This window comes from Bolinopsis microptera, chromosome 2 (assembly GCF_026151205.1).
Source record: "Bolinopsis microptera isolate Bmic1 chromosome 2, MBARI_Bmic_1.0, whole genome shotgun sequence".
NCBI classification, from domain to species: domain Eukaryota; kingdom Metazoa; phylum Ctenophora; class Tentaculata; order Lobata; family Bolinopsidae; genus Bolinopsis; species Bolinopsis microptera.
Window position 1 is genome coordinate 6,893,538 of NC_087073.1, and position 144,179 is coordinate 7,037,716.

The 144,179-nt window shown below is 37.8% G+C and overlaps 11 protein-coding genes across 13 annotated transcripts; 8 read left to right on the top strand and 3 right to left on the bottom strand.

Moving 5' to 3' along the window:
- The first annotated feature begins 2,957 nt into the window (after positions 1 to 2,957).
- LOC134811393 (gastrula zinc finger protein XlCGF8.2DB-like) lies at positions 2,958 to 4,852 on the top strand. 2 transcript variants are annotated; one of them, XM_063818187.1, is made up of 2 exons: positions 2,958 to 4,236; positions 4,336 to 4,852. In XM_063818187.1, exons 1-2 carry the CDS (start codon positions 3,213 to 3,215, stop codon positions 4,422 to 4,424), a joined length of 1,113 nt encoding a protein of 370 aa, XP_063674257.1. In that variant the 5' UTR covers positions 2,958 to 3,212; the 3' UTR covers positions 4,425 to 4,852. The 2 variants fall into 2 exon arrangements, with proteins under 2 accessions (XP_063674257.1, XP_063674258.1); XM_063818188.1 differs by having other exon boundaries at positions 2,958 to 4,414.
- A 91-nt stretch (positions 4,853 to 4,943) lies between these two features.
- Positions 4,944 to 6,583, top strand: LOC134811394 (zinc finger protein 501-like). The gene has a single exon (XM_063818189.1). The coding sequence runs from the start codon at positions 5,288 to 5,290 to the stop codon at positions 6,347 to 6,349; it is 1,062 nt and encodes a 353-aa protein (XP_063674259.1). The 5' UTR covers positions 4,944 to 5,287; the 3' UTR covers positions 6,350 to 6,583.
- Positions 6,584 to 10,965: 4,382 nt separating this feature from the next.
- Positions 10,966 to 12,973, top strand: LOC134826563 (uncharacterized). Its single transcript, XM_063838975.1, has 2 exons — positions 10,966 to 11,088; positions 11,247 to 12,973. The coding sequence occupies exons 1-2, from the start codon at positions 10,966 to 10,968 to the stop codon at positions 12,054 to 12,056; spliced, it is 933 nt and encodes a 310-aa protein (XP_063695045.1). The 3' UTR covers positions 12,057 to 12,973.
- Positions 12,974 to 13,116: 143 nt separating this feature from the next.
- Positions 13,117 to 15,506, top strand: LOC134826263 (GPI mannosyltransferase 1-like). Its single transcript, XM_063838579.1, has 2 exons — positions 13,117 to 13,309; positions 14,034 to 15,506. The coding sequence occupies exons 1-2, from the start codon at positions 13,122 to 13,124 to the stop codon at positions 15,022 to 15,024; spliced, it is 1,179 nt and encodes a 392-aa protein (XP_063694649.1). The 5' UTR covers positions 13,117 to 13,121; the 3' UTR covers positions 15,025 to 15,506.
- Positions 15,507 to 29,824: 14,318 nt separating this feature from the next.
- Positions 29,825 to 32,849, top strand: LOC134826264 (rhodopsin-like). The gene is made up of 2 exons (XM_063838580.1): positions 29,825 to 30,018; positions 30,197 to 32,849. Exons 1-2 carry the CDS (start codon positions 29,895 to 29,897, stop codon positions 31,111 to 31,113), a joined length of 1,041 nt encoding a protein of 346 aa, XP_063694650.1. The 5' UTR covers positions 29,825 to 29,894; the 3' UTR covers positions 31,114 to 32,849.
- A 214-nt stretch (positions 32,850 to 33,063) lies between these two features.
- LOC134826267 (SWI/SNF-related matrix-associated actin-dependent regulator of chromatin subfamily B member 1-like) lies at positions 33,064 to 70,927 on the top strand. The gene is made up of 10 exons (XM_063838582.1): positions 33,064 to 33,232; positions 33,553 to 33,700; positions 33,975 to 34,025; positions 34,408 to 34,580; positions 34,862 to 34,986; positions 35,131 to 35,231; positions 35,675 to 35,740; positions 67,820 to 67,965; positions 69,664 to 69,749; positions 69,943 to 70,927. The coding sequence occupies exons 1-10, from the start codon at positions 33,075 to 33,077 to the stop codon at positions 70,059 to 70,061; spliced, it is 1,173 nt and encodes a 390-aa protein (XP_063694652.1). The 5' UTR covers positions 33,064 to 33,074; the 3' UTR covers positions 70,062 to 70,927.
- Positions 35,926 to 38,058, bottom strand: LOC134826265 (cysteinyl leukotriene receptor 2-like). The gene is made up of 2 exons (XM_063838581.1): positions 37,880 to 38,058; positions 35,926 to 37,509 (listed from the first exon to the last, which is right to left on the bottom strand). The coding sequence occupies exons 1-2, from the start codon at positions 37,963 to 37,965 to the stop codon at positions 36,405 to 36,407; spliced, it is 1,191 nt and encodes a 396-aa protein (XP_063694651.1). The 5' UTR covers positions 37,966 to 38,058; the 3' UTR covers positions 35,926 to 36,404.
- Positions 70,928 to 78,470: 7,543 nt separating the features above from the next.
- Positions 78,471 to 79,937, top strand: LOC134811271 (uncharacterized). Its single transcript, XM_063818046.1, has 2 exons — positions 78,471 to 78,700; positions 78,957 to 79,937. Exons 1-2 carry the CDS (start codon positions 78,471 to 78,473, stop codon positions 79,798 to 79,800), a joined length of 1,074 nt encoding a protein of 357 aa, XP_063674116.1. The 3' UTR covers positions 79,801 to 79,937.
- A 2,030-nt stretch (positions 79,938 to 81,967) lies between these two features.
- Positions 81,968 to 87,030, bottom strand: LOC134811187 (ornithine decarboxylase 2-like). The gene is made up of 6 exons (XM_063817935.1): positions 86,713 to 87,030; positions 86,202 to 86,290; positions 84,294 to 84,423; positions 83,693 to 83,870; positions 83,285 to 83,424; positions 81,968 to 83,067 (listed from the first exon to the last, which is right to left on the bottom strand). Exons 1-6 carry the CDS (start codon positions 86,768 to 86,770, stop codon positions 82,334 to 82,336), a joined length of 1,329 nt encoding a protein of 442 aa, XP_063674005.1. The 5' UTR covers positions 86,771 to 87,030; the 3' UTR covers positions 81,968 to 82,333.
- A 2,898-nt stretch (positions 87,031 to 89,928) lies between these two features.
- LOC134811007 (adenomatous polyposis coli protein 2-like) lies at positions 89,929 to 100,111 on the bottom strand. Of its 2 annotated transcripts, none has more exons than XM_063817710.1 (11): positions 99,970 to 100,111; positions 99,504 to 99,540; positions 98,709 to 98,745; positions 98,438 to 98,473; positions 95,796 to 95,919; positions 94,340 to 94,442; positions 93,282 to 94,152; positions 93,019 to 93,128; positions 92,326 to 92,545; positions 91,960 to 92,154; positions 89,929 to 91,834 (listed from the first exon to the last, which is right to left on the bottom strand). In XM_063817710.1, exons 1-11 carry the CDS (start codon positions 100,070 to 100,072, stop codon positions 91,736 to 91,738), a joined length of 1,935 nt encoding a protein of 644 aa, XP_063673780.1. In that variant the 5' UTR covers positions 100,073 to 100,111; the 3' UTR covers positions 89,929 to 91,735. The 2 variants fall into 2 exon arrangements, with proteins under 2 accessions (XP_063673780.1, XP_063673779.1); XM_063817709.1 differs by having other exon boundaries at positions 90,700 to 91,837.
- Positions 100,112 to 107,994: 7,883 nt separating this feature from the next.
- On the top strand, positions 107,995 to 111,068 carry LOC134826732 (uncharacterized). Its single transcript, XM_063839222.1, has 6 exons — positions 107,995 to 108,147; positions 108,248 to 108,387; positions 109,803 to 109,856; positions 110,131 to 110,166; positions 110,582 to 110,632; positions 110,768 to 111,068. Exons 1-6 carry the CDS (start codon positions 107,995 to 107,997, stop codon positions 111,066 to 111,068), a joined length of 735 nt encoding a protein of 244 aa, XP_063695292.1.
- The last annotated feature ends 33,111 nt before the right edge of the window (positions 111,069 to 144,179 follow it).

The following is a 144,179-nucleotide window of genomic DNA, read 5'->3' on the forward strand; positions in this document are numbered from 1 at the left end:
CAGTGAAACTATATAATGGTTATAGGATAAAACCACCTAAAGTTGTGATTTTATCGTTATAACGTCATAACGTCATAATCTTACCTTGAGTATATTTAAAGCCTAAAGGTAGCCGGAATAACAGTAACCTCACGGTATGACTAAGGTGGTATTGTGCAATAGGATATTCATTTGTGAGATGGTTGTTTCTCCGCTTCACCAGAATTTTGCTTTAAATAAACGTTTCTCGTCCTGTAATTGAATACGTGTAACTAAACGAAAGTAAAGTGTTATCAGCTTTTGACTCTCTGCTTTGTAGTTTGTTGTACACTGAAGCTTGTACAGTTTCTGTTTGGTGACTTGAGCCCTCCTAGTGTTAGTCTTATTTCGCAGTCTGCTCCCCATGACTATATTCGGGGACACCTCCGTAGTGTTGGATCACGTGACATACATACACAACAATACTGTCTGGGACAATGCTGCTAACTACACTTACGGCTCCCTCCTCATCATCCTCATCCCGCTTGGTGTTATATTCAATTCTCTGGTCTACATGAAGAACCACATTCACTCCGAAACCCCCTCCTCTGTCATCTACCGGTGTCTTGCTGTGTCTGATTTGCTGGTCTGCACTTGCCGGGGTCTGCAACAAGCCACCACTCTGTTCTCAACCACTCAGCAGTCCTTCTACGACAACACCACACCCTCCGTTCTGACACGTGTCATCGCTCTTGTTACCATGACATCAGGTATCTGCATGATGACTGTCATCACTCTGCTAAGCATGATGAGACTCTTGAGTTTGGTGATGCCGTTTTGGGCCCGAGCCAACTCAACTAAAATCAAATACTTTGTCATAACTTACATTCTCATCACTCTCGCAGTTTCGATCGGTATCTCTGTGCAATACCTCTTCAGAGACAAGGTGTACTACTCCTCCGTTACTCAATGGGTAGTGCCCTTCACAGGGGAGACTGCTCAGTACATCATCGACGTGATTATCCCCGTGGTGTGCATGTCCCTGACCTCCCTCTCCTCCTTCCTCACCATGGGGTACCTCATCAAGACAGGAACATCTGCCAGAAGGAGGAGCAGTATAACCATCCTACTCATGTCTGCTGGAGTTATTCTGTGGAACCTCATGCTCTTTGTTGCTCTCACTCCTAAAGGTCTTCCCATTGATCACGACGGTATGCTTATCTTCCTGAAGAAGGGACAGTATGAGATGTACTATGTATATTACATGATGACGTGCTTTTTCCCGATCTTGCTGGCGGTTTATAACTCGTTTGTAGTGGTGATGAGGAGCTCTGAGATCAGAGAGTTTGTACTCCGAGCATGGGTTTGGGTTGGAACTGCGTACCAGGCTGTTAGGAGTGTGCAGGTGAGGGAAAGTAACACTGAGACTTCCCGGCTCATCCAACACAGTTCAAGTTCATGAGACGCTTGTTTTTGTATGGAACTGGAATATTGTGATCTGATATCTGCTAATAGTAGTCTGCTATTTGTGCTTGGTGTCGTTAGAAATGGAACCCTGAAGTTTTGCTATGTTATACTTGTATGAAGCTGTGTCGGGTCACATTCCTCATTTCTGCACCATCTCAACATTTTTATTATTTAATGGATAATTTAATATATAAGTATTGTACCAAGTGAATTTTATTACGACCCAGCTAGGTCACACAGTATCCTTTGTAAACTTGTATTTAGACTTGATATATGTATTCGAAGTATGTGTCGTGCTTTTTTCTCTGATGGCATATTTTGGGTTAATAAACAAATATGATAAATAAGTCTAGTTTTCTGTGAACTATTTGAAATTTTAATATTTTATAGATTATACAGTATGACGTTACAGTGATATCTGTGTATTGTAATAGGTACATTATTAACAGGAGGTGACCGGGATTCCCGGTTCCGGGAATCCCGGTACCGGGATTGGCAATTTTGAGCTATCCCGGTCCCGGTCCCGGTCCCGGTCCCGGTCCCGGTCCCCGTCAATCACTCAAATTTGCCGGGATTTTGACCGGGCTCTTTTACATAATTTCATTCACTGTGATTTTAAGTTTTTCCTTTCATTCATTGTGAATTTCATCTTTAAACATCCTCTGAGCCAAATACAACAATGTTTAAAATTGCTAAACAAGTTTGAGTAATAAATTATGATCATGAATTAACCAGTAATCGACCGGAATTCCCGGTACCGGGATTGGCAATTTTGAGCTATCCCGGTCCCGGTCAAGTCACATTTTTCATCCCGGTCCTGGTCCCGGTCCCGGTAAATTGATAATCTCTTTGAATCTCAGTCCCGGTCCCGGTCCCGGTCAAGTCACATTTTGTATCCCGGTCCCGGTCCCGGTCAGGCCAGAAATCATGTCCCGGTCACCTCCTGATTGTTAATTTTTTTTTTTTAATATTTGAAAATTCAATTAATCATTATATATATAAATCAAGCGTTACATTTCAGCCATGCAAAGTTACAATGACATATTTTGATATACTAAATGATAAATGGTACTGCAATATAAGTTGCTTAATATTTGGCCGGATGACAACTAACGAGAAAAATAAACTTGATTATATAATAATTAATTCGGCTGAACCAACACATAGCAAGAGCCACATTAACGTTGGGGCCGTCTACCAAATTTGAATGACAAACATTAACAAGTAATCAAACATATCATAAATAATTATAAGGATTTTGTTCATTACAATTCCGTCACAACTGATAAGAAAAAAGAAAAGGACAAGCAGATAGGAAATTGGACGGACAGAATTGTAATCAACAAAAACAAATTTCTTAGACTCATAAGACTGATGAGCTAATCTGGCCAGACTGTATCGGCAGCCCAGAGGTACTTGATCAGTTTGGCCTTAAAAGTAGAAATCCGCTCTGACTGCCGGATACATACTGGTAGACTATTCCATTTCAGCATAGATCTATGAAAAAAGCTATTTCGGAAGGCATCCATAATTTACTTGTATTATTTTTATTCCTTGTTTTATTTATCAATAATTATTGATCCAGAAAGGTTTGCAAGTTACTAATTTGCTTACACACACACTTCTTGACCCAATAAAGAAATTTGGGTAAAAATTCAGAATTTCAAAAATGATCTTTAAGCACATTTGACAGAAAACGGCAGAAATGGTGTGTTGATAATCAATACATCATATATTATCTATCTTTCATTTGAATTTCGTTGTATCTAATTTTTCAATATCCTAGAATGTCTAAAGATTTAAAAAAAGAGATCAAATCAGAACAAGTGGAGATCTCTGAGAAATCCAACGGTTTCCTCTGCCCAATGTGTGGAGCACATTACTTTTCAGAAAACTACTTTGTGGAGCACATCAAAGAACATAAATCAGCATCAAATTGTTCCATAAAACAAGATATAGCATCTGAATCAGATAAACCGTCTGTTTTTATCTGTCCAGTTTGTGCTGAACATGTTTACTCAGATACCCAATTAATAGAACATGTAAAACAGCATCATGGTCAGAGCAGCCGAAAAGTGCCTGACAACCTTGATAGTGCAGATAACTCGACTGTAACAGATCCTGAGATGACATTAGTTATGTCTTCTACTGAGAGTTTGTCTGTGAAACCTTTCAAATGTTCAGAGTGTTCATTTGCTACAAAACATAACTTTAGTCTAACTGCACATATGAGAATTCATTCTGAAGAGAAACCCTTCAAATGTTCAGAGTGTCCATTTGCTACAAAACATATATTTAGTCTAAATAATCATATGAGAATTCATTCTGGAGAGAAACCCTTAAAATGTTCAGAGTGTTCATATACTACAAGACGATCCAGTGATCTTGCTAGACATATGACTATTCACTCTGCATCTGGAGAGAAACCCTTCAAGTGTTCAGAGTGTTCATTTGCTACAAGCAGTAATAGTGGCCTTACTAGCCATATGACTATTCACTCTGGAGAGAAACCCTTTAAATGTTCAGAGTGTTCATATAATACAAGACGATCCAGGGATCTTACTAGACATATGACTATTCACTCTGAATCTGGAGAAAAACCCTTTAAGTGTTCAGAGTGTTCCTTTGCTACAAAACATAAATTTTATCTAACTACACATATGAGAATTCATTCCGGAGAGAAACCCTTCAAGTGTTCAGAGTGTTCATTTGTTACAAGACAATCAGGTAATCTTACTAGTCATATGACTATTCACTCTGGAGAGAAACCCTTCAAGTGTTCAGAGTGTTCATTTGCTACAAGACAATCAGGTAATCTTACTAGTCATATGAGAACTCACTCGAACAAGAAATGAAGAAACCCTACAAATTTTCAGAGTGTTCATTTGTAACAAGACAATCAGTTATGAGGCTATCTTAGTACACATTATATGAGAACTCACTCTGGAGAGAAACCCATTCAGAGTGCTTATTATATATATGCTAATCGAACCATATAGAACATTTTTAGATGGAACTGGTGTGGGGACTGGGGCAATGATTTTTGTAACCATTTTATTGGTATCATTTTGTTAAACGTCCGAAGATTTCTCCTCAGGGCGAAAAGCGTTTAAATATAATTTCATGCTTAAACACGAGTAGATTCGCCTTTTTTGATTTATTTAGTTTTTCAAACTTTATTTTTAATCATAACTGCAACTTTTATTAGAATTAGATTTAGAACTAGAATTAAAATCAAATTTACACTTCAAAACAATATGAATGAAAATTATTTGCAAAGAATCTTTAATCTGCAGCTGTGCAGCTAGGTCACACAGTATCCTTTGTAGACTTGTATTTAGACTTGATAATATGTATTCGAAATATGTGCCGTGCTTTTTCTCTGATGGCATATTTTGGGTAAATAAACAAAAATGTTAAAGAAGTCTAGTTTCTGTGAAATATTTGAAATTTTGTATTTGATTATAATATGACGTTACAATGATGCCTGTTTATTGTGATATCTTGAAGATTGAGGTACATTGTTAATACATAATTTACTAAGTATTGTTCTCTTCCTTAGTTTATTTATCAACAATTATTGATTCAGAAAAGTTTGCAAGTTACTAATTTGCTGACACACATACTTCTTGATCCAATAAAGAAATCTGGGTGAAAAAATTCAGAATTTCGAACACGATCTTTTAGCACATTTGTCAGAAAACGGCAGAATTGATGTGTTGATAATGAATATATCCATTTCTTTCCGGCTTTCATTTGAATTTCGTTGTATCACGGTATGAATGCAAAATTTCTTGACGGTCGAATTTACAATTAATATAATGTGTATGTTATTATTTATCTAATTTTTCAATATCCTAGAATGTCGAAAGATTGTAAACAAGAGATCAAATCAGAACAAGTGGAGATCTCAGAGAAATCCAACGGTTTCCTCTGCCCAATGTGCGGAGCACATTACTTTTCAGAAGACTACTTTGTTGAGCATATCAAAGAACATAAATCAGCATCAAATTGTCCCATAAAACAAGAAATAACATCTGAATCAGATAAACCATCTGTTTTTATCTGTCCGGTTTGTGCTGAACATGTTTACTCAGACACCCAGTTAATAGAACATGTAAAACAGCATCATGGTCAGAGCAGCCGAGAAGTGCTTGACAACCTTGATAGTGCAGATAACTCTACTGTAACAGATCCTGAGAAGACATTAGTTATGTCTTCTACTGAGAGTTTGTCTGTGAAACCCTTCAGAAGTTCAAAGTGTTCATTTGCTACAAAACATAAATATAGTCTAACTGAACATATGAGAATTCATTCTGGAGAGAAACCCTTCAAATGTTCAGAGTGTTCATATATTACAAGACGATCCTGTGATCTTACTAGACATATGATTATTCACTCTGCATCGGGAGAGAAACCCTTTAAATGTTCAGAGTGTTCCTATGCTACAAAAGATAAATGTAATCTAACTACACATATGAGAATTCATTCTGGAGAGAAACCCTTCAAGTGTTTAGAGTGTCCATTTTCTGCAAGCAGTAATAGTGGCCTTACTAGCCATTTGACTATTCACTCTGGAGAGAAACCCTTTAAATGTTCAGAGTGTTCATATAATACAAGACGATCCAGGGATCTTACTAGGCATATGACTATTCACTATGGAGAGAAACCCTTTAAGTGTTCAGAGTGTTCATTTGCTACAAGACAATCAGGTCATCTTAGTACACATATGAGAATTCATTCTGGAGAGAAACTTTTTAAATGTTCAGAGTGTTCATATAATACAAGACGATCCAGGGATCTTACTAGACATATGAGAATTCATTTTGGAGAGAAACCCTTCAAGTGTTCAGAGTGTTCATTTGCTACAAGACAATCTAATTATCTTACTAGACATATGAGAATTCACTCGAACAAGAAATGAAGAAACCCTACAAATTTTCAGAGTGTTCATTTGTCACAAGACAATCAGTTATCAAGCTATCTTAGTACACATATGACAATTCACTCTGGAGAGAAACATATTCAGATTGCTTATATATATGCTATTCGAACCATAATATAGAATTTTTAAAGATGGAACTGGAACTGGTATGGGGGCTGGGGCAATGATTTTTGTAACCATTTTATTGGTATCATTTTGTTAAACGTATGAAGATTTTTCTTGGTGAAAAGTGTTTAAATATAATTTCATGCTTAAACACGAGTAGATTCGCCTTTTTGATTTATTTAGTTTTTCAATCTTTATTTATACTCATAACTGTAAGTTTTATTACTAAGATTATAATTAGATTTAGAATTAAAATCAAATTTACACTTCAAAACAATATGAATAAAAATTATGCATGAAGAATCTTTAATCTGCTGTGCAAAACATTCAAATCAGTCTAAAGCTGTTAAAAAGTGCACTTTTCAAGACTTTTAATCAAAACATATTATATATATATATAAGAGGAAAAAGGTCAACCGTACTTCGTCTCACAGACATCAGAGGACATTGATCAAAGGCACCCTTCCGAAGGTTGAAGACTTATCAATGGAAAACATGTCCAGAACAGTTGTTAACCTTACAGACAAGGAGCTCACCAAAGAGCAACTATATGTCTTCTTCTTGTCTCATAAGTTTGCACCTACACCTCCCCTACCAGATCTGAGTCGCTTCGAGAACGATTTGTGTACATGGTTTTCCAAAATGAGAGCCAAAGTTGTTTTTGATAGCTTCAAATGTGGACCCAACAAAGCAGATAAAAGAGTTACTGACATGGAGCGCTGCCTCATCAAGGCCGAATCATCACGTACTTTTGAATCATGTAAAAACCCTGCACTCGAGGCATTCATTAAATGCTGCAGAGCAGAAGTTGATCTCCACCGGCCAACTCAGAAGTATGTTTCACCAGACAACATCGCTGCACCTATCAGATCAGCTCTCAAAGAAGTGAAAGGATGGAAGGATGTGGTTATTAGACCTTTTGACAAAGGGGTAGGATTCTTTCTTCTTGGAGAGGAAGAATATATTCAACGAATAGGTGTACATTTGAATGATAGATCTGTATATAGTATTGTAAATAATGTAGATGATTTAGTTTCAGAATTAATTGATAAAATTTCATGTTGGACAGTCAAGTATAAAGAAGAATTAGGTATGTCTAAGAAGGTCAGGGAGTGGGTTATTCCGTGTACGGAGCTCAACCAGCCTGGTAATATGTACCTGAATCCCAAGGCCCACAAGCCACCTTTGTACCCTGGGAGGATGATTACTACTGGATGTGGTTCGTACATTGAGAACCTATCTGCCCTGACTGCATACGAATTGAAGAAGGCTATTTTAGATTATAGAATTATTGACACCCCACATTTTTTGAGGAAGATTGATAGCTTGAATGAGTCGACCATATTGTTGGGTAAGGAGGTGATACATGTTGCCATAGATATATCCAACATGTTCACCAATATCCCCAGGGATATGGGGATCCAACAATGCACCAAGCACCTGAATGAAAGAAGTAGTTATGATCAATTGTTCAGTACAGAATGCATTATTAGTGCTCTAGAATCACTCTTGATTACAACATAGCTTCGTTCAACGGTATAACATACCGTCAGGAGCGTGGAGCGGCGATGGGTCCTAAGAACTCATGTGAGTATGCAGATTGTGCAATGGATAAGATCGATATTTTAGTTAATGAAAGAGATTTAGAACATGGCCCGCCACACAGACCAGCATTCTGGGGTAGGTTGCGTGACGATATATACATGGCCTGGCCTGGTACTGTTGAGGAGCTTCTACAATTTATGGAATGGCTCAATAGTATCCATCCGGACCTTGTGTTTACTTACGACTACTCTAAGGATGGTGTTGAGTTTTTAGACACCTATGTCTATGCTGTTGGCGATGTTATTCATACCAAACTTTACTCTAAGCCCAGTGACACCCACTGCTATCTCATCCCCACCTCATGTCATAGGAGCCATGTTCTCAAAAACATACCCTATGGTGTGGCGAGGCGAGTGAGGCAGAACAATAGTGAAGACACTAATTTCTTAGAGCAAAGGGAGGTATATACTGGTTACCTTGTAGCCCGTGGTTACCATTCTAGTATTGTAGACGATGCTTTTAACAAATTTAGTGATATAACCAATAGGAAAAACTTGTATGCCCCTAAAAATAAGGATGAGACGACTACTTGTCTAATACCCATGGTGATGGATCAGAATCCAGCACTTCCCAACATGGGGAGCATTATTCACAAGTATAAGCACCTTCTTAATCTCGATCCAGCCTTGAAGAAGCTAGTACGTGCTGACAGTGTATTTGTAAGTCACCGAAAGAATCAAACTATCGGTGGCATGCTTGTACACAATAAGTATCGTGCTAGTGGAACTGTAAGCAGTGATAGAGATGGAGAAGCCACTGCTAGTCAATTTCTTGAACCAGACGCTGCAATATTGCCGGCTGTTCGGGAGGCTGACAACGCAGGGTGCCATGCCTGTGGAAAATGCTATGTTTGTAAGCAAAGTTTCCTGTCCCCTTGTTCCAAATTTAGTAGTCACCATTCTAAACAAGTTTTCCCTATTACTAAATATATAACTTGTCAGAGTAATAACCTTATTTATTTAATGGAGTGTAGAACTTGTAAACAGTCGTATGTAGGATATACTACTTCTAATCTCCCTAAGAGATTTTCTAATCATAAGAGCCACATTAAGAAAGGTATCAGAAGTTGTAAGTTAGTAAATCACTTTTTAGATATTGATCATGATTTAGATTTTAGTTCAGTAGCCTTATATAACTCTTCACTTAGTACGCACCTTTCTGTTATTATAGTGGACGCTCTTGAATTTAAACCTGAAATAAGTCAAGCAGATAGGGAAAAGGCCATGGAAGCTAGAGAGGGGTTCTACCAGACCCAATTGAAAACCCTTGAGCGTTATGGGGGTATGAACACCCTCGATAGTAACCACATCCTTTTTAAATCCGCTGGAGCTTAGTGTTTAGTTTATTTATTTTATTTGACATGATCTCAGCCTATTAACCCGTGTTTAGTTTACAATATTGCTATCAGAGACGTGTTATATTCATTACTATTTATATATTTTTACTGCTTGATTCAGAGAAATCTAGCTTTTTCCGAGAAACTAATCTTTAATAGATTAGATAAAATGTACGCAGCCATTATTTTCGTTTGATTATTACTCAGTATATTTTAGTTTTGTACCGTTTTAAGTCACATAGTTTTGTACGTCTTCCTAAGACTTGTTTTCCTTTCCTAGTGTGTAAGTTATTTTAAAGATTTGTGAATATTCCAGTTGCTTTTAGAACAATTTTATCTCAGATAACGATGTTTAATAAAATGATGCAAAGACTTATTTCGAAGATCTAATCAACACCGACTTTTAATGTGTAGGAGTACAGCTACAAAATATATATATACTATATTATCTAATACTATATTATCTAATACATTTTTAAAAGTAATAAGTTTAATGGATAACTTAGAGTGAGTTATTACATGAAACTATGAAAAACAATCTGAACAAATAATAAAATAACTGGTATTGGTTGGCTTTTCGAATATTTTAGAGAATATTATTCCAACTCTTACAATTTATCTTTATATTGGGTAAAAGCAGTTACAATTTCGAATACCGCCGAGAGAATTCCCTTCAAAACCAAATAGCGCTGTTACTAACGGAAGTTATGTTAACTTTGGTGAAAAATCATAACTACTCGCACACAACTGAATTTAGGATATTTCAAAAGCTTTTCGTTTTAGATCCATATAACTCCAACATCAAAATGACATTCGTTTTGAAAACTTTCACACCGAAACGTTTAAGCGTGAAAGTTGTTCGTAAACGAGGGTTAATCAAGCACCAACGTATTCACACTGATTAAAGCTTTTTAAGTGTGATTGTTGTCCGTACGATTCTTTATCACGCCATGTCCCTCCCCCCATGTCCTAACCCCCCCCCCCCCCCCCCCTATATAGCCTTATAGATAGAAAAGTTGCATCGCCAGCTTTCCTCGAGTATCACTATCAGTCCTCTTTAAGTCTTTACTCCCCAGCATCTACATGTTCATGTTAATATTTCGACATAAAGACTATTATAATAGAGGCTGCCAATTTGAAATCCTGCCAAAAATTGCTTACAAGAATATCAATCACTGTCTTAAAAATATATAGAAGTGTATATTTTAAGTATACAAATTGAGTGGTACAAAGTTCATTGACCACTTCAAGTTGAACTACTTGCTATATATCTACAGTTGTAGCCAATTCACAAACGCTCGTTTGAACATCACATTCCTATGAACTTTAAGAAATTAATTATTATATAACTTTATTCAAATCAAAAATAGAGCATAAATGAATATCTTAAAGATCTGTTAAGTAGCCTGAAAAAAAGAAATACTGATACACACGCTATAACAATTTCTTCCATCCCGCTCTATCAGAGGCTAAAAGTCTTAAAATGTTTAATTTTTAAGAAATAAAATACTAATTAATTAGTTTATGAACAGCACTTTAAAACCTCAGAATGTCAGCAGATAACGAATCAGACGATGACGGAGATCTGGAGACCATGGTCATTACTCTCGGATCACGGATGATAAAAGCAGCCTACGCTGGGGAGAAAACCTGTAGATACCTCTCCCAACAGGTCCACTCAGGGACTACGGGTGGAAGATGAATAATTAAAATTTCATTAGCATATTGTTCCCTTCATTGTGCTGATTCCGGGAAGCATTCTCTTTACGCCCTTTATCATACTGTAGAATGAGATATCGTTCATTTAAAGCTTTTTAAATCTCCCAACAGGTACACGTTCTCACCACAACAGACTCAACTCTCATAGAACAGGTACACGTTCTCACCTCAACAGACTCAACTCTTATAGAACCTGATGAGGGCAAATCTATCCCTTTGTTAGACACCACAGAAGAGAAAGTAAACCAGAAACAAGCTTTAGTGACTGCTCTGAGAAAATGCTGGTCCGAACAGTACGGTATTAATCTGCAGCCGACAGAGACTCGTTTAGCACTAGTCGTCCCCACCAGATCATCCACTCTCCTCAATGAGATTGCTGATCTGGTGTTCTCGGAGCTGAAAGTGCTGTCACTGTGCGTGATGACGCCCGGAGAAGCGGTTGGGTTGATTGATGATGGGGAGAACAGCGTGGTTGTTGATATCGGGTACAGGGAGACCCGGGTAGAGACCTTCGTGGGGTGGCAGCTAGTGGACCGTATTATAGTGGTCAGGGGAGGGTGTGATGTAGTGAAACTATCCGGTGGTACGGATCCGAGAGAGGTTATCTTCAGTGCTGACTGTCATTCTCGTAGTATACCAGACATCGTGCGTAGTCTCTTGGAGAAGTATGATAAAATATCAAGAGTGATAGCTGTCGGCAGTACGTCGTATAAATTGGACAGTCAGTACTTTGAAGATAAATGTGGAGTTAGCTACACTAACAGCCGCTCTATAAAATATCACCTTCCACCGGAGCGGAACAAGAGTGCCTGGCTTGGAGCCTCCATAGCAGGAGGAATACCGCAGTGTAAACACAGGTTCTATACTGCTGGGGAGTGGAACGAGAAGGGGACTATTTACACTCCACTGATAAAGTCCTGAATATGTAATGGAAGATGGAATTTTAATGAGTCGCTTCTAACTTGGGAACTATTGTAGTTTGTTTGTTTGTTTGTTTGTTTGTTTGTTTTCAAGAGCTAATTGCCACTTATGTCCAGCTCATTATATAAAATTATATAATGTAGGACTTCTAGGCAGATTGCTTGGTTGTGGGACACACTCGACTTTAAGAATGAAGAAAAACCACAATCTCACTAGTGAGATATCAACAGAGTGTGCACCACTGCCTGACTTACCTGTGGTTTGAGAATAGAAGAGAGTATCTTCCGTGTTGTTGAGATTCTGTGAGTCCTTTGGCCACGTTGCTGGTTACAGTTGTAGTTTAGTTATTACTGAAATACCAGGTCGGTAATAACTCTCTAATAATGACTCCTCTAATTTTCATTAAACAGAAATTAGAAACGTTCATTCCTCAGAAGAACAGTGCAAAATGATGATGTGAGACACAATCGCCCGATTTTATTTGTGATTGGTTTAACCATTATAATCAGCGTATTACAAGTGGACAAGTTGGAATTAGAGGTGATAGTTCAGCACATCTAATATCTTGCTAACTTTCTACTACAACTTCACAACTTGATGAAACAGTGAATCTCTGGTCGCATTCTGTTGGCTGTATTTGATTATAATATTGAACTTGATAATATATAATACACTTTCTTTCTGACTCCTTTTATTGAGCTTTGTTAAATTGTTGCTAATTTTCTTTAGTAACGTTAAATTTTGTTTAGTGCGTTGAACATTTTTGTATCATTTCATATTTTGTAACGTTTGATTCGGATTCAATCTGTATCTACACGATTAAAGTAGTGAGTTCGATTTTATAGGTAACTTCTGTAAATAAAGAAATAAGTAAATGTTGATGTATTGTTAAGATTTTTATTCATTTTCTCTAGACCATTTCTTCTCACCTTCGCTCTCTATGTGCGTGGAATATTCCTAAATTATGACCTTTTCTTTTTTATCCACAACATATTCCGTGTCATATGATGAACATCATTATTCATTATACTGACCACCTGCTACTCCTCCTACCAGGAGCTAGTGATGGTAACCCTGTCCCTGTCCCGTCTCGTCTCCTTCTCCCTCTTCATAAGAGTGTGTCTGGTCTTGTACGGGGAGATCCACGACTCTCACTCCTTGTTACAGTACACAGATGTGGATTACAAGGTGTTTAGTGACGCCGCGCGACACGTGCGCTCGGGGGCTTCACCTTACCAACGCCTTACCTACAGGTATGTTTTGTTTAGACTGTCGCTATTCTTTACATGTTAATTGTGTCTAGTTACGGATTCCCACGTTAATTATGCGCATTATACTGCAGAATTATGATAAGTAAATGTGTTCAGTAGATATCCTTTAATTTTCTCACCTTCTACACACCATATTTCATAAGTTCCTTTTAGAGTTTTAGGTATGGTGCTCGAAATACTGCTAGACTAGAGGATTCTAATTTCCGATTGTTCGTTTTGGGCAACTAATTAACAAGCTCCTCAGATCACGGCTGCTCTGTCCACTCAATATTCATGGCTAGTTTAACATAATATGGTCAAATTACTTGATTGAAGTCCCCCTCACCCCATACAGTATAACTCCCTCTCCCTATAGCAGTAAAACGCAATCTGCTAATATTCCTAGTGTGTTCTGTGCTGTTTTATTATTCAACATAATCTGTAAGATTATGAAAAAATCTGATCCGTCAAATTATAACATTTCTTATCTCCGTTATCATGGTTTCTACTTCAATATATCATATTTTTAATGAGGTGCCCACTGAAACTCCGCTATCATTTGTCATATTTTGTGTACCGTACATAATCCGACTGATTTATTACAGCCAGATTAACAGCCAGGTGACACTAGTAAATTACAAATATGCACAGTGGAACACCGTTTGGTTTGTGTTCATTAGATGAAGCCGTATGAGGTAGAATAAGATCTAATCGAATCGTCCGTCAGATATACACCGCTGCTGGCAGTCCTGCTGCAGCCCAACACGATCCTGTCCTGTTTCGGTAAGCTGCTCTTCACTGCCGGAGATCTGGTTATTGGATATCTCCTCTACAAGATATTATCTAGTAGCGGACACGCCCACAACACCTGTATCACAGGCTCAGCCCTCTGGCTCCTGAACCCCATTTCAGCGGGGGTATCCACCCGAGGTAATGCGGAGTCACTGCTGGGTGTTGTGGTTCTGTTCGCACTTTATGCTGTGAAACAGAACCGACCTGTTTCTGCAGGGGTTGCACTGTCGTTAGCCGTACATCTCAAGATTTACCCCATAATATATTCCCTTCCTTTGTATTTGTATCTCGCGTACTGTGTCCCGGGCCATCATTCCTTTTTTAACAGCAGAACTATTCGATTTGTTGCGTCATTTGTTGCGGTACAAGCTGTCTTTTTGTCGACATTTTACTATTTGTACGGCTACGACTTTATCTATGAGAGCTTTCTTTACCACCTAGTGAGGACAGATACTCGCCACAACTTCTCACCCTATTTCTACCTACTGTATCTGACCAAATACGCTCCTATTGGTCAACTCACCAGCTTGATTCGGTTCCTCTGTTTTCTCCCCCAAGCTGCCCTCTCATCACTGTTTGCGATAAAGCAATATGCTAATCTCGAGTTGTGTTTGACCCTGCAGACCGTGTCTTTTGTAATGTTCAACAAAGTTTCCACATCTCAGTACTTTTTGTGGTACTTATGGCTGCTGCCCTTACTCTACCCCTGTCTGAACCTGAGTCTAGTCAGAGCCTGTTCTCTTGTTGGTGTCTGGTTTGCTGGACAGGGACTGTGGTTGTTAACCGGCTTTCTGGTGGAGTTTGAGTGTGCCAACTATTTTCTGCTCATGCACTTTGCGTCTTTGTTCTTTTTGTTGTCGCAGTCTTGGATTGTTTGTTCTTTGATTCGGTCATCTCGAACTGTGACTCCTAAGAAAATGGACTGACAATATTATGTTTAATGTCAGATTGACATTATGGACTAATTTCATTTTTTCTTTAGTCCAACCAGACGCCACATAGCATAGTGACTAGTAAGAGCTCAATTAGACATCAATAGCAGCTCTACCTTTACAGCTTTAAAAATATAGATCAAGTATTTATCTCTTTCACTCCTTACCAACCGCTAATGATAACGCTACAGCGCATTGTCTGAATTCCTGTACAGAAGTTTTCTTTGATATATTTATGTAAAATGTGTGCACTCTCGCCGTTATTACCTTAGAGTTACTGAACTTTGTTGCGATATTGTTTGAAGAATGTAACTTGGTGTTGGACACCAGAGAACTTCACATAGAAGTTATCATGTAGGAATTGTTCCAAAATGGTGATATCTGTAACACAATAGCTGTTGTGATATATAATGATATTGTTTGTACCATTTCGAAGTTGTATTTCTCAAATATGTTTACGTTTTACTGCAACATACCCTTTTCGTATTTACTCTCTTTGTACGAGGCGTGTGTTCCCTGAACATTAGTCATGCCACCTGGTACCTGGTATCCCCAGCTGTTCTCTAAAATACGGAATCTCAGCTATTCCTGTCGTGGTATTTGAGTGTCGCTGCCAAGTTCCCAATCAGTTATCAGTTGTTTTCCTTTAGCTCCTTTCCTCCGACCTAGTCTCTCCTCCAACAACCATTAACCACACGCTTATTTTACCCGTTAGACCTCAGCTCAGTAATGGGTTGTCACCTGTCGTTTAGATGACACATGACAGGAAATATCAGCACGAAACCGTTTAGAAGAGTAGGCTACTGAACCCTAACTTCATATCAGTTAATAACACGAATTAGAGCCCTGAAATACAGCTGGTTTGGGTGGTGGGAGATAGGGTCATTTCTCATTGGGTTTAATTAGTAATTAGGTAACTACATTTAGTTTGGATGGGACATGCACGGAACAGATAATTAACTAGCCCAATATGTCGGTCGTGCGATCAGAACTTTCGTGGAATTTCCGGCGGGGGAGAATTGAGAATTGGTAGATTAGAGAGAAAGGGAGGCTGGTGAGATAAAGAGAGTTGGAGAGAGCGTCACATACTGAATTTTAGGTTTTTGCTTTTTGTTTCTCAGGACTGAACTGTGGCCTCTTGTTGGGAATCAGAGAAGATGTTATTTGTTTTCGATATCTACATGGTGTGCACAGATATTTATACAGTGCTAAGATATTTATAGATTTACATAGCTATTACCCCATTGGAAACCACCTGCTCCATGTTATGAACGGACCTTGGCTCCTTTGATTAAATCTAAAGCAGTAAAATATGACACCAGCACGGTACATTTCTGTTGCCATTGTTAGTTCTTTAGTTACTAGGGTAGTAGTAAAAACATGTAGTTCAAATCGCTTGGACATGGATTATTATGTTATTATGGAACAAAGCAGTAGTTATGTTGTGTAACCAGGAATTGTGCATGATTACTTATCCATGATAACTGAGCTGTTCTCTGTAAAACTCTGTAAAACTTGAGAGGAATTTGAAATAGCCAGGTAGTGTAACCAGAACAGCTGGGGTTACCTACTTACCAGCTTCTAATCAATACTGGGTCCTAGGGGTAGGACACCTGTTAAATCGCTCTATACTCGTTTCACCTAGCTGAAATAATTAGATTAAAGGCGTAGAGTGGAACATGTTATAATGTTTAAATGGATTTTTCAATGTTGTTTTACCTTGGCATGAGTATAGTGGCCGTATAGTGGCCGTATAGAGGCCAAACCTAATCGCCCAATTTCCCGTTATAATTATATCCCAGTGTCACCTAGTCTAGGGAGTAGCTAAGGATCCATTGGATCTACGCGATCTCCTCGGTCGACTCAGCCGGGCCGACTGATAGCAAACTTAATTGAGGGTTAAATCTTTAAATGAGGAGTGGTACCTGTTAAAATTTCAAGAAACTTCCTAAGCTCTAAGATACCCCTTCGGCCTTCAGTACATACTGTAAACACGGTACTATTAACTATTAACTACTATGCTCGTTATTGCGAGGAGTGGGATGGAATTAATACTGTAATGTTATTGTTGATAATTATTAAAATAAGAAGCAAGGAAATGAGAGATTTGTATGAGCAGGGTTAACACACTACTACCTCACTACTTGTAGGCTGTTATACTCAAATACTCGACTATCTCATTTTGGGGCGCCCTTTATTTAGGCTGTACTCGTCTATCTCATTTTGGGGCGCCCTTTATTTAGGCTGTACTCAACTATCTCATTTTTGGGGCGCCCTTTATATAGGCTGTACTCGACTATCTCATTTTGGGGCGCCCTTTATTTAGGCTGTACTCAACTATCTCATTTTTGGGGCGCCCTTTATTTGATAGTGCCCTGACGCAGAATTTGGTGTCTATTGTAACTCACACGTGCGATCCCTGAATATTGGGTATATTGTCCATTATTATATAATATTCACATAATCCTTTTTGTTTTCCTGTCCTGTTGTGTTTTATTTAAGCTGTACTCGACTAGCTCATTTTGGGGCGCCCTTTATTAAGGCTGTACTCGATTAGCTCATTTTGGGGCGCCCTTTATTTAGGCTGTACTCGACTAGCTCATTTTGGGGCGCCCTTTATTTGATAGTGCCCTGACGCAGAATTTGGTGTCTATTGTAACTCACACGTGCGATCCCTGAATATTGGGTATATAATTGTCCAATATTATATATTATAATATTCACATAATCCTTTTTGTTCTCCTGTCCTGTTGTGTCCATTGTATTTGTCAAGCTACAGTAGATTGACAAATACAATGGACACAACAGCTCAGGAAAACAAAAAGTAACTTGAAGCTACTGTTACCCAAAGTTTCCTGATGTTGTACAGTACAGTTATATATAATAACTTAATAAAGGTAATTACTAGCCCTGATATTTGTGTTCCTGTCACATAAATAGTGTACGAAAGGTTGACTTGTTAGCGTATTGTTGCTGTGTAGACTGTAGGGTACTATACAGATGGCTTTAACATCAATGTCAACCACTTGATTGTTGGAGGAAGATCAGAGGCTTTTATTTGTTTCAATCAATAATTTATTATTGATATATAATATATATATTATATAATAATATATATTATATTATATAATAATTGTTGTAATAACATGTCTATCATTTGAGATATTTATTGATCTACCGTCACTTCAACAGAACTTCATATTTTGTCAAACTAGAATTGATCATCGATAAGGCATGATCATCAGCAGTCAAGAATTACTGTAACATTTGTAACCACTCCGGATAAGCATGATATTCGCACTATTGAAGTGGCACTGTACACGTGAATGGTAACAGCGACGTCTCCGACAATGACACATCATGATAATAAGACTGACGATGCAAATTTCCATCAATATTCATAGAACACAGATGGTAGTTGGTACTATCCTCAAAGTAAACTAATCGCTCTGTTAAGATCGCTTTACCTCAATACAAGTGGCGTTGCTCCCGGCATGGCCGGCGGCTTTATTGTTTATGTTTATGAGATCGGAAATCATTTTCTTGACAGCGAGTTATGTGAACGATGTTGATAAAGTTGTTCGTACAATTTATTCTCAGTTAGTTGTCTTTTCATATCTTGTCCTGGCAATCTGCTCTTTTAAAGGCGTATATTGCAAATATATAAATTATACTGTTTCTCATTACATCAATTCTACGGAAAGAAAATAGCGTATTAATTTGCAGTAAGAGACATTTTATTTTGTTGTTCTCTCTCGACTCTCGAGTGAGAAGTCTGAGCTTTATTGACAAAGAAAATGGAATATTATACAACATAGATATAAAAGTTTGTAACGTGGCTGCATTATTGCATTTGCCTTGTTTCGACGGAAACAAGCACCATAGCTTTGTTCCTCAAGAAACAGTACGATATGTGTTAATGCTTTATCTCTTCAAGTTTCTATCAATATATTCGTTTCTTTATGTGCTAGATATACCGATCCTTAGTCATAGCGGAAGGTACCGAACAATTCGTGTGACCAGTTACCTACATTCCCGTCTTGGTGCGGGATCGTATGATTCACCGTTTATTTTCCGTTTATTGTGTGACATAGTTTGCGACGCCTGCAATAGCCAATAGGTATAGACTAGGAAATGACTGACTATCAGCAGACTGTGAAGCTGTGTAACTTACGAACAGAAGAATTTAAATCAAGGTTCGATTTTTAAATGGAGTTTTCCAAGAATTGTACTTACTTTTTTCAGCCAGAATGGGTATGCTCATTGATTTAATTTATTGACTGAATGACTGCTGCAAAATATGTTTGACTTTGATTAACGTATGCTTCAAAAATGTCTAGTGCAGTTGTCACTCTTGTAATATGGAGCCCTGAGTATCATTCATGCATCCACATTTGGTGTAAGTTGCAAATTGTAACAATTAATACATGTGTTCACGGTTTCTAACTTTCTGTTAGTACCGTTACCGCATATATTTTCAACCATTAAGAAATATTGACTTCAGATACGAGGCTATGACAAATAGTACTTAATTCTTATTTTTCAACCTATCATATTATTTAAACCAGTGGTCACATGAGACTATATCGCTAGCATATGACTTGTCATATGAGTCATGACAGTGATGACTAGTCGTGTCGAGTGATTATAACCATTTTGATTAGAGTTGAAGATAACTGGTGCTTCGGTAACTGACAAAGCAGGCATCGTGTATTCAGTCATAAGTCCAAGATGTACATCAGATTATGGCACTAATCCCAGCTTCTTTGTTTCCACATCTATCATCACCATGACAGGTCTGGTGCTGATAATCAGATACGGAACTATCTACACTAGACCCGATACGGGTATAGTGTAGATAGTTCTGTATTTCTGCATAGGAATCAATATTATCGCTTAGTTACGATTTCTTCAGATTCCCGGCAGAAGTGCACCCAGACTGTTATTAATTAAGTGATGGAAACTCCGCTTCTGTGATTGTTTACGCAAGACCTATCATGAAACTCGTGAGATTTTATATTTGTCATGGATCCGACCTTGATTTCTTGGAAAGTTGCTTTTAAATGATTACGCTTCATAGATATTAGATCTGAATACTAATTACTAGTGAGATGAACATCAACCATTTTATTTGTTTTGTCACGTTATAGTGCTTCAGAGTTTGATTTGTATAAACTGGAAGAGGATTGGTCAATTTTTGTCACGACGTCAATAAACTAGGTACATGGCTCAACTTCACGTATGGTTCACGCCTGTCAAACCAAGAAGATCTAGTACATTTAAATTTTAATTTGTCACCATAAGATCAAAGGACTTTATAAAAATTTAAATTTGTGCTTCAATTCCTGCACAAACTTAGATTAAGACTCCGGCGCGTTATCTACAACGCGTTAAGATTGGATAAATAGCTAACCCCTAGATCATATAAATTATGAAAATCTCATCAAAGGTCAACTTTCATACGAGGGTTACTTACTTTAAACTGTTAGATTTAGTGGTTGAAGTTATCGCGAATTCATCTCAACGTTAGATTTGAGGATCTTAAAGTAGTTTAGGAATGTCCTTGAAGCTTTACGTTTGTAATAATCTTTGAACCATTTAAAATGCTAAATGCTAAATCTGATCTAAAGTGGCGTCAAGAGGCAGCGATATTTGTATATTTTGTGATTTTTACAGCATTTGGGGGCCAATTTTCGGGAGTTAAATTGTTCATTCCTTGCACTTGGCCAATTTTTTATTTTTTCATAAAGGCCATAAAAGCATTGTACCCAGCATAAAAATTTTCAATAGTATATAATCTTACTATATGTAAAGCGAGACGATAATATACAACCAATCACCTGATCACACGTAATGAATAAACTCGTTATGCTTCATATCTCGGTCATCTGAGAAGCTACAGTTCTAATTCTTTCGGGACAAACGTAATTCGAATTGCCAAACACAATTCAATAACATTTAGCTTGATCCGACTATCCAAACTATCAAATAAATGTGAAAATGAACCTCCATTTGAAAAAAATGAACACGAATATTTTTCGAGTTGACAAATTCCTCGAACCAGTGGTGGTACTAAGTCATACCAGAAGGAAGTATTTAAATTGGGCACTCAGTGACTGAGCTATAAAGGCCAACGTATGGGTACTGACTTTTGGCCCACCCTGTATATATATTATATATAATTCGAACAATTGAAACAAATCAAAATTGGCGGGCAAACGATCCGTTTCATGATATGTATAAAACAATACCAATCATCAGTGATTATATATGTGTTTATCCGTACCATTTTAGTGACACCACAGCATCAACTTTAACGCGATTTTCCGCAAAAACCGTAAAAGATATACAACTGAAACTTTTTTGACTGGGTCAAATGCTTTAATGGCCTCCAAATCAGCATGAAAAAATAAAAAATTCAGTTAAACAAAAATTTCAGTTTAACAAAAATTTCAATTTTATGCCATTTATTACAGAATAAACAAGTTTACAATAAATCGATTTGATATTTAAAGGAATCCTTATTCAATGTGTAGTATGGTTGTCACTCTTTGAATAGATTAGATATAGGTTGACGGTGCAAAGGAGTGTGCGTGCTGTTCGCTATTGCTCATACCAAACGGCAACCTAGTAAAAGTTTTGTATGGACACCGGTCTCCATCACGATACAAAATTAGGATTGAAGAATTCATTGTATAACTATTAGGAGTGGAGGCATTGTATAACGGCGGGTAGTTGATACACCTTTTACAAGCAAGAGCCACTTTGGTCTACTTGCTGTGAGGTGTCTCAGCTACATGGGTTGGGGGCCCCCCTTTTTTTTAAAGAAAAAATTAGGAGTGGAGGTAGCGGTGTGGTGCATTATTAGAGTGACAGCCTACTGATTTAGAGTTGTTTTTAAGTCAGCATAGTGGGTATATTTTTGGACCTAAAGGCTGCAGTATGGCAACTTAAAAATTGGTTCTTTTAATTATTTATTAAATATCAGTTTAAAAATATATAAATCTGGAATCTGTTCACACTGTGAACCAGTCCTATACAAATTTTAAGGGAAAATGGGCGATTAGGTTTGGCCTCTATACGGTCAGTCGGTCACTACACGGCCTCTATACGGCCTCTATATGGCCTTTATACGGCCTCTATATGGCCCCTACACGGCCACTATACGGCCTTTATACGGCCTTTATACGGCCACTATACGGCCTTTATACGGCCACTATACGGCCTCTATACGGCAACTAAACGGCCTTTATACGGCCACTTAAAAGATATTTTACATGAAACCGGCTACTAACCGGCTAGACCTACTTTCTCGAGGTTTCAAACCGGCTACTAGCCGGCACTTGAAAAGTAGTCACTAGCCGGCTACTAACCGGCACTTAGCTACGTTATAAAGAAGACTGATTATTCGAGGTACCAAACCGGCTACTAATCGGCCACTACTTGCTATTATCCGATTAGTTGCAGTCAAATAGTCACAGCAAGTCACAATTTAACTTTGATTCTTTCTTACAGCAGGCAACTAATCAAGGATCTGAGAATATTCCGGTAGACCCGTCTTCCGCCCCTTATTTTAGTCTTGACACCATTTTAGGGTTATACGGGTTCTTGCTAGTATCTCTAGTGTTTTTCGCCTAAAGCCGTGATAAAATTGATGTTGTGGTGTCAGTAAAATGGTAAAGTGTTGGGGATCGTCATCGTCATTTACTTCCGCTCGCGCTATTACGACACCCCATATTTCATAAAAACTATCAAATCGAGGTGAATTGGTAACGGTTCATTGACTTCGACTTTGTGTGTTGATTCATTGTTTGGAGCAAAACTCATCACTAAGGTCTCTCAGCAACTTATGTACGGAGTACACAAAATTCTTTGAGGTACGTGAAGTCAGTGATGAAACTTTTCGGAAATAATGTACTTATTTACAATCATGTCCAGTTTATATGCCTCCCGGAATACTTACCTTTGCGTTATCAAGCGAGCTGTTTCTATCTTTTTTGCCGAAAGCATTGCAGTAAATTTCTTGTTTAATGCTCGATCCAGTCTCTCAGAATTTATCCTTTTATTAATCTTAATTCATCCATTGAGTCGTATCTGGTAGAAAAAGTTTTCAGAGAAAATAAGAATGCTGTTCTCTCTGCAAATCATTCAGACCATATTCATCTTTGCACCATACAGCTTCACTGAACGCAATCATTCGCAGAAAGCAATCATTGATTCGGATTGGTTCATTGATTGTCTCTCTTTCTTAGAAGTTCGGGCATTATCAATATTTTCCGGGAACTAATTAGCCACAAGCATTTCTGTGCAGAAATTACGTGTTCTCCATTATAGTCCCAGGAACCATCCCAAGAGTTGTAAAAGTAGATCTGATGGGCACAACTGGCTAAAGCCATACCATATTTTCTCCATGTGCCCTAAAGAAAAAAATAATATCTGCCATTTGGAAGGCACTTAGGAGCTTAATGATGGTTTAAAAGTGCTCAGACCATCGCGAATTGAGATATTTTAATCTTTGGAAAAATTAAAATCGTTGGTATTATTATATATTATATTATATTATATATGTATTAATCAATTTTCCTGACTTTCGCTTGAAAAGTATTACGGACTTTTATATAAATGCAAAGTAACCGCACATTCATCTGCAACTTATGAAGCAACTAAACATATGCCCTAAAACACTAACTTTTCGAATTATTAGCGAAAAACAGATTTTTGGCTTCGCGATTTAGCGAAAATATAGGTAGGTTATAAATTGTGATAAGACAGTCACAGGGACTTATTTTTCAAATAGAAGACCCTATAAGTGGAAGCAAAAAGGGCAATTTATGCAAAAACATGCCTTTTTCAGAGACAACTTGTAAACTGTGCACAATTTTGTTTATAGAGCGAGAGAGAAAATATTTACAAATTTTAATTTAATTTAAATTTATCACATATCAAGTAAACAACCGTGCTTGCGATGATGTGAATTGTGAACCCTGCTTGATTCAGTGTCAAGGGGTTCACATCATTGCAAGCAAGTTGTTCACCAACACTCCAACACCTGTTCGTGAACAGGGGTCGGGCTATCTGGATTGACTATATTATAGTGCCCTAAACAATCCTTCTAACGAACAGTGCATTGAGAGATAAATAGCCTTTGAGCACATTTCACAGTCTAACTGGTTACTGGAGTCTGGACACTGGTGTGATTTACAGCTACCAGAATAGAACATGGTACATAAAAGGTGTCCAGATCCATTAGCGTTAAAAACTAGCTGCTTTTTCTCTTGTATTAAAGTATTAGTCTGATCCAATTCCGCGAACCTGGTGCAGGTCAAGATTTGCTGTGTACATGAGTTGTTGGAAGGACACATTGTCGTTTTCTGCGGAGTTTTCCAAGACACGACGACCTCGCAGCTTATCACGTGACCAAGTCACGTGGTCATGACATTAAGATAGTTTATTTTAGGAAACATGGATTGTAGTGACTTCGTTGAAGTAATTATTAAGGCCATTAAAGTATCAAACGTCTCGTTTGATTTGTTCAACCGCAGCAAATTTTTCTGAGTCACCCAATCTACCTCTGATATGACGTGGTCATCATCCTGTCGCTCCTGTTGCTGTCGGCTTCCTGTTATCTTAATGGCTCTTTGTTCACTTTATCAAGTAACTTCACTAATTGTGGGCGGGAGGATATTAATACCCATTAACTGTCGCCCCAACGTGTGTGCGCGATTAGATCCGTGATGCAATTCTATGTATCTGATTTAACGTTTGTCTGAACAATTTAGACTAAACTCGCTGCCGTACAAATCAATCAGTTTAATGATAACGGATTTGACGAACTTCTTGTATTAGATCCATGATACATATCACGTCCCTTATCATAATGACTTAATTTTCTAATGACTAGAACCATTAACTCATCATCTCGATGTTCGGGGGCAGACAAGGTATCGCGTATTATTATATCTGCACTGTAAATTATTCTAGAGGTAGCTTGACAAAACATTTTAACACACAGTTCCGGCGTCCACTTCGTTTGCATCCTCAATCCTGGCGTCTCATGGTCTTCTTCAGTTTTCACATTTACAAAATATGCTTTTTCGGCAGAAATCCTGTGAGTTTCTCTTATTTCGCACTGTTGTGTTGATATCTTGTCTTGAAGTTGAAGACTTGCTGGGATTTATTTCATATGTAAAATATGTCGTGTTTTAAATTGTTAATACTTTAGTGGTAATTCGCATAAAGAATTTCAAAATTTATTCCGGGACAAAGTATTTCTAGGTTTTGCAATTCATGCGCTGTAATTCAACACGCACTGTAGTTCAACACGCACTGTAATGCAACACCTAAAGGCAGATCACTTTTGTCGAACTTCAGTATTTGTCGAACTTCAGTATTCGTCGAACTTCGGTATTTGTCGAACTTCAGTATTTGTCGACCTTCAGTATTTGTCGAACTTCGGTATTTGTCGAACTTCAGTATTTGTCGAACTTCAGTATTTGTCGAACTAGAGTCAGGGCAGCACAGGACGCCAGGTTCCCTTCATTTTCAACTTCTTATCCAATACGTACACCTCATCAAGCAAAGCCTGTCTGAATGTATGCCTATCATCTCGGTAGAAATTATACACAAAGGGTTGAAAGGGATATTTGATCCTATTTGGATTGCTTGCCAACTAATCTGGCATGAGGCCACCAGGAGGGCAGCTTACGTGAATGACAGTGTTTTATTTTAGCATTTATTTAGTTACTTTGAATGATTGAATGTCCATGCTTTAAGATTAACAGTTAATTAGTGCAGTGTTTACAATACTGTCAGTCTGCGCGGAGCTCGCTACAAATATCAGAGTATTCAGATAATCTATGTCACAGTGAAACTGTTAACACACCCAATTGAAGAGCAGAAACGCTTTTGTGTTTGTGCCCAGTTCGAATTTCATTCCCAAATCATTCATGCGTAACCGTACGTGACTGTTAAGGACCACCTTGCAGAACTGTGAAAGAAATAATATGCGTTATCTGACTGTGCTCTAAGATAAACCGCCTCATAAATTAGAAGTACCTTGGTGGTAATTCGCATGTACTATTTTAAGATTGGATCTCTAGTTTTAAAACTGGATATCAATTTTGCAGTAAATGTGGGAGCTCTTGCTGTCGCAATAATATGGTGGTTCGTAAACACGTTAAACACGTTTAATTCTTTAATTGATTTAAACGAAGATCTCTTGTAGTTGAAGATATTCTCTGACAGTAAATGGTTTTACAGCTTATACGTAAGCAAGCGTGTCAGTTCTTACTCAATTTCATCTTCTCATTTTATTGTTGTCTTGATTCTGAAATCAAAAAGCTTTGATAGTTTGATGATGTCAAGCAATTGGCCCCTAATCACGTCTTGTAAATATTCACTTACTAAAAGGTTTGTAGGCAGCGTTCATAAATATGATCAAAATTGACATTTACTCTCGCCTTTATAAAAACCCAAACCTCTGTACAATATTTATCGCCATTATCTGTGCGTTTTTATTTGATTGGATCTTCAGAGACATTTCTATATTGACGGTACCAGAAGAACGTTGTTTAATAGTTTCTGGTATGTTATTACCTTGTCAAGATATTGCTGCTTCTTCGAGCAGTTCAATATCCAATCATGTAATATAATATACCAGGATTGATCGATATCATGTCTAGCTTCTTCTGCAATCGCATTATCAGTATTATATTCCTTATATTATCTATCCTGCCTCGTTGGTCAATATATAAGGTACTGGTTATGTCAAAAAGAGAGTGTGTTGTCTAACTCTAAGTATTTATTATCAGAGCCTAACTCTCTATCTAAGCAATTATCATATATTTATTGGACTTTAGCTCTGTGCTGTGTACACTCGTTTTACGTTAGAACTGATAAGTGATAATAGTCTTATCTGCAACCAATAGCACCTTTCTTCAAAACTCAACAGGCGCCTGTATGTCAGGTAAGCACTTTCTAGGAAAACCTATAATTAGTGAAACATAATATGCTGAGAGTTTTGATAATTTCTTGAATATTCGTATAATTTTGCTCCAAAAATTGTCGAGAAAACGTCTCCTCTGCTAAAATTTAATTATGAATGAATTTAAGGCAAGATTTAGTCACGCTTTAAGTTTAACTCGAATCGGTGGTACATAAAATCCCGAAAGCTGTCCTAATGTTATGACAAGCATTGACTTTCATTGTGATGCATTTATGCTCTCCTTTTGGCCATTTAATTTGATCTGAGCCGTCAAGCCCCCTTCAATTCATGCTCTGCTATGCCTTCGTCCGTATGGCGTACATCTCATGATGTCCAGAAGCGTAAAAACAACTAGAATAAATGCTAGAACATGAAACAGCGCTATTAACTCGTGCTAATTCCTTTAAATGCTCAGTTATCTAGCCTCATCTGAGTAGCACTGTATAAATATAATAATATTATGATGGCCACCTGCCGACTAGAAGTGTAAAAACTTCAGACTCATGATACCATAGCATAGTACCATTGTACGCGAGTAGTGAGTACCTGGCAAAACACATGCCGACATGTTATCTCAGCAGTAAGCTCTGAGTACAGTCCAGATCTTTAGCTGCTGATCTCTAGATCTCTAGTTACTGAGAACGATTAGCACCATTTGTTTGAAAAACAAATTCTCGTTTACATATGATATTATTATGGCCGTGTTTTCGTATATTATATTCCACATGTGGTGCGGTTCTGCGTCTCACTTCCATGTGGGCTTTCCATTCCTTTTTGCTGGCACTGTTTTATGAAAGTATGAAGTGTTACGAGGACGGAGAGAGAGAGAGAGTTAATTTTCGATCGATCATTGGGCGTGGGAGGTCAATTATTATTAGATAACTGTACTCGTCGGTCGTCAACAGTTTTTAGCAAAAATATCACTTCAACGCTGAAATCTCTTTAAGGGGGGGGGCCAATGGATATTTTTTTGTGAAACTTGATTTCGAGATAGTAGTTGACCAACAAACAAAGACCAGTGACCGAACTTTTGAGGGGGTCCCGGACCCCAACCGCCAAACGGTGCGCGCAGGGCAGCCACGCCCATATTTGGTCCAAATTAGGCCCAATTTAGCCAAATACCCTGAACATGCCCAAAACCAAGGTTTATGGTGCTCTACTTGTAGCTAGTGGTCTCCTGAACTCGTATATGAAATTTCATCAAGATTGGACGAAAAATGACTGAGTTATGAGCCAAAAACCATATGCCCATATTTGGGCATACGCACCAAATTTGGTAGATTTCGGCCCATAAATTGGCCAAATATCAATATTTTTGAATGAAACTTACTTTATATGAAAGGTAAGCCTAAACTACATATTATCTGTAAGTTATAGCTTTATATCTGTTTAAATGTGGATACTAAGGCGAAAAAACCACAAAAAATGAACTAAATTGCCCATATCTCGGTTCGCGATATTTGCGGAATTGATCTCATTAAAATTGTAACAACTCAATCAGTTTTCAAAATTTTTGCATGAAATTTTCGGAATCGACTCGAAATTGCATTTCCACCTTATTTTAAATACGGATTTTTGATTTAGGCCTCCAAAAAAATTTGGCGGCCAAATTCCAAAATTATCTCACAAAAATTCAGAATTTGGCCGCCAAATTTTTTTGGAGGCCTTAATCAAAAATCCGTATTTAAAATAAGGTGGAAATGCGATTTCGAGTCGATTCCGAAAATTTCATGCAAAAATTTTGAAAACTGATTGAGTTGTTACAATTTTAATGAGATCAATTCCGCAAATATCGCGAACCGAGATATGGGCAATTTAGTTCATTTTTTGTGGTTTTTTCGCCTTAGTATCCACATTTAAACAGATATAAAGCTATAACTTACAGATAATATGTAGTTTAGGCTTACCTTTCATATAAAGTAAGTTTCATTCAAAAATATTGATATTTGACCAATTTATGGGACGAAATCTACCAAATTTGGTGCGTATGCCCAAATATGGGCATATGGTTTTTTGCTCATAACTCAGTCATTTTTTGTCCAATCTTGATGAAATTTCATATACGAGTTCAGGAGACCACTAGCTACAAGTAGAGCACCATAAACCTTGGTTTTGGGCATGTTCAGGGTGTTTGGCTAAATTGGGCCTAATTTGGACCAAATATGGGCGTGGCTGCCATGCGCGCACCGTTTGGCGGTTGGGGTCCGGGACCCCCTCAAAAGTTCGGTCACTGGTCTTAGTTTGTTGGTCAATTGCTATCTCGAAATCAAGTTTCACAAAAAAATACCCATTGGCCCCCCCCCTTAAGTGTATAATTCTTTAGTGTATAATTCAAACCAGTATCAGCTGTCTATCAGTGTCGATATTTTGGTACTTTCACCAGCCGAGGTGGGTTCGCATGTCGGTATTGTTATGGTCCTCGTATGTCGGGGCCTTATCTCCCTTACCTGTCTCTATTATCGTAAATATGAATTATGCTCTGACCCAGAAGGCGGATCACGTGACTGGACCGTGTTTATACTGCTAAAGGAGGTTTCTCTGTGTTGTGTCGTAGCAAGAAGATTAGATTATTAGGTCTCGCAACCTGGCATATGAGGGTGTATAAAGGTTGTGTCTTGGTATTATTATAAGGATGCGTTTGTATGGTTGTAGTCTTAATTTATTTGATCGCCTTGAACTCTTGAAAATCTGAAAGCTGATTGGGTTACCGACGCGACGCTCGACCAAGTACAAAAATTAGGCTAGTAGCATTGTTTTTTACTAGATAAAATTGAATTCTAACTCAGTATTTATTCATTAATATTCAAACAATATTTTCTAACCTCACATTTTCCGTGTAAAGATGGTTTGATGCAGCTGCAGGGTCTAAAACCCGGCCACCATGTCACCACCAGTTCTGACCCTGACCCTGACTGCTAAACTTCTCCTGGGAATTTACAACTTCCTTGTCATTATCATAGGGCTGTTCGGTAACTTGTGTGTCCTCTACTGCTCTGTTAGACATGGTCAGTGGTAGGATTTATTACTGTCAGACTAATTGAAATATTTCAGTAATCTAATTTTATTTTTTATTTGAAAAGTTAAAATTAAGTCAGAAAACAATTACTAATTGTTGCTGAAGTTATCTTGATGAGGTTACTTTGTAATTTGTTAAATATTGTATAACTAATTCCAATGTTTCAGGGGCAATCTCAATGGATGACACGACACTGGTCTTCATAGAGAACCTAGCACTAGCTGACATGCTCATTTCCCTTCTCTACTACTTCCCCATGATGGTAACCCTAGTGTTCGGACAGTGGATGTTCGGACCTGGCTTGTGCTGGTTCGTGGGCTTCTTCGGCTCGCACATCCCCTTCCTCGCGGAGATCCTCGTCATCATGTCCATTGCTATATACCGAGTATGGGTCTTGAAGAAGCCTCCAGAACGTAGAAAGCTGGTGACTGTGACCCACGTTAAGGTGCTGATATCATTTATCTGGGTCCTGGTAACCATACCCGTGCTTTACTGGGCAGTTGCTGGAGCCTACGCTACATTCTCCCCTCGGATCCTCATCTGCACTTCCTCCAACCATATCCCCACTGCTGGTAAAGCTCTGTACACCTCTACCAAGGTGTTCACTATCATATTCGTGGCTGTTCCCATGATTATAGTCTTCTTCACAAGTGTGAAGATAATGCACACTATCTGTATCCATACTCTATCAGTAGGAGTCTCCGTCATGCCTCACATTCGCTCCATCATCACAGTCAATCTGATCTGCTGGGCCTTCCTCATCTCGTACGCCCCTATCTTCGTCATGATCATCCTTAAATCGTCCGGCCAGTCTGTGCCCATTTGGTTCGGCCTCTTCCAAACATACGCTAAATCAGTGCACGTGATCATAAACCCCTTTATTTACGTAGCAACGAACAGTAGGTTCAGACACTTTGTACTGAACATGCTGCGTTGGGAGGAGCAGGAGAGGAGCGTGGATACAGTGGGACAGGAGGGACACCCTCTCTACGATCAGTCCTCCTCCACTCCCCAGCTTCAACCTAGTCCTCCCCAGCCAGCTCCCAACCCTGAAAATCATTGTAAACTTAGTACTACGGTTTAGGTTGAGGTATTGTTAACTTGTGTTGACTTAGCTTGTGATTGTTCTGAGTTTTTATTGTAGATTTTAGAGTGTTCAGTGTATAAATGGTAAGAATTGAAACATTGATTTGGTGGAGACGTTGTTTGAACTTTCAGCCTTTAAACGTGTAATTTGTTCCTGATTGTTGCTGATTAAAGTTGACGTTTAATTGGGATTACTTATTATTAGAAATATTTTCTAAAGCTAGAAATAAAGGGCTTCGTAAAACATCACTATCTTTTATCTACAACTTTCCGCATTTCCAGTAATCGTCGATTACTGGCAATTCTCTATACAAAAAGATTGTGTCGATTTTCATGTGTTTTTCATGTTTGATGTTTTCTATGGAAATGAAGTATAACACAGCTAAATATTTTTGAAGAGGACGGACCTAAGAAAAACAGTTCAAGTTTTTGACCCAACTCGACATGTTTGTCTTTTCATATCTGTCTGGAAACAAATATTTTGCAGACAGAAACTATGTGACCTGACTCGAAAATCAAAACTTCGATCTTCCGTATATTCCCATTAACCGTACTATTTTCCTTTCATATACCATACGGTAAATCGGGGTTTCATTAAAGTTTAAATTATTGTGCTCCTGCAATCAAATAATTATCGCTTATTATTCGGGGTGGTTCAATGATAAATCTCTATTGCAGCTATGATTGCTATGGTATTTGCACTATATCGATTAAGTTAAATTTGGATTTGAATCGTGATAACGGCTTCACTTTATAATAAAGATTAGATTACAGGTTACAGCTGTATTTGAAAATCTAGACTGGAATCAAGTAACAAATTATTATATTGTTATTATACAAAGAAAAACTATATTTTGTGTTGAGATTAGATGATGTTTAGTGCCTTTACAATGGCGACCAATCTGAAATATTATAGTATTTCAAATGCATATTATAAAACATGTTTTCAGCTTTTTCTGCATATGTTTGGTTTATTTCTGAATTAGTAAAGGACCTAATTAATTTAAAGGTCATTATGCGGAAAATAGGCAAATAATTGGTCGATCTCCATATTTATTTAGCTGATTGTATTTGTTTGATTATATATAATGGTTATATAGTCATTACAACGTAAAGGACACAGGTCCGACTTTAAGATTATGACCACGTGGTTAACATGTTAGAGCGTTCTATAGTGCACTATTTGGCCTATATTTTATTGCTGTAGGTGAACGTAGCCTTCTTACTTAGGTATTGAGGTAGAGTGGGTGGGTGCCCCACAAACAAACAAACAGATCTATATTTCGATTGATAACTTATTTAATAATATTACTTGCTCGTTTTTAAACCTATTTAATGGCATAAATTAATATACTATTTAGTCCTTGGATTCTTATGGATCATCCATTTTTACAGTTCAAAGATTACAAATGTGTCACAATAGTTATAGTATTGAATTGTATTTACAGCTGTTTTTTGTAGTGGAACATAATTTTTACTTCTCGACATTTTACGGTTTAGATTTCACGGTTTGGGAAATGTGTAAACTGCTCATAATATATCTATGAGTTAAGGGCAAGAAAACATTTTTTAGTCGGGAATGGGAAGTCGTATGATATAAAATGTTGCGAAGTGAAGAGCTCTTTTTTATTGTCTTGTGTTAACCTTTTTTAGAGATTGCATTTTTCAGACATTTGCAGTTTCCTGCGTTTTACTCCGCTGATCTTAATGTGTGATCTGAATGTTGGTGTTCTGAAAACAAAGTGTCTCATTTCATTTAAATGTTCATGCCATGGCCAGTTTGAATTCTCTGATATGATTTGTAAATCTGATTGAACTACCAAATTATGCCTTGGGTTATCCCTCAGCAAAATCAGAGTACCATTCGGGGATCATGGCATGAACAAAATAACAATAAAATTGAACTGAAAGCTCTAAATTCAAATACACAAAGTTAATCTCCCTCCACGTTAATAAGAGATGGGTAGAGCTAAAGATAAAGATGAGCGAGACGAACCTCTCAGTACCACGGGTCGTAAACCAGAGAGATTTGCAATAGACGACTCAGGCGACTTCTTCATGATAGGAAGTGAAGTGGGAGCTCACCTTAAGATGACACGTGGATTGCTATACAGAAAGTATGTCTGGGTTAAGAACGGTTTCTGCGTTCGGTTAACTATAATACGAATTATTCTGACACAGTTCCGTGTCGTTTTTACAGTACAAATTGTTTCAAAAAGAAAGCCTTAAAATTAAATAATAACCCTACTCAGAAACATAAAGCTCTGTAAAATTATCGCTTTAAAGTGCCTGGTTAGTCTCGTTGTGCCATCTCTCGTGTGCATATTAAGAAGGTATCTAAAAGATGGAGAATGTTCTATTCAGTACATCTGTAGTGTAAGCAAAGTAAGTAGTATTATGTAGATTATTTTAATACAAACTCTGCTTCATTAAACAGATACCCGGGGTTATGGAGGAAACAGGCCACATTTGATGAACGTAAGAGAATAGAAGCACAGGGGATAATATCTGCCCAAAGCACCAACAATATCACGCTAGTAAAAGGGCTAGAAATAGATGATGTTATTGATGGTTTAGATGAAAAGGTGAGAGTTTGGCCCACTTTATGAATATTAACCGTCAATGCTATTATTTGCTATTTCCCGAGCAGTGAAAATATAAGCACTGCAACCCTGTTTATCGTTCATTTTTTGATGGAAAATTGACTGGTTTATTTAACCTTTTACTCATATTGTCATGATTTAATGAAGTTCGGCAACTTTTCTGTCGTTTTCAAAGTTTCACATAGTTTGGTGTTCCAACACAAATTACATCCTTGTTAGTGACAAGCCACGTTGATAACCCTGGTTTTATTTTCAGTACAAATTTGATCACAACAAAGCTCTGGCAGCAGCAAAAGGCCAAGACCACGTTAGTGTTTAAATTTATGTTCATTCTATCTCCAGGATCAAGACTTGGTGGTGACCTTTTGTTCGGATTTCGCGGTTGTAACGCGCGCGCGAACGCCGAACGCTTTTTTGCATATCTTCTCCGCGCAAACGACGCTTCCTTTTCGATCCGATCCAATCCTGTAGAATTTAACAACCCTCCCTCTGTAAATCAGATCAACTGCAATGGAAATGTATTATACTGTACACTTTCGTGATGTGCTTTTAAGCTGCAGCATTTGAAAACGCATATGAAGTACACGCACAACATAATCTTAATCTCAATTCAAGGTTCTTGATGTCTCGAAAGATATTTGAATCTATTTTTGCGGTTATTACCGATTCACTATTCTCAAACCCTCCAGAAAGACGACAACTCGACACCATCTAGAAGGTCGAGAGGAGCACGGCCCCAGCCGGGTTGGATCCCCCAGACTGTTCCTGCGACTCAGTCCCACCATCTGGACGCTGTGCCTACAGCCACTCCTGTCAGCAGATCTAGATTCCTCACTAAACGTGTTCGCAGCAGTCCCATCATGTGAGATTTTTATCGATATCATAATGTTTTTAAATAGTACTAATGTTTTTATATCGTACTAGAAAGATCGTGGTCAAAGGAAGGAAGCTAAAAGCATTCTTTGAAAATAAGTCTTTATTTCATCGAAAAATATTCATACCAACCGAAGATACAGCCGATTAAAATGTAAAACACTCCACACAACGTAATCATAACATATCATATTTGAGTTTGAGGAGTCCTCGCTCCCCTCACGTCCAACAATGGCGTTTATCTCGTCGATAATATAAAATACTCTCCAGTAACGATATTGATGAAGGCGCGATGCACGAAGCCGCTAAGTTAGACGAGTATCTGGTTCCAATCAGACTGGATATCGACCTCGAAGGACACAGACTTCGCGATACTCTAACTTGGAATAAAAATGGTAAATAAAGATCACCCTCGGCAGTGAGAATATAATTTATTCGATGTATCTCTCTGTTTATAGCAACACAAATTTACACAATCGTCATAATTTAGTCCGGCTGAATTTGAAAAGTTATTAATGCTCATCAAGCTGTACTTTCAGAAAAGAATTTAACTCCAGTGCAGTTCTCGGAGATACTGGTAGATGACTTAGAGATCCCCGGAGCTTTCGTTCCAGTCATAGCCAACATTATACAAACTCAGGTAGGCCTTTTTTAGTTGAATAGTTAGCATATTGAGCGATAGAATGTAGAATTATCGAACGACCATGGCACACCTAATCACTAATGGTCGACTCTGTTTTTTTATGACCGAAATTTTGTCTCGTGTTTTCTACTTTCATGTATGAAAATCTCCCATTTTAAAGAAGGGTTTAATTTGGAAACTTTTTCGATCTGCTAGATTTTAAATGCCCGTCTTGTCTGGTTGCTCTAATTTTTCAATTAATTTAACCAAGCCATTTTCTGTTATCCTGCTCGAGGAAGGAGGATCGGAAAAAAATGTTTATTTAACATTATGTTATCCTTTAAAGTGGCATTATGTACCTATTTGCGACTGGCAAGGCAGAGTCAAAGTTGTTAAAATGTTGCAGTTCCCTCGTAAGTAACCGAATATTATTACCCAGCAATAATACAGTTCCCGTACAGGTGGACGGGTACGACGCTGATACCAAAGCTTTGGTGGAGAATTCCGATCACAGAGTCATCATCAAGGTAAGATAGAGAGATAATTGCATCGCATGATGAGTTGGGGCTGAAGTTTTAATATTTTTAATTTTGAAAGTTGACATTCATAATTCATGGCATCCAAACAAAATCTCAGAAAAACACAATTTTATTCACAAAATGTTTAGATCTCTTTCTAAGCAAACAGCAACATACAATACCAAAATAATTCCCACAAGTTTTATGATAGCCACATGAGTTCATGCCAGCACAGTTGTCATTTAGTGGACGTTTAATTCAAAGATTTTCTTAGGCAGTGTTGAAATCGTGGGGCATTCGTGATATAACTAAAAGATATGTATCTAGATTATATAGCTACCTATGTTTACAGCGTTCTAAATCTCACAATATGTATCATCATCGACTAATGTTCATCATAATTCGAAGACTTAAATTAGCACAAATATCAATGATCGAGGGAAAAAGGAGTCTGTTAGGGAATTAAACAAAAGTCTGAAACTCAAGTCTTTTATTTTCAACATCCTTCCTCCAACGTTAGCATTGACTAAATCCCGCACAACTCGGTCTTTATTCCGTCACTCTCGAGTCTCTACCTCTGTCTGCTGACGTTATTTTGGCTTTAACACAACTTCTTAGAACCAGTCAAATCGGGGTAACTAGTAACAGGTTTACTGTCCTGTAAAGGATCTCCTCAATGTTTGGTCTCTTGCATGCCTATAGAGGGAGGTCTCATTTCCGTAGTGAGCTGACGGTATAGAACTTTACCGTTTCCATTGCTCATCTTTAAAGCAGTCGTGTACCTTCTCTCACCGTTGAAGTGGATTGGGGAAGTACCGCCGTCACCTCTAGTGGAGGTCATGTTGAAGCTGCTCATCCTGGTGAAGCTGGTTGAGAACCTCTTGATCTTCCTCCGGACGGACAGGGCCATGTCCTCTCTGAACTTTTTAGCTCTGAGGTAGTAGATGCAGGGGTTGATGCAGCTGTTGAGGGCAATGCAGAGGAAGTGCACCACTATTGTGACGTACACAAAGGGCTGTAGCCCCAGGTTAACCATCATCCAGTCCTTATCGATAGCGTCGAAGCGACCCAGGAGGTTGATGAGGGTGTTGATAAAGTAAGGACCGTAACACACTATGAAAGCTACCGTTATGAGTAGAACGGTATTCGCAGCATGGGCCATTGCTGCATCCTTGTTGTCCTCCATAGAGGCCTTGTGAGCCTTGATCTTGAGTCGAATGATGACAGCAGCACAGCAGGATATCATAAAGAGGGCGGGCAGGATGACCAGCAAGACGTTTATCACAATGTACACCACGTGGAGCTGGTACTCGGAGAAGTTGGGGAAGGTTTTGCTGAGGCTGGTGTACATGAAGCAGATGTGAGGGTCGTACACGTACTGGTAGCCGCCGTAGTACGGCAAACAGGCCACTGCAAAAGCCAGCAGCCACGCTGCTGAGCACATTATAGAGCTGTTTCTCTCTGACATCACCACTGGATAGTCGAAGGACCGGTATATGGCGATGCAGCGCCCAAAGCTCAGGATAGTGACGATGTAGATGGAAGCAAGAGGCATGGCTATGCCCAACCAACCTATAACGTTCTCAATGATGGTGACAGTGGTGGTTGGGGACGGGAAGTCCCTGCCCTGAAGGAGACAGTATCCGATGAAGGAGGTCGGGATCACTCCGATGAAATCGGTCAGAGCCAATTGAAAGAGCACTAGAGTTGTAAGGTAGTTGATGCGGCGCTTCAGCTTCCTCGCCAGCACGTACAGGACGAATCCGTTACCGAACAGCCTGAGATGTAGGGTTTTTAAAAGCAGTAACATATTTGTATGTGTATTATAATTGCTTGTTTTCTTGGGTAAATTTCTATTGATCCCGTTTTATTTGGTGCGACAAGGAAAAGGCTCTTATCAGGAAAGGAATTATTTAACGTTTCAATGTGACAACATCGTATTCATGAGCTCAAATTATTTGTTATATAGAATGGTTGAAAGTATTAAAAATAGAAATTTACACAAGAAAACATTTCAACTATGCGACTCATAAATAATATTCCAATCCGGATTTTACATAATATAATTGCGTATACGAGAATTTCTTCTGCTATTATCTACTATAGTTTATACTACTTACTCTAAAAGAACTGGCAAATTTCACCTACCCAAATAGGGCCATAGCGAAGAGAGTTAGTCCCAGAAGCATGTCTACTCGATGGTTGTAGTGTTGAGCCACCGTCTGATTACCCATGTTTCTAATCGCTAATCTTTGTGGGAATTTGGTTAGATCTGTACAATTCTTGCAAACTTCATGATTAATTTCGGTCAATAATATAACTTCATGATATCAAGAAAATTAACATAAAATAATTGTAATGTACTCGAATAAAATAGTAACACAACCAAACGCTGCTAAGTGTACAAGTGGAACGTTGGTTAAATATCTACATTTAGAGGGGAGAAAGTAAATCACTTTTACAACTATCATCATGTTTTTCGGCCCTCTTGACGGAATATGTCGCACCGGACAGAAACAAAAACGCTAATTAGTGATATTTTATTTACTGCTTCGTACCCACCACCGTACCAGCACTCCACAACAAACCGTAAAAATAAAACAAAATTATCAACCTTACCGTGGCCGTCGCGGAGAGGCCTGTTATAATTAAAGTCTAAAACAGCTGCATTTTCGATTATTTGGACTACTGACTAGTGATAATACTGGGGGTACAACGTGACTAAGATAATAAAATAGTACTGTATTGAACATTTTGTCGAGCACATAACACAATCTTGCTGCCCTACATTAACCAGGTATTAAATAATATTTAGCCCACGTTGAATGCTAGAAATATACCACCAACACCACTGTCAATAGGCTAGAGTTTCTTGTAGCGGCTGGAGTTAGTTTATAGAGGACTGGTGAGGAGTTTATACCAGTTACAGGATTTTGAGAACCAGTTCATTATTCCAGTACCAGTTCTCCAGTAGACTGGGATCTGTTAACATACCACCGGTCAACATACACGTACTGGGAATCAGTAGCTTAGAGATTCGATAGTCAGGGTAATAACGATAGTAACAGTGTAGTTACCATAGTAACCAATAGTAACTAATAGTAACAGTAGGCCCGAATCTTTAAAGTTTTAATTTCAGTGAAATGCCACCGGTCTCGTACCTAGTATTGGCTCATACCTAGATATAGTTAGTAAGTTGATTTTAAGATAAAGTTAGTGAGGCAATATAGAGATACAAATGAAAAATGCCTCATTTTCCTTCTGATGCCTGGAGACTAATGGCCCTACTGAAAGTTCTGAGTCTTCGGAATACTCTCACGTCCACCATAATACCAACAATTTACCTGGAGGTAAATAATAAGCACCGGTAACAGACCCTTACTAGCAGCCCTAATTACTGGTCCTCTTATTATAGTTCTGGGTGTTGTCGCCCACCAGATTAATACATGGTTTGGGACACTAGTGATGGAAGTCTGCAGCTGCCTGACTCATCAGTCGAGTCATGAACATCACTATATTCTTAGTTAAATATGGACCAGACCATTATAGCTTGGCATCAGGGACAAAAGGAAATCGCGGCATGTGCGGAATCGCGATTTTGCCCATTATTTGCGACAAATTTTATGTATAGTCTTATGTAAAGTCTGTTAAAAATCGCGGTATCGCGATTTTTGGGCAAAATAATCGCGATTTTTTTTTGTCCCTCCTTGGCATAGCTCGTTGTTAAGTAAATTTTATTACTGAAGTAGCACATTTAGCTCCTTGGTCGAAAAGACTGACATGATGCACTGTGGACAGCACAAGTGCTTAACTTGGACAATGGACATGTTAGTATGTGATTTCAGACTAGGAAACGTTGGGGCAGATCTAATTTGAGTAACTGTCAATTTTGGGACAATTATTCAATTTGAAAGGGGGGGGGGGGGGGGCACACCAGGTAGACACAATAATATATTCATAAACGATAGAGAATAAACTGATAAGCGAAAGAATTAAAGGAATGCAAAATTAAAAATTAAGCTCAGACTACAGAGAGATATTAGCTCAAAGGCACGGTAAGTGGGTGATGATAACTTTCGGTCGAATAAATTATATAATTATAATGATATCAGACAGTTTCAAAGTGTATGATAACTCAGTCTACAGGATGCAGTTATATAAACTGCCTGTACTTACTTAATTATATAGATATCTTATAGAACCACTGGTTCTAAGAACCAGTTGACTACCGGACCGTTTCACACTTCCATAACCGAGTGTGCTAGTGCTTAGACCCGTAATTATGTGCTTATCTTGCAGCTGATCGCCTGCCACATGGCGATTAAAATAACCATTCTTAAGAGTGATCTCTTTTTAATCTCCATTAACCTCTGTTTTTTACATCTTTCTCGAGAAGACTTAAGTTAAGTCACATAACTAATTACGTAGCATATTACTTCCAGTTCTATTAGTTAAAATATGTTGTATTTTAAGAAGTCGTACTTCTGGGATTTACAAGTTATCGCTATGCATCATTAATTGTAGGAAAATAAAGATCTTATAGTCTTCCTTAAGGGCTGTAATCAACCTTGCAAGTTGCATGCCTACGTTTTGTCACTATGTCGAGGCGGAAAAGGTGCGGGAGACCACCTACTCCATAATGGAATCAAATACAATACAATACTTACTTAAACTTACTTCACAATTTTAAAACAATTATCTTATAATTACAACGTAAGAGCATGGGTAATTAGAGTGCAGAGTATATTTAATTGACAGCAGATAAGCGATTATAAGTATGTAGACCCTCGTCATTAGAAAAATTCCCAATTAAGGAACACTTTTTTATTGATGCTAACAAGTCATTCACAATTTTATATTGCGGCGACGACATCGGCGACTTGCAAGAATGACTGGAAATGTAAGATATGACATGTATTCTTTGGACCGGCGCCATTCAGAAGCTAAACTTGAGAAGAGTCCAAAATGAAGCTATATAATTCAACTGATTCGTTAAAAGTGCATAATTTTATTATTTATTATTTCCATACTATATCTCGCTTGAATGACAGTTATATGTGCATCTTCGTAGGGTATATGCAAAGCGTGTAGTAAATGTTACAATTTATTTATTTATATCGTTTCATAGAAAGTGACGTTATGCTCATCAAAACCGATCTTTCAGACTTCATTACAGTTAAGTGTTAACAATATCTCGTGAGAAGGTCTCTATATTCTACTGGCGTGACTTTAGTTGTGTGGTATGTTATAATCGAGCTACAGGATAAACAAAACAAACTATGATATTTAGACAAAATGTAGTAGTTGTACAGCAATACTAAGGTTATGGGACTACTGTGGACCCTCTACCGGCCGAACCTTGTTAACAAAGCCGCAGTCAAGGTTCGGTGAACGGTAGTTAAAAGCGCTTAAGGGACATAAGTCAAAGTGGTAGAGCAACATCATGTAGTCGACAAAATGTTGATAAAGCAAAATGTTGACAAAGGGACCGGAATGTTGAGACTTATTGAACCATGACGTTGCAGATCTTACATTTGCGTAGGTTTCCCATGTTCCCACTTACAGAGATACTGCATTTAACTTTATCATTCTCCAACTTTCCCCACTAACCGAAGCTTTTGAGCTTTATTTTCCCTCCAAAAATTAAAGCAGCCTTAATCCCACCCAAACTTAACCAATCCTTGATATACTACTTAGTCAAGCTCTTACAGTAACACAGTTGAGTGCGCATATACTACTTGTAACGGCTCTTACAAACAAAGTTCAGTGATAATACAGGTCATCAAAACTTCGAAATGTCACTTTGTAGCCTCATATATTTTCTATACGCATACCAAAGATCTACCTCGTTTAAACTGGAGAACACTAGGCAATCCATTGGGTCCTGTTTTAGTGTTTTGAAAACAAAGACTAAGTTCTGAATAAAGACTAAGTTCTGTAGTAAACCATTGCAGGTGTTGTAATGTCTGTGGTATAAGTCATTGGTTGTTTTTATAAGTTTGGCATTGTGGAAACAACGACTAATGAAAGTACAGCCCGATGTTATTAATTAGATACTTTGCTTATACTCGAAGAAGTTACAAAACATCTAAGATTTGCTACTCCAAAGTCCACACATAAGTTAAACTATAACAGCGGTGCTCAATCATAATTATGGGAGACTAAGAATCATCTAATAATCTTTAACTCGACAATTCGTGACCTTTATTTACAAAATATGAAGTAGTGAGTGATTATAAGGAATTTAGGCCACTGTGTATAGTCATACTAGAAGAGTATCTAAGTGATTCCGGCTGCGTTAGTAAAGCGACCCTAAACTTAAAGCTTTGTGCAACATTGCGGTTAAGCTCAGGTGTAAAATATTTATGGATATAAATATTCATAATATTTAGGGTGATTATCGAGCAAGTGAGTCCTTTTAGCCATCATAGAACAACTTAAATCTTTAAAATAATATTAAAACTACGAAAGTATGCACTGTAAAACGTTAAATACCCAAGAAAACCGGCGCGGGTCCTACGTAACATTAGTCTCCAGAAAACTCTTGAGGTTTTAATAATATAAGGCTTTGGGTCGCCATTAGTCTTGCCAAGAAAGGTCGGGGAGGTAGACGAGAGAGGGGGGAGGGGGCGTCATAGTCATTTATTATAATAATGTTAGGTTTTCTTAATCAGCACCGAAAATAATGACAAAATTTAATACATTGCCGCGATCCTTTTTCGAAAGTTGCAAGTCAATGGCGAAAAAGGGATAGCAGTTGCAAGACATAGGTTGACATTTTTCAACTTATGTCTTAGATCCCTGAAATTCCGATTCCTAATGACCAACCCTTATTGAGCAGCCTTCTTGCACGTACATAGAAAATTCGGGCCCAAATTACAAACACAGAAAATATTTCCTCGAAACGCACATTCCGTAGAGACAATGATGGACGGTGCGAATAATTGCAAATATAATTATCCCACCTGTTAGTCAGCGGTGTGCTCCACTTATTTTCAAGGAGCGTAACGATCCCATGAACTGTCTCAGAAGCAGGTAAAGTTTGTGGTACAACAGGTGAACTGTACCGCAATTAAACAGCAGCTGTTGCGTAAGTTTAGGTTAATTAAATTAGAGAGGAAAGAATTAGTAGACATCTAACGTAGCACATTGTGATTTTCCTCGTCTTCATTAAAGACTCTTTATAAAGCGGTTGGTGAAACGACAACTGCAGAACACATAAAACAAGTAAAGGAGTAAAAACTTGACAATCTAACACTGAACCGGTTTCAGGGTACCGAAAATGGTGCCTGCAATTGGAACATCAACGTGTTAGGCGGGCTTTACTTTACTTATGTTTGTCTCCTCCTATGTTTAGCTTAAATAATACGTAACGACTGTGCAGCAGAAAACCTTTCAATATGTCTCATCCGGGTTATGGTGGATTATGTGATAAGAACATCAAGTCTGTAAATAATACTATTAGGTACTAGCATCAAGAAATTAGAATATTAAGCAAATTTTTGTGGATCTTGTGCTCTCTGCGATGGCTGTCACATTCCACTAGAAGCATTCCTGTTAAAACATACGAACTCTTGCGAAATAACGATTACACACACATGGTTTAACTACGGATGAAGTACCAAACTTTTAACTGAGTACGAAAATAAAAAACGCCAGGCATTTCCGTTCCTGTCTACATAGCACGCATTCTCTAACTCCAACAGCCTCGAACTCGTGTCAAAAGGATAATGAGTCTAAGGAAATATACTTATTAAGCTTATACATGGCGTTTCTTCTTAGATACCTTGAATAAAGAAATACTTTAAATATAGTTAAGCGCTGTAAGGCACAGTTCCTTAAGGTAGGAAAGTGATCAATATAAGAACAGATGTCACGAAATTAAATTACGTTCTAACGCCTCCTTACTTTCAGCAAATATCCGCTTGTTATTTGACAATAGAATGATGATTTAGACATGTCAACAACGTAAACTTTGTTAATGATATGATCATAATGTTCTGAACTCGTCAGTTTTCTAACTAATATCTAAAAGTTGCAATTTTTACCAACATGCTGGCCGTGGCTCCTTCGAAATGACTGTCTCACGGTCATACAAATGTATCTAGTAACAAACAAATACAAATGTAAAAGTAAGCTATTGAACAATTCGAGTGTGAAGACTAGCTGCAATGGTGTTACAAGCGAACGACTTTGCCACTTTAAGACGCAATATTTTACATCTCGACTGCACGGTCGTAACACGCCCTTTTTAAAATCTACTCGCATAAGCTGTCTTCCTCTGATAAGAATAAAACAACAAATTTAATGGGCTTCAGTAGGACTCATCGTTCTCATGGGTCGCTTGCTCGCAAGAGTCAAGTCAGTAAGTGTTGCACAAAAAAAACAAACAAAAAAACGAATTTAATATTAATAACAAATCGATAGGCCGTTCTGTCGTGTACGTGATTAATTCAATCGACCGCAAACAGTTAAATAAATAAAAATGAATAGATAAAGTCAAATTTTATACTACAGATACGATATCACTAAATAATATCCCAATTTTGCTTCTAAGTTATCCGTCTGCATGTAGAAGCCAACAGTTTAGTCGATTCTAATTACTACCAAAGAAAACTCTGTTCGACTTTCTTGGGAAAAGTCGTATTTTTCGTCATTTTAATAAAGATGCGTGTCGCGGGGTTTCCAACTAATTTGTGCCACAATTAAAGTAGATGAACTTTACCAGGGAATAAATCATCACCCTTCATTCGACCAATTTATAGAAGAATTTTTGCAAATTAGCTGATAGCACAATCAATATTTGCAGTTCGGAACTACAGTAGAACCCCGTTTATAACTGTACCCCAATACACCAGGGACCGGAAGGTTTTTACTTCCCCCAATTAAGTTCATTTACAGATTGTGTAAAGTGCAAATCAAACTTTCAATTTAGCGGAATTTTCCGGGAAATGGAGGTTATATTTTAGTCCCTAAACCTCTCGGGGTATTATAGGATATTGTTTATAAATTAACAATTTATTGGGAGGTATTTTCTATGCAATGTGCTGCTGCAAACAAAAACCTAAAAATAAATTGGACAAAAAGGACAGCGACACTCCCTCTATATCAATCTAAGTTAAACACGAACAGTATGCAAGTTTGTTGAATAGAAAATCCTTTTAAATTAAATGAAAACGTAAATGGAAGCTATGAAAAATCAGGAGTGCTGATTGTGATAGCATTTTGTAGGCTATAAAACAAGCGATTCTTTAAATACAGGTTTATCGGAGATAGTTGTAAGATTTCCCCAAATAAGTAAGGAAGGAACATATTGTCTCAATGGCTTAACTGCTCTTCATTTGGGCATTGTTTAATGTTTACACGTATCTTCTATTGAGCAAGTGACTCACTGCCCACTGGACTTAATAAGGTTATACAGAATATAACCGGCTACAAATGAACAGGGACGCAAGGGTCACAGAGATAAGCGGATGTTGTCGGAACTGCGAGTTTTAGCAGCTACTTCATGGTGGTTCTGACGTCGGGTTTCCATTGGATCCACAGTCATATTGACATTTCCCAGGGATAGGGAAGCATAAAACTCATCACACACTGATAGTGACCTACGAGATGACTCGACGTCTCTTGAGAGCTGGTCTGATAATTTGGAACTCAATCGTATCATTAGCTAAGGTGGTTAAATTGAACGTACTTTGTCGCTTTCGTTGCTGCGACCTGTAACAAACACTCTTCGCAGCACTTACTCTTCATAGTGATTAGAAACGACCGAATTTTCGGTTAGAGTCGGTTCTGGTTTCGGCTGTTTTTGACCAGTTTGTTTTGGTCCCGGTTCGGCAAACATTTTTACTTTCCCTAAATGTAGGAATATAACCTAACTGCAACCTTGCCATAATCATTCCTGTTAAAACAATACTCATAGTAGGAAGTATCCAAATATTGAGTCAAATTGGTCGCAAAAGTTAAATGATGATCCCTAATTATGAAATACCAAGCTTAATGATAATTTATTATGGTCTTATTAGAAAAACTCGCTTCGGCAATCAAAAATCGTGGGACGGATCAGATTTGGCGGAACATTTACGGCTCCGTCAATTTCCTAGAAGTAATCACTATCTGCGATCTGTGATCTTCAAATAAAGAGGCCCTTGTCATACTTATGGCCTTAAGATTCAGATCTAAATAAAACTGCTGGCACTGCTTACCAGTGTGGCGTATTTATACATTACCCCTCGGCAGGTGGCCAGTGTCAGTAGGGAGCAACTCCTGGAATTTTCACATAACTCAACGCGTTACGGCAATGAATTGCAGGATAATTAAAATGTAACTGTTTCCAAATGTCTTTAATGGCCGGTAAAGTTTTTTCGAGAAGAGTAAATGCGTTGAAGCACATAGGTTGGCTCTCTGCCATGGCATTATGATATTTATTATTTACGTATCTGTCAAATAAATGAGCTTATTAATAGAACCATTTAATGACACCCAGGGCGTGGGAAGGAACAGGTTATCTAAACACCTTATAAGAGCCTGAATAGCAGGAATGGCCATGATACGTATACTCCCTAGTGAGTAGTGGTCCAACAGAATGACCTCCAGCAAAGTGCAAATACTTGTGTCCTCTGTCTGAGGTACGATCAGATTAGATAACAACTTTAAGAAGCTTATAGTGTTAAGTGTTTATCATCAGCTGTGAAAGAGCAGCTAATTTTTTGCCAAAGACCAACCCCAAAATTCTAGTAAATGACTGGCATGTGAGCTATTCTATTTATCAGATGCTACCAATTGTGATACATTCTGAATTCTAGAATAATCGAACTGAATTATTCTCCTGTTGTATTAACCCTCTCCCGACGTCACGCTCCAGTTACAGTCGCGTGTAACCATTGAACAACTTCCTAAATACTTAAATAGTTCACTTAGCAGATCAGGACTGCTACAAAACTCAGTTTATATTCATTCGTTACATTGTCTAGCCACCTGGTTTTAGAGTCTTGCGAATCCGCAATGCTCGCCAAATTTCTACAAGCAGTTGTATGTATTTAGGGAATTTTATGGAACCCCACCTAGAAACTTTTGTTTCTAGTTCCACCGTCAAACTCAAAATCAAATCATTAAACTCAATACAGACCTGCTCCCGATATTTGAGAACAAGAGAGGTTGGAAGGTGGCAAATAAACAACTGATCGATGTTTATCGCAATCCCCATAATCAATTATGTGTTGGAATAAAATTATTTGCTGTGAGTTACAATGTTGGGCGACAATTGTTCTCCTTACGGTGTTAACAGACGACCAGAACTTCTATGTGTGTAATTCTACAGTATTAATACATCTGGAATTGTCAGGAAACTCTGTGCTTCTACGTTATTTATTGTCTTAAATTTAACAAACATGTGATGGAACGTCATAATTATACAGATTAGCCTGGCTAATTGAAGAAGATTCACAAACATTTGCCCCAAAAAAAATCGAAAAATGCCTCAACCAAGTTCCAATATTTGCCTAATTTGCTGCAACTTAATGCAGGCGAAGGATTGCCACTCCAAAAACTCCTTTAACTACCCCAATTACAAGATTAATTCAACAATACCGTTATCAAATTATATTTTATGAATGTGCTCATAAATAACGAAGAATTAAAGAAATCAAAAGTTTAATTCGTTGAAAGCAATTTTTCCGTGAACAATACTGCAATGGCGTTGCCTGCAAAATTTTCGGTGAGCTGAAAGGACTTTGAGAAGTTTTTAACCTATACTCTTTAACTTTAGATAGAAGGAACAAACGGTTTAAATATAAGGGTGGACTTGAACAATAGGTTTAGGAACTTTTTACAATTTATTGCGGCTGAGTGTCGTTATGACAGTCCGCTGACCGCTCCAGTCACTATTCAACCCAAACTGTTTCAATAGAATTATTGAAACCCCTATGGCGTCGATTCAATTCGCATTGAAGCTTAAAACTTCTGATGAAAACCTTAAAACTCTCGAGTACTTTTGTTGCTATGAACAAATTTAAGGTAAATAATGAGTCTTAATATCACTTATAACAAAGTACTACTAAAATGTAAACTCTTTCAAACGCTTTAAACTCTCCAAGTTTCATAAATTAATTGATGTTACTCAAAATTGAATTTCTAGAGTCCAGGTCATTGATAGATAACTGATTAGGTTGCTTTGGTGCCTACTTGACACACGACCAAACATGGTCCATCTCAGTTTTTTAACTCTCTCTGACATTTTTTCTAAGCCATACAAGGTATTTTAACAGTGTTAAACAAACATTTTTATCTAGGGTGTTCTGGGCAGGCAGGAGAATAACTAAAAATTAAATAAGCAAGGACAAACTAGAGCCTTGTACAAAGTCCGATTACTGCTGATTTGAATGCATGGTGACTGACATTCTAACAAGACAGACAGTTCACAGATCTGGCCCCCTGGTAAGCTAGCATTGAACACTGAACACCTGTTCACTGAACAGGTGATGGTAATTCAAGGTTAAAAGTGTAAATCGAAACACTAAAGAATAAGCAGCGATTTCTTTCGTCCTAAAATCAAGATACCAAAGACTGTAACCCATTAATCATGTGGGTATTCATCATAAAGAGTTCTGATGAATTGGAATAACACATGTTACTCCGACACGGAGAGTTGTTCCGTTGTCCCTGACCCAGGCTCTGGTTTAATCACGTGATAATAAGTGGATAACACGTGGTCTACCATCTGCAAATTAGGCCCCAACTGTTCAGGCCTCTCATCAATCATGGACACAATTACAGAGTATTATCTTCAGGCATCAATATTTTACCCAGTCAAAGCGTAACGAATCATATCTAAGTAGTAAGTGAAATGATGTAATGTCAGTGGGATGGTAATATAATGATCGTAGTTGTGCTGGAGCCACATTGACGGGGACCAGCTCACCAATAACATTTGTAGCAAGTCGCTCTTCAAATTGATGACAATAATAGGCCCAGAGCTCCAGTCACTGCTGCCCCTAGCCCCACTCCCTTATCCCTAACCCATCCCCCTAATTTCATGTCCAACATTTTCAACCTCAATCCTGCCGCTAACCCAAACTATGGTTTCGGCCCCATTGAAATTCTAACCCATTCGCAACCACTAACCTTGGCTCTAAACCTTGTTATAGATAGTAATTCTGGTCCTATAAATTACCAGGATGCCCGGTTTTAGGGCAGGATCAGGTAGAGGCCACCATCAGGCAGCAGGAGAAACAAGTCGTATAAATTAAAAATTACCTACCTAGAGTGAGCCGTGTCTGGCTGACCAGGTCTCGTCTGGTCTATTGTGTGATTATAATGAACAATTGGTGACCTTTAATATTCGTTAGACCAGTATTTAGCACTAAAATTGGGTTACTCCAAATTAGGAATTATAACCACAGCCCTCTTGTCTTGGATTCGGAGAGATCCTCTCTGTCAGGAAGTCATGACTAATGAATAGTAAATCAATATGTTGAGGTTTGCATTAAAAACTAACAAAACAGGTAGAACTAGACTTTGCAAACAGTGATTAACATATTTTTTCTAACAATCTGAAAAATTGTTAAAGTTATTAAACGTATAGTCCGGACACGATAAAATACCCCTGTTAATTAAGCTGCTAATTTTCCCCACATTTTTGCTAGTGCTAAACCATTGAATTCCTGCTGAACCATTGAAGTCGCCCAGTTGTGGTCCACTGAAATGGAGTTTTGCACGGGGTTTCGTACTTCAGTACGATCAGAGTTGGCAATATTGTTACAGAGCTGAAGTTGAGATACCTACGTTGACATGGCAACTAATTAATTGTATCGCCAAAAACAAAAAAGTCGCCACTGATTGATCAGTTAGTGAGGAATAAAAGACGAGTACGATAATTTAATTTGGATAAGTCTGAGTTGGCAACTTTTGTAGACTGTGTGAATAAAAATAATAAAATGTGTCAGAATAACCGGGCTGATTGAGCCTTACAAGAGAGTTCGTCGGCACTGAAGAGGACAGTAAGTGATCCTTTGGGGGCTTTCTGAATTAACTATCGCTATTTTGCGGCAAAAAGAGCTAAAACGGGTCTATAATTTTTCTGCAGAAACAAATTTCTATCAATTTTCTTGCGCCGTGAGACGTGATCTCTCTCGAACCATCCGGTGCTGATGGCTCAAACTAACCGGCATTCCTAACATCGTTCCTAAACAAAGCCCTAATAATCAAAGTGATAGTTACTATCAGGTTTCGGAATTATTGTTACAATTTCGAAGAAAAATACCACGTACACAAGCCTCCAAGACGACGAGAAAATTAGAGGAAATTCTTCTTTTAGTGAAACCTTTTATCAAATGCTGGAACTTATTCATTTTTAATAATAAAAGAACTAGGAACATGATTGAATTAGAATTACCATTTAACAGACCGAGCCACTGTCCAGACACTTCGGTAAAATCCTCGTCATATTCTGTGGGTGACCAGGTCGTACCGATCTTATATTAATGACCTATGATTAATAAATGACCCTTATTACCGCCCTTAATGACACGATAAGAAAACATTCTTCTTTCAAAATAATGCAAATCATGGAGGAGAGAAGTCGCACTTTAGCTGTGTTGTGAAATTCAGGATAAAATAATTAATTCGTGAACCCGCCTGCGCCCTTTTCTAAGGAAGTTGTAGAGAAGAAAGAAGCTCTAAAGTTTGATCAGTCATTACCAGGGTTGTAGGAATGATTTTATTCATGGGGGGGGGGGGGGGGGGGGGGGGGGGGGGGGGGGGGCAATCTAGATATTAAAGTTTTTATAATGGGCGTCACAGCCAGAATTTGTGCAGTTAGGAGTCGGGGCAAAAAAACAGGATGGCCGAATGATGCATCATATCAAAATTCTATTAGCAAAATAGTAGCAATATAATGGGGTACAGTTTTCCGAGGGCAAACAATTTTAAGCATTTTGCTCGTGCAAAGGACACAGTTTCAAGATTGGTTTTAATAATGTGATTTTTAATTTTATGCATATTAGGGCCTGCCAGTAGTTCTTGCGAAATAAGTGCTGTTCGTAAAAGGAACAAGAAGTAGAATGCACATTGTAGTCTTTCGGAAACATTTCCAGCGGATTTGCTATCAGGATGAAAATCTGGCAATAAGAAATGATAAATCCAGCAAGATTTTGTTGTGTCAATTTAGGGGTCTAGGTGCGAAGTCCCAGGGTGCAAGGAGAGAGAACCTGGAAACAAATTTAGGAATGCTTTAAGGAATGAATTCTGGCAATGAGAAATGTAAATTTGGACTACGAAGACTATTGTGCAGATATCCTGTGCAGGCAGTCTGCAGATGGTGTAACAGTAACTGTAGTATGTCTGTAGATAACTTAGCTGCAGATTTTAAAACTATACAGTTATCCGAGAAATATCTTTAAAACTATCCAAAATTTATTACCTTCTGAACAAAGGGGCCAAATGAGGCAAAAAGGTTCGCCCCTATTCGCCCATTACCGGGATTACACCCCCCCCCCCCCCTCTTCCTACACCCCTGGTCATTACATAAATTAATAGATCAATTTTACGTAGACTACCTAATTTCTTTCATCATGTACTAATATTCATCATGAGAGAAACCAAACTAAAGCCCCAATTTTCGTTAGTCTAGCACCCAACATGAACAAGTGTGTTGGCCGTAAAACACAAAACAACGATCATCATAATATACTAAATACCCCAGATTATTTATTGGCGGCGAAAGGGCTATGGTCACAGTCGTGGTCACAGTGGTCACAGTTTTGCCACGAATTGTTTCGGATAAACCCTGGGACAGTCGTGTATAAGATGTACGTGAATTGTAAATCAGCCGGATAATAATGACCAGGTGTCGATGTCTCTAGAGTTAAACTTAATCACGCGGCTTCCCCGCTTCAGCTAACAATAACCGATAATTTTCCGTTCCAATCATTTTATGCCCTATAATTGAGGTGGGACCTTCAAAGAAACAATAAAGAGAACCGGTGCTCTTCTCCCCGTAAGTAAACTCCTACTGGGAGCCACTGGCGGGTAATCAACCCAGGCTTCACACCAAAGATTCTTCATTACAGAGGTCCCTTCTTCACCTGTAGGTTGCCTGGTACCCCGCAGTTTTGCAGACGAAATACTCGAAATAACTTAAATAACTGAGACAAAAGTGACGATAATATGCGCCCAATTTTGAGTTTTAAAATAGAAATGCTTACCACATTTTTATATCTCTACATAAGACTGTCCTGGCGAATAAATGGACAGTCGATATGGATAGCACATAATTATTTCATCAGAAACGTTTGATAGTACATAATTATTTCATCAGAAACTTTTGTAAAATAAGTCTTTAAGAGTGCGCTCCACTTATCTATTATAAATACAAATAACTTCTTGGAAATTACTGACAAGTAAAATTCGAGATACTTGGCCAGTAATCGGTAAATTGAATAAGTTGCTTCCCAGTTCCCTGTTACTGGGAATAGCAATATCAAGCGGTAAAATTACAGGGTATAAATCATCTGCACTGATGAAACCTTCAACTATTCTGATATGCATTATAACTATAAGGTTCTAGGTTATTTAGATGGTCGAGGTTTATGGTTGAGGTTATTAAGATGGTCACTAACATGTCTACAAGTCTGCACTGTGCATTGGTCTATTGTCCTTAAACTTTCACACAGCCGTGTTGATGTGGTTATTGCTGAAATAAACAGGTCCATATTATTCCTTTAATTTATCTCCCGGAATGTTTCTGTCTGAAAACGTAGAACAAATTCTTGGCAATAAACTTGATAATTGACCAAAGACTTGAACTGTCGTGCAAACTTCAATCCATCAACTTATCCTTAAAACTAATGCTGATAGGACCCTTATGTGAATTATCAACATGAAAACGTTAAATGTAACGGATAACCTTTCATTCCGCTTTGACTACGGATATAAACCATTATAAAGACCAAGCCAGAGAGATGATCACAGACATTTGACAGTTCACCCAGCGGATCAAAGGGCGCCAATTATAGGGATAGGTTATAAGGTATGCTCATATTAAACTCCCATCTCTCAAAGGAGGAAGGGATCAGACATAAAGGATCAAATATTATATTCAGTTCGCTCAGCTCAGCGATATTGTCCAACTTTAAATGGTGGATGACGACTGTTAAACGTCAAATACTTGCCCGGGAGATTTTAAATGACACGGAGATACAACTCAAAAGAAGGCGAGACTTGGATTTTAGTAGCAGCACAGAGCACTACCATCGGTTCTAAAAACACTTACCAGTGTGACACTAACAGTGTGTCTGCTCACTTCAGTGTCTGTTCACTTCCTCTGCTCTCTCAACACTTCCTCTGCTGCCAAAGCTGTGAAAGTGTGAAACACCCTTCCATGACAACTCAAGAACCGTACACATACCGTTTTCATGACAACTCAAGAACCGTTCACATACCGCTGTCATCCTGTATGCTGCATTTGGTTAATTTATTGGCACTCTACTGGACAATCCCTTTACTCTAAGTTGGACATTATAGCACCTGCAAAACTCAACAATTGACCTCTGAAACCATCGTAGTGGTCTACAGGAACAATTATGAGCACCTAGAAGAACATAAATTTAGGGAAACAATGGAATATATAGTGTGTCAGAGTGATTCCCTTACCGTATGACAAAAAAATGCTTCCAACCTCAACGAAACAAGGAGAAATATTGCGACTGGTATTTGACATTGGAGGTGTACAGGTACGTGGGAGTGTGCGACTTACCAGTTTAACATCAGAGTGCAAACCGTACAATGCAACTGCAAATAATCTGTTCATATCTTCCTTGATATTGTATTTAAATCATGATCACATGACGATTAAAGATAGTTCAAGGTTGTCACCTGGTCCACAATATAACCCGCTCAGTATAATTCCCGAGTGTGTGTTAGCTCCCAGATGTTAGGTCTTAGTAATTAGTATAAAGCTTGGTCATTAGTTAGGAGCAATTATTCGCAAACCAATCAACTGGAGAATGATCGATTTGTTAAAACACAAGATTTAGCTCTAATTGAAGTGATCATGTGACTATGTGCAATTCATGATGATGGAGATGATCTGACAAAGGATTTATCTTTATTTATCTGCAATCTTGTGAATATTGGCATGGAGATTATAATCAATCTTGAATATTTAATCTCGGATAATTATATCAACAAGATAACTAGATATTAGTGAACTAATCCGAGATCGCTCGAACAATTATTTGTCAATTACGTTCAACAGTACTAATTAGGGTGTAGGGGTAATGGGTATTACTGGTGTGTTAGCCGATATAAATTCCAGGAATAAATCATAAATCGAGTATACCCTGCCATCTATCACAGCGTAAGTTTTTGTATTGTGAAAACCAAACAAAAACGCGATGAAATACTGCACTGTATTTATGTGCTAACATCACGTCCGTATCAAATATGGATTTCAAAGAAAAATGTTAATTACTCACTGTCCAAGTGGTTCTCCTACAAACATTTTGAGCAAAGAAGAAATCCTTACGTCGACATCTTACGAAAAAGAATTTTATTTTGGCATATTGACTGTTACTACCTTATTACATGAAATTTGTGCGAAACTTAATTTGTTCGATTTTCCTCAAAATCACTCAAATTATTAATTAAGTGAGCGAACATTAAGTGACGCATATTTAATGTCCATATTTAATGGTTTAAATTTATCAAATTTTAATGGGTCAGCAAACTATAAAGCCGAAAAATAAGTAGAGAAAACTAAACCAAATGCCTGTTATATGTGATAAAACAGCGATCCAAGTCAAAAGTATCACACACTAGGCTGCTCCGTGAACTCTAGTTATGATGATGGTATTCTGCCAGAATTTCAACTCATCGTACGATTGTAAGATGATTTTGTGACTGGTACTGCTATGAGTTGACCCAGTCCAACAAAAATACAAGTGTTAAAACTAAATGAGTATTCACAAAATTTAGTCAGTGGTAAAAGTAAAAGTCAAGTGAACTGTGAAAATTATGAACAACATAGTCGCCATATAACGGATAACATAATTCTTAAGCATCCGTGGTTTCTTGCTTCATTAACTTGCTTCATTTGCTTGCTCTCCTTCCCTCAAAAGTCAAGACATTCAATGCATACTTTTAAAAATAGACTTAGTGGTTTCCAATTCTAAGTAGAACTCAACAAGCGAAAGATAAAAAGATAAAAAGCTTGTGCCAATGTTATCGCGACACGAAACGTCACGGTATCCTGAATTCTTAAAACAGAATATGTAGACTTCCGAGTTCCGACAAATGCAAAAATACCACATTTAACGGTATAAAATGAGCACTAAATTGTACGAGGGTTGGGAATATGAAAGATTAAAAGCAATATTTGACTGACTAAATGGTTAAGCCACAACTTCCCATTATTTGCGACAAATTTTATGTATAGTTTGATGTATAGTCTGTTAAAAATCGCGGTATCGCGATTTTTGGCCAAAATAATCGCGAAATCCTTTTGTCCCTGTGTCAAGTACAATCTGCTGGGATATATGAGATGTGACTTGAATCTTTCGTTTTTATCTTAACTTGGGAAACTTGAACTATTCTAATGAGGAACAACCTCGAGATTTGACAATATCTGTTACAAAAAGGAGACCAAACTTTATGTAGTTGTACATATTAGAGAGAAAATAAGCGCCATTCTTGGACGCAAAGAGGATTAAAGAGGATTAAAAACTCCTGTATAAAACTCTTTGAACTACATGAAATATGCTCCATCAGTCATATCACATTTTTCGACTTCCTACTCACGTCAAAGCTGTTTTGACCAGTTAAATATGAGAGAGCGATGAGTGAGATGGAAGCAACTGTGTGCAAAAAAGATCAGCGTAAAGCTATCAATTAGTTCAGAATTCAGTTGCGTGAACAGACATGGAGCCGGTTTAATTTTTAAGTGTTCTAGAATTACCCTAGTTCTTGTAACTAACTGGAAAAGCAGATACTCCAGACTTCCTATTAAGTTTCTGGTTTGAACCCCAGACCTCTGGATCGAGCAGTGAGGCAGAACCCCTGTAAAGTTGGGTTGAATGTATACCAAAGTGGCTTCAATATACAACTATTGAAGTTAGCTTTTCCGACCAGACTCTTGTCTTTTTTGTTGTTGTTTGATTTTGGTGTTAAAATGAATTTCCTCGTTTACTGATTTAACGAGGATTACATCCTGATATTCAACATGGTGTTGAATATCGGGATGTCATTATTGATAATAACTACAGCTGTTCTCAATGGATACAAGGACAAAAGAAAATCGCTATTATTTAGGCCAAAAATCGCAGCGCCGCGACAAGCCAAACTAGGCAAAATCGTGGCGAAAATCGCAGCAAAAGACAATCTATTCGCACGAATAGATTATGAATTAAGGGTAGACTGGTTTGTAGGCTAATGACTTGCTAGTTGGTTTGTGTGTACGACTTAGAGGTGGTTACTTAGAGTTAGAGTTTGTTCGTAGAAACATTTCCTTTGCCCTCATGAGTTTTTGTTCATATTGTGTTCGCAAAGGTATGTTATAAAGTTATAATATAGATTTATTGTCTTAAAAATTGATCAATGTTCTCATTGTTCCAAATCTCACTTAACAAATTTGTCTCGGAGAATGTGAAAAATCGCGATTCCGCAAGTACCGCGATTTCCTTTCGACCTTGAATGGATATGATTAGACAAAAAATCACAAGAGTAACGATTTTAAAAATAGACGATTATAAACATTTCGAAAGTCAGCTGCGCTCGCGCTGTTAATAAGTTTGGTAAATACTTACTTCAGATAATTTTATAACGAACAGATATTGCAACCACCCCCACTCGTATTAACACTTCACACACTGAACTATGTGCAGGCCGGGTTGCGGTTAAATACTAGCAATGTATTTTCCCTTACTATCGAGTAGGAAGCGCAACAAAAACGCAATTAATCCGCGGGATATCCTAGAATATTCACAAAGACCTAGGTTCTATCGTCGACCGTTCATTTTAAACTATTATAGCCCATGAACACTGTTAAACATGCTAAAATTAAATATTTGGATTGAATTTGTGGTAATTTGAGGTCTGATGACGCATGATAGAGAAAATGGACCAAATACTATATTCCGGGCAAACCATTCCTCATGCTTGAATGTAAACGTTTAATGACTGCCCCGTAAACTGCCGTTAAATAATGAATATTAAGTACAGATCAGTCGCTAAAATGCAAATAAGGGGCCACCACATTTACTATTGCCTCTGATGATAGCGTTGGACCACAGGCTTCAAGTAAAGCAAGCGAATATATTCAATGTTTTGTGTGAATTGTTGGATAATCAGCTAAGTTGTGTTTCATCAATTGTCTTAGGGTTTAAAACTTTATTTGTCATTATCGGTCACCAGTACGACAAATAAAACATGTTGGTGAAAGCCTCAGATGGATTCTAAATGAATAAATCAGCTAATATGATTTATTACAGACAATTCCGAACAAATATATTGCTGACTTCAGTGATTATCGATTCACCTTTAAGGTTGAACATTATGCTACAGCAGACATTTGACGTAACAAAGAAATATGAATTCAGGAAAATATTTAAAATTCTTAGACCCGGCTTAAGGTAGTTCTAGAGGTGACCAAAGCGTGCAACAACTGTGTGATTACTGTGTGACTACTGTGTGACCACTATGCGACTATTTTGTGACTACTCTGCGACTACTAATACTATGTGACTATTCTGCTGATTAATGAAATTGTGGCTAAACTGCTGCTCTATCAAATACCTGTTACAAATTACAGGATTCTGCACAATTGTAACCACCTGCAAGATTGAAAGTGAATCAATAAGCGGAAGTATTAATTAAATTTGATTGAATGGCGGGATTAATATGCACAAATTGTCCAATATTCAACCCAGTAGCCTGTCGATTTATCCTGCGCTGGATATTTTGAATAATTCCAGCATTTTTAAATTGGCCAAATATAATATTATGTTCTATCCTCTTCCAAGAAGACAATGCAATCTCTCTGCTCTTATCATCGAGCAGAGGTCAACTCAGCTATGCTGTGTACGTCTTACAACACTGTAATTTCTCATACTGAACAGTAGTCAACGCAGCCGTGGCTAACTTAGAATAAAGTGCCGTATTAACTATAAATTAAGATTTAAAAATTGGATTTTTGACGTTTTTATTTAAGATTGTTCGGTGTATGGTTCTCCCCAGCACAGCACTGAATCCTAGTTAGAGGTTATGGTTCACTCGAGTTAGGGGTTATTAGGGGAAATGAGATCGCTTAACATAAGCTGATTTTGGGCGAAAATGAAGAGGTACGATAAATCGGGCCTCGGGGTTTACCTGTAAAATGTTTAGATAGCTTGTAAAACTCGCTGCAGGGTTTGGTATTGCACTGTTATAACTTATAATAGCCCCTAAAAATAATAGTTTGCCGACTAAACTTTGAAAATCAGAATACTCTAATATTTTGACTATTCATTCAAACATCAAAGTTCTCTGTCTTAAGAAGGCTGAAAGAAACCTTTAAGTTTTAAGCTTTTCAAGTTTTAACGTTTTTCCTTTGAATCGTTATTATATATGCCAAAATTTTGAACATTCTTAGACTTGATAGTAACGTTGTAAGTGATGTCCAGATCGGCGTTAAAAAGGTGTGGGGTGCTGTAAAATGATTGGTATACAAACTTCTACATTTTTGTGAGTGGCCAATAGAAGAACACCTGGCACACATAGAAGGACACCAGGCGCTTGGGGGAACTCAAGAACGAAAATGCAAGAAAAAAGAATTCATCGTGCGTGTCAGGACAATTTAGCAGCCATAAGTGCGAAGTAGGTGTTGACTACTGTCACTAAAAGCAATTAAATAATATTTATCGCTAGATCGGTCCGGCTCCTATTGCACTATATTATTATTACTATATTTGTTGGGGTGAGACCTTAATTCCTTGTGATTCAGCTGAAAACTTAGGAAAGCGTTAATAGTGAGTGTTCTTACGGACTGAGACTTTAAAGTTATGCGGCTTTCGGTTTGAACTTCACATGAAACTTCCAGTCCATCTTTTCGTCGCGTTATTTTGCTGATATTCTTAGCTAAGTTTCTGTAACATTTTATAATGGAGATCCTAAAGTTAGACCATATGTTTTAGACTATAAAGCAACTCTTTTGCTGAATCTAACCGATCTAAAGTTTTCAATACCGAAAACTTCAATTCTCATTAGACATTAACAGTGTCAACGTTGACTGACATAATGCTATCTAAATCCTTTTATTATAAAATTAAGAGTATTAATATAACTGAATATACAAAAAATACTTGAGTTCTCTATCAAGGCAAGGATGGCACAAGGCTTCAAAACTACTGAATACCAACTATCACTCTGTGAGCAAAAATTACAAAAGTGACAAACTAACATGCTCTCATGGTATATCAGGCAGTACGGATCCTGACTGCCAAGTTAAACGTGTTTATTTTAAAAAGTTAAAACATACTCGTACCACACCTGAATCACGAGTGTGTTCCAGAACGGAAACTTGGAGCAATATCTTGTGTTGCAAAATATAAAATCTTTTCGTCTTGCACACTGTAAGAAATATAATTGGGAGTGTTTAGGGATCGCTGACAGGTTAATTTGGTGGGATATTACCGTTCCTTAAAGCTCAGAACAAGGCTGCAAAGTCTCATAGCCATTTGATCACGTGACGTTTATCACGTGACTTTTGATCAATCCTGGGATTTATGACCTCGACTGGGCAACAGTGTGATTTTTATGAATTTTCTGAACCCCTTGGTTCCCCGCAGAGTTTTACGATTGCACATACTTTCAACTATATTTAGGTTTGGCCACTATACGGCCTCTATAAGACCACGATACGGCCTCTTTACGGCCACGACTTCATCTTGTATGCTAAGATATAAACTTTATCAAATCCTTTATTGACGATTTTAAATAAAACAATATAAAGCTTCGACCTTTTAAATATTCGATGTTAAACTTTCTTTTCCGGATGTTGAATTTGTACGGCAACGAATCTAATTTAGACAGATACCATAGCGAGCAACAGTTAAATGTTATATGATAAACTATGAGATCTCCTCCTCCTCCTCCTCCTCCTCCTCATAAAACACTCGGGGACAAGATTAATATTATTAAATATATTGGTTTAAAAAATAAAAGTCTGTTTGCAAAATAGCTATACTCCTAAACATTAACAATCTATCTTACAAGTACTTTAAAGCTTTAGTAGTGAGCATATTTTCCCTCTGCAGAGAAAACCTAATAAAGGTTTAAACATCACTGTTGTTTTTTCTGTAGGACTATTCGGAATTTTAAAATTGGTTAACTTAATCAACATCTGCTCATGCCGACTAATTGTTGAAAGATAACTAAGGAGAATATTTGCATATTAAACGGGGAAAAACCAAATGTTCAATCAAACAAATTTAACATCAGGCGGAAAGTTTAACGTTGCTACCTCAAACACTCACACAAGGATTAGCCCGTTGAATTTGAGTTGATAAAAGTAACCAATGTAATGATTCGGTAACCAATGTAATGATTCGTGCACATGAAATAGTCGACCAATATCACAAATTTTTGAAAAATTTAGTAAGCAGAGCGATCTTTGTTGCAAAATCAAACCAGAAGTCCTACATCTCTGTAACATCTGTGTAATGATATGTGGGGTAAACGCACTTTACTCAATATGTTGATTAGACTGTAAATATGTCAAGCTACACTTCACTAGTACATATTGATAAATAATAGATATAAAGATACAATTTATTTATAAATAAGATATTATATACAAAAAATATATATTTACATATTATGTAATTATATATTTATATATAATTATATAATATGTAAATATATATTTATAAATAGCGGTCTTATTCTCAACTCACCAGCGAGGTACTAATAGTTAAGAAATGAGCTGTCTAACTTCTTTAGCACTAAATTCTAATAGAAGCCCACGAATTTATGTTGCGTTCATTGCACACTCACGTACGCTGTGAAAATTAATAATCATGTCCGAGTCAGGACCAATGTCTTCCCTTGATATATATTATCGGTCTTTCGGATATTCCTTCATCTTGCATACTTCATACATACTTCATACATTAATCATGATAATGTTCAAGGGGAAAACTCAAAGAATTTGCCCTTTTTTACTCTTCTTGAATCAACAAAGGAATGCAAATATAACCGACTGAAGCATTATAAGTAACATTACCGGGCCACAGGGTCCCATATAGTTTTAAACTAATTACAACACTACGAATCTATTACATTTATTGAGAAAATTATGTAATGTAACGCGATGGAAGTTCTTTAAGCGGGCAATTCCAGTCCAAACCCTGGAAACATGACATAAAAGATTCGTTTTTACTTGTTTGAATGAAAAGCACTAATACAATAGATTCCTATCATGGGAATCATGTATGTACATAGGGGATAAAGTAACTTTTTATAATCACCATTCTCTGGTTTGAACTTGCCACTTTTTTAACTCAAGGTGTAGGCTGGATTGAAATTTTAACAAATCCATAGTAATACAGACCGGTGACTGTGCACCGAGTCTGTATTTATATAACGAGTATTAAATTATCGCTCCTACTTCATAACCTACAAAAATAATGATCATGTACCGAACAATTATCACATTTTTATGAGCATTGTTGATGTTCACTGACGCTCACCCCGACAGAAGCCGCCCCAGGTAAAGGGAAACCTTAATAAACTGTCAAGTGAAATGCACTTGTCAGTTTATGAATCTCTGTGATCGAGCTGCTCTTAAACTCCAGACATCTGGGTCGTCTTAACTCTTAAGCCCCGTAGGCTGAGCTTTGAGCCACAACCCTGGGCGTACAAATGACGATATTCTTTCCATTTTAAACTCGAAACATCAAAGGGCGGGATTTTGACAGATTGAACTTAAATGTCCAAGAATATAAAAAATGTAATGTAAGCTATACTGTATCGATCTAAATGCTTAAATGTCTCTAAACGAAATTTTCTTTCCCCCGAGAAGCTCTGCTGTAAAACCAAATTTAAATTTCCCGGAAAGGAGCACGATTTTCCTCATAGGATTGCATGAGAACCAAGCACGAGTATTAAATATAACCAAGTGAGTATTATAGAACAAAGTGAGTATTTAAGAACCAAGTGAGTATTATAGAACAAAGTGAGTATTTAAGAACCAAGTGAGTACTAAATAATCCTATTACTGATTTTATATCAGGACAAAGACACGTCAGGAGATATTATAGTCATCACACGAAGCAACAACAAACACCGGCACTGTTTAATGTACCCGTCCAGATTACATAATCTTAGATCAAGATGATTCAATCGATTAATAAAACATCGACTTACGGCACGATCAATCAATCTAATGTGTATAAAATTATATATTAAGCTTTATAAGTTATAGAACATACAGGGTGGGCCAAAAGTCAGTACCCATACGTTGGCCTTTATAGCTCAGTCACTGAGTGCCCAATTTAAATACTTCTTTCTGGTATGACTTAGTACCACCACTGGTTCGAGGAATTTGTCAACTTGAAAAATATTCACGTTCATTTTTTTCAAATTGAGGTTCATTTTCACATTTATTTGATAGTTTGGATAGTCGGATCAAGCTAAATGATATTGAATTGTGTTTGTCCATTCGAATTACGTTTGTCCTGAAAGAATTAGAACTGTAGCTTCTCAGATGACCGAGATATGAAGCATAACGAGTTTATTCATTACGTGTGATCAGGTGATTGGTTTACCTAATCACGTGATAAGGTGCCCCCGTTAACTACCCCGTTAAACATTATGGGAATTGTTAAGGGTGCCCAATTAAGGTGTCGTGTCACGGTGTCACATAATCACCCAGTCAATATTGTTAACGAGATACAGAAAATGCTTGATAACTTCGTCATTTCTAATCCGTTTTGCCTCATGTTTTCAGATCATATGCAACATTTGATAATCTACCGTCTCTTAAAAAATTAGGCTTTCAGCATGTTCAGAGAAAACAATATAGGTGTTTTAATATTGAATGGGCGTGGTCTAAAATATTCGAATTTTCAAATGTTGACGACGGAATCCTCGAACCAGTAAGTACAGTATGCCATCTGCAAAGCAACAGCTCTCAAATATAAAACACGGCGGAGCTATTAAGGCCAACGTATGGGTACTGACTTTTGGCCCACCCTGTATTATATAAATATAATAGGAGGCTGAGTTAAAAGGCAACCCGCAACATGAGTGATGAGATTGGGGAATATCATAGGTTTGCGTGATACATCCAAACACTCAGTTCATTTTTCTTTAATGTGATAAATGAATAATTGGAAGTATATGTGGTACAGCGATATTCGATTATTTGGGGAAAAATGAGAGCCTTCACTCAGTGTATCTTGTATTGGTGTATCTTGTCCCACATAATCGAATATGATCGACGCACTAGTCACAAGAGCAAAAAAATATACCTAAAGCTACAGATAATAAAGAGAAGCCTCCCTACTAATGTTATAACACGTTTCATGCTTTATAGAATTAGAAGTGTTAGTGGTATCTGGTATTCTCAGAGAAATTTTAATTTCGTCTGCGCAAATTGGGTAAATTGCTTCAATTAGCTTATGATTAAAATATGATGTTCACGTTTCGCAAAGTAAATATTATTTTTTCCCCGACTTTACAACGAATATAATATGTATTGTGACAATATTATAGAAAAGGGCGATTGAACTGTAACGATATGTAACCATTCTCCTAGATATTTGTATCAAAATATACTGTTGTATTTCAAAATTACATGTGCTACCTGACAAATTATGAACGATAATTACTCCCCATATGAAGAAGCTTTGATCACATTTCTCCCAACAACTGTGAACGATTCCAGTTAATGAATTAGATAAACTCCTAGTTATTGGTGGGCTTTAAAACAGTTGGAACTTTGAGCTCGTTTGTTACAAATTACAGCAATTTGAGCCTACATTTAAAAACCTATACGAACTCAACTTTACCAGCGATTTGTAAAGACATGTTCATGATAATGCACAAAAAAACTCAGAAATATGTGAAATATGTGGAATATGTCTGCTACTTTTGGTTCTGATAAATCCAGACACTGAGTAGACCGAATGTAATGTTAGATGCACAAACCAGATGCCTAACGAGTAAAGACAGCTTTTACAGAACTAACTACCAAAGGGCTGAGCCGTTATCTGTGCAGTGTAAATCATTCATAGTCAGTAATAAAGGTGTTAAGCCACAGTCGCCTCAAGGTTATCCAGTGTAGAATCTTAAGATTGGTGGTGATCACGAAGACGACGTATCTCGAGGCGACCCGCTTGTGACTCTATTAGGGAATATCACCTAGCAAATTAAAATAATGTTAATAAATTATGATTTCTGATAAGCCGAAACTAGTCGAATCACAAGCGGGTCGCCTTTACATAAGTCTTTTCCATGTCTTCTTGATCACCATTGATGTAATTAAAATTAAGCTCCACTAATGAAGATAAGTCGACTAGACCAATTGTTATTATCTTAATGGCATTTGTTCATCAATATTTATTAGGTCCAGGTCTCTATCATCTGCATATAGGTTACCGCTGATATAATCCTCGTATTTAATAATATAAGCCGTATTATATGGATTAACTTTAACGGAGTCAGAATAATCATCCAAATGTAAACCCCACAAACTTCATTACAAAGAACAACAATAAAAGCATGTCATCTGCATCGGAGTGTTATAAAGTTGTTGTACTCTATAAGTGTATATTCACCTACAAGCATAACTGCTTGGCGTGATGAGGTACATCTTTGATTGGTCGAAGGTCTTTCAACAACACAGCATCATCACTTTCATAGTAGTCCCCGGCTTATGACGGGTTCATAGCGGTATTAAACATGTTTTTCTGGGCCCAAACATTCTACGCTCCTACTATGCTATTACTGGTCTCTTGACTAACTCCCAATCATCTGTCCATATGGTATTGTTTCTGGACAAATAGATGGTATACGATGCCCTCAGGCTGATCTCAGCGATCTTCATGCAGGCCTTCTTCTTCTCTTTGTTGTTTACGTTCAGGTGGTTCATAAAGGTTGGGAGGCTATAGTTGTAAATGCCTCGAGCTCCCACTTCTACTGTCTGGAGCTTGCAAGCCCATCCGTTGGCTTCTATCTCTTCTGTCAGCTGCTGATATCTCTTCATCTTTCGCTTCTCTTGATCAGCAAAGTTCTGCTCATTTCCACAAGTCAGCTCCATTAGATAAACCTTCTTTGCTTTATCTGAATAGATCACTACATCAGGTCTTAGTGTAGCTGCAATGTGCTGCGGGAAGTTCCTCTGTCTCTCATCCTCATCAAATATTATCTTCCAGTCGTTGGCATCTGAAAAGAAATATCTTTGGGTCTTATGATGAGTTGGGTCAGCTAAGGTAACCTTCTCGCGCTTATTGCCTGCCTTGTGAAAGACCGACGGTGCCCTCTTCGATTCCTTGGCGATGTCGGAATTAAACTCTTCAATCTGTGATGAAACGGTCTTCATGATTTCACGTAGGACCTGATCATGGCGCCAGTTGAAACGTCCCTGTCTTAGTGCAACCTTACAGAACGTCAGGATATGATTGAGTGTCCCTTGTTTGCTGCAGAGTTTACAGTTTCCTGAAACGGCTTTATTCCAAAGCTTTAGGTTGCTAGGTGTTGACGCAGTGTCATGAATAGCATTGACATGAAACTTTAACAGTTCCGGACTAAGTTGATAGATCAAGTTATTCCACGTGGTGTCAAATGTCATTGTATTTTCCCATGTGAGAAAGAGGTTTTGCCGCTTTTTGTCAAAAAGTGAACAAATAAGTGTCTCTTCATCAAAGGTCCTCACCATGTTGGTTAGCAGTTTCCTCTCTGATGTGTCCTCATATCTTGTCCCATACCCGAGGCCAGTTGTACCAACTGCAGGTTTTCCAACTAACTCTTGGAAGTAAAGTTGGCGCTGACGGTCTTTCAGCTCTTTGGGATAAGACCACATCTTCTGTGTGTCTGCAATTGCCTTATGGTTAGAGTACACTTTTTTGATGTAGGGGTCACTTGAGTTACAAAGTTGGTGTCCCTTAATAAGTTGGATGACTTTGTACTCAGTGCAGATGTTTTTCAGCTGCAATCCTTTCTGGTCTCTACTCCTGTAGAGGACGGTGGTGGTACAAGGATGCGCAATCCCTAGCCACTTCTTAAGGTATCTGTTACACAGTGCCTCAAGCTCTCTCACAAATGTGATGGGTAGGTTATAAACAGTAAACCCCCATGACATCTTACTAATGATGAGGTGGTTATACACCCACGCCTTCATTGGACCGGTGATTTCATCATTAGACGTTGTTTCCAAAAGGTCCTCTAACTTCTTCTTGATCATGGACCGAATTTCCTTTACCTCAAGATCTACATACATGTACATTCCTAGGAACTTCATTGGTGCTTGGATAATGGACGGCACCTGTTGTTCGCTTAGTACAAACTCTGAATCATAGGTATTGTACTTTCCTCCAGTACACTTCATAGACATAGACAGGCACTTCGATGGTTTAGCCTTCATTTTCTTCGACCAGTCCAGGAACTCTTCTACTACCTTCAACATCTTCTTCATCTCCTTCTCGCTCTTCGACAACAGGGTTAGGTCATCAGCAAATGCTTTCTTTGAGGTCTTGCTATCACTGAAGCTTGGCTCATACCCAACTTGACTGCACAGTACAGCTAGAAGTTCCAGTAGGATGTTGAATACTATAAGGAACAGGATCACGGACAGTGGGTCTCCCTGGAACAGGCCTAGCTCATACCAGAATGTTCTGGATGTCCATTTCCTGCACTTAACTAGGACACTGAGGCTTCCATAATACTCTATTATAAGCTTAATGAAGCTTTCAGGTAGGTGGTACCGGCGTAGGGCATAAATAATAAGGCTGTGCGGGACTCTCCCATACGCATTCATAAGGTCAATCCAGATCACGTGGACTTGTCTTCTGTGGCTTTTAGCATCTTTAATCTCTTCAAGGAGGGCTTGAGTGTGTTCTAGGCAACCAGGGGTTTTCTTCATGAAACCTTTCTGTACTGAGGTGTCAATGAACAGATTTCGTGTCATGTGCTCAAGTACACGGTCTCCCGAGATGGCAAAGAACAGCTTCCCACTACAGTTTTGGAGTGTGATGTTACGGAACTTGCCAGGATCTTTTAGATCATCCGTTTTAGGAATTAATGTACTCACTCCCACCTTCCACTGTGGGGGGACAACTCCTGTTTTCCAAATCCTGCATATCAGATGGTGTAGATGGTGACTGAAAGTTCGACACTTCTTGTAGATCAGGTAGTTGACACCATTTGACCCAGGTGCTGACTTATTTCTCCTTGACTTTAGCTTTAGGTGGAATTCATCCCATGTGGGTGGCGCTGTACTGCATATCCAATTAGGTTTGTCAAGGTCTTTCAGTCCTGTGGGGTTAACATAGTCACGCTCTCGGTCATCATCTTTGTACTCCTTTTCAAAGAACTTAGATGCTTCTTCACTGTCGAACTCAGGCTCTTTATCTTTAGTCTCTTCCTTCGTGAGCAGTTTCTTACCATACTCATAAGGGTTTCTTCTAAAGAGTTTGGAGCTATTCTCTTTCATCTTTTTCCTTTCTTTCTTTTATAAATATTAAATTTGAAATATATTTAAAATAAAATATATTCAAAATAAAATAAATTTAAGGTATATTATACATAATTTTCAGCTAAAATTCCCTCCACTTAGCAGCCACTGGCATTATTTGGATATAATTATAGTTATTAGCTATATTAACATTGTCCTGTGCAACAATTTCATGGTTACAACAAGCCACACCGTTCAAAGAAGCTAACATTTAAACACCAAGCTTCGCACCAGAATTGAATTTGTTTAGAAGTTATGTCTGCGCTGGCTCACCACTAACGAGAAGTTAAATTGAGTAATCGAAAACTCATTAAATGAAAGTTCTAAACCACGGACAGTAAAAAGTAAATTAGTTTTCCCCAGTTCATAACCACCTGTTATTTCAGCTGAACGTGCACGTGGGCAACACGTCACTGGTGGACCAGTTCGAGTGGGACATCAGCTGTCCACAGAACAGTCCGGAGGAGTTCGCGAGGAATCTTTGTCAGGAGCTGGGACTAGGGGGCGAGTTCATATCTGCGATCTCTTACAGGCGAGTTTGGAGAGTTACTTACTAGGGGCTCTAGGGGTCTTATTCTTCTGAAGCTCCTCCTACGAACTGTAATGTGTACTCAAATGACCGTTGATATTTTTCTGATCGTTCAGCGTTTTCAAACCAATTGTATTAAACGTAACTGAACAGTCATCCTGTCCAGGGTCACCATGGTGACCAAAGATGATTTTTCTGTATATGTGTATATAAACTTCGTGCAGAATTGAAACTGACTTTTATCATTGATTTTGTACGGGGCGCAGAACTTGAAGAAAACCAAAATTACGGTCATGTCAGATTTAGTTGAAAACATGCGACTTTAGCACATTGCCCCTCTGCTTATACTGTGTATTAAATAGTTCTCATTCTGTAAGTTTAATTACGGTGACTTTGATCCCCACAATAAACGAGGTGTTCAAAAGGTTGCTATATAAATGAAAATATAACAATATTTTTATTAACAGCTATATCGGGCTATATAACATGCAACTGCTAAGAAGGCCTTTGTATTCATGTTGAGACCTTAGAATTTATCCTATTCTTGACGCGAAAAGCCGTAGAATTCAAAATGTTTCCTTCTTTAAAAAATACTATAATCGGTAGTAAATCTACCGGTCATCATATTTTAATATGACCAGTTTAACCAAAGAAGATGCTCCGTAAAGAGTAAAAATACATGGCCATCGTTGCCCACTCTCCCTCCCAACAGGCCTAAAAAGCAAAACTAATACGAAAGTTTGACTGAAGAATGTTAACAAAACAAAGAAAGTTTGACTGAAGAATGTTAACACTTCCGTTGGAACGTGAGCTATTATTCTCCCGCATTCGTGTTCCAAAATAGTGCGAACAGTTCAATTAGAGGGGTGCCAACAGCAGATAGCAATTAGATATGTCAATTCAGCTTTCAGATGCGCCACTAGTCCTCTGCTAAATATTATTTAACGATGACTTGCCCTCAAACGCGCTGAATATTTGTCTGGTTTTCATTCTTGTTCCAAGCTTTGATAACATTAATTTGAGTAAATGCAAATGAGTTCTGGTCGGCTCGGGGAGAGTCAAAAGGGAATGTTTTGGTTCTACCACCTGACTATTAGATAAGTAGATAGCAACGATTTACAGAATTTAAACGAAAGACGAGGACCCTGAAATGACAGTACCGGGTTGAACAGAACTTGGGTTTGTCTGGAAGGGAAGCCAGTTTGTTAACTTACTACTTCTGGTGTTGCAGAGTTATTTAGTAACTGGAGCAAAAACATAATAGCAGATCTCGGGGCCCAGTTAGCCTGTTAAGAGACTGGATGCCGCCTTATTTATTGCTTTAAGTATTGACTATACGGGGGGATCAGGTACTAAGTGTATGACCCCCCCCCCCCCCCCCCCCCCCCCCCCCCCCCTTAACTATACGCCGCTACTTTAATAAGTAATGCTACTCAATGATCTGGGGTTGTAAGCATCCCTAAATGACCCATAAAATGATAAAACGTCACAATGTGTCAGCAGGTGGTGCTGCACGAACAACCTTTGACCGCCGCCGTCAGCGCTGTTCATTAACTTAAAGGTTTCCTTGATGCTTAAATAGTGTTCCGATGGTAATATTCCGGATATTGTGCCCCTATATTGTTATAAGATAACGACTAGTTAACTTAATAAATAATAGTTAATAGCACGTGATGTGATTGTCGAACCCCTATATTTCAGTATTCGAGGACAGCTTGGGTGGCACATAAAGACTATGACGTTCACGGAAGCTCCACTCAAAGCTATTGAAACCCCACTTCGTACAGGTACGCTGTTATTATATCCCTCTGCTTCGTCGGGTGTGGAAATGGGGCTTATAGTTATATTAGACATAGAGTTCTCCATAATCTATAATCTCTCATCATTATAACGGCAGTAATTACTGTTTATCCTATTCAATACCCACCATAAAATGGTAAGTAGTGACTCTTAACAAGTTAACACAGTTATACCTCGCAGGTAACCTTGACAAGTGGGCCCCAAACATAGAGAATCTTACTGACCAGGAAATGGAAAAGAAGATCCGAGATCAGGACAGGAACGCAAGGAGAATGAGAAGACTCGCTAACATGAACTAAACTGAAGACTATCATGGACTGCAGCGCCAAGCTCACACGAATACTTAATGTTATATTTGTTAGCCTTACTATACTGCACTTTTATTATTACTTTTTGTAACAAGTACTCCTGGTGTTACTGTGAAAGTTAACTGTATTCCAAGTAAAAGATATGACGCCATATTTCTAAGAGAGCAGCTCGAGCAAATAGATGGACTTTTGCTAGTTGAAACCGGATTTTATATTCAAGCGGTGGTTAATCTGTCATTAACAAATTGGATATTCCGTCTTGCAAGGTCGTAATCAAGCATATAATATTCATAGTATACAATTTATTCTTAAAAACGACACTATTTCAATGATTTGCAAGGAAAATTTACATGACATTTGTGATTTGGCTGAATGGTCAACCCATATGCCTACTAAAAATTGATAATTAGTCAAAGCAAGTTCCTGATTGGCTAATTATATTAACTCAATTATATGAACCGTCCTGATACTAGTAACACTCTATATTCTAGATTTGAAGTAACTGAACTCAGGATCAGGGACGGATATACCTAATTTAATTTTCTTTATCTTTGAAACATTCTGCAGATCGACATTCTTCAATACCGATAAGACTTGACTAAAATTTGATTAAGGATATTTGGGAGTGTAAAATGTTACCTAGAAATTATTAAAAATTAAGATATGTAATCGACTCAGTTTCCTGTACTGTTCTTGAACTTTAACATACGTTTAAGATACGTTGTATGAATCTCATACTCAATTTTGTTTGGCTCCACAGGCCACTGTTCTTTTCTGCTCAAAACTTTATTTCTGGACCCTATTTTTAAATGATAACCCATGTTTATTTTATTTGATTTATTTCAGATTTATGATAACAGTGTTTTTACTTTGAGCGTCTGCTCTGTTCGGACTCGCCAACATATTAAATATGACGAATAAGTAGACAAAAGGTACGATCAAATTGAGCACTTTGATCCAATTTGATAATAAAGACGAATAAAAACTTAATCAAACCGTGCCTTAAAAGACAGACATATATTTGCCGGCTGGGCGACAATTGACCCCTCGACAATATAATGTAATACAATTAACCCTGACCCTGACCCTGACCCTGACCCTGACCCTGACCCTGGCCCTGACCCTGGCCCTGACCCTGACCCTGACCCTGACCCTGACCCTAGGACCCTGACCCTGACCCTGACCCTGACCCTGACCCTGACCCTGACCCTGACCCTGACCCAGAACCCAGGACCCTGACCCTGACCCAGGACCCTGACCCAGGACCCTGACCCTGACCCTGACCCTGACCCTGACCCTGACCCTGACCCAGGACCCTGACCCTGACCCAGGACCCTAACCCTAACCCTGACCCAGGACTCTGACTCTGACCCTGACCCTGACCCTAACCCGATTAATTGACCCCAGTGTAATTACATGGGGGTCAATTGTCGTACTAAGTCCTAGATTTCGCGACAATTGACCCCAGTGTAATTACATAGGGGGTCGATTGTCGTACTAAACCCTAGATTTCGCGACAATTGACCCCCGTGTAATTACATAGGGGGTCAATTTTCGCGGTACCATATTTGCCGCCCAGGCACCTTGTAAATGAGTCCAACTCACTACCGCCGACAAAACGCAAACCAGTAATGAACCAAAAGCCGGGCCCGTCGGTGATGCTGAGAAAACTGTCAAATCAATAATTGGCACCTTGTTGATAGTTACGAGTCATGTTATCAATTCTACTTCTAAATTTGGTCGTAACTATGCGTATATTCCTCTCAACTCTTCCACTTTATGGACTTGTTAACTGCGGTCCATTAAATATAATTGCTTTAAATATAACACTAATTAACACCATTATCGACCCTAGCTTTTCCATTTTTCTCTTCAGGGGAAACATTTAGAGTCGAAAGCAAAAGCCGCCCAGAAAAACATAAGCCCGCATTTAAAAACTGACTCGCCCAAAATATGACTGTTTTCTGCGATAATTTCCGATCGGAACTTTGGACTTAAAACACCTTAGTTTGTGAAATAAATTTTAATGCACAGACTATATCAATATGTTTGATCATCGCCATCCACTGAATTTAATTCATAATTGTTCCAGTTTTAATCATTAATTAGCTGATTGTGTAAAATCGAAATTTTACAGATTTCTCAAAGAAGGAAATTCTAGCTAGGGCTAGATAAACTCAATTCAAGCCAAAATCGGTATCAATAATGGGCCGTTGGCGTTGCCGTTACTGTCACCAACTTCGGCCAATATTATTTTCGATCGAAATTATTATTAAAGACCGCAACTCCAAAACATATTTTACATTTCGGTAATACCAATGTCACAACAAGTACAACTAAACGGCAAACTGGGCAATTACAACCTCTCGGCTTTTGCACCGTACCCAAAGCAAAAAATGAAAGTTTAGTTAGAATAATCAAACTTATGGATTCAAAATTCAAATTCTGCTTACCGAGAAAGTTCTATAATTGTTACCCGCACAGGTACCGTCTTACCAAAGTTTTTAAAATTGAAGGTAAAATTTTGCCCCAAAGTGCACTGATACGGTTTCGTCACTAAGCTTGCTGTGATCTTAGTCACGTCCCTCATAATTATACCCTCACTACCTCGAGCTCGCCCAAATTTTAAAAAGGATTCTGCAACTGTTAACAGTGTTAAGTGTTACTGTTAGTAACTGTGCTAGCTCAGGACCCAGACTACTGGTACCACCTACCAGTACTAACACTCGCACAATCGGAAACAGATCGGTCGCGAAGAGACTAAAAGGAATGTCTCTTTTACTCCTTTTGGCTTTTACGATACTCTTTATTAATCACGGTACTATCAGATATAACTAAATTTCGTGAGTTTCTTGCATTTTGATTTAGCTTAGGTGGAATTGCATTGGGAATTTGATTTAGGGGCAAAATGAATTGCAAAACGAAATTTGTAGGTTTATAATGTATAACCTACCAGGACGCGCGCCGAGTTGGACTCGTTTGGAACAAATATTTTACGAGTATCACTATCAGATCACCCGTTAAAGCGAAATGCGACAAATTATCAATATCTTTAAATGTTAAAGTTTGCTCTCCATAGTATAGAATTTCAAAAATTTGTGAAAATGTTGAATATATCAGAGGCAAGTACGGTGGATGCGGAATCGCTCTATTGACCTAATAATAGTAATACCGCACTTTTCCGCACCATCGGCCGATATTCACTCTGTCAAATTTTGAACACAGAATCCACAGTAAGGAAGATATTGAGCTGATAGTCATAAAGAATGTGTAGTTTAGGCTTACCTTTTATATAAAGTTAGTTTCATTAAAAAATATTGATATTTGACCAATTTATGTTATGGGCCAAAATCGATCAAATTTGGTGCGTATGCCCAAATATTGGCATATGGTTTTTAGCTCATAACTCAGTTATTTTTTGTCCAATCTTGATGAAAATTCAATCTCTATTCATTCCACCGTATCTATGTTTATGAACATTTTGTATCACGTGGTGACCCCCACGGTCGCTTCACTGTAGCGTTTTCGACGCTACAGGGGGAGCCGCGCACTTCGTGCGCGGCGGGTCATACAACGTATGACAATGAACATTATAGCCTGGGGTCCCCAGGTAACTTCCTACAAATCGTTTAATTCTATTTACTTTTACTCTTAGGTGTAAACTTTAAACACTCGCTGCGGTTCGTGTGCCAATCCTTCCTAGCTCGTATAAGTAGTCTATCGTACTATTAGTATGGAGATGAGATGTCAACAAATAATGATAGACCTGCTCTCAATTTCCCTGAATTTGATAGACCTGCTCTCAATTTCCTTACCTGGGGACCCCAGCTGCTCATGCTATTATATTTATGTTCATATGTCATAATCAGCTGCGGAATGACAGGCTGAGGACCCCAGGCTATTATATTTATGTCTATAATCAGGCGGAATGACAGGCTGAGCGCCGCCGGCCCACCCAGTAAATGTAATCAATTTTCTGAATTTCATGATACTGATAAACCCGCTCTCAATTTCCCAAAAGACCCGCGCTACGGTGAACAATAGCCCGGCATTTGATATTTATATATTGACACACGTTGCAACCCTTTTTCACGTGCGCGGCGGCCAGCCGCAAAAGGCCTCTCTCCGGCCGGCCGGAGTGCAAGAGAGAGGAGCACAACGTGTAGCAACTTATACACTAGTTCGTGTGTTTAGACACTTTACTTCCTACTTACTGGGCGGTGATCTTGTTCAAACTATTCTGTACTCTTGTATAATTTCTTCGACTTGTCGGTTTCCTTAAGTAAGACGTTTGCGAGCCAACTTTTTTGATGTTTTCCGGGATATTCGCAATTTTAAAATCAATTTTAAGGTTACTAGTTGAATAATTAAATACAACGTGTATTATTATAAACATACAATTACACGGGGTACTATATATGATTTGTCGCGTGGCTATGCATGTTTCAAGTTCCTCACGACACTACGAATATATCTGAGCTTACAGTTACACTATTCCAACAACAAAACACATTGTTTGGATAAAGGCTATCGTTTAAACTTCAGGGACTTTTTTTACCATTCTTTACAGCTTTTATCCAACATGAAAAATATCCCATATTTTACTTCCATCATCCTTGTGAATTGTGATTAAGATTTATCATTTAGCATACTCAGCTGTAATTATTAGATTTGAAATGACGAATTTATCAAACAATTTGTTTACATCGTTAGGAAAATTGATTGGGTAATTATGTGATAGTGTGCTACGACACCGAAATTGGGCTTTCTGAGTTTCTGCACGATTCCCATAGTGCAGATCTAATCACGTGATCAGGTAAGCCAATCACCTGATCATATGTAATGAATAAACTCGTTATGATCCCTATCTCAGTCATCTGAGAAGGCTACAACTCTCATTTTTTCAGGGCAGACGTAATCTAGATTGCCAAACAGAATTCAATAAAATTTGGCTCGATCCGATTATCCAACAACAACTATCAAATAAATGCGAGAATGAACCTTCATTTGAAAACAAAACTGTTTTTTGTTCCTGTCGCTTTCTGTGTGTTCACAGTCACTGTGCTACATGCTTAACAGGTGATACACGTAATACGTTTGTTCCAAATATTAAGACTATAAGAGTAATACTGTCGACTCGACGAGTCCAACTCGGCGCGCGTCTTGGTAGGTTAAACCTACAACCACATGCCAGTTACTTCCTGGCCTAGAGCTAACAAATACAATTCACACATTCAAACGGTATAATCATGTTATCACTGTTATTATATGTCCTGTTATGTGCCCTGTGCACCGTCCAGAGCGCTGTATAGTCAGTGTGTATACTGTATAGTATTAGTACGTCATCATGACTCATCACATGTCATTTTAATCATTAATTTGTGCAATTTGCTCGTCTTAGTCGATAGTCATACTCATGCTTAATTTTGACTTTGTGTTGACACTATCCTGATAGTGATTTGACACCATGATGTGATTCAGCTTCTCAGTAATAGTTTCTTGTTCGCTTTTCTGTACTTTTATATAATTTCGTCGACTAGACTTGTCGTTTTCTGTAGTAAGACGTTTGCTAGCCAACTTTTCTAATGTTTCCCGGGATATTCGCAGTTTTATAATCACTTTTAAGGTTAATTAAATACAACGTGTATTATAAACATACACGGGGTACCTGAGGTAATTATGATTTATGGCTATGCATGTTTCAGGTTCCTCACGACACTACGAAGATATCTGAGCTTACACTTTCATAAACTTGATAAACTTCAGGGACTTTTCTAACCATTCTTTCCAGCTTTTATCCAACATGAACAATATGTTTTACTTCCTTGAGAGTCGTGATTTGCCAATGTTTATACGTGCATTCTTAGATATTTGTTGACTGAATTTTTCTTAAGGAGTTTTAGTTAGCTGGGGGGAGTTGGTCGATTTTTTCAATACCTCCTGGAGATATTAAGTTATTCAATATTCACTTTGTTTCTAAATTTTACGTTTAGTCGGGGAATTTATTATTTATGCATTTTAGACTTAAAGCAATAGCAAATTCATTGGTGTACACTGCATGTGTATTATGACACTGCACAGGCATCATCGGAATAGCGTCATGCTTTCACATTAAGTCTTCCAGACGGGGAATAGTACATGATATTCTACATTTATCACCCTGGGAATTGCCTGGACAAGTGAACAAGTAACCCCAAGTCCTTCGCAGGTGATATTACCACCACATTACTTGCTCACAAAGTTGTTTCTAGACAGCCAATACCAGTACCACCTACCAGTACCAACTACCAGTACCACCTACCAGTACCACCTACCAGTACCAACTACCAGTACCTCCTACCAGTACCACCTACCAGTACCACCTACCAGTACCAACTACCAGTACCACCTACCAGTACCACCTACCAGTACCACCTACCAGTACCACCTACCAGTACCACCTACCAGTACCAACTACCAGTACCACCTACCAGTCTAAGATGAGAAGTATGTATCATACGTAATTTTCAAAGTATCGTACAAGTACGTACTTTTAAAATACTGCGGAAAAGTACGCAGATACAATAATGTAGTGCACGTGTCGGCAGCTAGATACAGCTAGACTGATGAAGTTTGACAGCGGTATCGTCCTGAGAGAACTCCAGCATTACAGGCTAAATGTGGACAGCGAGGGGCTCAATTTATACACCGAAGTGGATTCGTTGCAGAATCTACCAAATCCTATGTTGTATTGGAGATACTATAGCCCACAGAGTTATGAGGTTCTCCATTTGATCGCTAAAAAAGTTTTTAGTGTTCTGACTTCTTCCTCAGTTTGTGAACAAAATTTTAGAGACATGGAGTATATATCTACTGCAGTAGAAGACTACGCACTAAGCCTGAGAGATTCAACAAATTGATCTACATCTACTCTAATGCAAAACTGAAACGTTAAAGCTGAAAGTAAATTTGATCTGTTGAAATGATGATGCTAGAAAGTTCATTGTTTTTTGTTTTGATGAAATGATGAAGCTTATTAAACTTTCTTTGTTATCTGCGATTGAGTGTTTCTATTATCTCCATGAATATGGCTTTCAAAAGCATCATGACAATGAAATTTCAATCGTGGAAGTCGGGAGTTTCCAATAAATAAAACGTCGGATCTAAAAAACGTTACATCGCGCCTGTGAAAATAAGTTTGAAAATTTTTTGAATCGTACACTGAGGTATCATACGTACTTTTCAAAATAAAGTACAAGTACGTACTTTTCGCCCGGTATCATACATACTTCTCATCTTAGCTACCAGTACCACCTACCAGTACCACGTACCACCATGACTCTGCAGTATACTTATAGTATTATGTACCTCATGTGAAGCGTTTCCTTCTAGTCGAGTGGACTCTAATCAGCAGCTAGTAAATAAATGCCTTTTAAACGGGTATTACCAGAGTATTCCCAGCATGGGATCCCGAAACTATTCCCTGTCCACTGAATGTGGATGGTAGGGATCAGAGTAACGTATCTATATCGTCATACAATCGCACCAATGATCACAATAGCGAAGCACATATTTAACTATTGGCTCGGACTCTACGTCGCCTTTAAGCCGGAGCACATCTTTTAAAACCAGTAACAAGATTACACCAACGGCAATCAACTTGTGTCTTGCAGCAGCTACCATGAATAAAATCCTCCAACCGCTATATTACATACTGTCCCAACGTCACGTACTGAACGTTAATAATTTCTGTTGAATTTGACGCAAATGATTGTCATAGATATCGTCTGATGGCGCCAGATGATCCACATAAACGGTGCCATCAATCTTCAGATTCGATCTCATTGATACCACCATGTGCGTAGGATCTACTTAACCATGACAGTACTGCATTATCACCGCTTATTAAAATGAAGCCGAAACCTCTCGAGCTCCAATATTATTACCATCCGTAACAGTATGAAAAGCATAATACTGTCAGTCGTTACCCTAAGTGACATGTAATTCCACGTAAACTACTGGAATAACGTGCTACTAACGGTAACAGTACCTGGTACGGGATCTACAAGTGCCAACTTTAACTAACTACCGCGACGAGTAGTAAGGTTCTTACTTTTGCGTAATATTGAAGTGACTGTGCTTATGGTAGAAATTGAGATATGTGTTGCCAAGCCAATTCCATTCTCTGATTGTGGTTCAATATATACGTATAATTATATATACAACAATGTTTACCTCAAAATAAAATGAGAAGAATTAAAAATAAAATTTGGAATCTGGGTGGAATTTAGATCCAATATTTTATTACTATTGAAATAATCCAAAAGTTGCTGTTGTTATATTATATATAAGTTGTGCGATAAAAAAAGGTAAATTGAATATATTATTATGTTAATTATTCAAACCTCAATTACAAGGGTCATGTCAGAGATCAAACCAGTTTCAATCTCATATCTCGACTTCAAAGCCGGAAAAGACTTTACTGAAGACGTTTCCGCCGCTTTTGGAGCGAATGGCCTTGGTTTAATTGTAATACGGGACCTACCCGATTTCCAAAAGGAGAGAATCGCTGCCCTGAGAACAATCAGAAAGTTCGCAAATCTATCCGAAGAGATAAAAGATAAATACACCCACTCAGAGAGCAACTATAGGTATGTGATACTGTCCACTTTAAACAAACTAGTAATTGAGATCATGATAACAATCCGACCTTTTTTCTCTCGTTCCGTCAAAACACGGTTTTTAGGACAATCGCTCATTCTCATCTTGTTTATTCAATTCACTAAGCACTTTACCACCTCTTTGAGCAGCAAACAAGTTGTATTTTGATTAAGTAATGATATTGTGACATGAAATGAAAATGTGACTGAGTACATTGACAAGCACTCAAATCATATATTCCCGCAGTTTTGGCTGGAGTCATGGCAAGGAGAAGATGAGGAACGGAGTCCCGGACACGGCCAAAGGGTCCTACTACGCGAACACACTAGGTGACACCACCACAGATGATCAGTACCTGAAGGATACATTCCCGGAAATGTACTCTGACAATGTGTGGCCCTCAGAGGATTTACCCGAACTGGAGCCAGCATTCAAGAACATGTCCCATATCCAGGTGGGTGTAGGCTACATGATCTGCGAACTGTTTGACAAATATCTGCGTGGTCTCACTAACGGGCTGCACTCCGCTGGGCACTTCCTGGACATGCTGAAGAAAGGGACGGCTTGTAAGGGTCGTCTCCTTCACTACTTCCCTGCTCCCCCAGCTGCTAACAAGTCTGAGGATGGTCTGTGTGGGTGGCATCTTGATCACGGTGGTATCACCATCCTCACCTGTCCTCTTTACCTGGACCTAGAGGGTAACGAGATACCAGCCCCCTCTGACTGTGGTCTACATATTAAACATCCTAGTGACGGGAGCATTGTCAAGGTCACAATTCCTGCTGACTGTTTGGTTGTGCAACTTGGAGAGTCCTTCCAGTACCTCAGTGGTGGTCATCTCCGGGCCACAGCTCACTGCGTCAAATCCTCCAAAACCCCTGACATCACTCGAGAAACCCTGGCTTGTTTTATGGACTGGCTGCCGGAAGAGACCATGAAACTCCCCGAGTACACACGACCCTACGCGGAGGTGGTCCACACGCCTTTCCTGCCAGAGGGAGTTCCAGATTTGGAGGGGAGGATGAAGGGAGTCAAACATTACAGGGACTTTTATTCGAACACTTTCAAAGCCTATCACAGTGAGAATTAACTGAAGGTGGTTTATATTTTATTATTACTTGGTCTTATTCGTTTAGTGTATAGGGGATATGATATTTGAATATTCCACGATTCTATTTTTAAATTCATTAAGACTTTTCATTTATTACCATTTACTATTGTTATTTACCAGTTTCTGCATTTGATTTACTCGTAAAGTTCAAGCTATTGCCTCAAAATCAAATTTAATAAGAGGTTATTAAAAACCTTGACGAAGTCATCGATGGTTTAAAAGTTTTTGTGGAGTCATCGTTTTGATTTGTGCTTCATGGATTGAACTAGCTGCATTATTATAACACTTCCTGACGCGTGTTTGTGTGGTCTAATTCACGTTCTTTTCTTATCGATGCAGTCTAGGTTCCACTTCCATGCAAAAACGCACCCGGGGTACATACTCTTCAAATAAAACTCAATTAAAAAAAAGATGAGGAGGATATGATGCGCAAACATTTGCATGAATTCTTTTCAATTGAATGATTATGAATCAGCCGCAGCCCTCAAAACTGATGTTTTGCTTCGATAGTTCAAACGCAATTAATTGGACTGACTCAGAAATTGTGAAGAGGAATTAAACAAATTGTGAACAGAATGGACGACTCTACAAATTGATGTGCAGCAAGGACTGAGGGTCCATAGCCAAGTAACCTAGTCTTAAGTTAGCTTGTAAAGTGGGACCAACCTAAAGAAAAGGACAAAGATAAATTTTTGACAAGTTTCGGACATGTTTAGGACATGATTTGGACAGGTCATGAACAAGTTTTGGATAGGGTCTGAACAATTGTTAAAAATGTAACAGAGCTAGATTTCACGGGGTCCCTCTTGTCATTGTCAGAATAGCTTAAAATTAAAGTTAAAACCTCGAAAGGCTAAAGTTAAACAAAATGAAATGTAATGAGATACTACCCACAATTATACATTTAAATTAAACTAACTTACGTACTGCCCAAAGAAATCAATTCAATCGTTTATATGGCCTGCACATTGTTTAAAATTAGCTAAGGCAGTGAGGCTTACGAACAAAACGAAGCCCCCTATGGTCTCCATGAAACATTTTTAAACAGGATTGGATGTGTCAAAGTTTGAACTCAGTCTAAGTTGGGAAGGATCAGGATCATTTAAAAATTTTCGTAAGCCCTGAGGTCACAAAAGGTATAACAAAAGATCCAGATCTTCCAATATCAGAATCTATATTTTTGAAAGCAGCAAAAACAAACTGGCCGAGAAAAATAATCATGACCTTTTGTGCTTAATTTGAACTATTCTTCGCTTGACTGAGAAGAACGAGTCAGACCACATATAAAAATCTGAATCGGGACAATGGTCATCATTGACAAAGCCATTAGCCATAAACCCTGATGTTTGTCCACGTACTTTTTTGGCCACCTTGTTCTATTAAAAGCTCCTGTGGTTGCAATATTAAAAGTTCCTGCGGTTGCACTATTAATATATTTAAAGTTCCTGTGGTTGCATTATTATAATATTTAAAGTTCCTGTCATGGTTGCACGAGGTATCATGCTTCATATTTTTATTTTTATTAGGATTTAGGACATATTTTTAAGGACATGCACGTTAGAATATCACAACGTTTGAGAACCACGTGACCAAGTGATTGTACTCTTACTGGACAAGATAATACTAAAAACCTATATTAAGACGCAATAAAACTATCGGACCACGATGCATGGGGACTTGCCACCCCATGAGGGGAGCTCATTATTTAGGTCACGTGTACTTTCTGATTGACAACAACGAGTAGAGGTTGTTTTATTGGTTTGGCTGTCAAGTGCAACGTGGCAGCAAAGAATTTCCTAGTTCGTGGTGGTGATCAGCACGAGTTGGAACGGTAAACTCGATTTAATGGAGTGCCATATATTATACAAAATTATTATTCTATCGGGTTTCATTCGCATGGCCACCATGAGATTTGATAACAGTTGACAATACTTAAATCGTTCAGCTCTGATAATTCCTTTAAAATTTTAAAGAGACTTCAATGAAAGGTTTTTAACACAAGATTTTATATTTCCGGCACTAATACTATTGAGTAATACTGCTAAATCTATTCAATTCTTCTATCGGCTTACATCTCGTTACTTACAATTCCAATTTCCTCAACAAGTGACTGAACTCAACTGTGTTAATCCAGATTTTTAATAGTAATACAAATTCAAATGTCAATTGAATCAAAGATAAATATTTAAATTAAAAAATTTCAATAAAAAAATTCAAAATCAATTCAGTTACTTGATTGATTGATAATTGATACATTAAGTAAAATTAATTTCAAACTCCCACGCATTCAAAATCTAACCCTTAATAAGGGTCTAGCTGAGCTAGTACTCTAGCTGAGTCTACCTAGTTACTCTACTCTCTAACAATATGCCATCTGATCATTTCTGTTGAACAAAACCATAATTAAGCCCATAACATGTCGCTACCATGATAAGCTAGAAAGTTTACTTTTCTCCCAAGATCATAAACCATCGTCAGGTTTTGCATCATTCCTAAAACTAAAAACATAGTGTCATATCAGCATCGTGTTATTTTCTACGTTTACTTCTGCAGTCGGTACCCACTCCTTTATTTTAAGTGTGTCCTCTGTGGAACAGAAATAGTAAACCTCAGCGTTATTTATCATCCAGTCGGATTCGAAGCTTTTCACATAAGCTCCTAGTCCGTAAAAAGCGAGCATGTCCCCGTTACACATATCTACAGGAAGTTCTACTCCTTTAGCAATAACATCATTCTCTTCATCAGAATAGCCGTATACCGTAGCCTCTACTTCTCCCTTAGTACTTTTGATTTTGGCGGTGTAAAAGAGAACCTTAGGGACGAACTTCTCACTAGGCTTTATTCTGACGTGACTGAAACTTTGAAAGATGGACTCATTAACATAGTAGTACACTTTCCTATTATCCTTGGAACCTAAACGTCTGACACCGATGATGGTGGCAGCTACCGACACCGAGTCCTTGACAAAGTATTCCCCCGGATCCACAATGATGTTTATTCCTCCAGATTTGGAATTTCCTCCTGGCATCTTCCGGAAGGAAGTTAAAAAGTTCCTGTTGATAGTTCCCGCCAATTCAATAAAGCTATCCTCGTCCGTGAGATCTCTGTCTATATTGAATTTTACAAATACAATGCCCATGTTATAGTTCAGATTCTTTTCGGCGTATTGAAATATGTTTCGGATCATTGTGCAGGTCTCCTTGATGTCCTTGCTATCACTCGGCTCCTTGATGACACTGACAACTCCTGAATGATAAATCATGGTTACTGTTAATGCTAAAAATAATTTATAGAGGCAACCTTAAAAGGTTATCATCGTGTAAATGCCATAGTTACCATAGTTACCATAGTTACCATAGTTACCATAGTTACCATAGTTACCATACCTACCATGATTACACAACCTTCATTAACCATATTTGAATTTGATAGATGAATAAGTTTTCTTATCAGCTCTACAAACCTTCCACTTTAAGTCCCAACATCCGTGCAGTGTTAAGGATATCCTGACAACTCTGGGAGTTACGTCCGTACTTTGGGATAGGTTTATTTTCGGAAACTATACACGCTCGGATGAGGAGCTTCGCTTCCTTGTACTCCTTCCTGGTTGAGTCATTGTAAATTTATATCTCCACTAAAATCAAGTACTTTAAAGCTCTGTTAATTGAAATTAAAGCCAGATTATAAGATTGTACGTTTACATTTCTCGGTATTCCAGTACGTTATAATGCCCTGTAATTAAAGCAAGTTCAACACTGATCGTAATTGTAGAGAAGCCCGGCTGGGTGTCATTGCTGCACTTATATTATATTAATCATGATTAGTTGCGAATGAAAAGTTGCTGATGTCAAACTGAAATTAGAGCGGATACCGGATTTTGTGCAGTTCAAATGCTGAGTCGAAAGCAATGTATCCAATGTTGTTCTCTTTTGCGTATTTTAGATGGGAATTTTGCTTGACTGTTTGTCCGAAGATGATTCTTGAAGGATCAGCTCCGAGGTCTATCAAATCCTTCAGTTCCTTTTTGCTCAGAGCGTAAAACCAACATCCTGATATGCAAATTAATCGTTAGTCGTCGACGCATACAAATCCATATAATTGAAAAAGGACATGTTCCTTCAATAAAGTCTGTTCGAATTGAGGACACTCGACATTTTATCTCGTGCAGAATTGACCTTCTGTTGATTACTATAATTATAAAGAATGCAGAGTGATATTGGTATTACTATTAGTTGTTATTTGTTCGTAAATTCTATTGGGTCTGTCACATTCAACAATAAAATATATATTATTATGGGTTCTAGACAAATTGTCCTAAGTGATGGCATCTTATCAGATAATATATCCTACGGAATTGAGCAACATAGTCTGAGTATCAGTAACTACGAAGCTTGACCTCCTGAGGTGATATGATCCGATCATCATTTATCTACAACCAAGTACAACCTTTAGTTAATTTGAAATCATATAACCTGATCCGTTGAGGACCTTTATGACGGGGGTCAAGCCGGAAATCATCATACAGTCAGCTGCAGGTTCTATCTCTGGTATGTGTTCCCTCCACCAAAGTATTCGTTGTCTTATTACTCCTAGGTTCAGACCCTGAACACAAAATTCGTGTCATCATCCATGATACCATAAAAAGCTTATATTGAGCTTGGAATTTTCCTAACACAAAGATGCAATCAAAGCGGGTGTTTTTTAAACTTACAGGTTACCTAACACAATTCCCAAATCCAAAAAGATGCAAATATGGCTTTAAAAATGACACGCTTCAATTGTCTTTTGTTGTCAAAGTAAAAAGCAGAAAAGCTAGTGCAGTCTGTCTTAGTTCACACCAACATACCGGACCTCAAAGACCATGTTACCATGTTACCTGTTCACAACGTACCGCAGTCTAAAGTAACATAAAGTCAAGTATTAAGGGGACATACACCAAAACCTTTTTTGCCGGGACCCGGGATTTGACTTCATATTATGAAAGTAAAGATTACAACTGTAAGATTTGAGGCATTGAAAATTTTTTTTGAGAGTACGCACATTCGAAAAAAAAATTATTTTCTTTTTCGAAAGTTTTGGAAATTTTCAGAAGTCTGTCACTGTAATACCGATATTTCAGTCATTTTAAACGTTGTTTGGCTGATTTTTTAACTGAACATTATTTACAATCCGTACAAGAAGCCCTTCAAAGGATTTTATAATTAAAGAATAGATGACGAAGTTACAGACCAAACAAGGTCGAGAGAAGCAGAATTGAAATTTTTGTAAAAATCAAAGTTGTATATTTTACCATTCACCCAGGTCATAAGATATCGCTTCACAAATTCTTGTGAGTGTAGCTGATGATCATATCCAACTTTGTGGAACAGGATTTCTCTCAATTTTGAGTTTTAAGGTATGAAATGTGGCCTCAAACGACTTAGTAAAATTCATCGTAAAAAAGGGCCAAACATGGCAGATTTAAGGCTTAAAATGCCTATAACTCAAAAAGCATCAATTTTTTGAAATAATTTATACAGAATCGTAATCAGCTTGAGAAGACGAATCTTTTAGTACCAAATAGGTTATTTTAGAAGACAAATTGTCTTAAATAATTTTCTAGCTTGAACACAAGGGTCCCCCCTTGTATAAATTTTTTACAAATTGTACACATTTTTTTACAAATTTTGTGTCTTAAACTATTATAAATTTGGTACTAAAAGATTCGTCTTCTCAAGCTGATTACGATTCTGTATAAATTATTTCAAAAAAATTGATGCTTTTTGAGTTATAGGCATTTTAAGCCTTAAATCTGCGATGTTTGGCCCTTTTTTACGATGAATTTTACTAAGTCGTTTGAGGCCACATTTCATACCTTAAAACTCAAAATTGAGAGAAATCCTGTTCCAAAATGTTGGATATGATCATCAGCTACACTCACAAGAATTTGTGAAGCGATATCTTATGACCTGGGTGAATGGTAAAATATACAACTTTGATTTTTACAAAAACTTCAATTCTGCTCCTCTCGACCTTGTTTGGTCTGTAACTTCGTCATCTATTCTTTAATTATAAAATCCTTTGAAGGGCTTCTTGTACGGATTGTAAATAATGTTCAGTTAAAAAATCAGCCAAACAACGTTTAAAATGACTGAAATATCGGTATTACAGTGACAGACTTCTGAAAATTTCCAAAACTTTCGAAAAAGAAAATAATTTTTTTTTCGAATGTGCGTACTCTCAAAAAAAATTTTCAATGCCTCAAATCTTACAGTTGTAATCTTTACTTTCATAATATGAAGTCAAATCCCGGGTCCCGGCAAAAAAGGTTTTGGTGTATGTCCCCTTAAAGTATTAACGACATCTCTCCCCACACACCCTGTCATGCAGATATCACTCACCATGAAGGGATCCTGCTTATCATCGTCTTTTCCTCTTGTGTTCCCCCTCATAGACTTTATCTGGTGTTCCAGATGAGATTCTCCGAGTTCTGGGCAGGGAGGGTTACAAGTTACTAGCTCCCTTCTCAGACGCACATCTCGAGGTTTACGGTTAAACATATTTGGGGGCTCGGTTATAACCGGTTAGTGGTGGTCGGTGGAGGTGTGAGATATTGGAACTAGTGGTCGGTGGACACGTCCTGTGTATGACCAACGCAAACAAACGACAAAGATTATAGCCGAGCTAGCAATTTAGGATTGTGGAACTTTGGGAATTGCGTTTCCCTTCATGCTTGATGACATAAACCTAATGACTGTAATTTGTGTGAGGAAAATGTGCAGCTGACACTACTGTCACTGCTGACAAGCGACGCTATGCGGCAGCGGAATGTTCGGGAGTTGTACGTCTGCTTTCGGTATTGAGGCCACTTGTTTGCCAGGGCACGTGTGAAGCTACGAAAAATCTCCTTACCTGGACTTGTCGTGGTCTCATGCTCAAATATTCGTACAGTCGTTTTACCCCTTTCCATGCTGCCTGAAATGTCAATCAGTGGGCATTTAAAAAATATTTCGAGTCAAATAAGGCTCTTTTCTGTACCGCGAGCTGGAGTGATTTGCAGGATATGACGGAGACAGTTCCTGAGACACGGATATTGTAACACCTCGAGCTATCAAACGGACATTGTTAAATAATTTGTACTGTCTGCAAAACAGGTGAGAGTTGCCACAATCACATGTACTAGTTTTAGATCATTCAAAAAGAATCGTCGTTGTGATGACTTCACTTTGAAATCCGAAGTTGCAAAGTGCCGCTCCTAAAAAGGCCGCCAGCTGTTTTTGGTCACGGGAACAACTAAAAGTGCAACATCAGACAAACAACACTTAAATACTTCGTCATAAACACCCAATCAAAGAAGACAAAGGGTTACTTTTTGAAACTAAGAAATGCCGATATATACTAGATATTTGTGCCGATGAGACGTTGTTGATAAGTTAACTAAAGTTAGCAGATCATGCTCATAATGAAATGTTACTGAGCCCGAGATACAACTTTTACATCGTCAGAAACACATACTGTGATGTTAAGAATTTAAAGGATTTAAAAGTGGTTATTTAAAAGTAAAAGTAACAAAAAGGATGGGCGTACTGAGATCGTGAAATGTGTACAATGTATTCGATGTCGTCATTAATATTTTCTAACTTGAAGGTGTAACACTGTAACTGTAACTGTAACTGTAACTGTAACTGTAACTGTAACTGTAACTGTAACTGTAACTGTAACTGTAACTGTAACTGTAACTGTAACTGTAACTGTAACTGTAACTGTAACTGTAACTGTAACTGTAACTGTAACTGTAACTGTAATAGCTTACATTGACATATTTGTATATTATATGGCCAATGCACACGAATCGATCAAACTAAACGGTCGAAAACGGATGTCTAACGTATTTCAAACGTTTAAAAATCACCATCTCGGTCCCGAGATTTGCTCAGAAAGCGGTTAAGACTGATTTGTAAATATCACAAAAATGTTTTCAGTTTGGGTATAACTAAAATTAAAACTTGTTTTTATAAAATCTAACTAAATCGCGTACTGTTTTCAAGTCTCATTTAATGATCCCTCAAAAACATTAGACTCAGTGATGACAACGTTATAATGAAAGTAAGTAGATATACTTACCTTTATTATAACATTGTCATCACTGAGTCTTTCCAGGAAAATCAGTTTACGAAGGAATGTTTAAGGAAAACAAGAAATAGAAAAACACAATTTCCCTCAACTAAAATTTCGATCAGTCTCCTTGATTCTGTTAACTAACATGAATATTCAATATCACAATTATTACAAACAAGGAGATGCATGAATTCAAATAAAAAGAAACTTTAGTCTTCACCGAATACTAAACAGAGGGAGGTGATACAAACTACAGTGAAGCATATTTAATGAAACAAGGTGTGACCAAACAGTTAGCTTTATAAAACTGATGACATCAGAAAAGCAAGTTCATGCTTCAAGTGGGTGATCTGACTTGGCAAGCTAGCATGATTGGCGCGCGGCAATTCTTGTACAGTGCATTAACCTTTGGTTATGTAAGCACTATAGAGATGGTATGTAGTACTTTTAGTAGGACTGACGCGCCCTCAACCCTCGTCGTAATGAATCCTGGACTGAATACTGAACTGCACTTTTAATGCTTCGTCATAAGTATGTTGACCGCGACTAGCAGACTCAAGTATGATTATGGTAATGTTTAAAAAGTCAAAAGTCTTTAAGTTTTTATACTTGAAAGACAGCCCATTAAGCATTAATTTGACAAAACATCAATTTGATAGACAACACATTTTGAATGCCACGCTGAAATGGAAGCTAGTACATCGTCTTAACACTTAATAAGACAAAATAATTCTACTCAACAGAGACAGAAGACAAATTAATCGACTAACTAGCAAAAATGTAAGGACAAGCATTTTAATTAGAATAAGTAGAACGACTAGGGTTGACATTAGCAACCCTAACAACGACATAGTAAACAAAACATGGGCAGGGCTAAACACGAGGATAACTGTACTGTTAAAAGGCAGAATTTATAGCTGCCTTCTATCCTTCACTTTTACAATTATTAACGCTGCTTTTAGAATTAGATTGCCGACCCGGCTATCTAGTGGCTATAGTCCTAGAGATTGTAGTGAAGCTAACAACTCCCCTGGTCTCCGATGACAGCAAATATCAAAAAAGGGGCAAAGACTACAAAGTACAAAAACAAGTAGGGGATAACTATGTACTGTTAAACTACGCAATAATATTACAGAGGTGCATGTTTAAGAATTTGACCAAGAGGAACCCACTGAACTGCGGCCCGACCTCCAACTCCGGGAACTCCGGTCACACCTACTTAAAATCATCAAATTCAAATCCGTCCAAAGCATCTGCTTAAAGTAGACTTGAAATGGAAGCTCGTTTGAGACCATTTAAGGTGTTCAGGCAAATTTTAAGTAGATAAGGAGGTCAGTGAAAATATACAACCGTTAGAATACAGCTTCAGAAACTATGGTAACTGTGAGCTAGAGCTGTCGACTAACCTTCTCTATGTGGTTTATTGCAGAAACTTGTAAGAGTTTCTGGGTTGCCTGAATCCAAACATGCATCTCAACGATATAAGCTTATACTCAGCAGTGTAAGCACTAAGCAGGTATAGGGTTTTGTTGTTCTACATCTGGAAGTTATCCTAAAGTCGGTGTACGTGCTTAAGAGTGCAACAAAGCACTGGGGAGGTCGAACAAGCTGGGACAAGTTAACTAGTTAAACGGTTTTATATGTAAGACTTCCAACGGAAAAATAGGAAACATCTCCATCAATTTTGCAACAGTAACAGGTTATCCCCATTCAATGTTGATAAAGGCTGAAGTTTATTACAAGACCTCGAAAGTGGTCTCTTCAAACTGTCACATTAACTATATAAGGACGATAAGTAAGGTTAATGCTCGAGAAACAATTCTAAGGATTGTCTCTCCTTTAAAAGGAATTCACTTCAAATTAGAGCGCAAGCCCGATTAACTATTTCTTATTAGAAATGCGTGCAGAAGATGACTTTTGGGGCTTCACCTTTCAATAGTATGGTCCCTGAAGTATCTGACAACCAGACGTAGGGTTGAAGGGTAACGAACAAATTGATACAATTGTAATAACGGAATTCAAAGCATTGCAATTTATAGTACTACAAAGTTAACACTACAATTATACGTCTTGGTATACTCGTTTAATCATTTGATTTCAGTTAAACAAAAGTGGACACGAACGTTTGTCTTTTAAACAATTTTCCCATATCAATATTAAGGAAACCTTTCGCCACATCTGAAAATTTGTCGACGTTTTCGTGAAAATAAATTAAACCTCCGAAGTCCTAAGGACATTATTCCTTGCCAAACGTTGACCAAATACTGATCGTTATTGAGGAGGCTATAATTATAATTATATGCGTTTAATATGATACAGACATATCTTATTATTTGAGTCTGTTTTAATTGCCCGGTCATACGGCCCAGATCGGATTATCATATTATCACCTATTTATCGATATATATGGCCTGAATAATAACGGCATAATGCATATTGTCATTTGTCATAAGTTACGAAATATTTGATAAGACGATTGGAGCGGTTTGACTTTGAGGAATCGGATCAATGGACTACCGAACATTCGTCGATAGAAACTAGTCGAAACGCAAAGCTTCTGCCAACTATTCATGGTATTTTGATCGGCCGTTGTCAGAGAGGAACAAGCTGACACCCAGGGCTTTGTGACTATGTTCTAAACCCAGACCCAGATACTATGATTAATGAAACTAATCCGATTAGTGCCGTGTGACCGAGCTATTAATATAAGGGGAAATTTGTAAATTGACTCAGCTTAGTTAGCGTCGAGTTCATACACCTCATAATATGAAACTGTATCTTAGTTTAGGAAATTTTAAAATCTTAAATTACTGGATTACTTAAAAGTTTTCCAGTAAAATGTCAAAAATGAGTTAAAACTTTAAGGTGGTATATGTTTATTGTTCAACTGTAAGGTTAGCATTAAGGGCGATAAAATTAAGGACTAGAACTTTAGGTATCTAAGATATCGGGTAAAGCTCCAAAATAAAGCTTTTAAAAGTTTTAGATAGATAGAAAAAAAATATGGATGATCTCAACATAAACCGTTTTTAAACGTTAAAATTTGGTGTGAACTTTTGTAGGTGAAAATTCGGTACGCCCAACCAGCAGCAAAAACTTTTTGTCAAAGAAGTTTTATAAAGGAATTTTAATGTATGTAATCCCTAGATCCACCAACTATTAGGTCCAGTAACAGCTCCGGATTTTTCAAACAATTGAAAGTTTCCGTATACTTCAGTTAACACAAGTCTAAAACTTTACATAACTCTAAAAAGTTCCATATTATAAAACTAATGCAGTAACTATAAAAAAAACCATGCGGACGAACATGCGCTATAGAGTATAAATATTAATTCTTAAGTTTTCTCACTAAAAATTCCGCATGTCGTCAATACGTCTAACATGATGACATAATAAACCCGCCCTTTACAGCTCATTTGCTACACACAGGTATGTTCTAAAAATAGTGTTTTGCAAGTAACAAGTAAAAACCAGGTGATAAAAATCCGTAAAACTGCGTATCCGAATGCTTGTAAGTCATCACTGAGACCCAGAAGTTTACCGAGCGTTCTCTATAATCCATATCTCCGGGTAGAGTTTGTTTCCGTAGTCGTATAACCAACTTTTCCTTCCAGAACTATATGAACTTTGTTTGGAATTTAATTTTTTAAAGACGTTAACACCCTTGAAGCAGACTTGCAGTTCAATAATTTACGAAGTTCAATGAGTCGTTGAAAGCAAGAGGTGTTGCGCAGCACTACCGGATAATTTCTAACTGATGTTAGACTGACTGTAGTAAGGGCGTCATGGTTATTAGGTACGTGTTACCATGGTTACGTCAGCATGAGAATTTGTCTACGTTAGAGGAGAAACGGAGCTGTTGTTGCTGTTGCTGATGCTGCTTAGATAACTGTCTTCCCATTACTTTCCGTCTTTCCTGCTGAAAACAGGTTCATTTATTACCAAACTCTCAGACTTAACGAATAGTGAACTGATATTCATAAATCTCTGATAAAATCTTGCGCTTAATGCAATTAATAGAGTAACAGAATAAGAACTAACCCTGGGACTTGTAGAGGTTCTGCTCCTGGAGTCACTGGAGCTGATAAGGGAGTAGTCATCGAACCAGAACTGTGTGGGTGGCATCACGTGATCAGACACCTGATCCCCAGACTGGTCCTCGTGGGAGGAGGGGGACACGGACCGGGAGGAGCCGGCCATTATGTTCCTTAACGCTCCGTGCGCAGACTTGGAGATCTGGGGTTATTAGTTAGATAGTTATATCACTATCTATACAGTTATTAGTTAGATAGTAGTAGATCATTGTAACACTATTTTATAATCAGACACTATAAACAGCCCATATCTGATCGAGTGTGGTGTACTTTTATAAATATTATTATTTATAAATATTAAGGTTTTACTCACAGATTTGTCGGTGTGAAGAGAAAGAGATCTGAGCAGAGGGACAGCCCCAAACTCCCTCAACATGGTCTGGTCAGGAGGGGATCTGGCGGACAAGTTCCAGAGTGCTCCACACGACATGGCTATTACCGTGTCATTGGTACTTTGCAGGAAGTCCACTAGCCGAGGCAACACTCCTGAATCTCGGAGAATTCTTCTGTATTGGCCCACTTGGGCTATGTGACTGAAGAGTCAGGGTTTACAAATGTGGTCATGTATGTAGGAGGAGAGTTTCAATAAAATACCAGATTTCATTCGTGTTGAAAAGGATTAACTTATACAAAGTCGATATTATATTGTTTCGATAACGCTCAATTCAAGTTTGTGAATATGTTGTTTTCGATTAAATCACATTATTACGTACATCGAGGAATATTGAATAATTAATTATGGTCAAGTCATGATTTTAAAGATCCGGAAAATTTCGGGAACAGTCGCAATTCTCCACATTTATTTGGAATTAATGAAGTACGGACACCACCAAACCAGAAGCCATTCAACCGTATCAAAAAACAATTGAGTAAATATTGTAACACGGAATACCTTACGCTATTTACATCGCCACGCCGCGCGCATTCTGGAAGCTAACGACGTGAGTGACACGCCGATTAGACAAGTGAGCTCTAAATTTGCAATAAAGCTTGTCAAGGGACATACCTGCTAATATTCCTAAGAATACCCAGGGTGTTTTCTAGCACCACAGTGTTCCTCTGTAGAGGCTGCTTTACCAGCACTGCGATGAGTTCCAACCCCTCACTGCACAGCGCCTGACGAAGAAACACGTGTTAACAACATGTTAGCATGACTATTTGTGGGCAAAACACGCACCTTGGTTAAACCCACGCGACCGTAAAGAGTACACATAAGGTGTGCTAATTCACTGCAATTCCGTTTTACAATTTTTACACGAGGAGCCTCACCTCTTTATTAGCGGCGTTGTGAGCACTGAGATTCCAGAGCGAGCTCGTCAGTACTTTCATAGTACTAGCATCACTGCAACGTCGCCCCACGTCTATCAGCACAGAACAAACTTGGCAATGTGCCAAATTCAGCTTGGTCTGAGAACTTGCTCTCCAGCTCAAGTTCCTAAACAGACTGGTGACGACCCTGACTACGTCCGGAGACTCGTTACCGTGAAGTAGTCCTAACAACACCTCGAGGAAGGGGGTTATGTGGGACAGGGCCGTTTTAACATGCTGGTCCCCGCAGGTTAGGTTGGTGAGGGCCGTACAGCCGTACTTTACCACCTCACTCAGGGAGATCTGGGTGGAGTTGTGCTCAGGGAAGGAGAAAGCTATTGGTTTATACAGGGCACACAGTGCGATATACTCTGAGATTGCAAATATCACCCCGATATCGTTCATTACAGTTCTGTACTCCTCGTCAAAGGACAGTTTGGTGAGAATGATAAGAGTTTTTAAAGGCTGAGTGTTAGGAAGTGGGGTATCAGGATCAGTTCTGAGTTTAATGTACGCGTCCATCAGTCCCTCCAAACTCCTGACTAGTGTGGACGCGTGTCTGTGAACTTTATAATGCTTCCTTCCCGTCTCTCCCAGATTCCTGTAAACATCTGAAATGGCTTTCATGCTCTGTGTCTTCCTTTCTCGTTTAGCCAAGTGGAAGATGTGTCCGAGTGGCATTGTGCCACACCCATGACAGGACTCAGGGTACATGGTAGCTACCAGTGTGTCCAGACCCTCTGAGTTGAGGATCCGTTCTGCGTTCTCCGGTACTCCGGACATTGTTATCAGTGTGTCGAACATAGCGTCCAGTGAAGACAGCTGGTCATCTCTGGGGAGAAGGTAAGTTAGTGATATTGAGGCTGTTTGGAAACTGATTAGAACAACTTAACTAGTCTATGACACTTAACACAATCCAACTTTGAGTAGCTCTAATTACAGTACATTGAGTGAGTAAACTGAGAAAATAACAAGCAAAAGCAGACAAAATATAAAATCCAGACAAGTTCAGCACAGACCTAGCCCCAGAGAGATGAGCGGAAGAATGGCGACTAGAAGTTGAGGACCTGCTTGACTCGTACCTCGTGGAGTGCCCCTGGGTCCGGGCAGGATATCTACCATCTGATGGAGTAATTGGGTAATTTATTGGGTAATTTATTGGGCAATTAATTGGATGATTACTCTAATGATCACTGAAAACAGGTCACCAAATATCATGCTTCCGTTTAGATTTGTTGTGTCAATTAGGGACATGCACCTTGCTAATTAATTGGATACAGATATTAAGACAACTCATTAAGGAAATCAAATTGATGTTCCATGGGAAAGTCGAATAAAGCCAATTTGTGGAAAGAGCAGTGAGTCTAAAGTAAGAGAGAGAGAGAGACAACACTACAATTTTCCGCTGAGAAAAAAATATATATGTTAAGACGGTTACTGGGCTATGTTAATAATAATAATGCAGCTTGATCTAATCAGTGGGTCAATCGTGTTTCTAGAAGGTTAAACTTAAGAAAGTTTGCAGGAAAGTTTTAAGTTTCCATAAAATAAATAATATTCTGATTCCTACTAACATTTGAGATAACTAAATGTTTACAATTATATCACGATGGCCACATTTCACCTTTTTAAACTATTAGTGGTAGAACGTGATAAATAAAAGTTTGTATGGTCATTTAGTAAGTTTTAACGTGTCTGTCAGCACATGTTTCCATCTTTCTTAAAGTCTCATACTGGGCCATTTTAAAAGCTTTAAGTCCTGTTAGAAATCAAATTTGGTTGGGTTTCTCGAAAATAGCGCCTATGAGTTTTGTTTACTTTACAGTTTCCATAGCAGGCATACCTAGGCGACGTTCTCAAGAGAAAATTTGGTAAAAATAAAATATACTTTGCTTTATGCAGTAAATTCCATGCCGATTTGTGACCACTCCAACGTTAATCTATATCATGTGCCCCGATTGTATATACAATGAAACCTACTTAACAGTCAGTGATGGAAATAACTCTTTTTGAACAGTAGACCACATAAAATTACATAATATTTTATTCTCATCAATTGTTAAGCATCATGTTTAAATTAAATTATTTGAAGAATTATTCCCCTCCCTCAAATTGAGCCCATATTTCTAAGGCATCCGTACTACTCAACATAAATATTTGAATTGCCATACCACCCACGGTCATATAAGACGCAACTTAAGGACTTTAGTCAATTAATAACCAATTACTACACATGATTTAGACAAATAGTAAAAGCCTCAAATCTGTAGAATTATGAGGTCAAATTACACAATTGGTAGTTTGTGGGAATATTTTTATGCAGGGAACTTAAAAAACTTACTTTGAAACTTAATATTCGACGAAATATGACAAATCATGGAATTAATTCAGACTAAGATGAATGAGTTGCCGGCAATAACCATGGTCAGGTTCGAAACTGGCGGTGAGAACAAAGAAGTTGTACCAATCACTAACTTGATTCTGATTCAGAGGGAAGATCGCGATTAACTCTAGACGAACTGGAATCTGATCTGAGACCCTTATCATCAGCTTTGTCTAGCTGGGAACTGTGTACGGTCGACCTTGATCCTCCTGAACCCTGAAATATGGAGATAAGCTACAAGTAAGCAATGTCATGTCAGCTATTTAAGCTGTTCTATTACACTCTCTAGCTGAACTGGATCAGTCACTCGGCCGGCCGGCCGGATCGCATCGATCGATCGATCGGGCGAAGAAAAACGCGCATACGCGCGCGTCACGTTGTTTATTCGCGTATATAATTATAGTAAATATTTGATCGCGCAATCCATAAGGCAAGATCAAATTCTCCCCAGTTATGAAGTGTCCTTGAACTTCATTATTTCAGACTCACTAGGAGACACTGAAACATGATGTTGGAACCTGGCAATTGACCATCACAAAGCCAAATGCTGTTAAGTATAGTCAAGAAGTAGTTTTAAGAGTAGCAACTAATTTGCTCACTGAATGAATACTCTTCCTTGAAGCTGAAAGCTCCCTGGATACGAGAGTGAAAGCATCTCGGCATAGAAACGTAAGATACACGACAGCAGGTGTTTTCTGAATCAAATATCAGCACAGTTTCTGGGGATCACATTATACTCTCTACTGACAATATTACACAGAATTTATTGCACACGAACACGAATGTAACGACTTAATTCATTGCTCCTTGAGTTCTACTGCACACAAATTAGTTTCTTACCGATTACATAATATAATACTCAATCTGAGACGAGGACTGAGACACTAATGTTGGATAAAAATAAAATTCATCACGTAATTCCGTTACCAGTTTCCAAATATTTACTGCAAACTTAACTCGTGCTAGTCTGGGTGTTCGTTATCATTTTAGGGCACGACCACGCTACTAATTAGGAAAATTAACAAATTGTTTATTATAAGCCGGAGCATGATGTCTCACAGGTAACCTTCAGTGTATTTCAGAGTAATCTAATATCTGGCATGTTCCCTTGATTACATTAGAAGAGAGAGACGTGCAATATGAAAAGTAGAGCCAAGTACTCGAGCAAAATGATCAGCCAATGTCGCACTGTAAGAATGACGTCATGTTATGCGAATTAGTTGAAATGGTGGGAATTGTGGTGGAGGTATATCACGTTACTCGTTCCAATTAATAAATCACATCACATGTCAATCTGTAACCAATAAGTCTAACAAAGCTAACAAACAAGTAATATATGAGGTAAGTTACGTATATAGTAAGTCAACTTGAATAGGACAATAGACGCAAGATTACATTACTTGTTCGACTTTTAACATCATTCGTAACACGATATGTTCACACACTTTACACTGGAACTCAATGAGAATGATCCAGAGCTATAGGGCATTAGGGCGCATTGCTCGAACAATCTTTACGCTTCATGATTTGACTTTTAACTGAGATATGAATAATTCATGTTGAGAGTTTAAAACGTTCAGCAAGAAGAATTATAAAATAGGCATTAAGTTGTTCGAGCTGGTTGCTCTGTTGTTAATCTGCCATTTTGAATAATGTTGGATATTTTGGTAGAAAGTTCCAGAAGTGAAAATACTGGCTAATGAGCTGTCAAGCATAACATTTCAGTGTTAAACCTTATATATTGAGTTTAACACACAAATAAAGGAACTGACAATAACTGCTCTCCTACTGATAAGGGTCATACAAATTAGGATTAAATTTAAAGTCATGATTTATTCTTATTTCATTTCATTTCATTTCAAGTTCGGCTGGTGCGGAATCGCACTATTTACATTTCGCACCACTTTTATTTTTACTCTATCGGTCGTTCTCCTAACATACTGTTCGGAACAATTTTGGAAGCTGTTAATGTAAGTCTATGTTCCACCCCAACGAAGATTTGTAACTCTTTCATAGGAAATTTTGGTACTGGCACTGCTGGTATGAGATAAGATGGTTGTAAATTAAAATTTCTTGTCCATTTGAAATCGAATCTGCCCATTGAAAAACAAACTACTTTCAATTTTATAATAGTTACTGAATTTGCCGCACATTTGTCGCACAATTACCGCTTTTTAGCTCGTGCAGTACCACAATGCCCTATTAGCAAAGAAGGAAGAAAATTGTTCCTAATTGTAAATAATCAGTGTAGATCCACGTGTCTTAGAGCTGGAGCTACAATCAGAAAGTAAAACGTGCGAAGTCCTTCTAACACGGGTGTAATGATATGTGTTCGATAATAAATATTCCCGAATAAAGCGAATTATGTATGTATTTATTTAATGGTCATGGGTCATGTTAAAGTTTATAAATCAAGAGGCTTGCATATAATGAACATATTGGTCACACGGGTGCAGAGTTGAGTCTGTACGGAACCTAGTAGTTTCAGATCCTTGTTTAACTTGCCGTACAGCAAGGTCATCCACTACTTTAGCCCGGCGAGGCACATAACTCCCTCTACAACTATGCCACGAAGGAGGTATCACCGACTTCAAACAAGATCGCTGTGTGTAGCATTTTTTAAAGATGTAATCAAGGCGTGTTTATTAGATTTTTGCCGTGTCGCTGTAACCTAATTGTACCCTTAACTAAGGTATTTTTACGCGATTACGAAGTAAAACTCTGTCTCTCTTACCGGTCTATCTCCTTCTGTAGATCTAGATCTGGATACCTGAAACAATGAAGAATTTGATAATTTTTATGAGTATTAAAAAAGAACAAGTTCCCGAAAAGCATATGTTCTGAAAACAATAGGAAACCTTTAAATAATTATTATTGATAGGGCCGGATCGGTCTTATTTTAGACTCCTTCGCGAACAGACTCTTAATCCTACTTGTGGTACGAACTACATTATACAGTCTACAAAGACAAATAAAGAATGTAGCGTAGAAAGAATGTGGCTTACCGAAGTGACATGTGTTTTATCTGAACCTGATCTCGACCTGAGCAATGTGAAATGTTAGGAATGCGGTAAGCAACATGGCAAGCACCTCGTGGTGGCTACATTGTATGTAATAGTCAATAACCCGACAAAAAGGGGCCGCTTAAGATAGAACATGTACAGCAGTTGTACAGTGCAGTGTATGTATACTGTATAGCAGTTGTACAGTGCAGTGTATGTATACTGTATAGCAGTTGTACAGTGCAGTGTATGTATACTGTATAGCAGTTGTACAGTGCAGTGTATGTATACTGTATAGCAGTTGTACAGTGCAGTGTATGTATACTGTATAGCAGTTGTTCAGTGCAGTGTATGTATACTGTATAGCAGTTGCTCAGTGCAGTGTATGTATACTGTATAGCAGTTGTTCAGTGCAGTGTATGTATACTGTATAGCAGTTGTTCAGTGCAGTGTATGTATACTGTATAGCAGTTGTACAGTGCAGTGTATGTATACTGTATAGCAGTTGTACAGTGCAGTGTATGTATACTGTATAGCAGTTGTATGTAGTGCAGTGTATGTATATTGTATAGCAGTTGTTCAGTGCAGTGTATGTATATTGTATAGCAGTTGTTCAGTGCAGTGTAAGTATACTGTATATAGACTATAGAGGTTAGAGCTCATTATCCCTGCTTGTTAAAACACAAAACGAGAAGGAATTTATACATACACGCTATACTCCAACCTCATTTCAAGGCTAACAAGTAACACTATTATTATTATATTGATTTTACATCAAAGTGGTTTAATAATACTCACTCTAATATCAAGTTGTTATACAGCATTCGTTGTTTCCCTGTAAAAAGAAAGTTATATATGATTGTGTTGTCTGCTAGGATAAGTAATAATACTGTGCTACTGATCATGTAACACGTACATAATTATATATAATTATATAATATTCAAGGCAAAGTCTGCGTCTGAGTCACACAGGTATTTACCAAAAATAACATTGTATCATGGGTATTGGGTGTGTCCTTTAAATTCAAAATGCGAATTAAAGCTTGTACGCTAATTATATGTTATGGGTGATAACGAGAAATGTATCCTATTTCTGACGAGTATTGGCTTTTCTAAGCAAACTTAGTGAGACAAAATGGTTTAATCAGGCAAAATGAAAAGCTTCAATACGTTTTGAAATAAAAGAAACAACTGCAAGTATTTATTTAACATGATCCGCAATTGAGGAGAAAAATAATATCATCTGAAACATGAGAAATATTACATTGGTTTCCATTAGCTTTTTCGGACATGACACTCTCATCGTCTTTAAAGGAAGTAGCCTTGACTTTGTCCAGGATCTCTGACAGATCTAGATCGTTAGCCATAGGTGGAAACTATAATTGATACGTAGCCTTTACATTACCTGTAATGGTGTTGTTAGACAAAGGTTTAAATACAATGCTTTTGGACACGAAGGGAAACACACAACGTAAGGCTTGAAATGTTCGTAAAACTACATCATTAGAGCCTGTAAAAACATTTAATTTTAAGATAAGCACTATATCAAGTAAAATTCATATATAATCATCATAGTTTATTAACTCAAATACAATCACATACCGAATTGTGTTATAAAGACGTTGGATTTAGTTTCCGTTTTTTCATAATGTACAAAACCAATACCAAATAAGTCTCTCAAAGCTATGCAGTAGAAGTAACTATGCAGTAGGGGGTTGGGTTACAGTAATTCGGGGGAGGTAATGAATATTGATAATAATTGATACAACAATGTTAGTCTTCAGCTGGTGGTGGATTCAGCAAGATCAGCTTTACTTACAAAATACAATAGATGAAATTGAAAACACTTAATTGGGGAATCTTAATCATCAGAAACCATACATTTTTTTATTTGAAAATTCAATTAATTATTATATATATAAATCAAGCGTTACATTTCAGCCATGCAAAATTACAATGACATATTTTGATATACTAATTGATAAATGGAACTGCAATATAAGTTGCTTAATGTTTGGCCGGATGACAACTAACTACAAGAGAAAAATAAACTTGATTACATAATAATTAATTCGGCTGAACCAACACATAGCAAGAGCCACATTAACGTTGGGGCCGTCATGATACAGAACATAAATAATATTAAATAGTTAATAGTTAATAGTACTATGTTTACAGTATGCACTGAAGGGGTATCCTAGGAAGTTTCTTGAACTTTTAACAGGTACCTCTCCTCATTTAACCCTCAATTAAATTTCATGTCATTCAGCTGAGTCGACCGAGGAGATCGCATAGATCCAATGGATCCTTAGCTACTCCCTAGACATACAAAACATTGATGTTGAATGTAGATTTATTGATTTGATTTTTGTTCAGTCCAACCAAGAACAAATAACTCAATGGGTCAAATAACAAATCAGATCCATAAGTTAGTATATATAATAGCTATGATGACAAAATGAAACATAAACTTCTCGTCGTTTTTATATCAAAATAATTGAAAATAACAATAATGTGCTCTTACAAATGATTGGTTGGTTGATTAATGGGCATCCTTTTGAGATTTCGATTTGAGCAACATGTTTAAAGCTTGGTTCCACTGAAACTTGTTGTCAGGATCTGGCATTGGCCTAGAAATTTACCGAAGGAGAATACAGAAGTGCAAAACGTGGCCTTATGTCTATTTTGCAATTTAGAGATGACCACTCAGTACAGTGCCACTCTATAAATAATCAACTTTAGTGACAAACCAGTTCAATATTCTCCACAGAACACTTTCCTATGAAAAGACCCCCATTTATATTTATATCTTTTTCATTTTACACCTGTCACTCACATCATATAATATACACCACAAAAGAAAAAGATTCATTCAATCATTACATTATACACTCACTCCACCACACATGTACACAAACCATTAAAGCAGGTTACACGCATGTGTACCGTTCACTTCACTACCGTTTACAACGTATCAGGTAATGGTTCAGTTTAATTATGGTAAGGGCACAGCCTGTCAAAAACCCTTTTCGCATGATCCGTCGACACCGCCTGAAGGTGACTGCATAATAACGGATCAACGTGGAATCAAACGTTGATAAGCTTGCAGCTTCCAGTGACAATGTGTTCAACCTGGTGTCATGCTTGAATCGGTTTTGGACCCCTTCATGCTTTTATTTAATTCATTATTGTTATTTGGTATTATGAGCTGACATGTACATATAAATACGGTATCTAAAAATTAAGTGTATAGCGAGCATATTTAACAATTTTTAAGCAATAATGTATTGCGAGCAGCTGTAACTTAAATATCGCATAAAAATCATATAACTCAAAACTAAAATTTTACTGGAATATAGGGAAAACTAAGATAAAATTAATGTCAGATCCGTTGCCACTCTCAGCAGTCAACCAGTGCAGGGCTCACAAAAGCTTAACAGCGCCTGGGTCCGTTCACCAACTGTGCTAATGTGAGTGGCGGTGTGGTAAGACCCATTTTGACAGCGTGTATATTGATCAAATACAAGCGCGCTAGCTGCTAGCATACTTGTATCATTTAATTTTAAATCAAATTTATTCGGATATATATTTATTGATTATGTATTGAATTGGTGATAAATAATAAAATTGTCTTTTCTCAAAAAAAATGTCTTTTCTCAGAATCTATCTTGAACTCTATAATTTTCAGGAAATTAGTCAGTAAGTTAATTGTTAAAGGACAAAAGAGATGTGATGTCTGTGTAAATGGATATGCAATTCCTAGTGATGTCTTGATCTGTAGACAGCTTTCCCAGCCAGAGGGTAGTTTGTTTGTCAGATCAACTCACAGATGGGGACTCATGCTGACTGATATAAAGAAAAAAAATCTGGAGATTCGATTAATGATTTCTGAGTAAGATTGATTCCCAGGAAATGTTTTTTAAACAAAAAAAGGTTTCTCGTTGATAATTATGACATCACCAATCACACATGTCTACAGAGGATCATCATATACTATATGAAAACGCTAGTAATTTACCAAAAACAATTTTATTAATTATTATCAAATACATTGACCACTGTATTTTTAAAACCTATTCATACTTCCCAGTGATATGAAGATTTATAGAGCGTTTTTTGTCACATAACGATGAAGCCAAAGATAATCATATCGTTATAAATTATGTTCCTTTTTATTTTCAATGTAATTGCTTCCTTCAATTCTAACTTCTCTAGCAACTTCCCAAAAAATATTTATCACTGTTTAATGAATTAACAATTCATTTTATCTACTGCTCCAGCTTAAAAACTCAAGGCACTTTCTGAATTCTTGACCTCAAAAGGGAGTTTGCTCTATCTTAGTTACACTCTTGCTACATCTATTGCGATTAAGACCAGATCTGCTCATTTCTGAACATACCGGATTCATAATCAGTCCAAACAATGTCACACAGTCATTAAACGTGTTGATGAAACTAAATTCCTCAGCGTTATAATAGATAAAAACCTTAACTGGAAACCTCATACTGCATATCTTACATCTTAGTTCTAAATATTAAAGTGTGAAGTCGGTAAACTCTGCCGTATGAGAAGATTTATACCTAAAGAGCTGTATAATTTTTGTTTCGGCAACCAGCAACTGAATCGTCGATGGGCCGACAAATATTTGTTGTCGAGTAATGTTGAACATTCATATCTACATGATTATATTGATTTCATTTAGGAATTGTATATAATTATCTTTGACCAAGTTAAATTATCAATGAGAATGCACCCCAGCACTTGGCGCGCGCGGCGGCTTTGATGTTAGCGGCTACAAGCTAGGCAGCTGCCGACAAAATGCCACGCACGTTCAGCGCACGGCTTTTCGTTTTCGATTTTATAAAGCAACTTTTAATGTTTATTAATGAAATTATCGGATATTTATAATTCAATATGTATTGATTCTTCTGTGGAAAATAAAAATTGTATTTTACTTTTTTTAAATAATTATACCCTCAACCCTGTTCGAATCACATCTTTCCTACTGTATATCTGTATGGGGTAGCATGGGGCACCGGCAGCTAAGCAACGTATAAGCTCAATATTTACTGCTCAGACCCTTTAAATATTTCGAGCTCGTCACGAGCTGTTTCGAGCTCGCTCCAGCTTGTGGCGAGGCCGCGCAAAGCTCGTCACGAGCTTTGCGCGCCACTTTCGAGCTCGTCAGAGCTCTGCGCGCAACTGGTAACTAGTATGTGAGTTCTGCGCGAAAGTGGCTGTACCTTTCTCACATCAAATTAAAAATCGACGTGGTTCTGAAATATTTTCCCGCTCGATAATCCCGCGTTTAAAGTTCTGCCCAAAATTGCGTCAGAATGATGACGCAGCTGTGCAATTCAACTTTTTCCTTCAAATACTAGTTTATTCCAATTATTTTCAACTTTAATCCATTAATGTTACAAATTTATCAAGCTGATTTAGTGTGTTTTTAATTCATACCCTAGCGGCGTAGTCGGTACAGGGATTGTAAAGATATCACAACGCTTTTGCAATTGCAGGTTATCATGAACCAGGCATGTATAAATATTTTCTTTTGAGTAAATCATTCCATTAGCATTTACATTGCGGTGTTTCTTGTCGTTCACCAAATTATGCTTCAACGTCTCACATTTGCTTTTACCTGGAATTTTTACAGGGAAGCAAATTGTTTGTTATTCGTTTGAATTTAGTTATACATTTTAGATATATAAGAAAATTTATTTAAAAGCGCTCTGAGATAAAGATTTTGAAAGAGTATGTTTCATTCATACTATCATGATGTTAAATAATTCTAACTAAACTTAAAATTGCTTTCTGTCGGTTACTTAAATTAATTTAATTGAACATGGAGTTTGAAGTTGGTGCTTTACACTTTACAGTTTATATAACCTTAGGGGGGGGGGGGGGGGGGGGGGGGGCAACCATATTAAAGTATATTAAAGTATATCCCCGGGTCAAAATCGGAAAAAATCCTACATTTTAATATACTTTAATATACCTACAATTAGAAGATTTATATTCTTCGTTAAGATTTACATGATGAACTATATTTTTCACTCAGATTCGCAAGATAAGCCTGTTTTAGGACTAGTACATGAATTTCCATCCAGATTGGTCAAAAATTGGCTGAGCTATGAGCTTTAAAAAATATGCCCATATTTGGGCATACGCTTTTGCCCAAATTCGCTTTTGCCCAAATTCGATAAAATTTCAATATTTTTTAATGAGACTAACTCTATGTGAAAGATATAACTCAGTGTTTGTTGAATATAGTGGATACTAAGTAAAAAGACCTCCATGAACAAAATTGGGAAAATTGCACATAATATCTCGGTTCGGAATTCTAGCCGAAATGACTTCATTAAAATTGAAATAACTCCATCAGTTTTCAATATTTTTTCAAGAACTTTTTGGAATCGATTAAGAATTGCATTTCAAGCTTATTTTGGGCAACAATTTTTGATGTAGGCATCCAAGGAGATAGGGATATATTAAAGTATATTGTAGGTATATTAATTAATTATTATTAGTAGGAGCGGCGAAAGCTGCAACCTATATGTTAATAGATCAACATCACATAAAAACTTTCAATACTTGGGGGCAAAATGTTGGAATAATGTTCCAACAGATCTACGAAATCTGCCCGATGTTAAAAGCTTTAGTGATTCGTATAAGAAACAGCTACTCTCATCTATAACAACAGACCCTAATTATACCGTCGACAATTCATATGACAAATTTTACACTGCAATCATAGTCGACGATAACTAAGTATCTTCTAATTCTTTTAAATCTGAGGCATATATAATTGATGTATCGAAAGGATTTTCCCTTTTTTACCACCTTACCATTTTGATTGATTTTGCACATGACTGACATGTTTTAAGGGGGGGGGCCAATGGATATTTTTTGTGAAACTTGATTTCGAGATAGCAGTTGACCAACAAACTAAGACCAGTGACCGAACTTTTGAGGGGGTCCCGGACCCCAACCGCCAAACGGTGCCCGCAGGGCAGCCACGCCCATATTTGGTCCAAATTAGGCCCAATTTAGCCAAATACTCTGAACATGCCCAAAACCCAAATTTTAGGTGCTCTACTTGTAGCTAGTGGTCTCTTGAAGTCGTATATGAAATTTCATCAAGATTGGACAAAAAATGACTGAGTTATGAGCCAAAAACCATATGCCCATATTTGGGCATACGCACCAAATTTGGTAGATTTCGTCCCATAAATTGGTCAAATATCAATATTTTTCACTGAAACTTACTTTATATGAAAGGTAAGCCTAAACTACATATTCTCTGTAAGTTATAGCTTTATATCTGTTTAAATGTGGATACTAAGGCGAAAAGACCACAAAAAATGAACTAAATTGCCCATATCTTGGTTCGCGATATTCGCGGAATTGATCTCATTAAAATTGTAACAACTCAATCAGTTTTCAAAATTTTTCCATGAAATTTTCGGAATCGACTCGAAATCGCATTTCCACCTTAGTTTGAGAACAGATTTTTGATTAAGGCCTCAAAAAAAATTTGGCGGCCAAATTCTGAATTTCTCCGGGAAAATTTTGGAATTTGGCCGCCAAAATTTTTTGGAGGCCTAAATCAAAAATCTGTTCTCAAACTAAGGTGGAAATGCGATTTCGAGTCGATTCCGAAATTTTCATGGAAAAATTTTGAAAACTGATCGAGTTGTTACAATTTTAATGAGATCAATTCCGCGAATATCGCGAACCAAGATATGGGCAATTTAGTTCATTTTTTGTGGTCTTTTCGCCTTAGTATCCACATTTAAACAGATATAAAGCTATAACTTACAGAGAATATGTAGTTTAGGCTTACCTTTCATATAAAGTAAGTTTCAGTGAAAAATATTGATATTTGACCAATTTATGGGACGAAATCTACCAAATTTGGTGCGTATGCCCAAATATGGGCATATGGTTTTTGGCTCATAACTCAGTCATTTTTTGTCCAATCTTGATGAAATTTCATATACGAGTTCAGGAGACCACTAGCTACAAGTAGAGCACCTAAAATTTGGGTTTTGGGCATGTTCAGGGTATTTGGCTAAATTGGGCCTAATTTGGACCAAATATGGGCGTGGCTGCCCCGCAGGCACCGTTTGGCGGTTAGGGTCCGGGACCCCCTCAAAAGTTCGGTCACTGGTCCTAGTTTGTTGGTCAACTGCTATCTCGAAATCAAGTTTCACAAAAAAATATCCATTGGCCCCCCCCCCCTTAACCGGAGAAAGGGTTCGCACAGTGGTAGTTTTATAAACCACTTTTAATTTATTGACCTATTATAATACCTAGTGGTAGTTTTATAGACCACATTTAATTTATTTACTTATTATACTTAGTATTTATTTTTGGTGACTGTATCACCCAGTTTTAACATTTGATAATTGTACAGTTTATTGACGACACATTGACTGAATGTTATTTTATATTCTAATTTATATTCTAGATATTTTATTTATTTTTCAACAGACGACAACTTCCTGTTTTTTCTTCTATATTAGTTACTCATATCTCTTTTACAGACTTTTTTACAAGGACATTGACAGATGATACTCACATTAGGCATTCATTATTGCATCTAAATTATTTCACTTGCATTAGGTTTAGAAATTTATTCTCTGGTTAACAGATTTCAAATGTTTAATTAATTTGTAGTATGACAGTAAGGTATATAAGAAGTTATTTAATTTTGCTTGGGCTATTATTATATTGACTATTGAGGTTTAATGATGATATGGAATTTGAATTCTATATAAATTTACACTATGTGGTTGGGGCATTTTGCATAGTAAATATGGTTACTACTCCTATATATCATATTGTTTGATTGGTATTCGATTTCTGATTATTTCTCTAGGAATATGATTATTATATCTCAATTTGGCTTTAGGTAGGGTGCCCCGCTAAAAGAACTGGATTCTTCCAGGAAGCATCCCGTGCACAGACCTTGGTCTACATATATATTAAATTATTAACCATTCATTCTGTATGTGCACGAAAATTTATTTCAATCAATTAAAGTATATTAAAGTATATCAAAGTAGATTAAAGTATATTAAAGTATATCCCGGGTCAAAATCAAGAAAAAAAAACATATATATATATGGTCGCCCACCCCCCACCCCCCCTCCCCCAATAATTTGTATTGATATTGATTGATTGTACTGAAAACAACAGTAACCTGTTTTTTACTACTATCAAGCTTTTATTCATTACTAATATTTAACCTGATTCTAATGATAAACAAATAAATTTATATGTTATGCCATGTTTAGCCTTGCCAGAAAGAAGTCTTAGCTCAAGAAAAAGAAGAAGAGCCGTTAAATTGGATGATACCATCAGACCGAAATGGGCTTTAATCAGATTCAAAGATCTGCCCCAAGAACCCGCAGAGATTCTCCCTGTCGACAGATTAGTAAGAATAATAATATCATATTGTAACATTTCAATTATAACTGCTACAATCGATGGGATTCAATTTCAATACTAGATGGACTTAAATTTCAATTTTTCAGTACACTGAATCAAATGAGAGAGCCGTCTGCTCCAGTGTAGCCAAAGGGGACACATGCTTCGTGACTTACGAAACAGTGGGGAAGAGTGGGGGAAAAGAAGGCAGAGACCTGTCCTGTGGAAATAATGCAGCTCATAACTGGTAAGCATTTTAAGTGTAACCCGTGCCTAACGTGCTACGGCCAAGACTTCACTATCATAATTGAAACACAAAAGTATAAACTATTTAACTATTGTAAAACTATTATATTTGAAAATTTGCATTACATTATCGTATCACTTGTTGGTCTCTAATCAGGATAACACTTATTGATCTATAATCTGGAGAACAATTTTGAAAATATAAAGATACTAGACAACACTGTAGTTTTGGTGCGATGGGATCACTTGATCATGGAGATCTTCGAATTGTAACCGTATGTGCAATTCATTTTGTAACATTTCAGACCAGAAACAAAAGAAACAGGTCGAGGATGAACTGATCGATGACCAGAGCAGGTTGAAGATAAGGAAGTATGTGTTTCTCTATTTAACGGCTTAGTGGCTCAGTTGGTTAATCCGCCTGGTATTGCTTGAGGTACCAGGTTCGATTCCCGACTCTGTCACTAGCCATGGGGTGAGCGTCATCGACGCTCAGCTAAGCATCCTGAGTGGTCTATGCAGCCCCCTGGTCCACTCGGCCAAATACTCGAGAAATCGGGTGTGAGAGTTAAATGAGGAGCTGCCCATTGCAGAAAGTATGGTACACGCTACCTTAACCGTCACTGGCCTAATGTATAATTGAATCCTTCGGCTTCCTGTAATTGGCTGGTTACACACTTGTGTAACAATGTGGCTGTTGGAATGTCCGAAGTAAAATAAGTGTTGAGATAAAATTTATACTTGAAATTAATATGTATATAATTGGATACTTTAGGTTCAAGGAAATTTAAAAATAACAGCAGAGACATTTATACATACCATTTTTAATAGGATATATTGAATTTCTCTGATTGCTTGCAGAACAATGCCGTATCCATCATCACAAATTTATAAGCCTGGATTATTGTTTTCGATAAGTGATTATGTGACCATAAACTTCAAAATTTATTGCAGCACAAACGTAAAAAAGAGACTTGCCCCAAGAAAATCGAAGAAAAATAAGGAAGAGTCTGGGAAAAGAGCCTTATCTATGTATGGCTCTTTATCAAGGTACGAAAAGAGTAGTCCCGATCGATCCTTATTTACTTTCAAATGCTTATATTTTTTTATCCACGAAAGGCCAAACTAAACGCTTAAAATGAAATTTTATTTCAGTATTCTCCCTGAGGAAATATTGCAATCGGTACAGGAGTCAATGTAAGTTATAAGATAGTGGGTATTAAACAAGAGGCGGGGTTGATTTAAAATTCGTTTATCTAAAATTCTGTTGTTTTAATTTTTGCATATAAGCTGACAGCTCTACTATCAATATTCTCTTTTCGCTACTATCAATGATATCTTTTCTCTGAGGATATTATAATTAAAAGACGCTCCCATAAATTTAGAACTTAACTTGAACTAGAATTTTATTTTCAGTGAACTTCTTCCTGCTGCAGTGGAACAGGACCTCCCTAGAGCTCAGGAACCAAGGTATATTTTCTTAAAGAAAATTGTATTTTGTAGCATAGAGACTAGATAACATTCCATATTATGAGGTGGGGAATGAGACTGTAGAATAAGTCTATATAATAGGTTTTGGTGTTTCATAATTATATTCACGTATCTTTTTCATATCAGCTGACAGAAGCTCTACTATTTCATTATATCACTATTATGTCAGAAAATGTTTTAGAACTTGAAAGTTTCGAAATAGATTCGAAATAGAAAATTTTGCCCCTTACCTGGACTGACATTTTATTTTCAGCCAACTCATTCCTGCTACAGTGGAACATGAACCCAGGTATGTGTTCTTAACATGAACAGCATAATACTACGTCTATCCCTATATTTTATTCCATATAATCGACTCTTCTATTGTTATTGTATATTTGTAATCTTTCTTCACTCTTATGACGTAGATCATAAAGTTAAATAGTTGGTGACGAATTTTGCGAGTGGAGAATCTTACTTCGTTATTAACTATCAATCTATATTACATATTGTGGGAAATAATCATGGCTGCATGCACATTTTACTACTTTAAATTATTCCCGAAAACAAATCTGAACAAATTTCATTATGATTCTTAGGAGTAATTTACTCTTTAAACAACACGAATTTACTCTTTAAACAACACGCTAGACATAACTAACTATGTCCATTAAACATGAAATAAGATGATGCTTTATCTTTATTTCCTTATATAATTGTTTCAGGTCCCCAACCATCGAGCCTTTAAGTCCCTCCCCTGCGACTAGCATATCAAGGTACATATAAAGTTCGGTATGGTACATTAGTTAAGCACAATCAATATCTTGGAAGTATGTTTTAGATAAAATTGATATCCATGCAATTTATAATTACGTCTAAATTTTTATCATTATTTATCTGAATCTCTTCAGGACTCATTGGTCTCCCATGACAAGCACCCCCACGACACCTTTCTCCCAAGTTATCGACCCGCTCCACAACTATGAGTTAATGAAGAGAGTAATGGAGGATGCCCTTGCACCGTACAAGCAGGATTTGGAGAAGGTGAAGGAGAAGACTAAGTGCTACAAGCGAGAATTGGAGGAGGTGAAGGAAGAGATGAAGAGCTACAAGCGAGAATTGGAGGAGGTGAAGGAAGAGCTGAAGTGTTCTAAGAGAAGGAAAAGGAACAAGCCCGGCCCTGGTATGTACCAAATCGTATTTATATACTGATAGTTGGATAATATCTGGTTGAGAGACAAGGACAAGTGAAACAAGGAAGTTAGGAATGAAGGCAAATTTTCGGCGTCAACGCCATCTTCAGGCTAAAATTGGTATAAACATTAGTATTAAATTATAAATGGTTCTACTTTAAAACTAGTTAAAATGTCGAATCAAATCACACACACTGAATACTGGTATTACATAAAATGGTGAAGTCCACACGTTTTAAATTCTGTCCTATGACATACTACTAATATCCTCAACCGGATATTATCCAACTATCAGTATTTCAATCATGAGACTAATAAACAGCGAACTACTCCATCATTTGATAAATCGTATTTAGTCTCATCTTTATAGGTTGATGGCCCATAAAAGTTAATATTGGTGGATATTGGTCAATTTTGGTGGATATTAGAGATATTGGTCAAGCAAATACAGAAATGGCTAAAATATGTCATCTCAGGGGTGTAGGAATGATTTTCTTCATGGGGGGGCCAAATTCTAAAAATTTTTTGGCGCTTCGCGCCACAGCCTAAATTTTTCGGCGCTTCGCGCCAAAGCCTGGATTTCGAGGGTAAGGACAAAAGAAAATTGCAGCATGTGCGGTATTGCGATTTTTCAGATCCTGGCCTCACGACAAATCGCGATTTTTTCAGTTCTCCGCGTCAAATTGCGCATTTTCCTTCAAATCTGAGGACCAAATTCGCGTATTTTCCTCCAAATCTGTGGGCCAAATATCACGTTTTCTATCATTAGTATATGAAACCAATCAGTAGCACATCAACAACCTTCCGAATGTAGGTACGGACTTCAAAAAAACCGAAAAATATATTTTCGGCTCAGAATGATCAGGGTAGCATGAAACATGAACAAAAGTAATTTCCAAAAAACTTTGAAAAATTTTGACTTGGAAAATTTTCGGTCCGAGTCATTCTCGATACGTACCTCTGAAAGCAGAGCTCCCGCTTTCGAGCTCGTATTACGAAGGGGAGGCCTGCCTTCCGAGATCGCATTACAAAGGTGAACCCTGGAGTCCAAAATCGTATACCAAAGGGTAGGTGCGGACTTCGAAAACGGAAAAAATATTTTCGGCTCAGAATGATCAGGGTAGCATGAAACATGAATAAAAGTAGTTTCCAGAAAAACTTTGAAAAATTTTGACTTTCAAAATTTGTAACTTAGAAAATTTGTCGGTCCGAGTCATTCTCGATACGTACCTCTGAAAGCAGAGCTCCCGCTTTCGAGCTCGTATTGCGAAGGGGAGGCCTGCCTTCCGAGATCGCATTACAAAGGGGAACCCTCGAGATCAAAATCGTATATCGAACTTCGAAAACCGAAAAAAATATTTTCGGCTCAGAATGATCAGGGTAGCAAGGTTTACAAATAGCATGAAACATAAACAAAAGTAATTTCCAGAAAAACTTTGAAAAATTTTGACTTGGAAAATTTTCGGTCCGAGTCATTCTCGATACGTACCTCTGAAAGCAGAGCTCCCGCTTTCGAGCTCGAATTGCGAAGGGGGGGGGGGGGGGGGGGGGGGGCTGCCTTCCGAGATCGCATTACAAAGGGGAACCCTCGAGTCCAAAATCGTATATCGAAGGGTAGGTGCGGACTTCGAAAACCGAAAAAAATATTTTCGGCTCAGAATGATCAGGGTAGCATGAAACATGAACAAAAGTAATTTCCAGAAAAACTTTGAAAAATTTTGACTTAGAAAATTTTCGGTCCGAGTCATTCTCGATACGTACCTCTGAAAGCAGAGCTCCAGCTTCCGAGCTCGTATTGCGAAGGGGAGGCCTGCCTTCCGGGATCGCATTACAAAGGTGAACCCTGGAGTCCAAAATTATATATCGAACTTCGAAAACCGAAAAAAAATATTTTTGGCACATAATGATCAGGGTAGCATGAAACATGAACAAAAGTAGTTTCCAAGAAAACTTTGAAAATTTTTGACTTTCAAAATTTGTAACTTAGAAAATTTTCGGGAAAAAAATTTTTAGAAACCTAAATTAAAAAGTTGGCCTTTTTTGGCCCTTTGTCCAGATTTCATGAGGGGGCGATGGCCCCCCCTGCCCCCCCGCTTCCTACACCCCTGTGTCATCTAACAATAATAACACGATCAACTTTGACTAATCGTCCATCTTTCTCCATTTCGTCTAGAGTCTGACCTACCCGTTCTGAATTGAAATGATTAAAACATAACACATAGTACCCACAATGAATACATAGTACCTACATTCAAATTTTCATATTACCCATACTGACGAACATGCCATGCCCCTCCTTTGAGGGGGTGCCCCTCCATGCCCCTCTAAATTTTTCTCTGTTGGTCAGTATGCTATTACCATATTATTACGTTTTAACGATGAGCACTTGTTATATACATTTCTAATATCACTGTATGTATGGTCGTCTGGCAGCATTGCTGTTGTTCTTGTTTGCGCCAAACCTGAACATTCTAGTCTTGGAGGTTCCCATGAGAATGGTGGAGTTCTTGTTCTTCTACTAAACGTAGTAACAGGAAACAGGGTAGGCTGATAAACTCACTAACAATAATAGTGGCGTCCTAACAAGACGTACTTCTTATATTTCAGGGTTTCACATCTTTCTAATCTGAACGTGCCTTCGCCTCATACTGATATGTCGCCAAACTTGTTTTTAATTTAAAAATTGAGGATCAGTGTATTAGAGTTTGTTCAAGTTTGTTATATAACTGATGGAAATAGGTGTTAAAAAGCTCTGGGTCCCGAATAACGGGAGCCGGGAGCCTTACAAATAAAAACTCGGTGAATTTAACTGTTCTACTTACTTTAGGTACTTTAGGTTGGTTTGGCAGGGATTGCTTCTGGACAACAGTAACTAGTACGTCCTCCATTCATTCCTGGTTCAGATCTTTCTGTAGATTCCATTCCAGGAGTGAGTTGTTGGTGATGGCGGTGTATCCTTTGGTTGGCGGGGTATCGGGAAACGTCTCCAAAAATCGAGCAAGTGATACCTTGAAGGGTCCTAGGGCAGTTAAACTGTTCACTTGTCGTGGGAGGAGGTTCCATAGTCTCGCTGCATTCACTCCAAAGGAATTCTCGTAATGAGTGGCCACTGATCGTTGCGATTTGTTGTTCAGTGGTGGGACTATGGCTTTTATGCCATGTCGAGCGTTTTCCTTGAATACCATGTTGATGTCATTTGGAGCAAGGTCGTTTGCCATCTTCCATGTATGGATCAGGATGTATCGCTCTCTCCGCCTCTGCAGGGAGAGCAGGTCCAGCTTCTTAAGACGGTCCCAATAGTCCAATTGCTGACAACCTAAGATACGGCGAGTGTAGTTCCTCTGAACATTTTCGATTGCTTCTATATCTGTGATTTTGCTGGGGTTCCAGACCGGGCAACAGTATTCTAGCCTGCTCCTCACCATTGTTTTGAAAAGGGTGAGCATCAGGAAAGGTGATCTGTCACTGAAGACACTGAAGACCCACGATGCCATTTTCTTAGCAGTTTTCAGCATCTGATGGATATGGGGCGTCCACGAGCAGTCATTTGAGAGGAGTACTCCAAGGTCTCTGACTGTTTGCGTTGGTTCGATAATTTCCCCGTTTGTTGAGCTGTAGCTGTAGTCTTCGTTGGAGAAGGGGAGTTCTCTCAATAGCAGGGATTTATTCAGCTTGTAACTGTTCTAGCTGTAAGATAGATCAGCATCCAGCATGGTTGGTCACTAGTGGAGTGTTCTTGTAGGGTTTCTCTGTAGGACCAGCTGTGCAGTGAACAGGAGAAGATTCTGTGGTAGTTATTGTATAATACCTGGCAATTTGGAAATTGAGGGTCGCAGGTGCTGGCCACCCTTGCCTAAAAGGCTGTACTTTCTCCGTGTAAGAGAGACCTAACTTTGGTGTCTGTGCTTCTATTTGAGCAGCGAGGAAAGTGATACCTGGTGTTATCGAGAGGAAATATATAAGTAACTGAGACAGTAACTACACAATCTATGATAATGATAACTAGTGAAAAGTCTCTATATTAGTCAAATTTAGACAATGATAATGATAACTAGAATGATATATTAGTCAATAGCTTACCAAAATACCCACAAGGCACAGCACACACTCACACTCACTGCTGAGACTAGCAAAGAGAAATATTACACTACTTGAGCAGCTCAGCGAGGAAAGAACAGTTGGTATAGTGATTGTTCTTAGGAGGCTAGCTAGGTCCATCTCGAGACCCACTTTCCCTTCAGTTTTAAGCTGCTGAAGGAGTCCGGGGTTGCTGATTCTTCTTTAAGACAGTTACTTCCTGTCTTAAGGAGTTTAACTCCTTCATCACTTCCGTCATCCACTGAAAATGAAATTAATCACATTTTCAAAGGGTAATCATTATACCACTTTGTATCAAAAACTTTGATGAATATAGTATTGATGTCAATGAACATGAAACTTCTAATAGGTAATAAGGAATAATTCATACTGTTTGCTGGGTGTATCCTGGAGGCTCTGTGTTTACCCTTGTTACCTCTGTGTTTACCGACGGTGATAACTATCTGATCAGGTATCAAACCAGAGGGGCCAGCATGGTTGGCAACAGGAGTAAAATCAGGAACAGCTGCTGCTGTTGGAGGACTAGGGAGGGTGGCGGAAGAAAGCCCAGCTGTAGGACTAAGGGCGGCAGAGGCGACAGAGGGCCCAGCTGTAGGACTACGGGGGGCTGCGGCAGAGGGCCCAGCTCTAGGACTAGGAGGGGCAGGAATGGTGGCGAGGAAGGGTTGGGGACAGATGGCAGGCTGGGGGCTGCCCTCATATAGGCGAAAATTGGTTGTGCTCACGCCCCAGTGGAATAAATTTTAAATATGACTAGGAATCCATTTTGGGAAGAAAAAAAGGCTATATATTTTTCGGCCGCTTTGCGGCCGACTTGTCACTGGTCAGCTCTTCTCCCAGGTCAAGATTAGTTTGAAATGCTTAGCGTATCCATTAGAATAATTACCGGATGAATATGCAATTGCAAATTTTGAAATTAAATAAAAAATTTCTGAGAATTCTTTAATTTATTTGAAACGCAAGGAAATATTTTTTAAAAGAAGTATACACCCTAGCCCACAGCCTAGTCTTTCATACGAACACGGTAGATCGTGTTGTAAGATTTGACTCTCATCAGCGTGATGAACGATTCGCTACTCTGAAAGTGGCTTCGACCTTGTGTCGATATTTATGGCCTGACTTTGGATCTGAAGCTTGCTTCTGCCAGGTTAGATACAATATTGGACAATAAACAATGATAAACTTCGGACTTAAAGCGGGATAGGGATGTATAATGGAGGGGGTTGTCTGCACTGTACTCTAGATGATCTAGGATGTGAAGCTTGCTTAAGCCTAGAACACACGAGTTCCCCTGATATAGTAGCAATGGCTAGATTCACTTCCTTCCCACTTGCACTGTTGTTGACTTGTAGCTACAATATTAAATTGATTCGTGGAAATCGGTCTCGGATGTGAAGCTTCCTTAAGCGCCAAACCCTGAGAATACTGTATTACTCGAACTTCGAGAATTTTCTAAATGAATCTAGACTAAAGGAGCCAACTTGAATCCATAAAATTTTGAATGCTACATTTTAAAATACCGCTCTATATTTACACCGTTCACCAGTTAATATGGCTGGGAGGATTGGGAGGATTCATATTAGATTGTCGATTGTTTAAGATTAACTTGATATTTTAGCGTATCAGAGCTGAAATTTTGCATGACTATTTCAAATGACTATTTTACATGACTATTTTTTCATATTCCGGGATGTTGAGGAAGGAGGAATGGATAGCTCGCGTTTTCTGCGCGTTTTTTGGTGTCTGAATGCGCAAAAAATAGTCAAGCAATCTTATAGGTAAGAAATAGTCATGGAATCTAGGAATGCGCTCGATTCGAACTTCGAGTCGATAAAATGATGTAACATCGCGTTAGCCCTGAGAGCGACCAATTTTGATTTAATTTTAAATTAATGTGAATATTTTTTCCACAAGAATCTTTTTTTACCGGTTATCAACAAATTTTGACTAGGTGTTAAATTCCTGGACGCCTGACTATTTGCCACTGGGGCTCACGCACCAATCGAGCTCGTCAATTAAAGCAAGAGCTGACCAGTGACCAGTTGTATAAATTACGAATAGATAAAATGATTATAGATTGAATACTGTTATCGAATATTTCGTACAATAAAAACACTTCAATATATAGTAAGAAGTAGAAAAACAAGTATAAATCATATACAAAATACAAATAATTGTTTAAAAAGAAATAAACAAAGCATCTTCAAACGCCGTGCGCAAAGTTCTCTGGTGGCGGCGAAGCAGGGGGCCAGGTAGGCGGTGCTCGGGGAGGAAGGGCTTTCCTGGAAATACGCCGGAGGTTGGGTATCCATCCTTAAATCGTAGTTGGCAGCTTGTTTGGCGTAGAACTCGATCTCCACCCGAAGGTCCCTTATTGTGCGCTCTGCTCTTCTTAACTTTTTCCTCATAGCTTCCAACTCGCGCAAATCGTCACTGTAAGCTGTCGTCGGGGACGATACTGCTTTTATCAGGTCTCTAGAAGTTGCCATAGTAACTAAAGGAGGGATAAAAGGGTTAGAAAAATAATGAAAAGAGGTGGTAAGTGGTAACAGGAAAAATACAAAAGCAAAGGTAAAAATATAAAATTTTTATTATTGAGCATCAAGTAACATCCCTTTTTTTCTTCTGGTTCACTTGCCTTTAACCTTTTTCTTATCTCACCAAAAGATGCGGTTAATTGGATTTTGTGCGGGAGAGGTTAATTTGGTTAATTTGGTTACAACACAAAATTAAATTATAATCTGAAAAAAGTGGGTTAATGTGAATCACACACTCACTCTCGCTACAATACTCTAAAACCTTCCTCCTCCCGACTGCCCTTTTCTCCTAATTAAAAGTAATTAACTATAACTTACTCGTTTACTATCAGTAAAGTTATTGTCTCCATATTGACTTATTGATATTTAAAATATAAAATAGTTTTGGTCGAACAATCCTGTCGAATTCGTCCCTCGTCAATGTTACTGTCAGGTTTCCTTTGGCGTCGTAATCTGGAACTCGTACAACGGCGGTGTGCGTCTTTGCGAGGCAGTGTTTTGTGACAGTGATTTTGTGATAATGTGACTGAAGCAGCTACAAGGTACGTGATGATTTGAGAGTGGTGGTGATATCTCGCAGCTCCGCCACGAAGAGCGCTCGCCTGTGCCAGGGCTGTCAATGTCCCGTGAAGTGGTTGAACCGCTTCAGTTGTAGATAGAAGATAACGATAAAGATCTTGGTTTGATACTAAACTAAATAACAGCTGTTACCAGTTTTCCTATAATGGGAGAACTATAGGTCTTCTTGAGTGTGCTTTTGTCAGCAAGAAGCTATACGTGAGGTGATACAAATAACTGGGCTAAGTTTACTTGTCACGCCGTTCCCCAACGATGCGTCCTGTCTGTGTTGCTTTTAAAGAGCTTGACAGGCCGCCCCATTTGAAGAGACTCATAGCTGAGCAAGAGATAAAGGCCTAGATGGTGGATTGATTATCTTGAGGCAGACCTGTTGACTATGAATGAATCCGTGTGGTATGTAATGGTTGATACCGTATACTAATACAGCAGAGTTCACCAACGCACCCAAGATCAAAGTTAAACTTACGAAATATGGCGAATAAAGAAAATGAATGAATATTTCACTAATCGCCTCAACTGGTGAATATTATCTATTACACCTATTAGACTATTGTGTGGGCATATTTAAGAAATAACCAGGAAAATACACTAATAAAATTGCCAACAGCTGAAATACTTGAACAGCTGTAATGATGCAGTACCTGGATGTACAGTTAAGCAATGTTATAATATTATTTTATTATTATTATTTATTATATTATTTTATTAGGTATACTAATATACTTCTGCATATTTTGTTGAGGTATATATTATACTTTGTATTAATATGATGTCATGTGGCATTATAATTTATATATTATTAAAATAGAGACTTTGTGATTCACTTTTAGCATTTTACCCAGGTAAAATGACAGTTCAGGACTTAAATCTTTAAATAAACATTATATTTTATACCATAGTCCATATTATATAGCAAGAAAATATCTTTGATGTTGTCGGGATTAAGTTGGATCCTTGCTGGAGAACTTTGGACAGCTGACAAAAAGTGTTTATTTGTTAATTATAATGATATTGCAGAATTCGTTACCAGCTATTGTTTGGGCAGTTAGAGCACTCTTGTTTTCAAGGCTCAACGCCAAGACTTCCGGTGCTACTGTAGGTATAATTAGCCAAATAGAAGGTATGTTATCTCCAAAAACGGGCCGTAACACAGACGAAAAACAGGCCGGGTTCATTATGATATAATTATTCGCCGTCGAATCGGTGGCCCTAAAAGTCACTAAGATTTCAAGTTAATAAATAATTAAATATAAAACGATAAATAACCAGTAACATAAGATTATCAGTTACAACACTGTGCAAAATCTTATTAGCAGTTATCAGTTCAGCGAGAGTTTCATTCAGTTTCGTCAGCAGTTGGCAGATTGTATAAATAAAGGATTCGGTATTATTCCAAGATTAACAGTTATATTTCAAAACATCCTGATATAAATAGAATCATAAAACTAATTATGTACATATTATGTATTATTCTCCAGCCCTTCTACTTTACCAGTTGTTTGTAAGAGCCGCAAATTTCTTTTAATAAGATTTTTCCACTCATTGTCATCATGATAGCTCAGTTTGGCTCCTCTACAGCTACAGGACATACATAACACATCCTGGCTCGTCCCCCCTTTCTCTCCAACGACTATTGACAAAAAATGAATTTTTTAAATGCAATGTAAATAGTAATATTTTATTTTAGCAATGATACAGTCAACTTGATAGTAACTGATCTCATATTAGGACAATTCGCTTACTCTGACTCAACGTATATAATATACCGTATATATACGGTTGATGTACGAGGTTGATGTACGAGGTTGATGTACGAGGTTGATGTTCGAGGTTGATGTACGAGGTTAATGTACGAGGTTGATGTACGAGGTTGATGTACGAGGTTGATGTACGAGGTTGATGTACGAGGTTGATGTACGAGGTTGATGTACGAGGTTGATGTACGAGGTTGATGTACAAGGATGATGTACAAGGATGATGTACGAGCATATTTCACCCATATTCGGTTCATCTTGGAGGTATATTCTAAAGAGGTTATCCTCCTTAACAGTAAGATTTGCAGTAGTCATACCTAAGATGAGAAGTATGTATGATACCGGGCGAAAAGTACGTACTTGTACTTTTTTTTACTAAAATCGTTTCTTGCGAAATTTTTTAATCTTAGAAGCAGTCCCCTTGTAACTTGAGCTACAATATTTACACTGGAGAAGATGGTTTCCACTCTTGTCCATTCCACTGCTTTCTACGTAATTCCATTCTACTCCACGAGCTTTCGGCATGATCCGGATCGCTAAGAATAAAACTAAAAGATTAGCAAACAACATTGTGACGAAGTATATTTGAATGTTCGAGTCGACAAAACAACATTCTCAAAGCATGGACGTTCAGCTAAATAAATCTTGACCTTTACAATTTAAACTGCCAAAACAGTAATCCGATCTTATGATTGTAAACACCAAGTGCTCGGTCTAATACAATTGCTAAGACATCGCAATTTCATATGCAATGTCAGTATCGTATACATTATGATGAAATCGAATTAAATAATTTTGTCGCGACATGTACAACGTAAAAGACTAACATGAGCTCGGAAATGAACTACTCAGGGATAGCTACGTGCCGTGCCACGTGTAACGCTGCGCTAAAACTCTCGCTAAAACTCTTCTTAGATGATCTAGAACTTATAAGACTCTGAAATCGCCTTTCGTGTACAGAATAAAGGGCAGTATGTCCTCGTCATCTAAGACTGAAATTTGAGTATAATAGTGTGAATCAAAGAGTAGCTTTATATGGCTACCTTCTCTTATTCCCAGCTGCTCCCTCAAACTGTCCCAGGACAACCCTTCGTATACATGCACACTAGTAACGAAGCCATTCCACTCAAACTTTATCATACCCATGACTGTGCTACAGTGTGTAAATGCGTGAATGTGAGTGAATTATTAAATTATATGAACTTTTGTAGGAAATTATAAAATTGATGAATGAATAATATAATGGAGACTTTGAATAGCTTTGAAAGTTTGAATAGTGTCCAGATCATGGAATTACAGTTAAACTACAGAACTGATTAAATAATAAATTAATAAGAATGCAAGTGTGTACGTTAAACTATACATAAAATGTCAACATATTAAGTTTACTGTACATGTAACACTGTAACATTAAATTCAATTCAAAAAAGCAAAAACTAACAATTTTACTTGCAAGTGTAAAGTTAATAGTCAATTAACCTCGATAAGTACCATGCCTCCATACCACCAACATACTGTTTTTATATCGAAACTTACAAATTAGAAATATACATATATATAATATGTAGGTTTTCTCGTCATTCTGATTACATATTAACTTACTATATTATACCTTTATACTCAAGGTTACATTAAAGGCAAATGTAAATATTGGAAGGATTCTTCCAACAGCACAAAGTTCGGTAGCTCCAACTCGATCGGCATCTTGTTTTTCATCGCCTCAACAACTGCCGTGTTATTATGGCTCCTCTTGAAATGTGTATACAGGGGTCCAAAGGACGCCCACTCGGACAGTGAAACGTCTTTGCCACATAAGGGGCATACGGCCACTACTGGATTTAGGACATTGTAATCCGTCCCAAATGTGGCCGTGAACGACGACCGATTTTTCATCAACGCTTTCCTAAAGAAAGGCGTCAAGCAGCTAGCGTCCATGTGTGCCATCACCTTCAGTCTTTTCCCCCGCAACTGACACTTTGAAACCTGTCTTTTATTGGTTCTGTACACTGTTGTTTGAGTTATTTCTTCCCTGTTCGGCACCTCATCCTTGAATCCGGACAGAGCGGGTAAGTTTGTTGATATCCAGAACTTGGTGCCAAATTCAATTCTTAGTACAGCCTCGGAAGTTGCTCCGACAACTCTTTTCAGATTTAAGATAAATTCTTTGGTTGTCTGCCCATACAGCCAAGGGACTAAACCATTTCCCTTTCTTTCATTAACCTTGTTGCGGACACTATATACCAAAGGACTACAATAGTTAACCGTGCTTGACATTATCGACTGAAAATTTGAATTATGAATAGTTATTATTAAATGCAATGTAAATTAAACAGAAGCTTGGACCAAGAGATCGATAAACGTATTTATTCTAATTACTTAATTATTACAATCTGCAATGAACTGTAAAGCGATTATCTCAAAATCTTAATTTTTTGGACTTTAAAATCTATCTCCTCATACATTTTTTGAACTAAACCCTTCATACTTGGCAGGTATACATTTTGATTTAGGCCTCAGAAGTCAAATTGCTTACAATTACACATCCTGGCTCGTCCCCCCTTTCTCTCCCACGACTATAGGTTTTAAATGTAGTATTAATAACTATATTATAATCCTTTTATATTATATAACAAATAATTAGGGAATATAAATGTGGTTGCTTGTGTATATTCGAAGTAGTGAATAACTATGATGTCTTGGACTTTGTCCTCGGACTTTGAATTGTCGTTGATTCAGATTCTCTTTCTCTCCCTCTTTCTCTTACTCTTTTTCTCTCACGACTAGGTTTTAAATGTAGTATTAATAACTATAATCCTTTTATATTATATAACAAATAATTAGGGATTATAAATGTGGTTGCTTGTGTATTTTAAGTTGTAAATAACTATGATGTCTCGAACATTGAATTGTCCTCGATTCAGATTCTCTTTCTCTCCCTCTTTCTCTTTCTCTCCCACGACTCGGTTTTAAATGTAGTATTAATAACTATAATCCTTTTATATTATATAACAAATAATTAGGAAATATGAATGTGGTTGCTTGTGTGTATTCGAAGTTGTGAATAACAATGATGTCTCGGACTTTGTCCTCGGACACATATTGTCTTCCCCATGCTGCTAGTACCTTTTCTGATTGGGAACTGGGTTTTACTAACAGCAAACTGCAAAATTTGTCAAATTAATTACAGTTAATTATATCGAAATAGATCTTGATGACAACGGATGAATTCTATGTAAAGTGGTATTTAATGCAACATTTAGGCTGGAAAACTCATACGTACAGTAACTTATTTCCCTAAATGTCTACTATAATGTGAATAATATACTAAGCTCATATAATAAGTCATGGCTCTCGATTCGCCTTTAATTTCTTCCGAAGATGGTCATTTATGTGTGAGCCGGGTGAGCAATATTTATTAATTAATTATATATCTGTACCTCTTTGGTGTTAGTTTCTCAGCTCTACGCAATCTCTTTTGAGGTCCTCCAACTCGCGTAGGTCGTCCGTATAGGCATTCGACAGGGAAGAAACCGCTTTCAGAAGGTCTCGTGAAGGAGACATGACAAGTTGTAACTAAAAGAGTGATAGGAGGTTAGAAAAATGAATAAAAGGGAGGTGTAAAAGGTAAAGTTTCTCGGCCGGGTAAATTCAGCTGAGGGTTGAGCAAGATGCGGTAATTACTGTGGTAATTAAGATGAATTACTCTTAATTATGACTGTTTACTATTACATTCATTAGTAATATTACATTAATTACTACTTTTACATCGATCACTACTATAATATATTACTTATATCTTTATATAATTATTATATTGATTACCTTCGTATCTATCATTTTACCCCATATCCATTAAAAATGCCACCGATAGAATAAAATTCTTGTCCGTCATATGACGGAGACAAGACTCCGCTGTATTATCTGGAACCAAGCCTTGCAGGGCAGCAGCAATTGCTCTGTAATTGTTGAAAAAAGATCTATAAACTTTCTCACAGTCAACGACAAATTTCTTTGACTTGAAAATTTTTGGTTTAAGTAGAGCAAGTTCGATGGTCTCTGCTGCCCTAATCAAATATTCATACGAATTGCTGTACTGCACAGCTTTTACGATTTCTTGAAGCCACTTTACGTTTTTTTCAAGAAACGGTGCCTTCTTAAACCCATTCAAAACAGCTCGTTCAATAACGTGAGCAGGGTCCCATATCTCATAATGTTTGCCCACAGCCTTGTTTATGAGGTTGAGATCGACAAAATGTCGTAATATGACTAGATTCACATACTCACCGTCAATACAAAACCCAACAAAACGTTTCTCAGTGTGACGTGATGATATCTTGTGTTTGATAAGCAAGTCAATTATATTCTGAGCTAATCCGCTTCCAGATTTATCATCGCATGCTGGATGACCCAAGTAAATATTGATGATTAGTAGTGCAGTAGGATCATCAGGGGAAATATTGACAAGTCAAATAAAACACTTCAATATAATAAAAATATTAAAAACAAATATAAAATAAAAGCGAAATACACCATGAAAACATCTTCTTAAGACAGAAGCTCACGCCCCTCGTGTGTTGATATGTGGTGAATCCGGGGCGGTGCTCGGGGAGGACGGGCTATCGAAGTAGGGAGGGGGTTGCGTATCCATACGTATTTCAACGTTCGCTGCCTGCTCTGCGTAGTATTCAATCTCCACTCTGAGGTCCCTAATCGTTCTCTCCGCCCTTCGTAGTCTTTTCTTCAGGTCATCTAATTCGCGTAGGTCATCAGTGTAAGCGTTAGTAGTTACGAAAATTACTTAACCAGTTCACATCAAATACGTGGAACTACATAAATTATATGTATGTCGCATGTTGCTCCAAACAGCCCTGCAAGCTTATCATGTCCGTCTAGTGAATATGGACAATTCGGACCTCTCACCGAAAAATCGCCTTCCTGTATGTTTTTCAGCTTGTTGATAGGGTCTCTCAACATTTTCTGGTTTAACATCTCTGACAAATATCATATTTATTAATGTTTTAGTTCGTACTAATCCTCCATTTAATTATCCAGAAATATTTAAAGGGAAGACCATCGAGTTGTTACTGTTATTATTCTGTTGTGTTAAAGATTTGCTTGCGCAAGTTAACAATAATTATCTAATAGTTTTCAACTTTAGCTTAGTATGGCTGCAACGGCTCTGTAACCAAGGGAACCAGTGCTTTCCGTCAATATCAGCTCTACGTATCCTCTAAGGTTCACTTTTTCCGCTTATCTGGTCTTTTCGATTCCGAAATGTTTAAGCATTCTAAAAGAAAATCTGATAAAACTAAAAGGTAACAACTATTAACATCAAGGCCGGGGCTGACTGTGAGTGTAACCTAGATAATAGCACCTAGAGAGCATTTTCAAGATAATAATTAAGGTTACTAAACAGTCAAACCATAGTTAAATTATTTCATCGATCACTGTTGTGTGTAAGATTTTGAGTAATTAACAGTATCGAAACTTATTTACAAGGAAAAAAGAGACTACGGAGCCACTTTCTGGTGGTATTATCTTCTCGTTAAAATAATAAAATATATATTCAATTTATACTCAATTTATAAAATCTTATCCTGGGATCATATGGCAATTTTTCTGAACATCTTTTTAAAGATTTGCAGACAAACGAAGAATGGTCCTTTTCTTCGTTTGTGACACATGGCTGTGTCATGTTGTTTAGCAACAAAAAAAACGTGTGTAAATCATCTTCAGCTAAGACCATCAAGAGCCGATGTTGAAGCTCTTGTATGCATCTGGCTTACTCCCCCTTACATGCGAAAGAGTCACTTTCAGCTCTTCTAATTATACTGATAATTATATTGCTACTATAATTATATTGATTACCTTCGTATCTATCATTTGACACTCTTTCTGAACTTACTTAACCAGTTCACATTAAATACTTGCAGTGGAACTACGGAGTCACACCTGAGATGGAGACAGTGAATTCCTGTTTAATCTTTAGTAAAGTTCGTATATTTCGGATATTTGGCAGTCTTACAAAACCAGATTTTAAGATATTATCAATCAATACAACCTGCAATGCTGTTATCTTTCTGTTAGCATGTAAGCATGGTGTAGCTTTCTTTTAACAGCCTGGTCATGGTCAGGATGTTGTATCTTCATCAGAATGTAACTGAAAGAAACACTTTTAAAAGTTGTAAAATACAAATAATTCTAAAGTAATGCATTTGCGTTACTTTACAATTATTTGTATTTTACAACTTTTAATCATTGTAATATATATTGTCTTTAAAGGAAAATCTCACTCTTTTTAATGAATGATAATAATTTAAAGGATTTTATCTTGAAAAGGTCATTAATTGTTACAACTGGAAATCCAGTCTTCAGTGAATGAAGCTCTAGAATGAGTGGTAACAGCACTTGCTGTTTGAAGTCAACATCATTTGCCTTGTTCTTCAAAAATAACAGAGGACACAGGATTGCTTTGCGACGTACATATTCAGGCATTTCATTGACAATCACCTGGAGCAATTAAGATAAGGTTCGTATTTGTGGCTTACATATAATATAAGATATGTTGATTAGAAGTTAATAAACCCATGATTGTGTATAATCATGATGGTACAAATACCCCCTAAATTGCCCTAAAATAACCTGGAGTGGATACAATGAATTGCTGGCGGATTTTGAGGTTTCTACTCCATCTATGTTGATACTAAGGGTCAGCAAATTGTACTTAGAATCGAACTTTTCTGCACCATCCATAGATTTTAGTTCCTGGTACCTGGGATAAACTATTAAGATTCATTTTTCTGAAATCCCGAAATCCAAAGTTGATATGAGAAATGGGCAATTGCGAAACAAATGCACGTTTTCTTCTGGTTCTAAATGGCATCTAGAACAGATATCTGAATATTTCTTCTTTATCTTAAATAAAAATGAGTACAGAGGGGCTCTATTTGATAGGATCTTGGTTAGTTTATGGAGATCTGCTGTTGTCATTTTCGTTAGGTTGGATGATGATTCAATCTTGTGGAGGGAGACTACTAGCTTCTGTAGTTTATTGGTGGAAGGTGATGCTTCGAATGATGCTTTACTTTGGGCGAAAGACCAACTTTTGATTTTGGTTTTGAAGATGGAGTACGGAACGGGGGAGTGGGGACAGGAAGGGGACGTAGGCGGAGGCTGGGAGGGGAGGGGGGATTAAAGGAGGCGCTCAATCTTGGGAGCGTGATCGAGGAAGAACCTCATGGGCGCCTGGGCAAACTCGGCCCATGGCCGTCCAACAACCATATCGTTACAAAAGATGGTAACCGCTTGTAGGATTGAGGAATGTGTCTTAAAGCCAGCCAATCAGCGAATATTTCCCTGGTGCGAGAACATTGAACGCTAGAACACTACTTGATTAAACGACTCGTAAATTGATAACGAAGTTTACATTAGTTTAGTTTACTGACTACACAAAATCGGATGTATTGAGTTTTGAAAATATTTATAATAAAAAATATTAATTCTCTACTTAAACAATTTCTATTATCTCTCAGAAAAAGATGCTCTTGATGGAGTAAAAGAAGCTGTCCCTGTTTTGCAGCTTCTTATTTTTAGTATAAAATAGTTTACCCTCTGATGGCGCAATATGGACTCCCTCTCCGTAAAAGTCATTCAACATTCGCACTCTTTCATTGATTGTGTGGTTAATCTTGTCCCGCAATCAACCTGCTGAAAATGTACCTTCACATTCCATCTTCTAGTCGATGTGAAGGAACATTTTGGGCCTTGAAATTCTTTCCCTCCGTTTAGTTTAACAGTAATCAGTAAGCTAATATTAGTCCTTTCAGATGTCACCTGAGATCTATCTCTAAAAAACTGATCTGCATATAAATTGTCTGATTAATGATCAGATCAGTCAACTTGATCGATACTCTATGGATGTTTATCTTTCGACTGAATGGTTTTACTGCACTTATCGATTGCCACAAATTCACCTAGTTTCCAGCATTCCTCAGCAATTGTATTTTAATATTGACGGTTAGTCTGCTTTTATCTGGAATACCTTGATCAACTTTCTCCTGGGGAATCTCTCACAAACTTGTTGAACCACACCTCCGGCCGATAACACCATATTGGCCTCATCCATGCTTAGTGTGGGCCGATAAAACAAACCTGGCCTCAAGTATACTCTATGCATACTTGTCGGTGGCAGTATTCTCCATTCTTGTGGCACAAATTTCCTTGCACACTTTTTGGGGGACGTGTACGTAACACGCAGACATTAAGTTTGTAAGCGTTTTAATTTTGATCAACACGCGGTCGGCCGCGCACCCGCGCAAATTGATGATCACACGGTGGAAAATATTGGCCATTTCGCAAATCAGAAGTACTTGAGACCAGAATTGCCGGATAATCGCGCTGCAAATTTCCCAAACTTTTCCAAAATATCACTTGAAATCATGGCCAACTGTCAACAAAACTCGGCAAATATTAACAGGACAATACCAACTTCCACATATACCACTGTGAAGTAATATAGACATAGTTGATAAGTTGATAACACGATCCTCCAAATAATATGAGCCAACATAATTTTTATTTAACACTCACTCGACAAATTCTGTCCAGCGACTGATATCGATGGTGTTGCTACATCTATGCACTTTGCCAATCGTCCAGCCTCACACATTATACATAAGTCTGAAATGTAAATGTGTGTTGAGGCAGATAATTGTAAAACGTTAAAAAGTGAATTATTAAATAAGTAGCTTAGAAGCAGTTAGTCTATTTTAGATAACCAGCGAAACCACAATTTGTGTAGAACATCAAATATGAAGTGACAAGTGTCCACAAACCTGTGCAGCTCTCTTGCTTATGGGTCTCGGTACGATAACTGTTAAGACTCATCACACATTGTAATATGGAGTTTACAAAGCACGTGTTTCCAGTGTTCTTTAGACCAGTCGGTCTAGTCGAAATCTGGTAAGGGTGTTTCATGAGATGAATGGATACGTTATTATCTTCCATAAGTTTGTTTAATGGTACATGCGTCGAAGAGTATATTAGAAATAAGAAAGCTTAACAGAGCGTAAAGATTTTTACATTATTAGCACATGCTAACACTTCTATAAAATCTTGCTTATGAATATAGACGACTGTCTAAGAATATGGCTGCTTAGGTATAAAGCAACATATTAAATGGATCATTCGAGCATGTATTGGGAATACCAAAGAATAGGAAACTTTATTTCAGCGGCTAATTGTAGACCAAAAGATGCTTCAGCGCTACAACTATATACAATGATACCGTATCTTCAGTGTACTTCAGTTATTAATTTATCGGATCTGTATAGCACATTGGTAGCAACTCCCACTACCAAGTTACTAAAGGATTCGATCCATCTCTTTGCACGTTTCAACCAATCCCAGCAGCAACTTACACTGCCGAGAAGGTATCAGTGCTTAGTTGGGGTAAAATCCGATGGGGAGTTCTGAAAAGCAAGAAACCCGTGTTATCACTTAAAGGTAGAGGGGAGTACCACCATCTGGAGTGGCCATATTGATTTATTGATATATGAAGGTATCGAACACGTCTATGAGGAAGAATATGATAAGGAAATAACATTAAAATCAACTATAATATTAATAACATATTAATCATTAACCTGTCTCATATTCAAGGGGGAACCGAAGAATTGTTTGCAGGTCTGACATGACCGGCTTCCCTATTCGTCTGGATATTAATTCAATATTATGATATTATTACTATAACATTAACAATATATCATGTAAAAGGTTAAAAATAATTCAGATTAGGTTAAAAACCTAGGAGCATAGGAGATATATATTACATTATGTAGCAAGAAAACTGTCGATAAAACAGACAGGATAAAACGTCTTACTTCTGATCGGTGTGAAGGAGTTTGACCCCAGTTGGAACGTGCAACAGAAAATTGAACCAAATTTCGCTGCCGACTATCAATGATTCGTTGAGGTGTGAATGGCATGGTATGCTAACTAATGATTGGTGCATGTTAATGTTTTATGATTATTTATGAATGATTATTCATCGAATAAAAAGTACCCTCTGAATACCAACATTACATTTTTATGTAAAGAAAACTTCGATGCAATGAAGAAACGACCAAAGTTCTAGTTAAATCATGTTAACTGTTAAGTTAAGTTCTAGTTAAATTATGTTAAGTGCTTATTTAAAATCCTTATAAAAATCAATTGATATATTTTTTAAGGTTTTTCGAATCAATAATTATACTTTTAACCAATTAATTTCACGAAAGGCAGATCAAATTTTACATTTTATAAAGAAATATACCTTGAAAATCACGTCTATGTTTCGCTGATGGTCAGGAGCCTCTGTGTACACAAACATAGCGTGGGCATAGGAGCTGTTGCAATTAGGTTGATTTAGGACATTGATCGCAACTTTTGTCGACTTCATGTCTGCATCGATAAAAATTGTTGTGTAAATCTTTTTATCGCTCCCGATTTGTAACTGTCCTGCAACATTAATTGCCGATTTTGGTCAGCTGATAAAAACAAGACAACCTCTATCCTAATGTTACTACTATGACGAACAGAAATAGAGAAAACTTAATCACCTGTATTCTTCAGCGTTACAAGTGTTTTTGTCAGCAATTCTTGGTCATCGCAGTAGGCCACTGGTGTTCTCCGTGCCAGAATATCGCCGCTTTTGGTCTCGTTCTTTTCATGAGCCGCCGCTTGGTGCGACAGAGACACCATTACACTCATGTAACTCACCTTAGGATGTTCAATGAGAATTGAGAATTTAACTGATTTTTAGTGATGACAGACTGTATTAGATTTAAGTGCTAAATTTATCGCGAGATCGGCAAGTAGTGTATGTGACTAAGATCAGAACTTACAGTATAAGACTCTTCAACTGCTTTTATCTCTTTCTCTGATTCTAATTTGATATCAAATTGCTTCAGCATAGGTCGCAGATTGTTACGAACATTGGATGTCCCCGTGTTCGCTGGAAAGTTTATCAATATGAGAATCTGCCTTACTCATGATATGTTAGTTCGGTATTCATATCTATGTTTTATATCAACAGTTAGAATTTAAACTCAAGCACTCACACTCTGCTTTGAACATGGCAACATGAAGAGCGTCAATCGGTTCTATACTCTTTACTCCAGTAGAGGCACTGATGTATTGACGTTCTTCTTTTGATAACGAATTTATCTCAGCTGTTCTTATTCGTTTCGTTACCATATCGATCTCATGTTCGGGACATTTCGAACAACTTGATTCAGCCTGCAAACAGTGCATCCATTATTTATTTCACCACCATCACCATTTCTGGTTGATCAATAAGCAATCTGGTCTGCACATTATTACAGATTAAAAATAACCTGATAACACTATTTAGGATAGATACCAGATGCTCCTTTGTGGTACGTTCAGTTCTTTTCTCACCATTGCAGACAACGCAAGGGCACTGTTTCATGATACGATCTAAAATATGAATTTTACTTGAATTTGATTACTGTGCCTCTAAGTTTCATGCAACAAGAGTTAAGTAACTTCCGAAGACAAATGAAAATACTTTTTTTGGAATCATTCGCTAGTGTACGATAATTACAGAAATACATCAATACACCACCCACCCCAAGCCGCGTGAAGGCTGATAGACCGTTTGGGGCTTTGACAGATAAATACATAGCAGTTCAGGGAAATTAGATGTTAATATGTTGTAAAATTCAGTTCTGATTATCAATGAGCGTGAAAACTGCCTGCAAGTTCTGGGTATTTATCTGTCACTTTTTACATTACACTATACATTAAATATATTACACATTAGATCATACATTATACATTATACATCGATTCATAGTTACAAGTTCTGTGAAAAGTTTAGTTGAAAGTTTAATTACAAGTTTAGTTAAAAGTTTAGTTGAAAGTTTAATTGAAAGTTTAATTACAAGTTTAGTTGAAAGTTTAATTGCAAAATGATGGTAAATCTTCTCAGAGAACACAATAAATCTATCTAAAATCTTTGAAACTGAAAGTTTTCTTGGCTGATTCTCTAGCCCTTTTCTGGGCCGCCTATCTCACCCGGCTCTCAATAATGGATTCGGGTCCAAAACAATCGCTCGCACTGAAAGTGAAAATCAGTTGTTAATGATAGCAGAAAGTGTGCATTGCGCTCTTGTTAATCATCATTCTTACTTGCTCAAACATCTAGAAACAAAACGCAAAAAGTTTCTTATAATGACTTCTCACCTTGAGGCGTACGAGGCTTGTGAGGCGACTCTCGACCTTGGTGACGGTCTGACCTCGAGAGTCGGGAGGGCCGAGGAGCTAGCAAACTCCCGCTGTGGTGTAAATATCACCGCCGTACTGAAATAAAGTTACAAATCAAGATTTAACTGTCGGGTGAATTCTTCCCAATGAGTATGAAAAGAGATGAGAAAACAATATTGGAACATGTAGAAATATTATCAATCAGTCTTACCTCCTTCCCCTCCTTTCAGCCACTTGGGACTGAACTGGTGAGCTCAGCCTGACGCAACTCTACTTGGTGCCTCATTGAGGCAGTCTCGCAATCCTAATTAGAAGTTGGTGGATGTAGTCATCACAATTATGAGGAAAATACGTGGCAGTTAGAATAAGTATAATACCAAATATGTGGTGGTAATTGAGAAACGAGACCTCACCTTGGCCTTACAAGACAGAGCGTGTATGGGATCCGTTTGGGTCCCTGAGCTGGTGCTCTGCTGCGGCTCCTGATCCAGCTTTCTTCTCTTCAGCCGGTGTTTCTCGTCGGCTGCGTATTTTTTCATCCGCAGCTGCACCTCCCGGCATTGTGCTTGGGTAACAGCACTCTCTGCAATATTTTGTCTTATGGGCAGTTTCTCAAGTCACCGAATCAAGCTCAAATATAACGTATTGACTTGGTAGATTACCATACATTAATTTGAACTACAAAATTAATCAAGTGTGTTAGAGCCAAACTCATTATGTAATTTCTTACCCTCGATATAGCAGAACTTGGCGATGGCCTGCCTGATCCCTGTCTCCTTCAGCCCGGGGTACCGTGCTCGAAAGTGTCTGAAATTATGATTCAATAAAATCGGATTGAATTAGTGATTATTAGTTTCTCAACGGATAAAATCTTTTTATTAAAGTGTTGTTCAAAATGAAATTTTTTGATGATATGCTATGTTTGAATATTCATAATTGAGGTAAGATAACTCACTGCCAGCATTTCCCCCTGATCTCATTTGAGACAAACGCCATCTTAGGACTCGAGTAGAGTGAGAACTCCTCAGACAACATGAAGTACATTCCACATATTTTAGGTTTGATCTTAAATTCTGTAACGATACACCGCGAAATACTACTTCTCCCTTTTTTACCTCAATTCCGTTACAAACATGCGTCTATTCCTGCTGTAACAGCCAACAAGCATGTCAAGTATCTGCCAAATTTATGTTTGTTCATCGTGTTTGTATTAAGACACGTATAATTCCTCATTAAATTATAAATATCTTCACCAGCTCTTGCAGACTTGAGTCCTCCAATACTCGAGCAGTGCTCATTCCACCAAGCCTCTTCCTGTTCTACATTCTCCCACTTTCCTTGAACGAGGTTCATTTATCAATCTCTGCAAGACTCAAGAAGTACAACAATAATCTTATATTATAATTATATCATTTTGCTTTCATTTTACTTTGAGAAGATATTGTCGTGCTTTCAGTTCGTAAATTTTTACAACTCTGTCCTCGTCGTTTCGATAGTGGTTTGTCGTGTGAAGTGATGTGATGTCCAGGCTTTTCTGGTGCTTTCGAACTGGCCAGACTGTATCCTTTTTGAATCTCTTTGATTGTACAAATTACAAATTATTGAGTATTTATCATCAAATAAAATCAAATAAGGAGAATATAAAATATCAAAAACTTTTAGCAATAATAACAATCACATTGTCGAGGAATAGTTTCCTCGTCCTCTACATCATACAAAAAAGTAATTACGTACTATATGTGAACGACCCCTAAGAGGAATTTATAGGTCCTATATTAAAATTTGATTTATAGACTATATTAAATTCATACCACGAGGACTGCAGGGGTCTGTAGCTTTATTATCATCTTCTTTACTTTGTTTACAACTAGCTTTACGCCGCTCTGTTCGAAAATTGAGTGTTTGACGACTAGTGCCAAAACGTGAAGGAAACAAGATATCCAGTCCACATCAGTGAAAGCTCGTCTCATAATTGCTGCGGTGTCTGAAACAATGCACATGCAGTGGAGTCTGTCTACTGAGAGTCCCCACTTTTCCAGCACAAAGACAACCCTGCCTTTTATTGATTCTCCAGTATGTGACTCATTATAAGGAAGAAATCTCAAAACCAACATTTTCCTAACAAAATCTTCAGTGATAAAATGTACTGTAAGTCCTAAATAAGAGTCTAATGCGAGAGAAGACCACACATCACAGGTCACGGAATAGTGTCCTTCTTTCAAAGCAATTAAGAGGGACTCAAATAGCTCTTTCTGAACCTCTCTATACAATTTCGGCATTAGAGTCGTCCTGACAACCTTTAATATCGTGTAGGGAGTGGTATATAAGTCTTGCAACTCAGACCTACCTTAATTGATTTATACAAAATCAAAACCACTTTAAAAAAATAAACCATACTAATTTAGAAACAACAGAAAACATACAATTTAAAATAAAGGTATAATAAACGTAGTACAATGACATTAATCTAGAACATAAAACAGATCTTACAGAATAACCTATGATACCAAATGTAAAGCAAAAACTCGGTGAAAACTGTCTTAAAAATGAAAACAAACGCAAAAAGAAAACCATCAAAACTGATTATATAAATGGTTATTCAACAGTCAACACTCACTTGAAACAGTTAGTATCAGCAATTCAGGCTGACGGACAACTAGGAACCTGTCAATTTTACCTAGTTAACTAATTAACATGCAAGCTTTGGAAATCCAATCAGCTCCGACAACTAGGAACCAATCATTACATATCCCCGACAACTAGGAACCTCTGGAGATACTTTAAACATTCAGGTGTCCACTGATTGCACAGCAAAAATTTCTGGTCAATAACAGTATGATTCGTATAGCTCTGGGTGAATATATTCGGGGCGACGTGAAACGTGCCGTCTGCAGTCCAGTTGTTACCATGCCAGCGTAGCAAGGTTCCGGGCTGTAGAGAAGGCAACGACTCGTACATTCCGATCTGTCTTCCCGTCGAAGAGAACAAAGGGCTCGTCCCGTCTCGTGGAGGTGCAGGTAGAAGGAAGGAGGAATTCTTCTGAGGTCTTCGCTTCAGAGTGCTGTGCAGATCCGGACGCCTTGGCTCTACTGCCTTGGGCTGTTCAGCAGCTTTCCGCTTCAGTGAGGAGAGGACTTCACGCTTCTGTGGAGCAGCGTTGTCAGCAGGGTGGTTGTGCAGTTTGGAGTGCTTCCGGCATCGCCAAGCAGAGTAGATGGCTGTATCTTTAGCCTTCTTTATGTACCTGTCCGTGTCCACCAGCTGTTGAGATCCTCTCTGTCCTTCTATGAATTTGGAGAAAGCAGGCTTGTTGAATTGAAACCGATACTCTTCGTGTTCACGTTTCAGTATATATACCAAAAGTGCGGTTGTATATTAACAGCTGATCAACTCTCGTACTTGTGATTTTATGTCTCGTATCACTCCCATTGCATGCTCGGCTCACATCCTTGGATACGAGAACCAGCCCCTTTTGGACCTGGCTCACGTCCGTTATGTGAACACATGCCGAGAGCTCAAACACTTCTTAAAATCCTTTATAATACACAACTACTTACTAAACTGTCATGTGAACCCTACCCAGGTTCTTGGTTGTCCGGCTGTTAGGATGGTTATAATATGGATCACATCACAAATGATACGTCACTGATTGGGCCATGTGATGTGATACCTGTGGGAGGCCGGAATGAGAGGTTCCTAGTTGTCGGTCACCGCAATACACCGATGCATGGCCTGGCTTGAGATAAGTGACTCCAAAATCAGGTTTTACGACGTCCTAAACCAGTCCCCTTTTTATTAATCATTACTTACATCGATTCTCCTTCTAACTTAACTCGTCCGCATAAGGTGCAGTTTAAAACAGCAAAACTCGCCATGACATTCTCACAGGGAGTGGGACACTTCCATGCCATACCCTGTTGGGATATAATTTAATTACGAGAATAGAAAGAATCTATTGCCCACAATATGCTGTATTTCAAGTAAGCTTTACATCTATAATTTCTATATATTATGTTTCTACCATCAAAGGGTTCGATGCAGCGGTTTGTTTTGATCCTGAATTACCGTGACTTTAAAATGTTCAAATTATAATTTGTTAGCCAACGTGTCTGATCCGGTAAAGCCAATAATACTAAACTTGAAAAGTAAATGAATTAAGTATCATTTACAAATTACAATTGGATATTGTTTTACAATAAAATAATAATAATAATACCTTTATTATTTACTCTTTAACAAGATTCAGGTCCTCCACGAACAAAGATAAAACCGGTGAGAATTACGAAGCCAAATATTACCTATTTTCACTCGCTGCATATTTGAATAATCACTTCATAAAAAGCGGGTTACATAATACAGCCAAATATTACCTATTTTTACTCGCTGCATATTTGAATAATCACTTCATAAAAAGCGGGTTTCATAATACATATAGCTATTCACAATACATATAGCTATTCACAATACATATAGCTATTCATTTATTAAAGGATGCTTCATAAAAACCAAAGTTGAACCAATCGGTCCTAGTCCTTTTTTATCTTATTTTGATATTTCCCATCAAACAGCTACATATCAATCGTGTTTCTGATTCAAACCAGGTTGAGCGATTATTATCAAATGGGCTTTTCATGCTTATATTTTTATTTTATAGATTCGATTTATAAACTCTAGTGTTACCTCCTGCAGAGCGGATGTAGTGGACGGACCGGATTCCAGCAACCTCACTGTGTAGCCGATTAGCTCTGTCCGCCCTTGTTGGGAGAGTCAGGTGGTTTTTGACACGGAAGAAGGTAAGCTGATCCTTTCCCACTTTTGGAGTACTGAGCTTTTCCTTCATGTAGCTCTCAACCCGTTCCCCAGTATTCAGTAACTGGTCGTCCCTGCAGACGGAGTCCCTGAGGAGCGTCTTGAACATCCCCCCAAATCCATCCTGCCGACTCGTCGCGTGGTACAGCCTCTAGCTCTCTACAATGACCTTGTGGAGGCCGAAACTCGGGGCCGTGTCCACAGCTATGAATCTCTAACATAAGTTGTACATTATTTCAGTTCCGCTAATAAACAAGTATTACACCCGGGCCCCAATCATTTATGTTTCATTACTCGATTCGCAAAACGGGAAAACCGCTATAACTGTATATTTGTATTTCCTCTGAATTGTAAAATCATAATTGTAATAAATTACATGTGTTTATTACCGATTCTTGTATTGGGAACTGGGGCCGTCGGTAATCACATACGCGGTCGTACTCGATCCTTTTATTTATCCAGTAATCCAGATGTGAAGTGGAGCACTGTGTCCGTTGTCTTTTGTGATCCTTCCAATATATCGTAAAATATCTCCATCACCTTCCAGTTATCGCCAGTCTGGGGAGTAAAATTGAAATCTTGAACAGGTGAAAAACATTTCGTTATATTTCGTAATTACTTGGGATAGAATTACGCATCTTGTCAAATTTGCAAATAGAATTAAACTGCAGGACGTTCACCCAGTGCAGCATTTCCCCGCCACTGTGTGGAAACTAAAGCTCTTATTCCTTAATTCCGTCAGCTTCTCCACCATCTCTTTCGTGGTTTTGAGATAGATGATGTGTTGTTTCTTTTGTCGACTCCAATGCGGTGGTTGCGTTATTCGAAAGTCTTCGTGGTCGACCCTGTTGAAGGCCAGTTTGAGGTACCTCCGGAGACTGTCCTTGAGGAGAAGAGGTGGTTAGGTACTGTGTGTAAGTGTTATTATATGAACGGGAGAAAAATTGTTGCTACTCTATTCACGATTCAATTATCGTTTAGGATTTTAGCTGTTCAGCTAACCTATCCGTCAGGTATAGCTTTGGGGTGTCAGGACTCAGGACCGATGTGGAGCCGAATTATCAGATTCGGGTTTGGTTCAGGTTGAACCCGCATAAAGAATATATATATAATATAGAAGTAAGATTCTTTTATTGACACTAATGCTGCCTCGCGAGGTGCAATGCGGACAGAAATAAGCCCTGGAAGAACCAGCAAAACCTGACAAGGATTCTCACCCCATGCTGAGAGGTGCTGTTTATCATTATGTCATGACAAAAATGTGCATACAATGTCGATCAATAATATCAATAAATTAAACATATAGGTTCCGCTAGACCCTCATCGAATTTGTCTCATTGTCTGGATGCGTGGGGACCTGCTGCAGCTCCGTCAGCTAGCCGCCTGGCCCTGATCTCCTTTGCCCTTCGGAAGGATCTGGCTTGCCGCTCACGGAAGTCGTTTCGAGCACGGAAAGACAGTTGTCCTGCCCTATATATCCGCTGTTGCCTGATTGTTCGTTGGCGTCGTACTCGGACTGCCTGACGAAGGGAGCGGACTTGTCGTGCTTGCGCACTGGAATGAGCTTCACGAGCTTTGTTCTGGGCACGTTGTAGTCACTCCTCTCGACCAGGGTCGATGTCTGCCTTGTGTGAAGGATCGGTATCGGATCACGCACCTGAGCGCCTCCTTCGGCACCCAAACAAGTCTTCTTCCACCCTCTGTCCAGGTGCAGCTTCTGCAAGTTTGTTAGAAATCCGCACACATGCACGAGATGTGTGGCCCAAAAGAACATCTGCTGGTTCTTTATGGCGAGGCACCTCCAGTCCTTCGGATGACTGATGACACGCTCAACATGTACCTGGGCCCTGCTCACTTCTTTGATCATATCACAGTCCTTTTTCGTAAACTGCTTCTTCCCCGCCAGTCCGGGCGGCATATTGACAGTCACGCCTGAAAGTTGCCATTTTTATCATAGTAAATTCGCTTGCGATTGTTTAAAAACTGTAACCAACTCAGTTCACAGTAGTGAATTAATTAAAATGGAAGCCGTATGTTAGACATGTACTGTGGCTTGTTATTCGGACAAGTGAGGGAGGGGGGGGGGGGGGCACATCTCTTTACGTTTTCGAGTACCATATTAAATGAAATTGAGATTACACATAATTAAGATATTGATCGAAAGATGGATAGAAGAAAGATATATTGATGGATATAAAAGAAAGGGAAAGAAAAAAAAAATTGATAAAATAATGCCCATTCCTTTAATACACTCTTAGTATTACATAATTAGTAATTACATTGAACTTGTTTAAGTTAGGGTTATGATATTCAGGTGTATACATCATATTTGTGGTTATGTGTACCAAGAAATTATTTATACTATTACTAACAATAACAAATACAGCCTTAAGCAAGAGGAGAATTTGAAACACGTACATGTGGCTCTGAGCTCTGCCATGGTCATCGTCTCCATTAATAACTAATATGAAAAATTACTATTGACTATTGAGGAGTGGGCATCTTGTAGGAGATTCCTCTTTAGGTACGTGGAGAACTTCTCCGTCAGGGACCATTCTTGGTTCTTGCTGGTGGGTCCCAGCAGGTTCATGAGCGCGTACACCATGGTGATGGAACAGGACTTGTTTGTGCCAAAGAATGAGGAGTTGTAGCTCTCTACTACGAACTTGTGTACCTCTGTAATAACGGTTGTTTTACATAGTTAGATTAGTTGTACTATCATGTTGGGTTGAACTGCCAGGGGTAGGGACCGGCGGAATCAGGGTCACAGGACTTGGTAGTTCTCCATCTGAGACCTGTGTGATGACTCACACGGATTGTGTTGTGACTGTTTGGATGGAAACTGCAACTATCTGTGTTAAGACTGTTGCTGTGAGGACTGTCCTAAAATTTTAAGAACTGAGTTGTATGCGTATGCATGATTTATAATGAATTAGACTATGCATACTTTATTTTTCTTGCTTACATCAATAGTTAGTCCAGCAGCACAAAGACAGGTAAGTTTGATATACAAAGATTTTACTGAAGCATGACCTGAACAAGGACATTACTGCAGCATATGATAATGTTTGCTCAAATTTTAGTTTGAGCAACCTTCACACAATGCAAAAAAGCAGCTAACAATAGCTACTCCATCCTTTGCGTACACTTGCTGTAACGTGCTAAAGGTAGGTACTTCAGGTCTCTTGCAAAATGCACTTTACTTTTCTTGCAAAATTATTTGTCGCTACTGCCCCCATTTCAACCGGTTACTTGTCATTGCTACAAAAGGTAAACCTGGTTAGAAGTCCGTCACAGAAAAGGAAATAAAGGTAAATTAACAGTCCGGATCGGGGATCCTCCTCCCTACTAAATCAAGCTCCGATGAATCTCTACTTGTACTTTCCTTATGAGTATTTGTCAGCTCAGTTATTCTGTTGAATTAGCTTAAGTGCCAACAGTCTCTATATTATATAACTATAAAAAATATAACTTCAAGCTATCAATGTTAATAAATATAATTTTCTTACCTAACAGATTTTTTGTTGGCAATTTGGCCATCTCACATTTATAATCAATTAATTACTTAAATATTTTTAGAATTATGATAAACTCTTAATTATGACCGTTTACTATTACATTGATTAGTAATATTACATTAATTAATTAATGGGTTGCCGGCGCTCTGGGGTAAGGATTGCCCCTCGGCCTCGGGCAGTCCCTTATAATTTACCCAGGTTTTTTGCATCTGAAATTAATTATTCCATTAGCTTAAATATTGTATCTTTGATTTGTTTTGTATAAACATTCTGGTTAGACATCGGTCACCTCAACTTGCAATGGTGAATGGTAGAATATAAACATAAAAACGGACTAGAATTAGTCATTACAACAAACTTACCGGTGACAGGTTCGTGGTCTTCGTGGTCCCCCTCTCCCACCTCTCCCTCTAACAGTTATTGTCAGTTGTCACCGTACAATTATTAAATTCCTTTCTATTTTAATTGTTCATTGTTTAGTGTTAGTGTTAATATTATTCACTAAGTTCAAACTTAGTACTTAGATTAGCCAGGCGGAAGGCTTACAAATCACAATTTTTTATTTTTCCTATACGTGACTGTTGATCTGCTCTACACGATGCAGACTCTGCCTAGTGCCTGTGTTATTAAGTTAGGATTATGATATTCAGGTGTATACCTCATATTCGTGGTTACCAAGAAATTATATATATAATACTATAACAAATACAGCTTCAAGCTATTAATATTAATAAATATAATCTAATTAACATTAATATTACCAATAGTATCTTAGAATCACAATTTTTGTCAGCTGCTGTTTTCAAAAGTTGAATCAGTTCGGGAATCCTTACTACAGGCCGTGTCTTCGTTACCTCGATAACAACCAAATAAAATAATGGAAGTGTGTCAAATAAAATTATCCAAAAAAAATTAACAAACAAATTGATCATTATGTCGTCATCCTCGCTCTCATAACAGACAGTGAGGAATCGTGAGACTATATTCATAAACTGTGCTTTTAACCGAGTGCTCATGCTGCATTCAATACGATTTTACGTGCCCTAGAAAATAGTATATATTTGATAGATGAATCTGCCGAATTTAATTTTAGAATATCAAGGCATTTCCTTGTATATTGTTATCCAAATAATTAAAAAACTATCAATAGCTTGACATTGTATTTTAATAAATATATTTATATTGTTTAATAGCATTAACTTTCCAATTACTAATGTTTTCCCACTATATGAGTATATAGTCCATCGTTAAGAACCGTTAGGATTGTAAACGCTAGCAGGCATACCTTTTTTCTTTTTATAAACTGGAAAACAATTGTAAAACTCTGTTTTACATATCTGCCAATATAAAGAGGGTATGGTTTAAAACTTGCGCTAATAAATAATTGTATATAAATACATGAAATACTTCTTTGGACGTTAACAAAATAATTAATGGTCCCTGCATTTATTATCAGATGCCTAATATCTTAAATTATCGTTCTATAACGATATAAAAATGTGTCAATCAAAGACAAAAACAATTTTCGAAAGCTTAATAAAAACCTTAAAATGGTTTTATCTGACAATGATCTTTAATTTAGAATACAAAAACAATATGATTACCAACTTGCACTTACACACATTAAATATGTACTATGGTAGAAGCCTCAGGCCACAACAACCACGAGGTAAAAACTTCCAAATCAGTACCCCACTTACAAATACAAGTAAAATAAAAACTATTGCAGGGGCACCTTTTGTAAGTACATCCCCAATATAGTTCCTCTCTGCTTCGTCCTCCGTACTTTCGGTATCTGCAGTTTTTAAATCTTTACAAGAAACAGTGATCTCAATAGAACCCCCCTCGTCCAAATTGAGAGGGGTCGTGGAATTTGAACATTTGTCAGCGACCTCGCATCCTAAAAGATAAATACAATTACAATAATTATATCATGTTATCAATAGTTATACATGTGTAATGTGTAAACGGCTTTGTCGATGTTTCACTTGATACAGCAAGTGAAATAAAATGTGTTTTATAGCTGATAGTTGATGAAATATTTATTTTTTAACAACTCCTGGGTTATAACAATTACTCTTACCTTGAAACTGTACTTTGCATGTTCATCCTGGAAGAACTGATGTCACTGCTAAAGTGTACCGTTATGCAGTGTTGGAAGTGAGCTTGGAGAAGTACTGCAATGAATGAACACATAGTAAAGCGGTTTAAATGTTGAGTGAAGTGAATAAAATACAGTATGATAATAATCCTAGCGCCGCTGCGCTTTCAGCATTGCCCTTGATTAGGCCTTGAATGTGACGGTAGTTGGGAGGGGGGGGGCCGGGGGGGTTTCGACATTGGAGGTGAGGTGAATCCGTAAACTTGAGTTGGCCATCCTTCTTTTTTAACGGTACTCCTCGTGACCACTCCGTTGTGCCACCAAATAACCAACACACTTGACAATAAGCAAGATTTAAGGAGGGTGAAAAACACAACCCTTGTTCCCTTACTCCGCATAACTGCTTAACTTACACACAAACTTTTACTACAAATCCTAATGAAATACTAAACTACAATACAGTCAGTCCCTACTGAAGCTGGCTTCCCACATTATACTGTACAGGTGACCTGACTCTTGACCTAAGAAAGATATAAAAGATAAATAAACAGATAAAAGATAGATAAACGAAAGATATATGATAGATATAAAAGAAGAAAAGATAGATAAAAAATATAAAAGATAGATAAACGAAAGATATATGATAGATATAATTTAAGGTAAAAGATAGATAAAAAGATGAAAGATAGATAAACGAAAGATATATCATAGATATGAAAGATAGATAAAAAAGATAAAAGATAGATAGAAGAAAGATATATGATGGGTATAAAAGAAAGGTAAAAAAGAATAAAGATATTTTCGTATAGCACGGAGGGCCCAACGGGCTCGAGTGCTATACGATAGTTCCGCCCTCATGGCGAGGAATGATATCGTGTATATCCATGAGCGGGCGCTTCTCAAGTGTAGTTGTAATGCCACTAATTAGATGATCATTTACTAAGTTTTATAAACCACAGGCGTAGGTTGACCTTGGAGTGTTCTGAGGAATCTGTGTGGAGGGGATCAAGTCTGATATTCCAACATCAAAGTTTCCGGGGCAGAAAGGACGACGGTCAGCTACTCTACACAATTAATCAATGTCCGGATCAAAATCGGAGTCTCCCTGGTCGGGAAGTTGAGAGGGGGTTGGAATATAATCAGGGTCACAATCAGACATCTCGTGTAAGTGACCTCAGAGGTCAAATTCAACAAACTGGTTCAATCGCTGAGCTCCGAACAATTAAGTGGCTGGGCAGGAAATGAGCAGAAATTTAGGCAGAGGGGCGGAAACGGAAACGTGAAAGTGAAAGCAATCCCTAATTAGAGTCGGCCCGGTATAGGCAACTGCCACCTAGTACACTGCTCAGTCACGTGACATCAAATTCGTCTAATAGGAGCGTAGATGCGCTCGCACGAGTAGGTCACGTGAGATACAAGAGCAGTCACGTGCGCGCGTAGCAGACATGTCCCCACGCGAACAGACAT

Coding starts and splice junctions, on each gene's coding strand:
- LOC134811393 (XM_063818187.1), top strand. CDS start 3,213: ATGTCTAAAGATTTAAAAAAAGAGATCAAATCAGAACAAGTGGAGATC. Junction 4,237..4,335: donor ATTTGCTACAAGACAATCAG/GTAATCTTACTA, acceptor ATCAGTTATGAG/GCTATCTTAGTACACATTAT.
- LOC134811394 (XM_063818189.1), top strand. CDS start 5,288: ATGTCGAAAGATTGTAAACAAGAGATCAAATCAGAACAAGTGGAGATC.
- LOC134826563 (XM_063838975.1), top strand. CDS start 10,966: ATGTCAGCAGATAACGAATCAGACGATGACGGAGATCTGGAGACCATG. Junction 11,089..11,246: donor GTAGATACCTCTCCCAACAG/GTCCACTCAGGG, acceptor ATCTCCCAACAG/GTACACGTTCTCACCACAAC.
- LOC134826263 (XM_063838579.1), top strand. CDS start 13,122: ATGGTAACCCTGTCCCTGTCCCGTCTCGTCTCCTTCTCCCTCTTCATA. Junction 13,310..14,033: donor TACCAACGCCTTACCTACAG/GTATGTTTTGTT, acceptor ATCGTCCGTCAG/ATATACACCGCTGCTGGCAG.
- LOC134826264 (XM_063838580.1), top strand. CDS start 29,895: ATGTCACCACCAGTTCTGACCCTGACCCTGACTGCTAAACTTCTCCTG. Junction 30,019..30,196: donor CTACTGCTCTGTTAGACATG/GTCAGTGGTAGG, acceptor CCAATGTTTCAG/GGGCAATCTCAATGGATGAC.
- LOC134826267 (XM_063838582.1), top strand. CDS start 33,075: ATGGGTAGAGCTAAAGATAAAGATGAGCGAGACGAACCTCTCAGTACC. Junction 34,026..34,407: donor CAGCAAAAGGCCAAGACCAC/GTTAGTGTTTAA, acceptor CAAACCCTCCAG/AAAGACGACAACTCGACACC. Junction 34,581..34,861: donor GTTCGCAGCAGTCCCATCAT/GTGAGATTTTTA, acceptor AATACTCTCCAG/TAACGATATTGATGAAGGCG.
- LOC134826265 (XM_063838581.1), bottom strand. CDS start 37,965: ATGGGTAATCAGACGGTGGCTCAACACTACAACCATCGAGTAGACATG. Junction 37,510..37,879: donor TTCGCTATGGCCCTATTTGG/GTAGGTGAAATT, acceptor CCTACATCTCAG/GCTGTTCGGTAACGGATTCG.
- LOC134811271 (XM_063818046.1), top strand. CDS start 78,471: ATGTCAGAGATCAAACCAGTTTCAATCTCATATCTCGACTTCAAAGCC. Junction 78,701..78,956: donor CACTCAGAGAGCAACTATAG/GTATGTGATACT, acceptor ATATTCCCGCAG/TTTTGGCTGGAGTCATGGCA.
- LOC134811187 (XM_063817935.1), bottom strand. CDS start 86,770: ATGGAAAGGGGTAAAACGACTGTACGAATATTTGAGCATGAGACCACG. Junction 83,425..83,692: donor TTTGAACTGCACAAAATCCG/GTATCCGCTCTA, acceptor TGACTCAACCAG/GAAGGAGTACAAGGAAGCGA. Junction 83,068..83,284: donor GTTGGGACTTAAAGTGGAAG/GTTTGTAGAGCT, acceptor TTTATCATTCAG/GAGTTGTCAGTGTCATCAAG.
- LOC134811007 (XM_063817709.1), bottom strand. CDS start 100,072: ATGGCTAACGATCTAGATCTGTCAGAGATCCTGGACAAAGTCAAGGCT. Junction 99,541..99,969: donor AAAAGCTAATGGAAACCAAT/GTAATATTTCTC, acceptor TTCTTTTTACAG/GGAAACAACGAATGCTGTAT. Junction 93,129..93,281: donor ACAACGCCGCTAATAAAGAG/GTGAGGCTCCTC, acceptor TTTCTTCGTCAG/GCGCTGTGCAGTGAGGGGTT.
- LOC134826732 (XM_063839222.1), top strand. CDS start 107,995: ATGCCATGTTTAGCCTTGCCAGAAAGAAGTCTTAGCTCAAGAAAAAGA. Junction 108,148..108,247: donor TTCTCCCTGTCGACAGATTA/GTAAGAATAATA, acceptor TCAATTTTTCAG/TACACTGAATCAAATGAGAG. Junction 110,633..110,767: donor CCTGCGACTAGCATATCAAG/GTACATATAAAG, acceptor GAATCTCTTCAG/GACTCATTGGTCTCCCATGA.